The 113091-nt window shown below is 40.1% G+C and overlaps 1 protein-coding gene and 2 long non-coding RNA genes across 12 annotated transcripts; 1 reads left to right on the forward strand and 2 right to left on the reverse strand.

The window, feature by feature from the left end:
* Nucleotides 1–2260: 2260 nt before the first annotated feature.
* Nucleotides 2261–4503, reverse strand: LOC142383019 (uncharacterized). Its single transcript, XR_012769988.1, has 3 exons — nt 4238–4503; nt 3737–3863; nt 2261–2673 (listed from the first exon to the last, which is right to left on the reverse strand). It is a non-coding gene; the product is annotated as an uncharacterized LOC142383019 (long non-coding RNA).
* Nucleotides 4504–36668: 32165 nt separating this feature from the next.
* Nucleotides 36669–107590, forward strand: mef2cb (myocyte enhancer factor 2cb). Of its 10 annotated transcripts, none has more exons than XM_075468765.1 (12): nt 36669–36946; nt 44781–44928; nt 68045–68267; nt 77828–78031; nt 91793–91936; nt 92121–92258; nt 95239–95428; nt 96234–96281; nt 100605–100777; nt 102691–102820; nt 103193–103328; nt 103735–107590. In XM_075468765.1, exons 3-12 carry the CDS (start codon nt 68214–68216, stop codon nt 104081–104083), a joined length of 1566 nt encoding a protein of 521 aa, XP_075324880.1. In that variant the 5' UTR covers nt 36669–36946; nt 44781–44928; nt 68045–68213; the 3' UTR covers nt 104084–107590. The 10 variants fall into 10 exon arrangements, with proteins under 10 accessions (XP_075324880.1, XP_075324879.1, XP_075324883.1 ...); XM_075468764.1 differs by having other exon boundaries at nt 44781–44901; XM_075468768.1 differs by having other exon boundaries at nt 44781–44901; nt 95239–95419.
* On the reverse strand, nt 85676–89963 carry LOC142382665 (uncharacterized). Its single transcript, XR_012769946.1, has 3 exons — nt 89814–89963; nt 89659–89727; nt 85676–86792 (listed from the first exon to the last, which is right to left on the reverse strand). It is a non-coding gene; the product is annotated as an uncharacterized LOC142382665 (long non-coding RNA).
* Nucleotides 107591–113091: the final 5501 nt, after the last annotated feature.

The following is a 113091-nucleotide window of genomic DNA, read 5'->3' on the forward strand; positions in this document are numbered from 1 at the left end:
CAACTTTACCCACACAGTAAAGCAAATGCACCAAAACAACAGAGCTAATCAGTTATTAGTTACCAATAGCAACATTGACACTAACTCTGCATATGTCTCTGTTGTTGTTTTTTTTCACTGAGCTCTGCAGCAGTGAAATCCAATCTGATTTATTCTTGTCTCGGGTCTTACTCATACAGTTTTTCTTCTCTTCTTCCTCTCCTCCTTTCATGGTGCTGTCTTGGGTTCGGTTGCTGCATCTGCCACAAGTGTCTTATTTATTCTTTCTAAACTTTATTTGTAATGTCAACAGTGTTATTTTTTTCTCCAACTTTATGTCTAATAGCAACAGCGTTTTTTTTTTCTTCTTACTGTATTTATTATACCGTGTATACCCTATGTGTTTTTATCTGTATGCTGGTGCATGATGTGGTACCGTAAAGCAAAACGGTGTCGCACCTGGCAGGTAAATCAAATCAAATCAAATTTATTTGTATAGCACATTTCATGTACAAACAGTTCAAAGTGCTTTACATAAAATAAAAGCATTGCAGCAGGGAGTGTAAGAAGCATTAAAAATACATAAAATAATATGAAGAGAAACAAATAAAATCATTTAAATGAATTTAAAATCAGGCAACAGTCTAGATAAGTTAAAAGATATTTCATGCATAGACACATGAGAAAAGAAATGTTTTTAACCTGGATTTAAAAATGTCTACATTTGGTGAAAGTTTAATCTCCAGTGGCAGTTTGTTCCACTTGTTTGCAGCATAACAGCTAAATGCTGCTTCTTCAGGTAACCAAATTTCTGAATGTAGTATCTCCGGGCTCTTCAGGGCACTTTCAGGGCACTTTCAGGCACAGGAATGTGCACAAGAAAGGATGGTGTTCTTCAAAAGTAGTCAGAAGCACTTAGTTTTAAACTTAAAAACTTTTCTACTGTTGCTTTAATGCTATAGAGCTCAGTGAGAAAAAGAAAAAACAGGATGCAAGACAGATGAAGTCTTAGCTTTGCTGTTAGTGTTGGTAATTAATGACCGGTTTGCTCTCTTTTTTAGTGCTGTGTGCTTTTGGCTTTTTTGGTAAAAATGAACAACGTGCAGGTTTATAAGCATTAAAAGATTACAATTTTTCTTCTTTTGCTCTGCATAGGTTGTCAGTCAGTTGAAACAGTGGTTGATTATTACAATAAAACTATTCGTATATGTACTACGTTTATTTAGTCTGTTTACTTTAGTGCTCTCTCTCTGGGCTAACAGGGAATTTACAGGAAAAACATGATGACTGCAGCATATCCTTTCGTATTGTCAATTAGAAATTGAAACATAAGATATATCTTTATTATTCCTACCTCACAGGTGAAGCTTCAGCCAGAGCCGAAATGGCCATCTGGATGTTCTGGTATGACCATACGTCCAATGATCATTGGCTTTCCCGACTCCATGGTTCATCACATCAATCCCTGATACTGACAGTCAGCAACAGAGGGCGTTAATGTGGCTATTTATTTGCTAAGCGTAAACAAACCCACTCAAATGAAAGGGTGCTTTGTTTGGGCTTTTTTTGTTTTGTTTTCCTCTTTTTTGCTTCAGTTGTCATGGCCAGCATAGAAAAAAAAGACAAAATGTGAGCCGGAGCTGTCGCTGTTTGCTGATCATTTTGGGGAAATTTTGGGCTAATAAAACTCAAAGTGGGCATTGCTTTGTTCTCACCTTATGTCTTGAATACAAATTAAAATTACATAAAAATACAGGCACTTCCATAGATATACAAACAAGGACTCTTAGCTGTGTGTATGTGTGTATGTGTGTGTGTGTGTGTGTGTGTGTGTGTGCGTGTGTGTGTGCGTGTGTGTGTGTGTGTGTGTGTGTGACAGAGAATGTGATAGTCGGCAACATGAATATTTAAGCCTTGACCCAGTTCCTCAATGCAAGGGATGTCCTGTCTTCACCAGAGGAGACGTGGTGTCATATATTCCAGGTGGTTAACTGAGTCACTGTGTGCACTGTGACATTTCAAGCCTCTTTCACTTAATTCATATGCAATCAGGATTATTCTGTGTGTAAACTAATACATGTGCAGGTCTGCAGAAGGACGGGTATTCATTGGAGACAAAAGCTGCTTACGAGTCACATCTATTACATTCGTATGTCATTAAGTTATGCAACACTTATCTGAAAGTTAAAAGACTTACTGACTTACTGTTAGGAGAGCACACACTGAGGACAATAAATACAAGATTGGTATATCCACCATTATTTTTATGTGATACGATATGTTTTCACACATTTTCATCTGTACCCCCACACACACAAACAGGGTACAATAAAATGACTTAAGGTCAATCCAGTACATGCACAGTCTTCCTGGAAAGAAGATGGTAGCAGTAGCTGGCAGGCTCGCAGCCCCGGATCGATATAGGACTGCTTTTACTGCTGTTTGTGGACGCCTCCTCTCCACTGTGTTATTTTATCCTTCACTGAGCTCTGTTCATTTGTTGTTCATTTGCTCTGCTGTGTTGGTTCAATAAATCTTACATCATCTTTGTTTTACCCTATTACAAATAGCCAGCATTCCTTTGCCAGGTCCTCCACAGTATGTCTGCTCATCCCAAGCAGTTATTTTCTTTCCAGCATTATCCAGTAGGTCCATCTGGGAGCGAGGTGAAGATATTTGATGGACGCCTGTGATCTACAAAGTGAAATAAAATTTACATACTTATATTACACATGCAAACACGAGCAATGCTTTGACGAACCATAAATACGTTAATACATCACTATTCTTCCTAAACCAACACACACATAAAGTCATCTCTTAATCACCTCAAAGCACATAACATCAACTTCCTTAAATTTCCGTGAGACTTTCCCTATTCAAATCCCTGTAGATATCTGCATGTAAATTATCAGAAGCACGCCAAATTCTGATTGTATTCTGAGAAGAATTGGTCATGATGTTTAAGCAAGCTTTGTTGCAGCAAAATAGTCTATGTAAATAGTTAAAGAAGTGGAACTCACTGAATGGAATACAGTTCTGAATCCTTTGATTATCCTCTGATGATGAAGTGACTTTTTTAAATTTTATTTTAGCATAATCTGAATTTAAATCCAACCTCAACCTAACATTTAAGCAAGACTTGAAAATTAAATTTACAGATTAATGCAGACCTGCTTTTTGTGTCTGCAAGTGAGATAAGCATCAATAATGTCACTGTGTAAACATAATTTTGTGCCCACAAAATAAATAAATACATATATACACAAATGGACTTGTGATATCTATTTAGATCTTCATGGCCACAGGTGTTCGTTTTGTGTCATAAATGGTGAACCACGACTATGGAGGATTAGTTTCGGAAGATAGTCAACGAAAAAGCGAACCTTACGATAAAAACAAGTGATGTAAATCAAAAGAGAAGAGAAAAAAGAAAAGTGACTAAGAACGAGGTTTATGTCCATCGGACTTCCACAGCAAAGCATGCCAGGGATGGAAGAAGCTGTCGCTGCTCTCATAGTTCACACCCCTGGTGCCACCAGACTATGTTTGTGTTTCGTTCCTCTGTTTTCCCTGTCATGGCAACCTGCTGTTTCCTCTACTGCTCACCATTCCTCTTGTCCTTGGCCTCCCTTTTCTCAACCTCATCACCTCTTTTTCACCACGTAAAGTGATCCTCCAGGTGGAGGATGGCCATTTAGAGGCTTGTGGATTGGCAGTTGACTGGTGCTCGGTTTCTCCCTGAACCCACACTCACCCTAGAGACAGATGCCCCAGGGGGCTCTTGAAGCTCAGCATGGCTGGGGTCCAGGATCTCCTCATCGAGAGGGACCGCTGCCTGGCTGTGCTTAGGACTCTCAGCTCCAGACAAAGACTGGCGTGTCCTGAAAGTACAGTCAGAAGCAGTTAGGATTTACATTGATGGGTAATTAATTTGTGCAAGTTATTGCCCTCAAAAATTGGCAGTGAACCAGATCTGTCTTTTTGAAAGATATTAGATGACCTTTTCTTTTTTTCTCTTTTTTTTGACCACCTTTCAGAAATTTTGTGTTGTCAATATTTGGGTGTGAGTAGCAAAGTGTGGGTGCAAAGAAGACATGCGCGACAATTTCCTTTCAGACATCAATGTAACAGTGACAATTCAATCTGCCTCTATGATGTTGTAACATTTTTGTGCAGCTACAGTGCCTGTGTGTGTGTGTGTGTGTGTGTGTGTGTCTGTTCTTGTGAATGTGTGAATTGTGGGACAGAAGATCACCTTGACAGTGGCCAGTCAGAGAGAGCCGTCGGCGCTGAAATTGAGAAGGTTGGCTCAACTGGCTCCCAGAAGGCTGTTCTGTTCGACACAGACGTCCGCAGACCCCTTTATGCTTTCTCTTCCTTGGTCTTCCTTTCTTCCCTTTGCTTTCCCTCTCTCTGATTCTGTCTCACATAGAAACACACACACACACACACACAATATCACAGCCCTCCAGCTGGGAGGTCCCAGGAGGCAGTGAAGCTCACTGACTGATTAGGTTCCAGGTAAAGCACTGCCCGGGAGCCTGCAATAGAGCCAAAGTCAATGTCGATGTGCACAAGCACACACACAACTACTATACACCTCTTTCATGCTTTTTTTTTTATGGCTCATGCACACACACTCACACACAGATGCAGGCGTGTTCACGCTGACAGCCCTTATCAGACAGCTGCTCATGCAGTCTGCTCACCACTGGGATTTCCCCTTATTGTATATGATATAATGATATTATTCCCTCTATTTGCTGGGTAGTTAGGCACCGAGCCAAGCAGCTCACTTATGAAATTGGGGTACTATTATGATATTATTTCACCATATTAAATTGCTTAGGAGTGAGATTGTGGACGTAGAGAGTCTTACTTGGACTACATTTTGTTTCTGCTCTTTTTTTTTTGCTCTTCTCCGCAGCTCTTTTATCTTGTTTACTTTTCTCTCTTTCTCTTCTTGCCTCTAATCATTCTTTACAATAGTCATGTCTTTAACAATAGCTTTCATGGCACTGCACCCAGATTTATAAACCATGCACCACATTGCAAATCAGGAAGTTACTGGACAATGGCAGTGGCCCCCTCCAATCCACAGGCAGTAAAACGATAGCAGCGTTTGATTCTATTCTCTGCTCTCTGCCATTTTACAGTCTGTCAGGCTCTTAGAAGCTCTGTAGTTTGAAGCTCAGACCGGAACCCTTCAATGCTATTTCCAGTCCTTTTCTGAAAACCCACTATTGTGGAGGTATAATTACAGGCCTATACGCTGTGCTTAATTCTCAAACAATAGGGTATACTTTTACACAAGGACACGAAATTACTCTCAATTGAGGATGTTCTTGACTAGACAACATTGTTCTTTATGTTAAGGCAATATGTATGTTTTTATATAATGTTAAAAATCTATCTATCTATCTATCTATCTATCTATCTATCTATCTATCTATCTATCTATCTATCTATCTATCTATCTATCTATCTATCTATCTATCTATCATATTTACAGATTGGTACAGCAACATAAAAACACTCCTTTATTAGTATTTTAAGTCTTAAAGAACATTGTAGATAATATGTCTTCTAACAACTGAATATCTAAGATAAAGTTGTTACAAAACAGAAAGTCTTGATACAGCTTTATTTTTTCATATTATATTATCTTTTATCATCAAGTTTTTTAGATTTTTGACGAGATATAAATTTTTTTGAACATTCACTGACATGAAATGAGTAATCCATCCATCCATTTTCTATACCCGCTGAATCTGTCGGCCGGGTCTCGGGGGGGCTGGAGCCTATCCCAGCGGTCAATGGGCGAGAGGCGGGGTACACCCTGGACAGGCCACCAGTCATTCACAAAGTCTAAAGGGAAAAAGTCACTGTTCAATAGAGCTGATAGGCTCAAGGGGAATTCAGTTCAATAATTTCTTTAGTATTCCGTAAAGGGAAATTATGCTGTTGCAGTATGTATTTTTTTAAAGAAATCCAGTTGTAATAGACAGATGACAAAATAGAAATCGGCTGACATACCTTTAGAAATTTGAAGTGTAGCAGAGACAGAGGCATTGTAGAAATCTTCAGAGATCACCATCGATGGATTATGGTGATGTTTTTGTAGCTTGGCAACAACTTAGCTGATGATGTCACACACAATGTAAGCAGCAAATGCAGTTGAACTCTCTTAATAGACAATATTGACAGGAACTCACTAGCTCAACTAGATATAGATTGGCCTAGGTGCTCCACAAATCTGCAGGTTTTTTTTTTTTTTGTATCTTTGCTTAATAACAGTAAAGCACGTGTGGAGAGCTATAAAGCCGATTCCAAACAAAGCTGTTCTCACTCACATATTTTTCTGTTTCCTCTCTCAGACAGCTACACGAGTCAGAAATTGTGACTGAAAATAAGCCCACCGAGAGTCAGCGAGTCAACTAAAGGTGACTTAAAGGACTTACAAGCTGCCGCTCTGTGGCGTCATCTGACAAAATCATCATTATAATGATGATTATCATTGATTATCACTAAACCTTTTTTATTTATTTGTTTATTTTGCCATTTAGTCATTTATTATTATTTAGTTAGTAGTAGTATCATTATTGTTATTTTATTGTTGTTAATTCAATCATTGTAAATATTTAAAAAAAATGTTGAGCTACTTGAAGAATTTGAATTTCCCCCATTGGGGGATAAATAAAATATTTTTCTATTTTTCTATTCTATTCTATTGCTATTAAAGTAGCTTATAAACAATCTCTGTGTTGTACGTGTGTACATACATGTGACATATACCATGATTAACCACTGAAAAAGCAGCAGAATGTCTTGAATGTTTTCTCAAACATTCCTGTCCAGCAGTTTGACAGCGAGTTGCTGTAATATCATTACTATGGTGACGAACTGGGCCCTGGTGCTGTTCTGGAGTTTCTGGCACTCAACATTACCAACCATCCCTACAGAAGAGGAATCAAATTCTATGCATCCAATAAATTAAGCAGTTTCATAGTGAAACTGAAGAAAGGCTTATTTCAGCCCACACCAGAGAGTCCTTAGGAAAGTAGGAAAGGGACCAATGTTGTTGTGGATGAATTATACGCCATTAACTTTAAATTATTATGTCAGCAGTGCATGGTGTCAGTGTACCATCTTATGTAATACTGTTTCACTTCATCTTGACATGTTTATCTTTTAAACCCTTACACTCTGGTCATCTCATCAATAGCTGCATCTCTAGCGATCCAGGCTGTATCTATGGGAATCCAGGAATAGCCTGAGTCAATGCAATATTAGCCTTTAATGGAAGGTAAGGATTCAAATACTGCAACTGATTATTTGATGTTATTACAAGGTGAAGCGATAAACTGACAATTAGTTAGAATTCCAATATATATTTCTATAAGGAATACAGGACTTGTCTCATGGTTAGTGGTTGTGAAAATATTTGGGAAACTGCATGCCAGATAAATATTGTTTATTTGCATTCATTTGGTTTCACTGGCATCTGCTTTTGAATCTCTTTTGAATCGAAGAAGTGAGAAAAACTGGATGAAAAATGTCTGTGACACCATCTGGCTCATGGTGAAAATTCAGACACTTCACGTACTTCAGGAGGATACGATTTATAAACCCATCCAAAAAAATGATTTGGCTACATTAAAAATGAATCATTTGTAATGAATAGATATGTCTTTTGAATTGGGTTTGTCAGGAGTTTTTAAAAACATATACACGTAAGAAAAGAACTTCATCAAATAAAGTAAACGTGCATCTTGGCCCATGCAAGATGGCACTTAGTCCACATTTCACATCATATTTAGTTCTATTTCGTATCCACACAGGAGAAAACACAGTGGTGGCCATACAGGAGAGGAGGCGGCACAGGAGCAAACAGCATGAGGGCACCGTTTTCAAACTGTGGTGACTAGTGGCTCCTGACTGTCCGTGGCCTCACAGCCTTGCCTCTGCCCCTGTGATTCAATGCATGTATTCACAAACTGGATTCCAGTGGCCACCAAAGCATCTAAGCCAAATGGACACAGTGACTCTTCTAGGTAAATAGTAAATTTGTTCCAACATATAAACCGTTCAACTTCTTTTTTTTCTGAGTATCTTTGTCTCAGTGTTAGGTGCTGTCTGGCCTTGTGTCCCAAAGCAGGCTTCACTCGTATAAAAATACAAATGAACATACTGCTTAACAAACCTCACAGCTCATCTGCTGGAATTAGATACTCCCAGTCAGTAATAAATATAAATGCTGCCTTGGCACTATTTTCTTTCAAGAAAAGGAACTAATGGGGATTTGGGGGAAGGTTTACTTCTAATATACATTAATAAAAAATGTAATCGAATGACATTAAGTTGCAAATAGAACAGACATATTAAACAGCAGAGAGTGATTTCCCAACCGTTTTGTAATTATTTTTCAACATTTAATGTCTCACCTAGGTAGCTGTTGAAAATTGAGGAGAGTTGGGATACTCTTGGTGGCAATAAAAAAAACAAACATGGGTCTACAAAAAAAGACAGAGAGCTCTTGGGAGTACAAACCTCACCACAGGTAGAACACCTTGTGAAATCAGACAGACCTTGGCTCATATTTTTCCTTTTAATTGTTCATACGCTGTTTGGTTTGATCTGTATAAAGTCAAATAGTTTTGTTTGTGTCTTATTTCATGTAATTAAGATACTTGTGTTTATGTTTGTAAGCCTGTTGATGTGTCAGAAGCTTTGTCAAAACTCTATTTTTATTTGCTTACTTTGGGCAGAAGTTTTGGAGTTCCACTCAGATCAATATAGCATACATGAAAAGTCACTGTAATTAACCCTCCAGTCTACTATCTAAACATTTGTTTTTCTGTACAACATGCTTAAACACAAATCATCAGTTTAAAATCACGTTCAAGCCCATTTTGATGGAAAAAGAAAACTAATTTTTCAACAATCAAGCTGGTAAAACTTCCAAAAGAAAGTTCAGAGTGGACTTTAGAGGATGACGTTCAGTGTTATTAATTTAATTGGTGCTGTGTTTGTCTCATCAGACAAGATCAGTGAAGAATAAATGAATTAATATCCAGACATTTTATCTAAACTTTAAGACCTGCTACTGACTGAGGGATTTTACTTAAAAAAAAATACAAATTTTCTCATTAACCCCTCTCCATGATGTGGTGGCTATGACATAAGTAGCAATGAGCATATTTTTGCGGGAGCCTTAGCTTTGTCTAGCTATAGTGAGCAGTGGTCTACAGGCTTTCCACATTTATCAAGCATAATTGCTGCTTAAAGTCTTAAATTATTTATTATTGTGAGATCTGACAGTGCTGCTCAGAAGCAAATTGGGATCATCTTCCATGACCACCAAGGATTTGCAGATTGAAGGCAGAACTAAGTTTATTTCCTCAGCTCTGCTTTTATCCCTGCAAACGAAGCGTTTAAAAGGATCACCCGCGACAGATAACCACGTTACTGTACAGACGAATAACACTGCTGCACTTAAGATCCTGATTTTGTCTGTGAATTTTTTTTCTCTCTTCCCTTCACCCCACTCTAATTGTGCTGATGCTCTCCCTGTGGGTTTTAATGTTTGACACGGCGAAACGCTCTTAAATCCTCCACACTAACTGCTCCCTGCCTCATGAGACCCAGTATCTTAAAAGCAAAAAAGGATGTATGTCTAATTCACAAATTTATCATTTTGCAAAATGATGCATTAAATGAGAGGGGACACGCTCTGATTTGAAATGCTGACTTTAGAAAAGAAGTTCTGATTTTCAAAATTAGTTTAGATGGGCTCCTTTTAACCCCTCACCCACCCGTTTGCCTCCCACGTCCTCTTGCTTTCGCGGTTATATCGCTCTCCCTCCTTGAGATGTGAGGCCAAGCAAGTCTTTCTTTGTCTGCCTCATTTTTTTTTTTCTGTTAACAAAACACATTCATTGTTTGGCTATGTGTTATCTGTTTACACATGTCATTTTGAACGTTAGCACACAAATTCATTTCCTGTAAAGACTGCACCAATGTGATCGCTGTCATATTTTTTAAGAGGGAGGTAACAGGGATGCTCCTTTTTTTTGCAAACCACGCTTGGTTTTTATAGCCATGACAAAATGTTTCCCCCAAAATTCAGTTTTATGTAGCCAAAGTTCACCGGGATGGAAGAGAATGGTTATATGATAAACCAGTTGATCTTTCTAAAACGTCATACTCACTAGTCTTTACTGATAAGGACCCATAATATAATTTCTATCTTTTTTACTCATGCATATAACACTCAACATTCTCAAGGGCATACTGTGCTTTTTAAAAAATTAAAATAATAATAATTAAATAAATAAAAGTGGAAAGAAGTATTTTCATTTATGTATTTTTTATACTTATATTTGGCATAGATTGAAAAGCTGCTCTCTAGAGTATTCTGAGGATCCCCAGAGGTTGAAACTGGAGGAGGCATTTTTGAACACAGTTCTAACAGCTAACACAGCTCAACTGGCTGTGAGGCACCTTGGGCTTCCTCTCGACAGGTCAACCTGCCAAGAAGCAAGTTTAAAGGGGGGGGGGGGGGGGGGGGGGGGATCAGTGTAAAAGAGTAAATGTAAATGTGTGCTCCAGTAGCAGTGATCCCTGGAGATGTGTTTAACAAGGGCGAGGACTAAACTGATGACAACTCCATCCGCAAAGCTTGGTGGGAAAAAGCAAAAGCTGCTTAGTTTTAGGAGCTGCTCTCTTAACAGTTTTTTTTTTTTTTTTTAGTTATGGTCTCACAGAAAAAAACTCAACATCATCATTTTTACCTTTTGCATTTATTTGTTGTTTCATTATTAACTAATGTGTTATATTCATAATAATACACTGAAAAACGTATCTGTTGCTATCATCAAATCATTTTTTTTTTGTTTTACAAAAGAGAGTCATAACTATGAGAGTGAATTCTACATTTGTTTTAAATGAGATCAATTCATTCATTTCTTTTTTACAGTCAGAGATTCTCAAAGCAGTTTTAAGGATTTTTGCTTTACATCTGAGTCTAGTCAGGGACTAATATGTTTTTCTCCTCTCACCTCTATACTGTACAGAGCGAAAAATCTTGTTCACAATTTGGCAATTTTCCACTGCTTTTTCCATCCAATCCAGCTTTTTTAATTCTCATCTGGCCACACCAAAAATGATTTTGGTCCTAATTTCAAACTCTAAGGGATTGTAAAGCATGCCAAGATACTGTGGGTTAAAAGCGACATTGTGTATGAGGGTACTAAGAGAAACAAACCACCAATTGTGGGTAACAAGTTCAGTAAAATATGAACATAGACAAAACCCACATGGTAATAAAATTGTGATATGGTCAAAGATCAGGAAAAGGCTATAAAACTGATTCTAAAGCTTTGAGTGTTCCCTAGAGCACATTGGCCTCAAAAGTTGTGTAATGGAAATGGTTTTAAACTGGCTGTTTGGAAAAACTGAGGGATCAAGAAAATGGTCCCTGGTCAGGGAGGTCACCTGAGACCTAAAAATCTGAAGAACTGGGTGAACCGGCCAAAAGAACAACCATCTCACCAGCACCCCATCAACCAGCCCTTTTATGGTAAAGTATCCTGGCAAAAGCCCTCTGAATAAATGGCACATGACATCCCCTTGGAATTCATTTAAAAGACAGTGAACAGATGAGAAAAAATTGTCCATGATTTTAAATAGCAAAGTGTTTGTCTTTCAACTTGATTTCTGTGAACACCAGGCACTCTGCATCCCCGAGCTTTTTTAGTCCTTTTGGTGAAGCGTAGTTGTGGAAGCATCATGCCTATCAGTGATACGGGAACGGGAACACTGGGCCTCATGCAAACACCGTTCGTACACACAGATTTGTTCTTAAAGGGATACGCCACCGCCAGGCCAAATTAAGTGTATCCCCGCATTCCCGAGACATAAATAAGTGTTTGTAGAATATGGCGTGCTCTTATCCCAATTGTTTGTAGGCTTCTTGGGTTTGGGTGCTCTTTAGTCCAAGGTATTGTACATCCAAGTTCAAAAAAATTTTTTTTTAAAAATTCTCTTGGCACTCCCAATTAAAATGTCTTTATTAATTGACAAGTCCTATTTCGACATCTTGTCAAACATCTTGTCATCAGCGATGCAAGCATGGAGGTATTACACGAATCCAAGCAGTGGTCAGTGCTGTGAGATTTGGACAATGCCTGGGTCACCAGGAAAACGCTCCCACACACTTATTTATGTCTCGGGAATGCGGGGATACACTTAATTTGGCCTGGGGGTGGCGTATCCCTTTAAGTCGTTCGTACGAGTGATTTAAGAGAATTTGCACATTCACCAATCTTTTCGTATTTTACGTTTTCTTTCAGGTACAAACAGAATATACGAGGGATCCAGACCTGTCGTAGGAGTTTCGTAAAATATTCCGCTGTTATTCCAATCAAGTTTGCTTGACTAATGGATTGTATATTTAATTACTTTGAAGCAAACATAAATAAATATATACATTATACCCCATAATGATGCTGACATCATTATGTTTGACTTAAATTATGCACTAATTGAAGGCTAATTTGTCTATGTATATAACAAGGTCAATGGGAAGTGTAACCAGCGGCTGACTTGCTACTTTTGGATGCTCCGAGACCGTGTAGACAGACAAATGGCTGACATCGCCATTTAGATTGCCAAGGACTGTGCTGCTGCAAATATAACCTAATTTCACCACACGTCCAGGTTCTCACCACCCTTGGATTTTTGGCCACTGGAACCTTTCAGAGCGAGATTGGAGACAGATCGGGGGTGTCCTAGTCCTCTGTGAGTCGTGCGCTTCCCTTGGTCATCAAAACTCTCATCAGTTCATCACCCATGGCTGGACTGCCAATCATAATTGGAGCAATAGACTGCACACATATACGCATCAAAGCACCCGTGCTGTTGTGGAGCGCACTGAGCTGAAGGCCAGGTGGGTGTGTCTCGATACAGCGGGGGTCAAACTGCTCCATAGCCCAGAGAAGGCATGGCAGATTTGCACAATATTGCCATGAACGAGGGTCTCCACCTGAACCAGCCCAGGCAGACCAGAAGGTGTGGTGCCAGAAGACCCCCCTCATGGACCGCCCCATCAAAGAGCCATCATGATGAGGCAACAACTGATTGCACGGCTTTAGTTGCAGTCATCGAGCGCCTGCCCAGGGCGGGACGTTTTTTTTTTTTAAGCCATTTTCATATCAAACCATTTATTTTTTATTTCGGTGACATTACGAACTACAGGTGACACGGAATTAACAGCACTCCTAATTGCTTCCCATTTCTTCGCTTTAGCAGGCCCCGTAATTCCACTGCTGATATTGTTAAAAATGCCAGATTTTACTTTTTGGATCTCTGAAAGCAGAACTTCAATCTCAGAGCCCGTAAAGTTGTTCTTTTTGCGCCTTGATACCATTCTCATGACTCAACACTCAACACGTCCTGGCACAGGAGACAGGAAGCTTAGCCTTATTTGGTATTATTTTGGGCGTGGTGTATGCAATTTTATTATCCTCGTGCACGTGCAGGGATGGGAATCGAAAACCGGTTCTTGTTGAGAACCGGTTCCCAGTGTTTCAATTCCTTGGAATTGTTTGGCGATTTTGCAAACGATTCCCTTATCGATTCCAGTGATCGCGAATGACGTCACCACGCAACATTGCGTGGCGAGTCCGGTGCAGCCAGCAGTCAACAGTAAACATGGCGCCCAAGCGGTACACACACTCGAAAGTTTGATTACACATCCCTAAAAAAGACGACAACAGGGCAACTTGCAAAGTGAATATTTCACCAAAGGGAGGAAATACTACCAACATGCAATAACAATGAATGAATGTCGCGTTTTCGATCCGCTCCGGACTAACGTTGGTGAATCTGAACCCAGCAGCAACGTTAGCAACGTTAGCAACGTTAGCAACATTAGCAACGTTAGCATGTCCTCGGCTAACACTGCAGGTAACTAACTAACTAACTAACAAACACTGCTTATCATGTTACCACCATTTGCCTCATTGTAAAACCTGCTGTTAGTAACGGTTAAGGTTAAATGAATGCCTTCTCATGCATTACATTTAGATGAAATCATGAGAGACAGAGCCTGACTGGCTCAGAGCCAGAGGCTGGTGGTACTACCCCCAGTTCACCTCTACCTCCAGCTTCTCCTTTCACCAGAGCAGGGAAGAGTTAAATTACCCAGGCCAGGATAGACCAATGTGGACCTCACTGTTGTTGGGTTTGTGAGGTCATGACTCGTGTGACTTCTAAACTAAACAAAGTTGATGATAATCGACCGGTTTGTTGTCCTTTTTCTCCAAATGAGAATCGATAAGGGAACCGATAAAGAACCGAATCGTAAAGCAGAATCAAAAATGGAATTGGAATCGTAAAAATCTTATCAATTCCCATCCCTAGTGCACTTAAATACGCACGGGTGGCATTCATCATTTACGCAGTTTGTTTACACACTTTTTCCGAAGTTAAGAGCGTTTGTTGAATCTGACGTTGCGTGAAAAGTAAAAGAAATTTAGAATAAAAATACGAAAATGTTCTTGCATGAGGCCCACTGTTCTTAGATAAATTTTCCTTCAACTCAACCTCTAAACCAAAGCAAAAGTCCACAACAATGTAGGGTTAGCCTGTCAAAACCAAAATTTTACCAACTGACAAATAATGAGTGAGCACATATGCCCATCTATTTCATATATTATTACAACCTCCAAGTTGGATGTTGGCAAGAGGTGTCAGTTAGCTTAACAATCATCATGTTAATGCATGTCACACACATAAATACACACTTTACCAGTGCATGTGTGGGTTTTTTCAGGATATTACAAGTTTCTTTCACAGTCCAAAAGCATGCATGTTAGGTTATGTGATGATACTAAGTTTACTATCAGCATGCATGGTTGTAAGTCCCTTTTTTTCTCTGTTTTAGCCCTGTGGTATACCACCGACCAGCAAAGTAAAGTGGCGTGCTAATGGTTGCAGAACTGGTCATTGTTTTAAAGGTTTACATTTTGAACTGCCATATCCACAAAAAGTTGTACAGTGTATTTCTCATTCAACCAATCACCCAAGCAGTGCTTCTTATTACATATTTGTTACTGGTGCTCTGCACAAAATCCCCACAATGGCTCCTCACAAAATTAGACAACACTGTGTACTAACTCTTGTACATGCACATACGGTCCCTTAACAGCATGGTTCAAGAATGTTAATTTGGCCTTTCAGTCCCCCAAGCACAGATCTGCTTTTCTGAGCTGGTATGTTGCCAGGTCTACTGTGGTGCCACATTTCAGCTTCATTTTCACTAAATGAATCCAGTTTTTCTATCTCTCTTTATTCTACGGGAATTTAAGTTGATGGCTCAAGTTTGGCAAATTCTGGCATACAGAGAAAGTGCATTTTGCTTTTCCACGGCATCATGGAATTGGAATTTTCAAAATCTGACCAAAAAATTGCTTCGAAAAAAATGTTTACCAGTCCAACTCCACAATTCATTAAAACGCAGTTCACGACCTTTAAACATTATTTAAGCAACTATCATCTAGTTCATATATCATGTTTTCATATAAATCTCTGAATTTTCTTACTCAAACTTTAAGGAATAGCGAGAGTCTTTTTTAAAAAATATGCTTTTATTTGTACTGCATGTTTATGGTTTCTATGCCATATGTATGAAAGTGTGTCATTTTGCATGTTCCTGTCCTTAAATCACACATTCACTAAAACAGCATTTCAGTTAGAAGACCCAGTCCTGACACAAGCTGTTTGCTGGCCTCCTTTGGGAATTGCTGTACAGTGTAGGCGAGTGGGTCTGATAAATGCTGCAGTGTTCAGTGTAAAGTTACTACGCAGTAAGAGTTCTTTGGCTACTCACCAGACGTAAAGCTGTAAATCAGAGGGAGTCAGCAGATTACTGAAGCGTGGCATGTGGTTAGAGGATGACTGCAGGTGTGTGTTCTCAACACGAGCAACAGAGGGAGAGAGGAATTGAGGGAAAACCAGAGCAGAACTGAGAGCGTATTTGGTAGATATGGTCACTTCCTTCAACTCTCCAGGTGCAGGATCATACTGTGAAGAGAAAAAAAAAACGGTCCCTTACCTCTCTCTTTCTTTTTTTTTCCACAGAAATGTACCTGCACATAGAGAAATGCTTATGTTGTATATGCTTATATATCAATTGATTGAACTAACTTCCAGCTTGTTGTTGGTTTGTATTCTTTTTTCAAACTGATTATCATGCTGGAATGAGAAGAGAATACATGTTTGTTTGTTTTTTTGTGTGTGTATATTTGTTTTTGTTTATGAATATTTCCAGTCTTCTATGTTCTATGGTGCTTCATCCCTCATTGTTTGTCACTCAAAGACTACTGTTTCCTTTATTTAAGTAAATATGGCTTCATTAGATAGAAACTCTCTCTCTCTTACACACACACACACACACAAACACACATGAACAATTTAATACATTGAGCTGCAAGCTGCATACAAAATGAACACAACAGAATGATGACATTCTCCCTTCCATGGGCATTTAAGGTGATATTTGACAAAGGTTGTTACAAACTTTAATCTACAGCCAGTATCAGTTTTGACATATGATTGTACACTTTAAGGGTAAATTATATGATCGAAGAGGGCCTTATGCGCTCTACAACTGAGAGACTTTATGGACACGCTAAATTGCAATTTAATGTGCACCTGTACACAGAAGCATATGTACATTCACCCGTGTGAATACAACCTGCACAAAATATAAGCAAGCATCTGTTTGCGTCTTGTAGATTTGCGAGTAAGTTGGAGTTTTCTCAACTTTATCTGAAAGAAGATGCCGTGAAAAAAAAAATCACCACCAGTCTCTATGAACCCACTGGATCTAAAGTAAGGGTGGGGGAGAGTTTGAAGAGACTGAGGAGGTGAACAGGTGAAAGAGAAAAGCAGGAAAGTGCAGCTTTGCCTGCCACCTTTCCGCCCTCCGTTGCCCCCCCTCCCCATCCCTGCATCACCTTGCCTCGGGGGTTCTAACAATTGCTCTTGATGGGGGGGGGGGCAAGTGTTCTCTCTGTTCTTTCTCAGTGCCTCTGGGTGTACTACCAACTCTCACTACCCTGGCGATCTCCTGCCGCCTCACACTCTCAAAGTTTCACAAACACACGTACAAACACACAAGCCCTATGCAACATCTGAACTCTCTTCACTCTCTGCTCTCTCTCATCCTCCTATGTGGGGCTCTTTGTAGCTGTAGCCGTGCAAGAGCTTGGTGAGGAGAATAGGGAGAACAAAGCAAGGGAAAAAAGCATGATGAAGAAAAGAGAACCGAGGTAGTGTTGGAGAGAAGAAAATGGGAGGGTATGGAGACGAAAAAAAAGGGAAGGAGCTAATGTTCAAATCGTTCTAAGAATGCTGCCTGTTGTTGCTCACAAAACATCGGTCGGTGAGCGTTTGTGCGCTACAGCTTGATTTGGGGGTTGTCCCCAGCTGTGTAAGGAGACAGCAGTAAGAAGATGTGGCAGAGACTCTAATTAGACGGGCTTAAGTGTGCTGAACTGGGGGAGAACCCTGGAGTGCAGGCAAACGCTGCTCAGCATCCCTGCAAACAGAGCAGGAGGAGAACCCGGCAGTAATTATAACGTTTCACAAACCAAGCAAGACATCACCAGGAAGTTTTCAATAAGAAAAATCCTCTTCTGCTCAATGGGGAGCTGGAACGAAGTTGTACTTCATTAGCCTTCTCCATTGGCTCCTTTTTTAAGGAGGGGGTGGGTGTTAAGCTTTGACTGGCAAGGTCATCCTGTTAGGTCTGCCGTAAAGGGATTTTTTATTAAGAATTGGAGGTAGAAACACATTAGACACATCTTCAGGGAAAATTGAAATGTTGCCTTTTCCCGAAGCAACCCCGAGGCAAAGATGGATTTGTCAAAAAGTGCTTTATTCCACATATTCACTCTTGAGTCTTAAAAGTCATGTTCGAGTGAACACAGACAAGATGCATGAAAAGTGTCCCTTTCTATACATGTTGAGAAAAGTGTGTTTTGATGTAATTTTGTTTGCATTGAAGAAATAAATACCAAATAATTTTGTATCATATACTCTGTTTGGTCTAAACTGTACATTTAACAAATATACTGTAATAACCATTTGATAGCAGGCTATTAATGTCTCCAAGTTAAGGTTTTACAGTACTATTCCTATGATGTAACACTAGGAGCTTGGTCTCACAAAAATATAAAGATAGTCTTGACCTTTTAACACAACTTCAAGTGAAAAAGGTTCTCCTCTCCTGTCTTTTTTTCCCAAATGAAGAATGTTGACCACATGACTGCTTTTCTGAAAAAAATCAAAGATTTTATTTGCAAAAATCAACAAATGTAAGTTCTTCAACTATTATCGTTGTTTAAGTGCTTAAGTTGTGCCTCCCAAACCCTGACACCTACAAAAAATTATAAGTAGCTTAAATTCAACAAAACACCAGCTGAAAATAAAGGCACAAACTGCTGACCTAAACCTCAAACTAAAATGGCCGAAAACAAAACTAACAACAATTTAGAAAACATTGAGGGAAGAGGCAAAAAGGTTTACATGTTGTGGTCACATATGGAACAGGAATCCAATCCTCCCACCTTCGAATGAGGACTTTATCGCTCTGTACACTACCTAATCTGTATCATGAGATTCACATATCTACATTTCTTCATTGAAATTATATGTTTAGATTACTTTTTTTCAACAATATGAATAATCAAGTCATGAATTTTGAATTTGCAGATTAGCCCTGTCTCAATTTACAGTCCCTTATTTGCAGCTCAGCCTCCACATTACTCGTCCTGGTTCAAGGATTCACACAGATCATTTACAACATCGGCAAAGTATGTTATCTTATTAACACATAGATTCAAATTCTAAATCAAGAGGTCCTGCAACAACTGACTGGAAGATTTTATTCCACTTACAATACAGTGATGAGCTGTTTACAGCTCTAGTAACTAAACTTTACTTTACCTTTCCCTCCGCTTCTCATCTCTCCTCTGCTCAACTCTGATCATGTGTCTTTTTAATGTCACACACAGCTTCAGGTCTTTTATATAGAGCAGAAGAATGCAGTTTGTGTAATGAGGAAATGACACACATATACAAGTGAAACAGAGCAGAAAGAGCAGCAATACAACAGCATATGTCTTTACAGCAGTGGAGACAGACAGTTAATAAGCTTTCCCCTCCTTGCAACGTGGTATCATAGGTTCCATAGGTTTGTCCTTGTTTTGTGAAGTTGCTTAATCAGTGATTGTTACATGAAAAATGATCCACCACGGTGCAGTTTTGCTCATGATAACTTCTGTAGCATTTAAAGCAAACTATAAAACTTGACTCTTCCCAGACCCAGCCTTTGATAAGTTGCGGTCACCCCACATATTTGTGTGATACAGGTTGGATTGATACTATGTAGATCAGGAAAATAATTTTGTAATTTATCTACTTGTGAAGGTTCTCAACACTTGAAAAACCGTTTTAATGTTTTGCAGCCAATTAAACAGAAAATAACAATCATTCACATGTCCTTACTCACCTTATGTGAGAGCATAGTTGCAGCACTGTATGCTAAACTATATATAAAATGACTGCTAATTGTCTTTTTTTTCCCTTACAAATTGCAACAAAGATCACAAAAAGCAGTTGTTTTCACGTCAAAGTCCAGTTTTTATCTGCAGTTATAGTGTAGTGTAAGACCCCCTATATATGGAAAACTGTTTTTACATACACAATCGGGGGATGCTGGAGTATGCCAACGCTCAGCATGTGTAGTGAGTATGTGAGGATGTTTCTGAATGTGACAAAAACAACCACAGTAAACGTGTGAAGGCACTCTCACCTGTCTCAAGTTTGGAAGCATGCCGATCTTGTACACAGTCATGCACATACACAGATGATTATACACACTGTGTCATGTATCACGGGACACAGATGTGTGAGGAACAATGCTTTGTCAATTATACCACCAACCTCACTCAGTAAATTGGAGAGGGATAATTACGTCATACTTTTTTTCTACCGTGTCTCTCGTTTTCACTTATTGGGATTTGGAATGGAAAGTGTGGCAGTTATCATGGAGTGCATATAAAATCATCTTTGCAGATACAAAATGTGTAATCTGTTGTGGTTTGGCTGTCACAAAATATTACACAGTAAAAAGAAGAACATGAGCAATAGGAAATTCATTCATCTTTTTCCGTCAGCCTTAATGGGATATGTATTTGTGTCTACATCTATATCGATCAATCTATCTATCTATCTATCTATATATATATATATATATATGTATATATATATATATATATATGTATATATATGTATATATACATATGTATGAATGTATGTATTTTTATATACACATTATGTGCTACTGAGATAAATGCAAGCAGACCTCTTTTCACATATTTTTCTTCTATATTGTTTGCTAACATCTGAAACATAAATATGTATTAGCTTCATCATTTCTTCCTCACTAAAATCTACATGATGTTACTATACCGAAGACATGGTAATTACAATAACACTAAATATGTTTGAACCGTATCAAAAATTAATTAATATCAAATTTATTTGGGTTATCCATTGCTAAAACACATGGTTTTTGCATGCTAATGTAACATATTTTGAAACATCCCTGCAATTCAATTACTTGGGAATGTCATTAAAAGGCAACAAATTTACAGTTTAATTTGTGTGGACTATTTAAGTCGTGCCAGAGCTACAGAATCCTCTCCCTCTGTAAGTGGATTAATTAATTTGAATCAATAAAGTCTCTTAGTTGGGTTGTACCCCTCAGAAAATAACTAACTCTAGACAAAGTCTTATCAGAAGCAGTGGAGGTCCAAACCTTTGCTTTTCAGCTCAAGTAGGAAGTTTCACCGAGACAATTACGAGCAGATGGTTTTTGCCTATAGTCTTTCAGGTTTTTCATTTAGTTTGCTTGTGAGCAAGTCTAAGTGTTTACATATACGCAGCCATTTATATTCAAACTTCTTCTTATCTTGTTTTTATACGTTTCAACAGATAACTTTAGAATCAGAGTTTTAAACGTCTTGATGAGGAAAAAAAAACAAACCTTAATCCATAACTTGTCAGAATGACAAGATATAAACTGAAATATAAATTTAATTCAATTAAATTCACTGTTAACGGCATGTGATTTAAATACATTCTTGAAATGAAAGAGAATGGCAAGGCAAGGCAAGGCATCTTTATTTATATAGCGCATTTCATACCACAGGCCACTCAATGTGCTTTCAATGTGCAATGTGCAATGTGAATGTATTGAATGTAGATATTGATTCAATAGTATGCATCATATTTAAATGGCTCAAGGCAATTAGGTGACTAATAACATAACCCTTTTGTATTGGCCACATACCTTTCAGTCAACACCTACAATTAGAAATACTGTGTGTCTCAAACATCCATCCTTATAGAAGAATTCTTATACTTCCACATTTTCTCTGGCTGTGTTCATTTACAGATCTTGTAAAATTGGAGCAAAAGCAAGGAATGCAGAAAACGAGCATCAGATTGCGGTTTTCTCTCAGTATAATTACCTATGATGTGCATATGGCAATGTAAATATGCAAAGAATGTTGTTAAAAAATAATCACATGTAAGACGTAACATTTTTACAATTATTTGGAATAATTTCTTAAGATTAAATAATATTTATTTAAAAAAAGGTATAATTTAAAAACTAAGAGAAAATGTTGATGTATTTATTTTACTAAGAACGGAAGAACAGAAGCTGAAACGATCCCACAAAAATAGTTAACAAATGAATAATTAATTAAATCGATAGATAAAACTATGTTGGAGATGACAACATTGTGAACTCTTGACATTCTCTCAACTGTTGAGGCACTAAAGTATATACTGTATACTTGACTGTATACTGTTTAGGCATCAAAGAGAGTAAATAGTAAAAATCCATAATCCATGCTCAGTTACAATAAGACAACTACAAGACTATGTTAAAAATGTCCAATAGACTGTCTCTGAATAAGAGAATGAATTGAAGTGCAAATAAAGCTTAAGAATTTATGGATTAGAAAAAAAAACTCCCTATTTGACAGGTTTTGTGCTTACCAGCAGGAGACTGAGTTACTTGATGAGTCAGTATGACTGCCCTGCAGTGTAAAATTCATGTAAGAAACAATATTCAGCCTCCACACGTCAGTGTTAAACATTAGTTTGGCTGTTTTAGTGTCAGTTTACATCACCGGAAAAGTGCCTCGCTGTCCTTGACAACATAAAAACCTCCAGTGGATTATTTCATATTTCTGTTTGCCTTTAAACTTGTAAAGAAGCTCATTCATGGTAAATTTGATTCCGACTTTCAATTAAGGATTTAGTATAGCTGTCTTCAAACATAAAGATTATATTGTGTGATTTGTGACGACTTTCTGTCCTTGTTTTTAAGAGGTAAACTCAGTTTAGTTGTGATACTCAGGCGAGGCAGTCAGAAAATAGTGTCGACAGATGAGTCTTATTACCAGTTAATGTATATAAACTCCAGTCAGTGATTCTCACTCACTGTCGCTCTCACTTCTTCCTTCAGCCGTGGTGAGGAATCTGATGCTGAGGTGCTGCATTTCTGTTTGTGTAAATGTCTGTCAGAAGTCCTGTTGGAAAAGCTGCACTTGTCCTCAGACAGAAAGCTGTTTAACATGCTGAGCTTTTGATTCATAGAATTATTCATCAGGTAACCCATGTTCACATGTAAATGGGATTTTGTGACAGAAGTAAAAGAAGAAAATATTGTTCATGAGTATTTGATCACTAATTTTTACAAAAAAAAGCCATAGATGATGTGTGTGTCTTTGCAGATATATTTTACACAGCTGCAACAACTTTATTGCTAATATATTACTATTTCTATATTTCTATGATATGTAACCCGATGACAAAAACGTAAAAAAAAAAGGGGAAGAAAATAAACCCAAATAAATACTGAAGTGTATCATACGCTTTCCCCATTTAACCCAGACTTTAGAGAAATTCAGCAACATCACCACACGTCTGAGAAATAAGGAAAAATTAGGACAATAAGAATCACATGAAGTACTTGTTTAAAAGACTCTCAAGAGGTGGATACAAAAGCAGGGCTGTTCTCTTTTTCTTGCCTTATTAAATTGTCACATCTGTGTTGTGAAGCTGCAGCCAACCGTACTCCTTGGAATTTAATTAAACTCACAAGGAAATGGAGTCCAGAGGGGGAAAAAAGAGAGATGTAAGAATCTCCTTACATCTTTCATCCACTTTCAAAAATACACAGACCCTACTAAATAAGATGAAAAAATAAAAAAGTATCAATGATCAAAGATACAATGCATCTTTTTTGTTTCCGTTTTTCTTGATCATCATCATTATAATTTTTGTTTGACAGGCTCGATTTAATCACAGTAAAATTTGCTATATATGGTGCTATATCATCCTAGTCTGGGAGCATGATAATTGTGATGTTTTGTATGTTACTTTGATACAAGAGTCAATGATCAAAAGTTTGAGACCCTATTGGCTATTTGGATTGGAAGGGTGACAGCTTTGGGAACACAGGATCAGATTTACAGTATGTATTATGTAGATCTTAGTTCTTACTAACAACGTCAAAACAAGCAGGACTGGTAGCATTTCACATCAGACTGAAAGTGACAGTTTGGTTTTTTTTGACTGGTATTGTGTGAAGTTATAATGTGTAGTATGTGTCTTGTCTACAACAGACAGCAGTCAGAGAGCTCTCAGTATGGAGGATCAAGGATATATTCTGACAAGGGAGTTAAAACCTAGTTCACAGAAGGTTTTAGTTTTTAAAGGGGATATATGATGGAATACGATTTTAACCCCTTAACGCCTGAATTTATGTGGCTGTATAAAAAAAAAATGTTTTGTGTGTGTTTTAGCCTTTATGCAGATGGTAAATAATGCTGAGATTATTAATTTCACTTTTGCACAAAAAATAAATAGAAATTTTGGTATGTTGCTTATTTGCAACACCAGGCATAATGGTCAATAATAAGATAACAACAACACAGTAATATAACAGTGAAAAAACAATGTTTTTTTATTCACCCTTTTTTTTTTACATATTTATTTATATAAATCTGCAACACGAAATAAGTCCGTCACTTTGCGGTCGTAGTGAATATGGACTAACCGGCATTGGGGGAATAAAGATGCTATCTCAGCTGGTTGATTGAGTCAAACGGTTTGTAGCATATATGCCACAATAGGCGTTAAGGCAGGGGTGGCCAACCTGCGGCTCTTTGTCTGGTTTCATGCGGCTCTTACATTCATATCAAAATTATTATATATTTTTTTCGCTTCGTTTGAGTTCAATACGGCAACGGTCTCCAACCTTTTTTGCTCGATGGACCGGTTTAATGTCAGATAATGTTTTCACAGACCGGCCTTTCAGGTGTGGTGGATAAATACTACAAAATAAAATAATACAACTAAACACAGACTCTGTGGTATTTAGTAAATATAATAATAAACTTGAATCCACTGTATACTTGTATGTAACTTTATTAGCAGCGTCCTCCTGACGTAACATCCTCTCTGCCTCCTAACGCTCTCTGGTTGCTATGGTAACGCTTAAACATGCCTTCAAAATGAATCTTTCTTTTTCTTAGTGGTCACAGCCTCTTCTTCTGTCTCTTCACTGGGAAGAAGCTTTCCAAACACGTCTGTTTTTGACTCATTTTGCTCGGTTCTTGGGTTTAATATCAGCGTTGATGCGTCATGTGACCGAGCCGAGAGCGAGTCAAGAACAGACCTGATGTAACGGAGAGAATTCGGTCATTTTTCAAAAATAATGTGGCTCTTTGTGGTAACACAGTAAAAAATGCGGCTCTTAGTCTCTGACCGGTTGGCCACCCCTGCGTTGAGGGGTATCGATTTAAATGGTTTTAAGTCACAAGTAACAAAATAGTAATTTAAAGAATAAGTAACTAAAATAAAAATAACTTAAAGGAAAAAAAAACACAAACCTGGCATTTTGCTTTTGGCCCTGTGTATCTGAAATTGTGTCATTCAGTGAGCTGTTCAGATTTTTTTTTTTTCCCATTTACACAGCAAAGATAACAGCTGTTACAAAAACATTTAAAAAAAAAAGCAATAGTGCTCAATGTTAGCTGCTAAAAACTTAAAGAACACTGATGAATGAAGCGACAGGGAAGTCCAGAGCTTATTGAGCCGATAAATGAAAGAGGAATTACAACAAGAGTTCTCATTGGTGTTATCAACCGTCCAGCAGCCGTTATGTTCTGGGGTGTATGTTGGGCCATGCAACACATGACTTGCAATGGGATCGTGCCTAAAGGAGGGATCCCTAGCCAACCAGCTGTCCTTGGTCTAACTTCAGACAAGGTTAATGTAAGAATTTGAGAATACATTTCTCAGTCAAGTATCTTTAAATCATTTAGGTTCGTGCTCTCAAGCTATTTACTACAGGCTCTTTAATACTTTAATTGTATAAGCAAGTCCTGAGGCAAAGAGGGGCAGAGTGCAGTGTTGTGGCTCACAGGTGAAAATTAATGGAAGAAAAAGGAGATGCTTTTCTCAAACATTTCATAAGACTTCAGTAAATTGTGTCTGCTTCCCTGTTACAGATAAATGTTGGAAGTTGCAGACAAATGGCCTATATCTGATATAATCAGTGCTTCTATGGCTTTGTGTGAAGATTATTTGCAAGGCTCGCAGAGACTTGCCAGCCTCCATTCTAGCATGTGATAGACAGTGGTATAGGAGTTGTGAGGGAGCTGTCGTCTAGGAGGCACAGCCAATGAGGGAGCAGGAGATGGAGTCAGGTGACGTAAGGTTAGGGAGAATCCTAAAAAGGAAACAAAACAAGCACACAACAAAGTGATGGAGAGCATGGTGAAGTGATGCTTCCAGCATGCAATATTGCAATGGACTCAAGACAGAGAAGCTGTGAACAACCAAGTGAGCAAAAACAAACTGATTCTTGCATCCGCTTATATTGTGTCTGTTGTGGCATTAATGACAAGAGACAGACATAAATGTTCGATAGGGATCACTCAGACAAGTTGGAGATTAAGTCTCTTGTATTTTGCAAGTTTCTGCCACAGATCAGCCATGAAGTGTAAACACCTTCAGACTTTAAAAGTTCTGGACACAAGAGAAACTTGTCATGTGGTATGAACAATACAACAAAATGGCAACGCTGAAAATCTTGTAGTCTGAACTCAATCTAACAGCTACTAAGACCTCAAACCTCAACAATTTCATAGCTTTTCAGCAAAGGTATATACGGTATACTGTTTTTCATACCGTCTCACTTTTTATAAACAGTTATTTACTTGCTACTTATAATTGTTGTTGTTTTATATTCTGCAGCTGATCAGCTAAATCTGTTGGGAGTTGTGTCAGACTTGTTGAATAGCTTATTTCTCTGAATTATTTTTGCAGAGATTTAGAAGATAGTAAATGTTTGAGCTATTCTGGGCTTTTATCTTTTTTTTTTCTTTTTGTTCACCATGTCATAGTTGTTATCAGGGCCGCTGACAGGTTTGGCTGGGCCCGGGACAAAATTCTCTGAATGGGCCCCCCCCGTAGCAACCCACCCACACCCACTTCTACTTTCCCAGTCTCTCATTTATTGCGAATAAACCAAAAGGATTGGGGGGGGCCCAAAAAAAAAAAAAAGGAATATGCGCATTAGTCCGCAAATATGTCCAAATGTTTCAGGCACGCACGCCAATCAGGCTGAATTGATTTGAGAATCATCCCCGGTCAGCTGAATGACAGCCAGTGTAACGCGGCTCTGGTTTAACCTTATTTTGTTTAAAATAAGCCAGTATACACATGGCAACATGAGAAATTGCCATTTAGATAGAGTTGAATGTAACGAATGGGTTATAAACGTGACGTTTTGGGGTAGCCTGTAACTTTCGTTTAGACTGATTTAACTTGACACTCGCCAGATGAATGGGCTCCGCCTTGTTCCCCGAACATTCTCAGAAAGTTCAGCGAACATACACGCGGGTCTGGCGATAAATAAAAGTACCCATAACATGACTCCCTTGGTCAAGTGAAAAATGGTTGATGAAATGTGCAGTTTATGAGCTCTAAATGAATAAAATAGTGTGAGTTTTATTGTGGTAGGATTTTGAAAGCCATAACTCCACTCAGTCCATATCCATATCCAGGCAAAGTGGTAAGTAACCCATGTATGCAATGATGCAGAGTAACAAGGGAGTTCTTTGGTCGTGAAAATACTGAAAACGTAAAAAATTATTAAATACAAAAGTGATATGATGTCAAATTCGCGACATGTAGTATTTTGAATTTATTAATTCATTCATGTTTAAATAAAGAAGCAAATAATTCAATAAATAGATAAATAGAAAAGAGGCACTGACTTGCATTTAGCGTCCATTCTGTTGCTTTTTTTCACTTAGCAGAGTGGTGGACAGTTTGGTTCTATGTCCTAAAAGACTGCAGTGGGTGGCGACTCAGGTTATACTTGCACTCCACATCCATCTGCCCAGAGCAGCACTATCACAAGCAGAGCTCAACCAAAAGCTGCCCTTTCAGATGCTTTTACCTCCTTAGTTGCTTTTCACAAAGGCAGTGAATTCTGGACTTGTGAAATGACAGAAAATCAATACAGAGTAGAGAAACAACTGATGCAGGCTCAAAAAATACATTAGACCAGAATAGCCTACTTGTGTAATCTAAACCTAGTAACAAATTACTACAAACAAGCATTTACAGTACACATTGATGATATGCTTTTTTTCCATCTTGAGAGTTGCTCCTCCTGACACTTTGTGTTTCAACCACTTCCACGTGCCATAATAAGAGCCAGATGCAACTATATTCAACCAGCGGTGCCAGGGCATATGGATGAGGCATGTCTCTATCTCTGTGGATCTGCCTTTCAGTCTTTGCTGGTACTTTGCTCCTTTCTCTGGCACATTTGACAGCCCTACGCCTCAGCTAGATTAGAAAATTACACAAATGTAAGGTTGGAAAGGTGTAATTGAAGATAGACAAAGGGCTGATTGGGAGACATTTAAATGATTATTCTTCAGTGCTCAATATGGAGGCTGTGTGGTTGAGGCACTGCTGAGAGAACACTTTGAAATTATTAGTGCCCCTGACAGATGGATGACATGTCTTGTTTTATCCATCTCCCCTGTAATCCTATGCAAAGAATGTACATGTATGTCCTGATCGAATGTTGGGCAGTGGGCTCTGCATAAGCTCATAAGTGCGTTGCATAAAGGTTCATGCATGTCTTTGCAAGCATGCACTCATCAGTATGTGTGAACTTACATGTGAGATGGCTGGCAGGCATGCCCTGAGCAGTTTCTTACTCAGAGCCACCACAGAGCAGAGAGGATTTACATTAGACTTGTCACCGCATTGCTACAATGACAGAATCTAATGGAAGAAATTAGACACATTTTAATGAAGATGCTAATTTAGGAACCAGCACACTCTTCTGTGAAATATAAATCCGAAACACCAATATTACTGAGACAAGGATGCAACAGTTGATGAGTTGTGTTTTGCAAGATAATTTAACAAATAATGTCTCACATTTGACATTGTTTTTGTTAAATTATTACTTTAAAACAAAGTTAGTCTAGTAAATATATAACTAAACATGCAATCATCATGGATTTTACTATGTTTCATGTATAACAAAAATGTGTAGTCAATCAAGAAAATTAATTACAACAAAAAGGACCATTTTTCTTTCTGCTGCATTTTGCAAATGAAGAAAACACACAGAAAGCGATGGCTTTCTTAAAATTCTGCATTCTTGGCCCAGGTTATGACTTCCACTTAACTGCATGCGTGGCAGTCATATAGTGTATGCCACATTGAAACAACTAGCATATCACTTTTTCCCCTGACATAGTGAGACGTTTTCTATCTATGTGGTCTAAGTAAGAGTTGTGTTCTGTCATGTTAAATGCAGTTGACAGAAAAGGCAGGCAACACCCTAAATCTCTGGCCTGAGACTGTTTTCCCTGGGCACCAAAGCTCTGTACTCCCTCAGGCTTTGGTCTGTGAGCTTCAAACTGTGGCTGTTTAACCGTACTCTCTCATGTCATACATTTGACATAAAGGGTGTCGTAAAAAAAAATTGATCTACCTCAGATAGATCAGAGCAAATACTGACAATAGCTTCCTGAAATTTACACAGTCAGTGCTATAAAAAGTAGGTGAGGCGAAAAGAAAAATGAATAAACCTCATTTTGATTTGTTAATATTAAAATGTCAATGTTTAGTTGGAAATTCTGATAAAGATTTTCAATTTGTCACTTTGTTTAGCTTCGACACTATAAAAAAAAAATGCATGGCTTTATATCCTGGCTTTAAAACCTAGCCAGGAACTTAACTTAGAAGTCAAACCTACTCACGTCAAGAAGTATCTATATATTTGTTCATTCGTTCATTTTCTAACCCCGTTTTTTTACAGTTCAGGGTTGCAGAGCGACTGTAGATTTATTTATTTTTCTTAGGCTTGTGTATCATTTTATACCACATTTGGATCTTGGGTCTGCAGAACATTTCTCATTCATACACATGACTGAAGTTGCTGTTAAATCACTGAAAAAGTTGAGATGTAAGGTGTGCTCAAGACAGCAGCAGCACTAGAGGAAGTCAAAGCGTGAAATAAGAGAATGTGTATGTGTGTGTGTGTGTGTGTGTGTTTGTGTGTGTGTGTGTGTGTGTGTTGGTCCTGCGACCCCACCCACAGCAAGAGAGTTCCAGGTTCTAATCCGGGCCTTTCTGTGTGGAGTTTCTCCAGCATCCTCCCACTCTCCAAAAACTTGCATGTTAGGTTAATTGGTTATTCTAAATTGACCCTGGATGAGAGTGCATGATTGTTTGCCTCTGTGTGGCTCTGTGATATACTGGCAACCCGTTAATGGTTATTGTGGCTTGTTGTGTGAAAGCGATATGGATGGTCAACTTCAGTAGGAAAAGTGCTACAAATGCAGTCCGTTTGCGGTCAGTGTGTAATCTATTTAGTATGGAATAAGATTGCCCTTGTTTGTTAGGGTTTTTCCTGTGATTCAGACCTTCCAGCATTAATAATTAGAAAGTACCTTTCAAATAATATTGGTATGAAATATGAACATGCTATGAACATGCTACTGTCTGTACTGTTAAATCAAAAACTGCATTCTGCATTATCTTACTTAGGTTTTATTAACCCATACTGAGGGTTTGTAGAAGAAAGAAATATACAAAAATGCTTTAGGTAGTTAAATGTATTAATTCAATATACTGCATCCGGCATTAGTGGAGCACTTAATGCTCTGATTCAACAAGCTGAGAATCAACTCCTGCAATATTGCTTAATATAGCCTTGCTTAGAAAAATACACTAATAGGCAATTTCTTGCTTGGCATATTTTCAAAGCAAGTCTTGATCATATACTGTGTTAATATGGTATTATTGGATATGGTGCAGTTTTGTAGTTAAGATGCATTCAAATGCCATCACAAGTTCATCCCACTCTGTTCTTTTTGGCTTCTTAAGTCAAAACATCTGCCACAGAGATTTAAGCAGGAGCGAAAACGCTTAAACAGTTATATATATATGTAAAAAAAGATTTGAGATTAAACTGAATGGTGTAGCTCCATGTAAATGATTAACACTCAAAAATGTAAATATTAATCAAGTGTTCATTTATATCACTATGAGTTTGGTACGATTTGCTTACAAAAGCCTTTAAAATGTAATACTCCTTTTTCTTGCTTTTCTGCCAGTAATTTTGACATTTCTCCTTAAAATGCAAATGTAAGCCTGATGTTTCAACTGAACTACAAGTTATGTTAAAGAGGATGTCATTGAGTCATTTAGATCACATTATAGAAGGGAAGGAAGTGAGGAGTACTTTTACTGTCATTTATTATCATATCATGAGTTGAGGATGTATAGAAATTATTGTTTGCAAATTTTTAGAAATTACTCGAAATTTGTGTTGGCAAATTTCTGTGCACGAGATACACGGATACAAGAGATACACTGACTACAGTGACTGGAGAAAAAAAAAAAAAACTGAGTTCCAGTTTACATTCAGCCCCTTGGAAACTGAGTGGAAGTGGAAATTATGTGAACTTATGTGGAAGTTAAAGCAAAGACAGAGCATTCAGTGCAAGGAAAATTGCTTAATTTCGTTACCATGACCACCTGAAAATGCTTTCTGGTTTTCCACACACAACAGATGATGAGCATTCAAGGAAGCTGGCACAAAGGATGACAGATATGAATTGATTCAATTCAAAATGACATAGAATATGATTAGATTATATACAATTTATCTTAATTCATATGTCATTCATTTTAGCATTTAATACTTCTACTTATTTCTGTAATTAAACTAAAGATTATGCATGGTGTGTGTGGCATACATTCTCTTGATTTTTTTATTTGTAACAGGACCCATAGTTACAACATTTTAGACTACTCTTTTTGAAAAATGTCATTCTGGACACACAGAAGGAACAGTGTGGGCTAAAGAGTTAGCCGTGGCACTAGTCATAATCCATCCTTCAAAAGAGCCAGATGGAAAGGGTAAGGTTTCAGTCAAAATATTGGTTTTGGATGGAGGTGTGTACTTGCTCTCTCCCTCTTGCACTCTCTCAGTCTCTGCGCCCTTGTCTATACCAATCTTTTTCCTTTTCAGTCTCTTTCAGACCTTCTTGTTGCTGTGTTTTGTCAGATTCTGTCATAAAGGGGGCTCTTGAAAACCTACAAAGCTCATGGCACCAGAGGACCACTTAGGTCAAAACATGTTAATCCATTGAGGTCTTGATTGGGTGAGGGCCAAATTTGTAAAAACAATGTCAGATCTGGAGAGCTGATTTCAAAGTCTGCACTTCAAATCTTTTTTCAACAAGAGTGATTTGGGATGAAAATAAGGGGAAGGGGCACCCAAGCAGTGCTTCTAAATCAGCAGTCTCACTTCGAGACGCTTGAAAAACATACAGCCCATAGGTTCATGTCTGGACTGGAGGGGCTGTGGGATAAAAAGGTATGTGCTTAGTAGTGATTGTGTGCTGCGGCCTCCCGTCATTCTCTGAATCTGAACACACACAGAGCAGCCTTGTGTGGAGCAGAGGGTTTGGTAGACACATTAAAGTTAGTTCATGACATGCCAAGCACTGTACTGTTTGGCAATAAGATAAAATGCACACACACACACATGTATTCCCAAAGCTATTCATAAAATGATTCAACAAGCATTTACATATTTGATTCAACTACTCCAGTTAATTCTCTTAAAGTTACAATTGCTATTACAGGGCTACATGGAGGTGTGGTGGTTATCATGCTCTCCCGGTTTGTGTGTGGGTTTTTCCTGGGGTTCTCTGGCTTCCTTTCATCATCCAAAAATATGTGTAGAAGGTTAAATGGTGATTCCAAATTGACCATAGGAGTGAGTGTGAGCGTGCATGATTTTTTGTTTCGTTTGTCTCTGTATTGGCCTTGTGGTGGACTGGTGGCTTGTCCACGGTGTATCATACCACTCACTCAGACGGATGGGCCCCTCACCCCTGACACCGAATTGGATAAAGCAGGTAAAAAAACATGGATGAATGAATAGTTTTTGTGATGACAAACAGGATTTTAAAAGGCAGCCTGTTGAATTTGTGATTTTCCTTCTTATATTCTCACATTGTTTTATTTTCATTAACAACTTGAGCAATAGTAACTTGTAGGTTATAAACTCGTGTGACATAGGAAAATATAAGATACCATTCTAGAATATTAGTATAATTTACATATTGCTATACATAATATATCTATATTAGATATGACATATATAACATAAGATGTTTTAGTGACGTCAAGATTTGAAGTGACCATCAGCTTCCTTAGCTGGGCAGCTTTTTATGAATTGGTTATTTGTATTGGAACACTTTGGATTTTAATTGAATTGATTTAATTAGATTATTGTTGGATTGTAATTCTTTGGAACTGACTTGCATTAAAATAGCCTTGAATTGGACCATGTCTTGAAAGAACATTGAGATTTCTTTTGCTATCAATTGGCACTATTTAAATTGAACTGAACTGAATTAAATTATTCTTCATAATGACTTATCATGAAACGTGGATCAGCACAGGAGTGAATTCATCACTAACTTTTCAAACTCACATTTCAATGGAAAATCACGTTTCCATTTTTTTCTCCATATTTTCATTTGCCTCCACTGGATCAGGCGTTAATCCTCAAGAGGACTATCAGTCCCAACAATGTTAGTATTTGTAACTGAAAAGGTCCCATCGAGGTAACTTGTGTTCCCACCCTCAAACACACACTAATGTCTACCAAAAAGATTCAGTTACTCTACAGTCTCCTGCATCTTTACTTAAAAAGACATTTAGAAAACAAACATTCCTGTACACATACATATATTCATACAAGATTCCCATAATTAGCTGCTTTGAACCAGACTGCAGGCTACTCTCCAACTTCTGTAGAATTATACAAGCGATCATAAATCCACCCATAGTTATAAACCTGTCAGTGTGTTCATTACGATAATTATTTTAATTTTCTGTTGATGATTTAATAATAAAGCAACAGAAAAAAGAAAACAAAGCATAAGCAGTTTTCAGAGGACACGTCATGCCATGTTTAAGGTTGAGTGCTTGTCACCTTTCAGCTGACAGGACACTTTGTGTATTACGACTGGCTTTGCTCTAAGTTTTTTAGCCAGAATCGCAGTCTCACCATCAGCAATATTTACTTATGTGCACAAAAGTCCATATTGCAAAATGAATGTACTTCATAAAACAAAAGATTCTGACCAACACCAATTCTTGATAGGAACATAATGTCACTGCCCAAATGTGTTTGCTGGAAATGTCCTCAGATAAAAGTTTAAATTAATTCAGCTAAAATGTACTTCGTATGAACAAGATCCATGGAGGGACGTCATATGAAAACCAACAACAAATTCCATCTCCTCTCACAGACACTTTCAGCCTGTGTTGACAGCTAGCAATTGAAAGCATTCTATGTCCACCTTCGTAAAGTCTTCCTGGAATAAAACAGAAAAAGGACAAATACAAAATTGAGGACAAATGCACTATGCAAAAATGATCAACAGCAAACTACTGTTAGTTTCCACTAAGTTTGTGTAGCAATATTCAGATTCAGATTCTCAAAAGCAGCAATGTTTACACAGACCTAACCAAACCTAGAATTTACAATGCAAATGGATGATACATTGTGGGAATATTAGCATTTAGCCTGATTTAGAGTTTGATTTTCCCAGAACAGGAATCGACAGATCACGATTTCACTCAATTTTGTGAAAATGTTTTAGATCAGTGTGCTGGTGGTTTTTTTCAAACAAAATTACGAGGTTACCTAGATATTAACCCTGGAAGAGCTGTACGTTTGGGGACTGATTTGGCTAGACTGATATGTCTGAGTCTTTGAGAGTGATTGATTGACAAATCATTTGAGGGACACAGGACACCAGAACATTAAATCATAAGTAAATTTAAGCTGCGTGCAGATTGTTTTACATAAATCACTTAGGCCATATATTTTTACACAGACAGTTTGCTGTGTTTGTTGTCCAGGAGCATCCATGTTTTGGTCAATCACTATTATGACTATTGTTCTTCAGTAACAGATAGTCAGGGGATTGTGAAAACCAGTATATATATATATATATATATATATGAATAGATAGTTTTATTTATTTATCTCTATATTTATTCATAGATTGTATGCACTTTGCGCTGATGCATGGCAATAATGTACATCAGCAGCCCCTAACTACCTTTTGTATATCTATGCAATTTAAGGGAAAGAGAGAGAGTTAGTTCACTATGGCCCGTGCAGAAGTCTTATTTGAGCATATGAGTCTCAGTTCATAAATGGTCACTCTCCAATAAAAAACAAACAAACAAGCAAATGAATTAATAAATACAATTCTACTGTATTCAACCATATTACTGATACTTATTTTGACTTTTTGATTTTTTTTTTATCCAACAGTATTATGGTTGAGTGGCTTCTTCCACATTAGGTCCACAATTTCTACCAGTTTGGATCCATTCTTCCCATTTGATTACCAATCTAAATAGACAGAGCTCAACTATGTTCTAACCAGGCCTTTAGCAAGTCAGTACATTGAGATATCTTTAACCAAAATTTGCTAGCAAGTACATGGATGCAGCATTGCAATATCACTGTGCCCAATCGAGACACTGAATCCCTCCCTCATCTAGGTTTGAGATAATTTAATAAACCTCTTACCAACATCCATTGATCCAGTCCCTTCCCACCCAAAAAGATTACTGAATTCCTGTCCATGAGGTCATTGTAAATACCAGACATGACAAACAATAATCGTTCAGTGTATAGGGCTACAGGTAGTCATGGTGACAGAAATTACCCTAAAAAAAACAGATTAGTTGATTATCTTTGCCCAGAAACATGTAAACAATACAATTGGATCAATACAAAACATATTTCACTGTCAGCAGTGTGAATACCTATCATCCAGGGCCACTGACACCACTGTTTTATCCCGCTTTGCAGTGGATCAGCTCTTTCAGATGTATTCTCGGAAAATACTAATCCATATTCTTCTTGTCTTTTCTTAATATCATCAATATCCACTGAGGTAAATCAGTTGATTTAAAAGGGATAATATAAAACACAACTTTGGGTGAATCATACAGTGTCATATTATGAGATTTTGGTATCAGATAAACGAGCATGACTGGTAAATACTTGATAAAATTACAATTACCCCTGTGCAACCCCCACAAAACTCTTTATTACACTGAACTAAATGTATCATTAAGAAGGAAAACCGCTTACAGTCAGGATGCCAACAGCTTAGGGAAACTGAAGTTTTCCATTGGATGGAAATGTATGATTTTAATCAGGCATTAATGACAAAACAACATTTCCCGTTATGGCTCTTTAAAAAAATACAAGACTGTAGGTGGATTTTAGTCATGGATATACTCAGAAAAATTAGCTTATAATTACCAAATTATAGGTGTATCCCACTGCACCTGGTATTTTGACATGTGACAAGATGCTATCAATGCTAGCTAATTGCTTCCTGTGGCTTATTTATTTATGATTCACATAGACTCCACTGATTCCAGTTATGAAAGAGGTGAGATTATTTATTGCAGCAAACTTTAGTTCTTTTTAACATGCTTTGCAGCTGTGATATTATATCTGACATATTTTGTTTAAAAAGCTCTAACTTGGGAATTGTTGAATTCTCTTATTCATTAAACCACGGCATCCCTTTTGTAAAAGTTCATTCACAAATTAAATAAATATACTGTATTGCTCCAAACACAAGAGCTTTGTTTAACAAAGAAAGGACTGCTAACGAGAAGAATGTTGTCCATGAAGACCTGAGTTGAAGATGTGAGAGGACAAGGGTAGTCTTTTTTTGCCAGTGTGAAAGTGGCAGGCAGCGTTCTTGAGTTGGAGGGTGGCACATATCCCAGTGCAAAGTGTCCAGAATGTGTGTGTGTGCACATGCACACCAGGGATGGTGTGACACTGATCCCTCAGAAGGCTAAATTTACTCTCGAGTGATGGGGGCAGGTGGCTTCAGCTGGGACATTGGGGTAGGGGTTACGGTGGTAGTCGGGAAAGACCAGACTGGTTTCAGTTCAGGCAGAGATCGGGGGCAAATACACAGCCCAAACTTGGGTTTCAATCCAAAGCCAGCTGGTCTGGCTTTATTTCATGCAGGTCATTTACTTTGAACTGTTTGTTAGTCTTTTTTGTTTGATTTTTTCTACTATCTCTTTTGTTTTCCACTTTTTTAGAACTTTTTTTAAACCATTTTGTTGAGTTGGGCCTCAGCTGGTGCTGCAGGGTGTAACTTCCTGGGGAAGCAGAGAAAAGGCACGGGTGAGTTTTTACAGTACATGTATTATTCTTCCCTTCTTGTCTGAATAGCATTCACTCAGTGGAAACCTGTCGCTATCAGGATATCAGAGCATACTTGGCACCGGGGTCATGGCATTTTTACCAGATTAAGCCATGATTTTTGAGTTTTGAGCTCGATATGAACTGTTCTGAAATTCATTTTGAAACATTGCTGCGTAACTGTGATTTTGTGAAAGATTTCTTTGTAATGTAGCCCAACACAGAAATTACTTTACCAGTAAAAGCAAAGCCAAAAGATATAATTAAAGTATTTACTTAGAGTTTTTTTTCCCCTGTCTTTACCGAGTAGAGCGCAACCAGAGAATTTCTAACAGCCGAGGAAAGAGTCAAGTCTCAGATGTTGCCAACTGCCTCTTTCAAGCAATATGGAATTATACAGTTTGGTCTCATGGCAAAATGTGAAATGCTAAGAAAACAAAGAAAACAGAAAAAGAAAGAAAGAAAGAAAAAAGTATGACTTTCACATTAATATACTTCATTTGAAGGTTTGGCTTATGTCTCCAGTTCATTTTGTGAGTTTAGTTTACTGATAATCCAACAAAAGGATACTTTTGGATTTTTTTATATTGTCTGCTTATTTCAAGTCATGATGTTTTTTTTTCAAACGTTAACCATGTTGTTTTTCATTTGTAACCTTTTTAACACACAACAAGCCACTTTCTGAACCCAAAAGTGAAGTTTAAAATTAGAGACAAAACAACACTGGTTGGGAAGGAAGTTGATCTCATGTCTTTTTTTTTTTTTTTAACCTGGGGGCAGTTGGCTCTCCTTTACCATTAACCCCCCCCCACCACCACCACCACCACCACCAAAAAAAACAGGACTCTAGAAACTTTGACCCAGTTTACAGGAACTGCTTAGTCCTCACTTATTAGCTTTTCTGTCTCTGAATTCCATTGCTTTGATGGTCAGCGGACTTGAGGAAACGCATTGTTTTCTTTCTCTGTAGGGTGGTGAGCGCCCTTACACAGTTGCCTCTCTGCTTTGAAACTCAGCTCATCCTGTCAGTTCACCTTACAACTCTTTCATTAGTTTAATTTTCTTTTTCAGTTTCTTTGTGTAGTATGAATCGTGGTTAATGCGTTTATCTTCAGTGGGAAGGTCTTGAAAATGAGTATGTATAAATATATTTATACATACACATTCACATATATATATTTATATGCATGTACATTAAAGTTCTTAATTAGAAAAATAAAAAAAACAGGTGTATTTGTATATATATATATATATATATAAAATTAAGGTTAGAATTATTGTAATTTGTGGTACAAACTTATTTAGTATTTGGTGGATTGAAATTTAATCCAGATATACCTTATTAAGATTTCCTCTAACGCTTTTGTGCGAGTTAACTGGAAGGTTAAGATTCAGCACTGAAGTAATTTACTGATGTTGTGTTTCTCTGCAGCAGCTGCTGACAGAATCATGGCATTTGTTAGTTTCCATGGTTATTTGATGGGCACCAATGATCAAATTTGCTCTTTAGTTACACAATTTTTGTCACTTTAGAAAGTGCATTTAATTATTTAAACAAATTATAACTGAACCTAGACCAGTTACACATATGGGAACAGTTGTCTCCTGTGTGATAACGCTCTTTCCCTTTACCCCCCTGAGCACCGTTAGGCCAGAAAACAGTATGACGCTCTGCTGCCATGATACAATGCTTGTGCGCCGGGGCTGTCTAAGTCTACAAAACACAAGCGCTGGCACTAGGAAGCTCTTTTGATCTACAGCTAATCTCAGTTGCCTGCCTCCCCTCTGATCATGTATGAATAAGAATGAGTCGGGGGTGATCCTGAAGGCACAAAGAGCTTTAGACTCCGCCGCTCGTCTGCCGAGCTCTTCCTTGTAGTACGGGCTTGAGCCCATGTTCGCTGGGCCTCGCAATTACACATCTGAGCTGGGGAATCCTCATTTAGATACGCATTATATTCCACTGTGCTTGCTTTTCTTCACAGTGAGATGTTATCAGCCGCTTGTTAAGAGTGTGGGAGAAGCTGCATGGCATTGCTGAGTGGTCTTTAGTTGGCAGAGGTCAACAGCTGCAAAAGGAACTTTTGCAGTGTCATGGCTAGTATGGTAATTCAGGACAATGGAGACTGCAGATCATTGTGCTACAACAGAGACCTGTGGGTCAAAGCCCAAAATATCAAAAGCCTTATCAGTTAAATACTGATCAAAAGAGTGACAATAAATAAATGAATAATATCTTTAACAGTACATATGTTTAAGTAAAGTCTGATCTGAATACTTTTTGAGATCATGGTAGCTGCATTTAGAAAGACTATAGCTCATATTTTGAAGGCAAACTTGTTAAACTATAATACAGCACCAAACATCTACATCTAACGAGGGCAAATTTCTAGCTTTTCCTCCACTCAATAACACACTTTAGATAAAAGGATTCCAACACGGAAAAGGATTCAAGTCAATAACGGTCATTTTTTGAGTAAGGATGATAAGCCATCACAGCTTTGTAACCACTGCCAATGTTCACCTGTGAAACCTTGGGTCTTGGCATTCATGTGAATGTTACTTTGCAAACCAGCCTAAACACTGATGAAGACCAAGCACCTACAAACTCCACAGATCCCAATTGCATCCAGCACCTGCAGGAACAAGTCCTATTCACAAAGGCCCAAACCTATGTTTCCCATATTACGGTGCCAGACACCAAAGGACTCCTGTTTTCTGTTCATCTAACTATGCCTTAATGAGTAAGAGCTGTTTTGGTGGACCTACCACAAAACTGGTCTGTGTATATGAAAATTTAACTCTTAACCACACATCAACTGTAATTTGATGCAATCGAAAAATCATCTTTTTTTCTGGGCTTGAGGCAACATATGTAGGTGTCTAAAATTAAAAACTGACCGCCTACAGTAAATCTAAAAATGTGACATTCAGTGAGCTGCTGAAATTTGTAGGGGAAGCATACGTCACTAGATATCTCCGCCTAGCTTCAACTTCAGATGATGCTGCACTTGCTGTAACTTGGAAGTGGGAAATTGAATCTCTTTTGGTCTTGCTTTTTGGTTTGCTCATCGTTACCTATAATGTTCACTTCAAACATCAAAAATGAATGCTTTATCAGTACTTGGTTGTTATTAACCAACCAGCCTCTATTATGTTATGTGGTGCACGTTTATAGTTCAACACATGACTCGCATTAGGTTTAAACTAAAACAGGGATTGATAGCATACCAGCTGTCCAAGATGCAACTGCAGACGAGATAAATGTAAGCAAGTGCTAACTGAGTTCTCGAGCTCTTTACTATATACTCTCTCATATTGAGATAATATGTTCCAACGATTAAACACTGAAGTCTTAAGAGAACGAGACCCTGAGGAAGACTGGGGCAGAGTTGATGGAGTGGGTCACTCCACAACCCCAAAAATGATCCTCTTGTGTAGAAGTGTAAAATACTGGATGAAATGGGTGTTGCTGTTTCTGTGTTATTTTGACCAAAGTATGTCAGAAACATCTCATTAATACCTCAGGAAATTGTGTCAGCTCGTGAAAAAACGGTCAAATATATATCTCCTTTAAGTCAGCATTTACTTTTTCATATATAAGTGGTTTGTTTTACTTATACACAATTAACACTAATAATGCATTTTCAGACATAGCTTTTTTACTGCTTCCGGAAACACTGGTGGGCAACTCTTGCACTCAGACAAAAAAACACTGGAATCTCCCCTTTATGGGCGTAATTAGAGAGAGGGCAGCAAGAACAATGAAATAACTGTGCCTGTGTTGGAGCAGTTCATAAGGAATTACTTTCCAACCATTCAAAAAGGAGGAAAAATCATTAGCAGAGAGCGAGTTTCTTTTTTCCCCCTCTAAAAGCAATCTAGTGGAGAAAAAGAGAACATTTAGCCCTTGATATTCAGACAGAAAGCATAGCAGTTACACTGACTATTCATCTAGAAGACACAGGAAGGGAAAGCAAAACAACAGTACAGGGATGATGAGAAAAAAGGAAATTAAATTAAAATGGCAATAATCAAAATGTTGGCATGTTGGATAAGAGTTACTGATATTTGAATTATGTTTAAAAAGACCTTGATTTAATGTTTAAATTATTCCACTAAATGAAAATGCTCTAATAGTATGTATCAAATTACATTATGTGTTGGGTTCAACGGTACTTATCAAACTTTGCACGGGGAATACCACATATTAACACTTGTTTTAGACCTGAGAAGGGTGCAGACCTCCCCTGCAGGCAGTACATTTTACTGCAGTGTCTGTGTACAATGTGTGTATCATCTGTAGCAGATGGCACGCTGATGGAACCTGTCATATCTACATTGGTGATATATGCGGCATTAAAGCATTTTGATTGTAAACAAAATCAAGAAGTAGTCAATCTGCAGGTATTTAGGCATCTTTTCTTCCAAATATGCAGATGCTATTGCGTTCAATAGGATGCACTGTCTAGTATTTCAACTGACGTCTGTTGCTGTATGTCTACAAACATGCATGCATTTGATAGTATAGTAAAATGGAGAAGAAACAGGTCTGACCAACAGGTCACCCAGCAGCGCAGCAGCGGAGCCAGTCAGCAAAGCAGGACCACGGGGCTCTTCTTATGATGTAACAGGAGCTTCAGACAGGACAAAAGAAGAGCTTGTCGTTCAGCGTGTGGCTCATCCATAATGCAGAAAAGGTGTACTGACAGAACACTGTCGGTTAAACACAAGACAGGAAAATCACAAATGCTACGTCCTATGTGACACTGCCTGGAAAGAGTTTTATATGTAGCCATTACATTTTGGAGTCCATCGGATTTTCTTATTTTTGCCATTCAAGTTTGTATTTTAACTGTAAAGACAAGATGGCCCAAAGAGTGGGCCAGGTATCATGACCAAACTATAAATATATGGTTTACTGATTTTAATGACTGCAGTCTCACTGAAATATTGGAACAATGCTTCTAATAATTAGTTGACTAACGTTTTTTAGTTTCTTATTGCTTTACTTCTGAAAAACAGTGGGGAAAGAATGCCACATATAAAACTGCAATGGTCCCTTGTTGGACCATTTAATGCCAAAATCAAAGTTTATTTTAAAGTAATCTAACTCTCTTTTTCTGCTTTTAAACAAAGTGCAAGACTGCGCATGAAAATAAAAGGCCGGTGGTACATGTTTGAAATATGTTAACAGTTGAATATTTAGATACACAACCATGTTCATCCAAACATTTTTTAATTTCCTTTTTGTATTGTTTCTTTCTTTTTCCTTTTTCTTTCTCTTTGTTTCACAAAGAGAATTTCCACAGGTGACTTTGTATGTGGTCCAAAGTAATACACATTGTAGCTTCACTGCTTTCTTGTAGAAGTACAATTATTGAGGAATACAACCTTCCGGCTGAATTTACAGAAGGGAGCCCCACCTTCCCAGTAGAAAAACCCATCTAAGTGTACACATAAATATTTCCTCAAAATCATAAATGTCTTTGCTTTATTATTTCAGTAATATGATTTCAGTTAATTAAGATAGATTTTTTTTCACCTTTTCTCCCATAATTAGAATGTACACTGGTACAATTCCTGCGACATAATTACAGGTGATATTGCCCTCTGAGTTTCATTATAAACCTTATTGATAAGGAGCTCCAAATCATGTATAATATAAGGCTTTGGAAGACTAACAGCATATTGCCGGCAAAATGTCTCTCTTCCATTCCGCAAAGATAACTTCTAAGGCACGCGCGTTTTGTTTGAGAACAGATCCCAGATGTTCAAATGGAATATGTCTTGAATGGTATGAATGTCAGCTGATGATGTGAACAAAGAACGGATGGAAGATGGTGATCTTACAGTATGTTTCCATTTACAAAGCCAAAAATATTAAACATGTATATTATACTTGAATATTATTTAGCTGGTTGAAATAGCTTCTTTTTTTTAAATCCATTAATCAATATACCTGTTTGTTACCCTTGAGAAAGAATTTGTTTACTCAGACCCTTATTGTAGCTAAATAAGTGCTGCTAATTTATTATTTTTTCTACCATTGGCTTTTCCATTCTTTTAGCCATGAAAATGTAGCTAATACATACATATATATATATATCTATATATATATATAGATATATATATATACATATTTTAAAAGCATACTTTCCCAACCACATTCTGAGACTTCACTCTAAAATCTTGACATTTGGTATATCTTTCAGATACCTAGAAATCTAAGACAGAAAGTATAGAACAATTTACATGCACATGTGCAGGAAGGAAATCTACAGCATCCCAGCTGAGCCTGTAAGTTAAAATGGCCTGCAGGTCTTTCTGTCCCCACTGTGATGCCTTTGGTTGTCACGTCATGTAGAATCATTCTACTGTCAATACACCAAACATCTCTCTGATTCCTTTGGGAACAAACACAGAAAGAATGACTGAAAACGGTAAATACAAGAGCTGGAAGCATCCTTGGACATATCTGACATTAAACGAAAACTCCTTGCATCTCATTGTGCTTCTGTAATAGCTGGCTAATTCTCTGGAGCAGTGAGGCAGAGTGCTTGACAACATCATCAACTGTGACAAGCAGATTGTGTTTTCACGTGAGCATGATCGACAACAGATTGCACCGAGCCCGGGCTGTTCCTGTTTGCCCTGGAAATGTGTTGGTGTTTATCTTTTGCTTGAGAGAGACATTCTTTTCTTTCTCCTTCCCCTACAAAAAACACACACATTTTCAGGCGGGCAATTTTGTGTGTGTGTGTGTGTGTGTGCATGTGTGTGTGTGTGCGTGTGTATGAGACACATGTTGTGAAGTAACTGCCGGGCAAGGCTTAAGAAACAATCCAAGCAAGATCAATATCAGCAAACCACATGTATGTGTTTGAATTAACATCCAGTTGCAGTTTCCCCCGTTCTCTTTATATGCCAAACCTCACAATAAATTGCATTTACCCAATAGTCCAAAGTGTGTGTATACACACTGACATATTGTAATTACATAATTGTTTTGGCAAACTGTTAAAGTTTACTCCACCAGGCTTTGATGCGACTGTCAGCCCACACTTGAGGACATTCCTCAGAAACCCACTCCTCAGAACACTAAGTTCTGCATTTCATGTCCTAACAGTAGGGGAGGATAATGACTAATGACTTTCAGGTGGTGAGAAGCTAATAACTTGGTCTATTTTCAATAATGAGAATTTTTTGTCTCGGTATAACACAAATACAAATGTTACAACTGGCAGTTTTAACCCACAACATTCTCTGCTTATTTGCAAAACTTCTTATGCAGGAAACTGTAAATTTATCAGAAATGTATGGCATGATGTGACACACTTTGACCTACACAACATGTTTGAAAAAAACTTCAGCTATCTCTTTGGCCATATTCAGATTTAGTCGTGAAATCCCCACAAAGTAGTCTCATGAGAAAAAAATATGCTGTAGGTCTTGCCTACTTTGCATTAAATGTATGAGAATTGAATGAAATGTTATGCTTTCACTGTAGGTTTATCCCAATAGACAAGTAAGGCAGTCATGTATGAATATGCATGAGCCAGAGCTTGACTCATTTAATGATTTTTCACCATTCAAATGTATTCAATCCTCAGTCTCCGGTTTATTTTTCTGTATTTTATACGGCCATTAAACACACACACACACACACACATGCAGACACATTTATGATGCATTAACCTTAACATTAATTTTGCTCTCTCTTCACACGCAGTATGCACATATTTGCAAACAGTAACCATTTCACTGGTAGGCTCATGCTTTGTCTCCTCACTCCTTCCTTCTTCACTTCTCCCAGGTGCCAACGAAAGACATCCTCTAGCATTGTGAACCCTGAAAGGACCTCTTCAATGAACTGCTGGCAGACTGCATAGAGAGCGAGCGCACGTGAGCCAGAAGACGAAGGAACGCTGAACGTGGTATGATCACAACAGCCATCCATGCATGTCAGTATGTCAGTGACAGAGTTACCAGTTGTGCACACTAAGAGGTCTGAAAGGAAAATTCATGTCTGCTGAGATTGTATTTAGTGTGCCCTAAAGTGTTTCATACATGTTGCTATGTAATGCCATTGATATCTGCCGTGTTGAGTTTATGAACCCACGGTGTCTAACAGACTACACCTTATTGATTATTATAGAGGTCTTGGGACTGGAGGAAATGCTATTAAAGATTAAAGGGTCAGGTGATGTGAAGGTGGTATCCAAAGTCATCAGACACCGGCGGCTTCAGTTACATACCGTAATGTCCGCCTGTCAAGCAGATTAACCAGCTTGATTTATTTATTAAGCACTGTCCACCATTTCCTACCCTGACTCACTGACTGACGGACTGGGTGGCAGACTGCATACATAGTTTATGCTTCACAGGTGAACAGGGAGGGAAAGAGCACGGAGCCACTTTGTGTCCATTTACACCACTGTTTATCGGTATTTGTGTTATGAGCTCACGAGGGAGGTCTTCACTGTTTGTCTGAATTCAGACGGAGTGTTAACCTCAGCTGAGTTGAAGACTTCTGAATACTTATTCATATTAGGCAAAAGCAATGATTTTCTTTTTATGAGGCTTGATTGATAAAACCCAAAAATGAGTGCCGATTCTGTATTAGACTACAACAGGCTTCCTTCATCAGGACAGCCATTTCAAATCTTAAAACTGATACAGCGCCGATGTATTGTGAGTATAATAGAGCTCGGGTATTACAAGGCCTATCTGAGATAAATCTCTCTACAGAAAGCCACTGCACTGGCTGTCTGTGTCTTATCTGAAGCGGCAAACTTGCTGTTCTAATTGTTATCTTCACACTAATAGAGTGGATGTTTTGAAATCATTTGGCTGGATGGATAAAGGCTTGGTAAATTCCCAATGCTTACACTCTGTGTCAAGGCTTATCTGGGAGAGATAGCTCGGTCCTGGAGAGTGATTGGCAGCAGCATGTAGGAGATGGAAAGTAACTAGTGTCTAAGAAAGAAGGCAGTATTTGCAGACATCAAAGCATTCAAAGAAATTTTTAACATTTCTTTCAGTCACATATCAAGATACACCAGTTGGTCTGACTTTACGTTTATTAAAATCACATTAAAAGAGGCCTGTGGAATCAATCTTTACACAAAACAACAAGGGTTGAGAATTGAGAGGAAGGTGGTTCATATTCTTTAATCAATCAATCACTTGAGAAGAACGTTTTTTCTGTCATGTTCCTAACTATTCTGTATTTAGAGAAAGTCCAGAAGCAAGTTGAAATTTCCCAGTATTTGTGGCCAAGACTTCAGTTTTGAAACACTTGTCATTTGCATGTATGAGACAAAACTAAATATGTTACAATAAGAAGTTTCCAAACTCAGCTGCAGATGCGTAACGTGCTCTCCGTTGGTTCATTAGTTAAGTCCTCATTCTCCCATCATCTTCCTCAGTGGTCATCTCTTGAGGAATTAATTGTGTGTCCACTCTATCAGGGCTGGCATGATAATAAAGCATTAAGAGCCATGCCCCGTTCATTAAAGTAGAGTTGGGAAATGTGAGACCGCCCCTTTCAGGAGTCGGAAAAAAAGGAGAGAGGAAAAAAAAATCGATTATTGCTCTTCGCACCCGGAGAGTAGAGAGGGTTTAGGGAAACACTCGGTCAGGATCGTGGGAAGGAACTGAAAAGGCGTCTCAACATTACTATCAAGCTTCAGACGTCCAGCACTTCGCCGGCACCGCCTCCACCTCCACCACAGCCACTCCACCGAGTCCCTCGCCGCTCACCGGCACCTCGCAGAGAGAACTGAAACGTCCTCACCGTCTCCAGAGCAGGCACTGTCCGACTCAGAGAGAGGGGAGAGAAAGCGAGTGAGAGATAGAGAGAGAGAGAGAGAGAGAGAGAGAGAGAGAGAGAGAAAGAGAGAGAGAGGGAGAGAGAGAGAAAGAGAGAGAGAGGGAGAGAGAGAGTAGTTTTCTCTGACATTATAGAGACTCCTTACACGTACTGTACGTTACTTTTTTCCCCTCCCGGCGTCGTCTTCTGCTAAGTTGCGCTCCTGGATTTTAAGTGCGTCTCAGCGAACTCCGTCCCCATCAGGCAGCGGCTTCAACCTTCCTGTCAAACGGCCGGGCCAAACAACCGGCGGACCGTTTGTTGTTTCTTTCACTTCAGCCGAAGAAGATTTCATGCCAAACAAAGTAAGTACCACAAAAACACTTGCCCCTCGGACGCACGAGAAACGTTGCATCATGTGTTCTTCATTTTTCAGAGGGAAACTTGAGGTTCTATCGTGATGCGCTCTGCCTCGTCAACAAAGTACAGTAACTGCGTTTATTGATTTGTTGTGACCTCTGTCTACTCACGCCGGTGACAACTATGTAATATAATTACAGGGTGACTTCAAATCGCTGTTTTATGGTCTATTAAGAAGTGTTAAGATGTGTCTTAGCTTGTGTTACTGCTGTGACGACCTTGTACAGCGTTCTCATGTCCACATGCAGGCGCACAGTCCCAAAGCCACCGAAACTGAATAAGCTGCCCTCCTTAACGTAATACGGTATGTCCTCATTAGCGCCCAGCAATAACATGTGAAAAGTTACACTGACATTGTAAAGTGTTGTGATATGTTGTGAGACACAACTGTAATCAAACAATTGTTGAAGAAACCGAGGAGAAACTTTGCAACCCAGTGAAAGACTGGATTTTTTTTTCACAATGTAAAGTGAATATCATGTAAATAATCAATCTAATCTTAAATTTCAGATAAATAGAAAACATATAAGAGAGCCATCTGCACAGAAACATGTCTTACTTTGGGGATAAATATATATATATATATTTTTAACATAGCCTACGCACACCACAGATCATGATTACCCCATGTTAGGATCCATTAAACCGGGACAAGGTGCGTGTTGACAGCTTTTATATAATTGTATTGGAAACGATGAGCGTATATTTGATCATTTCTGTGCAATACAAAAAATGCAAATTGTTAGACAGAATTGTGCAAACACAGTGACTGTAAATCAGTCTTTTAGAGAAGATTTTTTGTGATTAGGCTGATCTACAATTTATTCTCCCTGACTATGTGATTGCAACTGACCTACAGTGAATCTACAGTGAGTGTGATATATTCACAAGGTGATTTTAGTTCAGTCTCATGTGGCTCAACTGAACCTGTTGCAGTGAGAGGATTAATAATGACAACATAATTAACTTTGTGGCAACTTTCACAGGTTGCAGCTTCAAAGCTAAAGTATTACTTGGATTTTTTTTGTTTCATATTTTAAGTGCACAAAGGCACAAAGATGATATGTGCAGATACACTGAAGGTTTTTATAAAAATGTAAAATTGCCACATCAAACATACTGTAATTTGATCCAGATGTGGAGCACACAAGGCTGAGCATTTAACATATGCTCTTTAATATAAACATGAAAGTCTATCTCTACACTCGTGTTCTTGTGAATTTTAGGTTTTACCAGTATCCTTAATTTAATTTCAAGAGTAATGTAAAAAATAGAGAAAACCGATGTAAAGATAAGGGAAGTTTCTCAACTGATAGAAATAAATCACTATTCACAAAATATTTTGAGATTTCCAAGAACTTTTAAAGTTTAAAAACAGATATGTGAAGGAAATATATTCTAAACCCTCTGGAAAGTATTAGTCTAAATGGTAAAGTGTTGCTGACTATGCCAACACAGCAGCCTAATTTGTATGTCTGTTTAAGGTACGCTTCATATATTCATTCAGTCAATTACAGCTCAGTTGCTTTTCACAGTTTGTTTAATATGAAGAACAAAATATTCCCCTTTTGAAGTATTTGTTACACTTTGAGAATTTTTTTTCCATGTTTTAACAGGATGCCGTTTCCTGCACATTGTCCTGTTACCTTTTATAACCATTTTCAGTTAACTGTTTATTCATAGAAATATCACTATGTCAGTCATAGAAAAAAAAAAAAAGATTGGACCCTCTTCTGACGATCGTCAATGAAGTTGTTCTGTGTGGCCTGTCTGGCCTGTTGCTCTCTTGGGATTTAGCGTTAGGTTAATCCGCTCACAGAAAGGTGAGCACTCGCATGTGGACCTACGATTACACACAGAGGACTCTGTCAGCCAAGCTCTGTAATCTCAGAGACCCTTCAGAAGCACACACACATCCACGCTTGCAGTGAGCAAACACACACCAAAGCGTATACGGAAGCATATTCTCTCTCTCTCTGTCTTTCTGTCACACACACTCTTTTAACCGCATGCATGCAGCAACACCCACTCTGTCTGGCCTGCGCTGCTTTTGTTTCTCTTATTCTCTTAAGTCCTCTTCTTCTTCTTGACAAATCATTTGGGATTTTGGGCACTAATTCACAAAAGCAACAGTGACAACACGCTCTTACCCCTCTCACAGAGAGGGATTAGAAGGTCACGTGTCCCTGTGATTGGCCAGGGCATTGAGCCGATTGTCAGGGCACTTTGCTGTACACCAGGGGCTCAGTAAAGCTTTAGTTAAGTGAGAGGAAGGGACACATTGTATGCTATGGTCAGGGTTTTGCAGGGTTTTGCCATGTGTTTTAACGGTAGTCAGGCAAAATGAGCAATGGAGAGACTGTTACAAATATCTTTGATCTTTTATGTCTAATACATCGCCCATGAATGTGCGTTATAAAGCCAAAGCATGGCTTCGATAGTAAACAGACATACAAATGATCAGAAAGAGAAACCTCTGGGAGCAGCGAAACATTTGCCATCGAGCTAGCATCTCTGACAAAAAAAAAAAAGAGGTAAACTTTTTTGCATTTGATACTGCTCAAAAGGTACATTTCAAGATTTCCTCCTCGTGGAAAAACAAGTTCTATGAAAACATTATTCTTATTGGAAACATCAAATGTGTTTATGTCTGCGCAAATAATCTAATAGCCCCTTTTTCTTTGCTTTGAAGTTTTTTTTTACGTGTTTTCAAATGGTTTCAAATATTTTGGAAGGAGTTTACAGAGTTTGCACAGTAAAACCTTCATTTGCAGATTGCTGGTTGGTAAGATCTGGAGGTAGATATTGAATAACTGTAATTGTACTTTCTGCCCTTTGGCTCAAATGAGAAGGTAATATGAGAGTCAATAGAAAAAAATTACTTCATGTACTGGGATCTATCTATATATGTGTGTGTGTATAAGAACCTTGAATTTCAATAAAATCCAATTTATTTTTGGTTTAGCTGTATTTGTGATAAGTATATTTAAATTACCAAAAACAATCTTCTTATCAGGGCGAAATAATTATATTTTATGATAACTCAAAGGCACATTGCATCTTTTTTACAGTACAAGACATGTTTTCTCTCTACGTTGTCCCTTTGTTTTCATACATGTTATAGTTCCAATAAAAGGTGAGGAGCTCAACCTCACCATGTGTCGATTAATTCATTTTGAACACATCTTTCTTTAATTTTCCTAATTGTTGAGCATGTTAGAGATGTTCATCCAAATATGTCTTTGCCTTATAGCAGCACTGTCTTTACATCTTCATAAGAGCTGCAATTAATTACAAGACTTAAAAAATAATGATATTAATAACAACAATCCAAAGTAAATAACACAGTCCTTGAATGGTTTATGGTGAGTAGAATGCATATATTTGAATATGTCCTGATTTTTGCACAATGATGCAAAGTATTCTTCTGTCTCTATCTAGTAATTAGCAGTGACGTTCAGCAACTTTCTCGGTATGCTGTAAGTGGATGGGGGTGTATGGGGTATGTTCACCAGGGTGTTAAAGATCACAGAGGAATATTTCAGCCTTTGATGTTTAATTGTATTGTAAAACACACTTTAGAATATTTCTGCATAAAGTAGACTTCTGGCTGTGCTGTGCTTTGTGTTTGCTGTTTCTTTGTGTGTTTGTCTGTCTGTATGTGCTGTGTTTCTGGGAGGTGTGTGCGAACGCGTGTGCATGTTCGAGTTTGTGTCTTGTCTCTGTGTTTGTGGGTTGGAATGTTTGTGCTTTTTCTCTCGTCTTAGTTTTGTGAGGTTGTCACTGGTGTATATTCAAATGAAAATGCATGTTTTTCTTTTTCTCCCTTATTCTCATGTTGAAGAAGGTCGGATTTGATGTCTAGGATGATGGAGCAGTCTGGAAAACAGTGTCAGTGTGAGGGGCTGAAAAGGCAAACTGAGAAGACAGATGCACATGAAAACAGAGGAAGGCACACACAGAGAAAGCGTAGACAGAAATTCATTTGAGCTGAGGTCGGTTAGGAGCAGAGTGACAAAGTGTTTGGCTTCTGATCAGGTATTCTTCATTAAAGAGTGATGCTTCGTGATGTCATGCTTAACAGACTGATCTAGATGAACAGGATGTCCTGCCTTCTTCATCCTGTTTCCTGTTTCCTGCCTAGCTTGTTGGTCATTATTACAGCAGCTGCCTGCTGGGTGGTCTGTGCTCAGCAGTGCTGACCACACAATCATATCGTCAGCTGCAGCCCACCTAAAGAGACACCCAAAACACCTCACCATACTTGAGGCTTGCTCACTGAAATATTTGGACAGGGAGAAAGTCCTGGGAGGCAAAAAACTGGAGGAGTGCGGTGAGCAGAGGACTTTTAATGATAAGACAAAGAAAAACATTTAGAGTAGAGCAGCGGTAGGACTTCTTTGTCTAAACATTGGATGGTTGAGATTAGGCTTTATGCCTCAATATCAAAACTTAAACGATAAAATGAGAATTAAATGAGAGGTAACATGTTTATAAATTGGCTCATGCAGTATCCTTCACAACCAGACTCTTCGTTTGGATGCCCACAGAAATTTCAGAGTTGAGTAAAACAGACAGAATGCAGCAGTATTACCCAGTAAATCTGTAATACCTGCTTCATATGTTTGACAAATCCAGACAAATCCATTTGAAGTAGAACTGCTTGCTTTCCGTCTGTTTAAATGTAGCAACAGAAAGTACGCTGTGTGTTAAAGGGCTTAACCTGACCGGTAAATGTTCTGGGCAACTTTATACATGGTAAGATATTTTCAGAAATATATACCCCACTCCCATATCCCCCTTTGCCATCTAATTTGGAATGCACCCAATGCTAACAAAAAAGCAAAAGAAGTGTGGAGAAGGCGAGAGAGTGAGGAAAAAAATGCAGAAATGTTATCCAGCGGCTGTAATTTATCTTTGTCACAACTGCAACATAGCCGAGTCATTCTGCAACAGAGTCCAGTGAGACGCACAGAGGTAGCTCTGTGCCGTGGCCTCACACACGCTCACATCCATCTGAAAGCCGGCTCGCTCGGCTGCCACAATCCGCAGCGCTGCTGTTGCCACTGCTTCGCGTCCACGTTGCTGCTGAGCTTCACATTGCTACTGGATATTTTTAAGTATTTACGGTGCATTCCACCTGAATTCACACGATTTTACCAAGTCATGCTTTTGTACGATGCTGGTTTGTCTTGTAACAATGTAATACAAAATATTCAATGACTACCAATACGACTGATATGTTCATTCCATTTTTTTCTGCCCTGAGCAAGAGTAGTACAGTCTTAAAAGTAATGCTTCTTTTTCACCAAAATCTCAGAAAGCTGACCGTTAATTTTAGGAAACTGATCAACTCCAAGGGAACCCTTCTATTGAGAATGCTGTTAAAAAAAGTATTCAATAATCCATGCTCAGACTTACAGAGCACACAGCTTAGCTAGACACTGTCCTGCCAAAGTCCACACAACTGTTCCTTTCCACTGTCATCTGTGCCATTCACACACCAAAGGCCGGCCTATGATGTGCCGTTGTAATCCCGCTGTTGACCAAAAAAAGTCAATAGAAATCTGAACGAAGAAATGCAGAAACAGAAATAAGCTGCAGCCACGAGATGAAATTTGAAAAATGATGAAAAAAGAGAGAAATCTGTTCAAACTTTTCAGCCAAAGCGCATTTGAAATTAACTTAATAACCACAATAACATATAGCAATATGAAAGCGCTCTGATGGTGGAAAACAGTGAAGCAACACCTACCCCACACTCCCTTTTTCTCTTTCTTTAAATTTTTTTTCTTCTTCTTTTTTTAAACTCTTTTCTTTTTCAGCCCGGCTCCCTCTGCCCTGTGATGTATGGCTTTTTCCTACTGTGGCTCTTCCAAAGTGCAGCTCGTGATGTCATTAATTTTATTCATACTTTATGGATGCTCTGTCTGGGGGAAAAAAAAAAGAACGAAAGAAAAACGGAGAGGGACAAGGCGAGAAGAGAGGGAGGAAAGATGGAGAGAAAGAGAGAGGCTGAGTGAGGGAGAGGAGAAGGGATGGCGTTGCGGAAGGAGGTTTTCAGTGCTGTTGCATGTATAATGAATGAGGGGGCACTTTGTTTGAAACTCCAGCCCAACGCTTCAGTTCAAGGTTTGCTGGGCAGAGTGGGGCCTTGTGATCTCACACCAGCCACTCTCTTTATCCTGCCAATAGATGCTTTCACCTGCCACTGTGGTTCGACCCAGTGGAAAAACAAATAACCTTGTGTGTAGAAGAAAAACACATCCGCACAGACATACACAGAGTAGTGACAATGGAGCAGTGGACTGAGTGGAAGGGGTGAGGAGCGGGTGAGAGAGGAAAGAGGTGAGTTTGTATAACAGCACCATTGCAATGACGGCCAGACGATACTGAGGAGAATACTGGCACCTTGCCCACACTTCCTAAATAGTGCTCTCTACAGAAATAGCTCAGCCTTCATATTGAGTTTTGTCTTCTATCTATGTGCGTGTGTGTGTGTGCACGTTTGCTTAAAAGGACGACATAGATAGTTTCATTGTTTTGTGAACTCTTTTTCGCTTTCTGTTGTGGACATTTTTGTGCTTTATTTGTGTTTGTGTGTGTGTGTGTGTGTGTATTGAAAGTGTGAGGAAAGGAGTCTTCATTTGCCCTTATCATTACGGATAAAAATGGCCTCTGTCTTATTTTTGGCCCAGCGCTGGACTCATGGTTTTATAAATAGCTGAGGAAGTGCGGGGGATACCTGTCGTGGCTCCAGCCTCCCAGATCCTCCATGTCACATCCAGCCACCGCCGGCCCACTCTGGGGCGACGGCAGAGCAGCCCCCTCAGGGGCCGAGCAAACAGGATGGGATGCAGATTGAGGGTGTGAGAAAACCAGTCTTGGGAGTAAAACACTAAAGGACTTGCATTAAGCATGAGAAGCCTCAGCTGACTGTCACATTTTGTACAGATTGCTATCTGCTGGCTAATTTCTCTTCATGAGTACTGCGGCTAAAAGATCAGTGTCGAACACAATAAAATTCCTTCAATTTGAGAATGCAGTCACCTAATCTATGTGAGTTAAATCATTGGGTGGTTTCTTCTCTTCTCCTCCATCGATGAGCTGATGTCTCTTGTTAATTTAATTTCTGTATCTCAAGAAAATGCCGTGTTAACAACACGGCCAGTGTGAACTTTTCTGTCTTCGCTCCACTTCTAGTCAATGTTTCCCTCCCATTCTGCTCTCACTTTCTGTAGGAATGATTTCAGACCCAAATTTGTGACGTTAATGGGAATTTTGAAATGACAGAGCATTTAACAAAAGTCTGTTAGCTGAGGGAGTAGACCTGACTTACAACAGCATGTCCTCTTTACACTTTTCCGTCTCAGTTTTTTTAGACCGATTGCCCATGGTCAAATCCTTTTCAAGTCTTAATAGAAAGGGCAAACTACAGTCGTGTTGGTTAATCCTGTGATCCTTTGCAGAGTCTCAGTCTCTTTGACCATACTATCTAATTGTTGAAGCCACATTATCACCCTCTGATGCTCTTTCATTTGTAATTCTAAAAATGAATGTCATCCCTGCTGCATCTTAGCTCAAGATATTGTTCACCATCTGAATGAGTGACACTCTGCATCTTGGCCCTTCATAATAGGAGCCCCATAATCATATTATGAGTGGGCCAGAGAGTGAGCGAGTCTTGAAAAGCATTACTGCCATTCGTGGACCGTCTCTTTACACAGCATATGTCTTTTCTTTTTTTTTTAATGTGCTTGTCCCCCCACTTTCTCTGTGCTGGGAATTGTGCCGCCTTTTTATTAATGTGCTTTTGACAGCTTAATTTGATAAGCGGGCTACTTTTTAAAGAAACCTTGGATTGTTCTCATAGCAAGAACATGTTTTTTTTCTTCCCTCCCATGTTCTTCAAAATGCTGCTGCACAATCTGTTGATGACCCAGTTCTGAGAGATGGTTGAAAACAAGGAAGAGCAATGCAAAATCCACAGGGAGAAAAAAAAAAGAGAAGGCATAGGGTATTGGAAGAGGGGGAGAGAAGGATAGAGCGGGAAAGGATACTATAAGTAAGAACGGCACTTGTGGGAAGTTTGCTCAAATGCTTTTCTTTCTTCTTTTCCTGCTTGCTTACCTCTCTTCCTCCTCTTGCACTGGGCGGCCTACCTTTTTGGGCTCCTCTTCCCTGTAGCCTAATCGGAAGAGAAATGCTGGGAACGATAGCGGGGATTAGCTTCCACTGCTCACCAGTTCCCCATGGTTAAGTACACGTGTAATGAGTTGTTTATTTGGGATAATGCACAGTAGGCGCAGCCGAAGCCCAGAGCTGCTCACCTCCCTACTCCATTGCTTACACAGATACAGATAAACACACACGCATTCACACACAGAAGTCCAGATATATGTGCGTGTGTAAAGTAGATGTATAATACAGCCAGAAATATACATGCAGCATACATGGTGTGAACACTTTGCAGGTATGTGCACATATACATGTTCACACACTGAACCCTCCTACAGATACACCCTTCTGTAGAAATTCCCACACACAGCTGTGATGCAGGTCACTTGCTAAGGAGAAAAATGGGCAGTTTGTAGTTAAAGGGCTCAGTTTAGTGTGTGTATGGTTGCGTCTGTGTGTGTTTGTGAGTGTGTGTATGTTCTCAGGCCTTCCATGGGTCATAAGGCCGGGGAATTTTTCTCAGGGTGAAGAGAAGGGGAAGGAATTGAATGATATGAGAAAAAATGAGAAGAAGAACCAAAAGTGGGAAAAGGGATATGTTGTGCCCACTAGCCTGTGCATGTGTCCAGTGCTCTTGTGTGCATGCGCATCAAGTTCGTGTCTATGTACATGAAGTGGAAAAAGCTGTTGCCTTGTGGAGGGGACGTGCTCTGCTATCATTAGCAGGGGGGTTGGGGTAGGAGGGGGGCAGGCGAGGTTATGTGAACGGTGCAGCTGTGCTTGCAGCAGAGGGATTTGAGTAGGGGGGGGGGATCTCCAGGCAGCCAGGTCCTTCAGTGAACCACCAGCTTACAAAGCAGATGAGAGGAGCAAAATTCAACCATGCAGCGAGGCTTGCGAACCAAATGCAACTCGCCGCTGCCCCCTCTGTCCATCGTTCTTTCTTCCGTCCTCCACTCCTTTGCTCCTCCACCTAAGCCCTTTAATTCCCACATACGAAAACTAAATAAATAACGACTGATGGTTGATGGCAAAGATAAGAGGGCAAGAGAGAGGAAGAGGAGGAAAAAGAAACAGTTATGATTTATACACAGTGCAGAGTCTGGGTTACAACCAAAGACGGTGGTTTTACTTTCCATTTCAGTCTCTGTGTTCTGTCAAAACAACTTTTCCAACAACAACAAAAACAAAAATGCTAATTAATTCATAAAGATAGTAATCATAAGGATTATCGTTTATAAGTATTTTCGAAATACAGAACTGTTTACGGTTGCTGGTTTTTTTTTGTTCAGGGGATTTTCCCACAAATTGACTTACAATTCTGAAAAAAAATCACTGAAATTTGTTTAAAGCTTCCTCGCCGATAAAGCTGGAGCCCACGTCAAGAAGGACAGTGATGCATACGAAAATCCGAACTTGCTTGTCAACCCCTGTGATCAGTCGCTATAGAGAGACATGGCAGAGGTGGCTGAGAGACGACAGAACACAGAATGGCATCAGCGTGCGATGCTAATGCATTCAGCCTGCCACCGTATCCAACAACAAGGCAAAATATCACACGACTCGCTTCACAAGATGTTCCTACAACAACAACATCAGCAACTACAGACATACAAACACACACACTCGCACAGACATGCAGTCATACAGTCGCACACGCAGGCATACACACATGCATAAATAACCACACACAACGTGTTGAAAACTAACCATGAGGAAAAAGAATTTGAAAGCAAACAAACAAGTCAGAATGTAAGCAACTTGTCTGAGATGTTGTGACAGAAAAAATAAATGAAAAATAAAAAAATGAAGAAAAAAAAAACACCTTTTGTTTCGTGAGAAAGGGAGTTGAAATGCAGTGGTGCACCAGAAGTTCACATTTTTAGATGAAAAACAGTTGAGGGAAAAAAAAAAAGAAACCTTGAAGTTCCTGGCTGATTATAATATAAGTGTGAGCTGCGTCAAATACAATGGGGTGAGTGTTAATCTAAAAATAGAGTGTGTACTTTGGCAGGAGGGGTCATCTGTATGTGATACACTGGCCTTCACTGTAACCACATCTTGAGAGTAAAGGCATGCTGCCAAAGCTTGTAGATTCACAGCAGTAATTTAATATTTGTTTGTCTCTATTATTTCATTCTCCCCCTTTTTCTCCTTCCTTAACTCTCTCTTGCTTATGGGGCTTAAGTAACTGTATGCCTTATCAGATTACTGGGTCTGAGGTCTCTTTTAAACGTCTCTTTGCCATCTTGATGTTGTGCAGCTGTGCAGACTCTTTAATCACACGCTATCTTTTTTCACTCACCCTCTCCTCCTCTCCTCCCGTCTTCTCGTCCTCCCTCCTCCCCTAACATATGTTAATTGGCTGCTTTCTGTGACAAATTACGAGCGCTCACTTTGATGAGGTTGGGTTGTGATGGTGCTGGGAGTGGAGTACAGTGGAACTGCCAGACCCTCACCAGTTCCCCCTTAACCACTCCAAAAAAGAGCGCGGCACCCAGCCGATGACTAATGAGAGGCTTGGACTCGGTCTGGCCTGGCTCGAGCCTTTGTGGGGCCACTCCCCTAAACAGAGGCTGATCTGTAGGTACCTTATGCTGCCACACGCCCTCCACACTGCATACAACCTTTCGCCTCATGCAATCCACCACCAGCTTTCCTCTGGGAACTGTAACACACTGTGAGAGTGGAAGAGCTCAGTCTATGTGTTCAAAAAGATTCATATTTTTAGCACCCTTGCATGCTATGTCGATTTTCCAATATCTAGACTGAAAGTTTTCAAGGCATAAAGCTTTTTGATTTAATCACTTTCTTTATGTTTGAAGGCACCTAAATTGGACTCGAAAAAAGCGCAGGAGCAACATAAATTATTGATGCATTGCATGCAACTTGTGTCTCAAGTTTACATTGGATATGTGTGGGCATGTGTGTGTCTGTGGCGAGGAGACAGTGCCTGGAAACATTAAACCACCCTTTCTTAAACAAACACTAACAGTGGAACAATCTCAGTTTAATAGTCCTCAGCGTCAACAGGGAAACAATGCTCACCAATAATCAGCACAATCATCTTGTGGTAACAGAAAAGGGAGCAAAGCTGACATCATTTAACTTTTTTTTTTCTTTTTTTTTTTTATCTTGGGTGTCAAAATACGACTCTGCAATTCAGTCTGCCTTGCTGTTTCTTTTTGCTCACTCCTCTACCACTGCTTCTCATTCTTTCTGTCTCTTTCTGTTACAATCCCCTCTCTCCTTACTCTGTGATCTAGGTTACTTGGTTTCCTAGCGGAGCACAGGGACCAGAGGAGGAAAAAAAAAGAAAGAAAGAAAAATCCGAAGGTCGAATCTATGAAGGACATCCTTGTTGAAGTGTGCAACCTTCTACTTCTCTGTAAATTACCCACACACTGTGCATAGACTCAAAGCAGAGCTATGGCTCTAATTTCAGCTCAGCAAGGCTGCGACAATGGCATGTAATGTTGTATGGGTGTCACAACAGAAGAGAGCGGTACTGATGCTCCATCGTCTTTGGTGCTTGCTGAAGATGCTCATATTTAAGGAACAAAAACAATTTAAAAATCACTTCACTGCTTAGCATGATTATGGAATTCAAACTTTCTGATGAAGTGAGGCACGGAAAAAAAAAGCATAGTCCACAGCTCCCTCATAGATGTGCCACCCTGCACATGCTGAATTTGTCACAACAAATAAACTAAAAAAGGGAAATCGTTCTATCTGCCTCTTCCCATCAGCAAGCATGCAAAGCAGATAACAGCACATAAGCAAGCTCATATTTCCATAACCATGAAGCTGTCAGGCACTCACAGAGATATCTAAAGACGTACTGTACATACGCATTGAAAAGGGTGACAAAATGAAGCTGGTGAAGATAAGTGCACCAGGCACCTTGTGGCTGCATGAGGGTTAGCCATGTTAGCATTAGCCCGCGGGCCTTAATTGAGGCCAGGAGGGAGCATTTAATAATTGCTGTCACAAGATCAAATTTAATTCTCCTCTCTTCCTCGCCACCACCGCTGTAGGGTAGAGTGAAACAAATTGTCATCAGAGATTTCTAAATGAACAAAGCTTTTAATTAGGGTGATTAGAATACTGTGGCAAAGAAAAAGAGTGAGGGGTGGGGGAGTGATGAAATCATCAGTGGATTGTCTTAACCATGATGTCTGGTGGTGATACAGTGTGGGGTGAAGAGTTGGGGCATACAACTGCTGGGAAGCAGTGCCTCTTCATAAGTAAGCAAAGCTGTTCTATAGAAATTGCATCATATAATGAATTAATTATTTTTCCAGTTACATTATGGTGGAAAACGACTAATTAAAAAGCTTTTTGGGCTTGCCAGGAGGTGGCTGGTAGATGACAGAATGACAGACTCTCGTCTGTCATCAGGTTTAGCCAACAAGCATGATTCAGTAAACATTTGGAGAATATATTGCTTTGAGTTCAACCAGGTCAAAATTTTTCCTTTACCAAGTGCTTTTGGGGGTTTTCTCTTGCCTTCAGCTTTCTTGTGGCTCATCTCATTTGTTTAATTTGGGCCTCCTTGTCTCCTCTCTCCTCTGGCCTCCTGTCTTTGACCCACAACTCGTTCACTAACAAATACTTTGAAGAATGTTCATCATCAGTCCCTCAACTCCTAAAATGCATGTGGGGGAGCGTGGATAGAGGAGCCCAAAGGAGTTATAATCACTGTGTTGCTTTGCCTTTATGTTGCCTTTAACACTTCTAAATCTCATCTAATAGAAATAACTAAATACAGATGAATACTGCAACAAAACAGTGGTTAGATAATGCATTTTTAGACATGTCATACTGAACTGACATCAGTTTAAAATGATGGTCTAAAGCAAGATTGTCTCAATTTATAAGTGCATAATAGCTCCTCTCTGTTAATGTCTGTCCCTACTTCCTCTGCTCAAATCTCTGGTGGGAGGGACTCAAAGAAGAGGAGAAGAGTTGAGGGGAGGAATCAAGTGGGAACAAATTAAGAGGCTGGATAAAGGCTTGCCATTTTTTGCCAATCAGCTGACCAATTAATTTGAACTTGGCCCTTCTTGAGGGGAGTCTTAAAGGGACAATAGCTAGAATATAGCATTTCAGCCAGAAAGTGCTGCGGAAGGAAAAGAAAAAAGAAATTATTTAAAAAACTGTGTTAGAACATTAGAACAAACAGGCTTCTTATAGTATTATTTTGCATAATTGTAATTTATTCCATTAAGTCCTTGTTTCTACTTGTTTGTAATGTGCTACAATATTAGATAGTTTGCCAGAATATATACATCAGCAGAATGCTTGATATAATTTCTTTTTCTTTTTCGGCATTCTAAATTGACAGCATGTCCTCATTTTGGTCAGTATAACGTTTCTTCGGATTTTTTTCTGGTGTTACAAATTAATTGTATAAAAGCGTAATTTCTGGGAGACAGGGTTGAATTCTAAGCATAGATCCTGCAGCAACAAGATCTTGGCTTCATTTTTTAAACCTCTGACACAAACACACACATACACACACTTTCAGACCTTCTTCCCCACTGGAGAACATTACTAACATCCTGAGACATTGTCATACTCGGCAGAGTACATAATTGGGTGAATATGTCAGTGCTTTGTGTTCTTGGTGACATGACTCCTGGCTTTTCCTGTGGGGGCTGGGCACACTTATTGAAGGGTTCATGCAGCAATTGCAGTGTATTGGCTTACTGTTCATTTGGGTGTTGCTTGTATTACGATCATAGATAAGCAGAGAACTTCACATCTGTGCACCTAGGCCTCGTCTTCTGTGAGAATGACTCGCGTACATTTGTGTGTTAATTTTCTGTTCCTGTTCCTTCAGTGTCAGCAGTTGGGTTACACCTGGGTCCTATGGTGCACAGGGCAACATGTGCATTTAGGCAGCGGTTTACTGTGACTGCAGAGCGAGAGACAGTGAGGGAGCGATAGAGAGGAAGAAGTGAAAGAAACTGCGGGAGTGTTGATAAAGTGAAACTTAGTGTAGTTATTTGTGTTTAAACATCACTTATGTGTATCACCACAATCAGCACCACTTCCATATTCAAAATACTTATTTCAATCGTTTCTGCCCCACTCTGTGTCAACCTTGCTCTTTACCGCGTCTATTAAACTAATTTGTTTTTGATAATCTTTTCTATCGCTACTTTTTTTAAATTTCCCTCTGGGATAAATAAAGTATTTTTGAATTTGAATTGAATTTGAATTTATACGTTGATACATCTAATGTTTCTCCTTAATGACATTACCATGGAAAGACTGAATGTGCTAAATGGTGATTCACTGCAGCCTTTCCGGGGCCTCTCCAAATTGTGACTCGTGTTTGCTTCTCCTTTTTTCTCCTCTTCTCCTTTTTTCTGCTACATCTTTTTTCCAGTTTGGTACGAGAATACATGTGTATTTATTGTTAATCACTCATGGCTATAAGCCACTGTAACAACAAAAAGCTGCTGACAGCTGTGAAAAGATGCCTTTTTAACAACTACACCTACTTTTTCTCCAAAGCCCTGCTTGACTAGCTACTTCTTGCTTCCATATGTGGCCTCTTGCCTGTCTGCCTTTGGCCTAGCAGCTGCAGCTTTACAGTTCTGGGCCTTCTTTCAAAGAGTGGGTTTGACATATTGTGTCAAGTCATTTTGTCCTTGGGGGAGTCAGCACTGGGTTATGGAAAGATGGCTCTCACCTGTCTCCATTCTGGCTCTGACGGATGGCTACCTGTCTGTTGCTGCTCTGATGGCCCAAGGTCTGTGTTTCCTGGTGCTGAGTGAAATGCACAGCTGCCCAAACGAAGAGCAGACCTCTTTGCTCTTCTACCCCCTCACTGCATTTACCCGATACTACAAAGGTATGGGGAAAAGTCTGCGTAATACAGTAGCTGAAACTATAAACACTTTTTTTCATTATAGAATTATAGAAAAAGTGTTTATCTAAAAACCAAAATCTGTTCTGACATGAATTGAAATTGTGAATGCTAATATGTCTGTCACATTATGGCAGGATTTTTTTTCCTTCAAACAATGACTCATAAAGAATATGATCTCATCGCGATTTCAAAATAGAGACATGCTTTAAAGAACTAGATGTTCGACCTTAAGTAGTTCCTATTCTGTTTAGTTTTCCTTGTCATGTGCCAGTGGAGATGAAAGAAGAGAGTGGCAGTTGGGTTTCGATTCCCAGTTCATGCTTTTTGAAGAGACTGATTGAGGGAAGGAAAAACTGTTAGCACCTTTGATTGTGTCTGTCTGCTGTTGTCACATCCTTCCCATGAGTTGTCTGTGTGTGTGTGTGTGTGTGTGTGTGTGTGTGTGTGTGTGTGTGTGTGTGTGTGTGTGTGTGTGTGTGTGTGTGAGAGTGTGTTTCCTGTCCTGTCCACCAAATCCATGGGGCAGAGCTGTTGGACTGCAGGATGAGAAGGGAAACAGCACTGACAGAGCTGCGCCACTCTAAAAATCAATCAAATTTAAAAATTGAGATATGAAGTGAGGAAACTCTTTAAACAGTGGTTTATGATGAATTCAGAGCTCACCAAGTGATGCTGGAGCAGCTACTTATAACAGTGTACTTTGTTCTGCAATGTCAATCACATTTATGAGTGCCTGGCAGAATGTATAAACTGTGTGCCAACTACAGGCTACTGGCTCACTTTTCTCCTCATCAATAGACAGGTGCCTCAGTTCTAGGGCACATAAAGATTGAAAATAGAATATATGTGAAACTGTCTCTGTCTCACTAATGATCCAACTAAACCGTGATCTAATAGAGAGAGACAGGTGAAGACATATCCTCCAACGCATTCATAGAAACACATATATACACACACTGTAGCTTCTGAAATCCAAGTTGAGGTAAAATGCACACTGGGAAAAAAAAAAAAGGAATGAACACATTATGAGATGATCCACCGCTATCACTCTAATCCCCAGCGGTACATGTTGTTAATCTCTTTAGCTGCTAACATGTTAAATTAGCCCTAATATCTGCTGAGATTCAGATCCATAGAGGCCCACCTACGTGTGGGCTACCGCCCAGGTTTAGGTCACTCTTCTCCCCAGCACTCAAAAAAGATACAGACATTGGAGTGGGATGGGGGCGGTGGGGGTTGAGAGAAGTAGCAGTGATAGCCATTCGTCACCCTGCCTATCTCGCTCTGACAGATGGGGAGTGTGGCGTGCCACATAGAGGAGTCACTGCCTGTAATGACATTAGAGGCACAATGAAACCTGGTACATATTTCTTTTCCATCCTGCTCGGCCATTGACTTAGTCCTATGCTTCATCCTTCCTTTCCTCTCTCTTGTATTGGTATATCTCCATCCACCCTTACTGGAGATATAGTGCTGCTGTGCTACGCTATTTCTAAATCAAATGCATAGACGTTCAATTGCGTTCACAAACACATCCACATTTAAACAAGCAATCATGCACATAGCTTCAGTCGAGGCACAAAGAAGAAAAGTCCAAAAATCTAAAAGATTATATAAACAATTTATATATACTGTATATATGTTCAATCTTTTAGGAGGTGTATATATCTATATGTATGGATATATATGTACATATATTGTGTGTGGAGAAGATGTATTGTGTACTGAAGTGGGGTTTCTTGGGTTTCTTAGAAAACTGCTTGTCATGATAAATCACCTTCCCCAATTTGTTGTAACAAGTAGAATTAGGTTTCGGTAACAACAGCATCAGCAGAATTCTCCATGCACTACTTTTACAGGAGGTCTGGTTTCGTTCTCAACATTTTCCTTCACAATTCTGCAAAAGCAGAAATTGTCTCAGTGTAATTCGCTTTTGTTCCTGGTACTAGGACTTCTTGTCATCCACCGTCTCCTCTCACAAACTTTCCAGCTGTCTTTCAAAATGATGAATTAGTCCTGAGCAAGACTCAAAGTTAAAGTTCCTCTTTTTTGTTGTCCCCTTGATTTGAAGGGGTCATCTTCAGTGTATGTCCTTAATAGCAAAACCACATTAACAAGCACCCTACAGACGTCTATTAGAATGTGAAAAAGCACCATGTGGTGTATATTAGTTTTTAGTGACTAAACACTTGGGAGAGAGGCGACCTAGAATCAAGCCTTGTGGTGCTCTGAGTGTATATGTTCTCATTGTCCTCTCCGCTACACTTCTGAGACACTGAGAGGAAATGCTCATTAGATCTATGTGCTGAATCTATGCTCCCTCTCCATCTCTCCCATCCTCCCCCACTCTTCATCTCTCTCCCCCCCCGCTCTCTCTCTCTTTCCATCCGTCTGCTTAACAGATGGGAGGGTCGTGGGTACAGCTCTTCCCCTCCCCCTGGAGAGGCATGGTGCCTGTTCAAAAGATCCCTCTTTATGCTTCACTCCATTTCTCTGTTTTCCTCTCACCACTGTCATTCTCTTTCATTGTCACCTCTCCAACTGAAAGCTCAAAGATGTAAAACAAGCAGAGGAGCAACTGTTGTCCTTCGGTCTGCTTGGTGCCCCTCTGCTCTTTGACCTTAGAAATTGCCCAAGCCGGCCTCACTCCAGTTACCAGAGCAGTGTTAATGCAGGCATACCATTAGTCACAGTCCACAGAGTAGATAGAGTCCCTTTTGTGTATTCTTCAAATTCCATTCCTTTCCCCCCCTTTCCCTGCTTTTGGGATTAGTAAATTGGCTTAATATGTAATAGCTTGTTAGTTTTTTTTCTGTCTCTTACTGGGTGTTTTTACTTTTTCTTCTGATATTTTGTCAAAGTATTTGTTCCCCTTAGGTCAGGCATCAGTGGCCTGCCAAACATTCCAGCTGTGTCATGCCACCTAACCATGTTCAATAAGCACTGCTTGTTTCTTCACTTCCCTCCAGTTTTATTTCTTGGCGTTAAGAAGCTAAATTGGATTTAGTAAGTCAGTGGTAATCTGTTAAGTTAAACGATACTCTATAAACCACAAGGGAGGGAAAGGGAAAAGAGCCCGATGAGGAGGTGGGCACTCACTTCTTAACCAGGAACTGCCTGACTCTCATATGGGACGGGGGCGGGTGTGAGGAAAAATGGGGGGGTTGATGGCGAGTGAGGAGGCAGAAGAGAGGGGATGGAGGGAACTTGCCTTGTTGTGTAGGAGGAGGTAGACAAGGCAGGGATGAAAAAGGATGGGGGATCTGTCTAAGCTGGGGAGGCATCAACATGGTACTAAGTGGCAGCAGAACTTCACCTCGGGGAGTGTTGGCTGGTGCCAAGAGCCAGAATCAGGGATTAAATGTTCAGGACACGGGCTTAGTCTTAGCGTTAACGTTACGCAAGGCCTAAGGTGTTGCCCCAGCAGGTGTTGACATTGAGAGGTTCAGTTCTCAGTAGTGAGCTGCAGGAGGAAAAAGGGAGGAGGTGGAGGCCAGGAGGAAAGGATCATGGAGGTAACACCTCCTTGTTTGGAGCAGTGCCCGGGCTGGGTAATGTTGAGTACAAAGACTGGGGGGGTATGATGCTGTCAGCCTGTGATTGAGGTATGCCGACTTGATTGATATCCTTGTCTGGCTGTCTTGTGCCAAGCGCCTTAGTGTTGGCTTGTAATCCGAGTTTGTCTGACAACATCCTTTTTTGTTTTGTTCCGGAGGGTAGCTCTTTGTTTTTCTGTCTAAGGATGGGTGTGTTTGCACAGAGCAATGCTAAAATGTTTTGGATAGCCTCTTCAGAGCTGCCACAGAGTTATTTTAGATCTTGTTATTATTATTATGGTGCAGTCTGGTTGTTGTCTTAACTGCCAAATGATGCATTTATGTTCGCATCTCAATTCTCCCATAAGTGGGTGTATTCCAAACCATCATCTCAGGAAGTTTTTTGTCTTGCATTTCATTATTGTTGAGTCTTTATTGTTTTACATTGTGTTCAGTTTTCATGTGATGGAAGCTTTTGGGAGATAGTCTTGTTGTATACATAAAAACTGATGTGCTGCTGTTTCCTAAAGACATTTATTTATTTACTTATTTTGCATATGGACTCCAATCATTATATTGTAAGTTTGTTGCAATTTAAAATGCAATAATGCTTAGAATGTAGTACACAGCCTGCATTTTCTCTTGCACGCAAAGAAACAATCTAATGTCATATGCTATTGCCACAGGCCCTTGGCCTGTCACTAAGAGCCACTGGATCCGAGGATGTCTCTATTACAAACTTTTGTGATCAATGTCCTGCTCTTGAGCACTAAAAGGTCAAGTGTATTGCAATGTGCGGTACTCACCTCAGGGGTTTAGATTCTCCTTGTGCATCCTCATGCATGTTACTCAATAAGTACATGGATTCAGGTTATGGGAAGATAGAAAAAAATGGTAAAGGAAGGTGCATTACAATGTGCAGGTATGTGTACTGGTTAGTACAAATGAGAGAATATGAACAAGTGAGGAAAAGAGCAAGGGTGTTTGAGAAAAGAGAGGTAGAGAGTGATAGAGAGAGAGACTGCGACTGACATGTCTTTTGGTGAAGCAGTGTCGTCTTCCACATCAATATCTGATGCTTGTGCTGCCAGGTGCCGGAAATCTGGTTCAGAAAGAAGAGAAGAGAGAAGAAGGAGAAAGTGGAGAAAAAAAGGCAGAGTAGATGGAGTTTTTTTTTTTTTTTTTTTTTATGTGACGGTGCTGACAGCTCCCCTGCATTGCACTGAGCTTAAATAATGGGATGCTCATTTGCATAACGAGGGACGTTATCACCTCTACTGTCAAAAGAAAACACAACAACAGTTCTTCTGCTCCTCCCTGAGATAGATTGGGTTGGCCTACTTTAGCACTCTGGAGAGATGCACGGGAGCTCTGGCTTAGCCAAGCTCACACAAGAGTACACACACACACACACACACACACACGCATGCATATGCACATGGACACTCAGTCACTCAAACTTTTTTGAGCACAGTTTTCTTCCTTGCACATGCAGTCCAGCACATGAGCTGCTGGCCTCCACTCCTTAAACACAGGTTCCTACTCTAAGCAGCACAAAAAGAAGAGGAGTTCTAAGTCATTCTTAGTCAGATGCTGTCACTGACATACAGCGTCTCCAGCTGGATTCAGATCATGTTGGAACTCTGTTTAATTTCTGTCTCTAAGAAACAAACTTTTACTATGTTTTGTAAGATAAGCCTTGCCACTTTTTTCTTGTATTCTTCTTCCGGCTTTGTGTTGTGAGAATATGGCAAGACTGAGCACAGTTTTTTACATCTGTATTCTCTCCTCCAGCTCTCATCTGCCTTTTTGGAGATGGGCTGCAGATAGATTAGAAAAAGTTGCTGCAGTCAGTTTCACTGTCAATACGGTGCAGTTTCATGGGAGGAAACAAAATGTATTTCTCAGCACCGAGGTAATGTTACAGTGTTGGTGATTAGAGCGTTTAAGTTAGCGGCACATCCAAAACGCTGTCAAACTCTGTGAACGAGGCAAGATCCTGACAGCGCTGTCTCCTCTCATAGTCAGTTCTTGGGAAAAATAAAAAATAAAAAATGCAAAAAGTGATTTGCATGATATCGACAGTGAAAAACACAGCGGCTCTCACAACATTGTTGACAGATTCTTTGTCTTTCTTCACCCTCCCTTGTGGCTGCCATGATGCCACTTTTATTTTTTTTTTCCTCTCAGTGTTTTGCCATATTTCATTTAGTGCTTATTCTCTTCTACCCCTCCCTTCTCTCTTGCAGGTACAGATGCTGGAATCTTTGAGCTGATTGGAACAAATAGAAAGCAGAAAAAAGGCAGATAAAGGAAGAGCACCGGAGTGAAGAGAAAGAGGAGACAGAAGAAGAAAGAGGAGAGAGAAGAAAGCTTCAAGTTCTTCAGGAAGCGGAGAGAAAGAAAGAGACGGGGACGATGGGGAGGAAAAAGATTCAGATCACGCGGATTATGGATGAACGCAACAGACAGGTAAGTCTCTGGGGGATGGGAGGATGGATGAGTATGAGAATGGGGGAGAGAAAGGGTGGAGAAGGGAGGAAGGAGAGACACCCTACACCCCACATAGCCTTCAACAATTAAGGTCTTCTGGGAGTCTGGGCAATATGTGAACTGGGGGACAGAAAAGTGCACGCAGGGAAAGCACAGTTATTGCTTTTGGTGAAAACATTCCATTGGCTTAGCATGGCATGTTTGTTTTTGTTCTGTCCAACAAACCAGTGTGAGGGCACCAGGAGCAATGTTTCCTAAAAAAGTCCTAAAAACGTGTTATTTTTTAAAATCAATTCTGCAGCATAGTGCAGTGAGAAGGGTGAAGCCTGCACACATGTGAAGCACCTTCACACACTTAGGCCCACACCATGCCACCCAGTTTAACTCTCTGCTCGTGGAATATTACCAGGAAAAGGGTGGTGGTTGCACTTAAGAGGTCGGGTGGAGGAAAATGCAAACAAACAACCAAACAGTGATGGGAAGGTCTTAAGTGACACATAAGGAAACAAATACTGAATAATATTGAATCAGTATTTTGCTTGAGCCAAATCAGCAACTACAGCTGCTGTAACTTTCCTCTGTGTGGGCCATAAGTCGAATTTTCAAATTACAACTGAACCAGTGCATAGTAATTTGAAAAAAAATAATAATAATAATAAAAATAAAATAAATACATTTAAAATAACCTACTTGTTAAACAAAAAATCTAACTAATCTTACAAGACTTTTTCACAACAGCTGGCATTACTTGAGAGAGACATAATGAATAGTGGACAGCAAGATTCAGGCAGACACTAGCGTCTGTGGCAGGAAATAGATAGAGACAGAGCTCTCTAACTGCCCTTGAGGCCCACAATCGATCACTTCCTGTGGCATGGCTGACCACTGACACTTTGTCAGCTTCCTGGCAGCCCAATTGGATCCATACGCTGCCAACGTGGCCCCTGGATCACAGGTCAAACACATACACAGACCCATTTCATTGCTTTAGAGACATCTTTGTTGTCTGACATCTATAATTATGCTCCTGAATCATTTCACTGTGCGTTATCAAACGCTGTAATTTGTGGCCAGAGTTAAAGAACATGAACAAGATGAATTATTTTATGAGACAATAGCAGAGGAATAATTGAAGCAGAGGGCTGCACGGTGGTGTGGTGGTTAGCACTGTCACCTCACAGCAAGAGGGTTCCAGGTTCAATTCCCAGCTGGGAATGGGAATTTCTGTGTGGAGTTTGCATGTTCTCTCCAGGTACTCTGGCTTCCTCCCAGCATCCAAAAGCATGCATGTTAGGTTAATTGGTGTCTCTAAATTGTCCCTAGGAGTGAGTGTGTATGGTTGTTTGTCTCATTTGTCTCTGTGTGGCCCTGTGATGAACAGGGTACCTGCCTCTCCCCCAATGAATAGGCTGCACCCCCCCCCCCCCCCCCCCCCCCCCCACCCCCCCCATGACCCTACAGTTGGATTAAGCAGGTATTGAAAATGGATGGATGGAATTTCAGCAGACTTTGGATGTGGGAGACTGAGTGCACCTGCATTAATAAAAGTCACTCGTGTAAATGTAAGGTTACTGCAGGTTCACTTCAGAAAAAGGGTGCTTTCAGGGTCAGATGTGATTTTTATAAAAAAATATTTTAAAAAACAAACAAGGATTTATGACAGTATGTGCTCATATTCTAAATTGTTTTGGTTTTGAAAGAGACAGATAGAGAGACACAGAGAAAGAACTGAGAAAGGAGGAGGTCACAGAGTTTAACATGAGGACTAAAACTATCGTGTTGCAGCAGCACCCACTCTTCCTCCTTAGTGTTATCTCAGCCCCTCTCCTCATTCCACCTTATACTGGGACTGCAAGCTGCACCAGGCTCTCTGACTCCTGAGGATAAGGAGTGAATGAGGGAGACAGGAAGGACACCTGAGGGGAATCGATGCCTGAGATATCTGGGCTTTACTTACAGGGAGAAGAGGATGGAGAGGAAACCGGGCAGAGAGAAAGAGTTCACGGAAAGGAAAATCAATATGTCACTGTAGTTTGTTGTTTTGATCTTAAAATCATAGATTTCTCATTCAGTTGTTGTTGTAGTGAAATAACAGTTCTTCCTAACATGATATCATCAAGTCATGTGGAAACACCACATGCTTGCGCTCACTGTCATTCAGCATACCGCCTAAATAAATGACATCACTTCATTTTGCGGAGGTGGATATCACAAGACTGGAACAGAGACAGACACAGAAACTTAAATTTTCTTCTTTGAAAAAAAAAGAAAACAAAAAACGGAAGCTTTGGCTTTGCATATTTTCACTTCCTTTTTGAGGAAATGTCCCAGAGCCCTAGCCAAATAAACACCAGAGGACGTTGTATAGTGTTGCTTTCAACCACACATTCTTAACATACTTTAAGTCTTTTATGTCTAAAAAAATCTTGCCACCTACTTAAAACATAAAGCTAATGGTCTTCGGACATAAAATGAATATCTAACTACAGTTATGTAAAGAAAATTAAAAAAAAATAAAATACGACACGATACAATCGTTCTTCATTCCAAAGTATAGTATAATATTTTCCTGATTCCTATGCACTCCATAATGCGACCCTCTTTAGAGTGGCACCACTCTGTGTAGCTGTCAACGCTATCATGCCACCTACAGGGCAGTACTGCGCCCCCCTTCTCCCGCCCTCTTTGCTCCAGCAGCATCATCCTGGGAACAGGGCCTGGCTCTCTCTGGGCGGCCACTTCAGCCTGCCACCCCCAGGCCCCGAAACACTTCCCCAGAGCAGTGGCAGAAGGACTAGGCCTCCCTGGCGTTGACTGGCTGCCCGGAGCTCTGGACACTGGGCAGCAGTGTGTGGACCCTGGCTCCAAGCCGCCCGACCACTCATACCCTCTCCCAGCCTCGGGCACATGAAAGAACCTCCTGTGCCATAAACTCATGGGCTGTACACAGAGAGCAGACTCTCCCGATCCAACTTACACACAGACACACACAAGCACACAGAAATAGGCAGGCACACACACTTACAGTACCAAGATATAAGTGTGCGTGTGTACAAGTGGTGGCGTGGACTTGAGACATACCATCATTTTTTTTTTTGTCTATGCAGAATTCCCAAGTTTTAAAAATGCAAATGTACTCACATGTAGACATCTCAAACACTATCTCTATAGAGCCCATCTTGGGGTTCGACAAATTTACTGCAATCACTTCTAATTAGTGTTACCTCTCCAGCCAGAACGCTCAGTAGGCACAAGTTAAGATGGTTTGTTTGTGGTGAATTTTGTATCTGTGTCCTTGTGTGGGACATACGAGCTTCAAGGGGAAGGAACCCCCGAGGCCAAAGATCAAAATGGATCAAATGGTCATCAGTGACAGGAAGTAAAACAACTGGATCTCCCAGGTCCCACAAACAACAGATACTCCGACACACACTCGGCAGCAGGAAGATTAAGAAATGATTTTTTATGTCTCTCTGCATATGCCTTCTCTCTTCACTCACCATGCTAACTGCAGCATTGAAGCTGAAATAAGGGGTCTTCTTGTTTCTACAACAAAGCATTCTTCCCTCCAATCAACAGCACTGGGGTGAGAAAATGTGTGAGAAAAATTAACAGCAGGAAAATAATGAGGCCCACAGGGTAGCTCCTCACCCCTGAACCCCCTCCTCTAATTCCCTGTTTCCCACCTTCCACCATCTCCTTCAGTAACCACAGCAAGTGGCACTCCTCTCTGTCATATGTTCAGCACCGCACGACCTTACCTAAGAGGAGCTCACTAAGCTCTCACCTTCTCTCAGCTAGATTAGTTTTTGTTTTTTTTCATTCTTTCTGCATCCCTGAGCTTTCTTTTTATTTCATTCCTGGTTTGCATTTTCTTCACTTGGTCCATTGTGCTCACCCAATTCCCTCTATTTTCGCCTAACTTTAAAGCCTTATTGGTTGGTCTAGTTTTCTGCCTTTTCTTATTTGCTGTAGAAATAATTTTGTTGGTCATTTCGTATTCAAAACACAGGCTTTTTTCCTTGCTGTTTCATTCAGAGCATATTTTGAACACTTTCTAAAACAGTGTAAAAAGAAAAGAATATACCCATATGAAAAAAATGGGACTTTTTTTTTTTTTTAAAGCTTTTTGCTTATTATTTTTGAATACCTGACTTAAACAGTTTGACACTTTTTTAATTTTTAAAGATTTACTTTGACCCACAATCTGCAGGTCATTTACATCAAATTTTAATTTATTTTTCTCATGTAATGAAAACTCAGGTTAATAGGATTTTATTGCAGCTGAAATCACATAAACAAACAAACGCCCAGGCATGCGAGAGCCTGTGTGAAAAAAGGGAATTTATGTTTTGACTAAAATTAATTAAAAAGTGAAAATAATTTGACTTGTGTATACAGTGTTAGCTTTAGTGCCACACCAAGAGTTTATCCACCTCAAATGAATGACAGCAAAGTTATTTTTGTCTTTCCAACCACTAACTTGGGTCCTGCAATGTAACATAAACTTTTTTTAGTCATCCTTTTCCAGTTGCGGTTTTTTTGCATAAACAGGAACATACAGAGGAGCATAGCTATTGCAGAGCTGCACTGAAATGTAATTACTTGCTCTGGTAAGAACAATCTAAACTGATGTGTATTTTCGGGTCTAAAACTAAAATTTGCAGTACTAAAACATGACTATCAGTTTCATGAGTTAGCATTTAACTAAAGCGGGCTTCAACTGACGTGCCGAAAAAAGAAAAGTTTGGAGTCTGGTGCTTCCTGTTTCTACTGTACAATGAAGGCGCTCTGGAAGAGGATGATGAATGGGGTTTTGAAGAGAAAGAGGAGCATAGCATATATTTGAGATACGACAAAGCTTCTTTTGTCATAATGCCTCTCTTAACAGCTTCTTTGGCTGTGAGGCAGAGTTCAGACCAAGGTCTTGGACTCCAATTATTCCTTTTGCGTAAGCTCACGTCTTCCTGCTTTGCTTTGACAATGGGATAAGTGTTTGTCTCAAGACAAATCGTGCTGCTCCATAGGTGACTGACATCTGTGTGTGTGTGTGTGTGTGTGTGTGTGTCCTCACACGGCCATGTTTGGTTTACTAACCAGCAGCTTTTGGTGCCTGTCTCTCTCCACTCCTCCTCTTCCTTCACCTCCTCCTCCCCCAGGGAAGCAGGCAGGAGGTGGGAAGCAGAAGCGAAGCCATTGTGAAGGGGAAGCCACTGGCCTCTTCCTGTTATGAGAGGAAATGCATACAAATGTGCTTCCTGTGCGTCCGCCCCCTCTTTTCTCCCTCCTCTTCCCTCCCGTCTTTCTCTCACCCTTGTGGCAGAAAATTAGCCTCTATCCCTCCTTTTTCTCTGTCCCTCTATTTGTCCTGAGTGGTTCTCTCCTTGCCTGCCAAAGAAAAAAATGTGACAGCTCTATTATGCAAAGCAGGGCTGATTTCATTTTTTTTATATTATTATGTTCACTGGTAATTTTTTAGGTTGAGCACACATATAGGTACATATAGAGTTACAAACATACAGAGAAAGAAGATAGAAAAGTAAAAAAGAAGGTAATGTTTAGCATTTAGAGGTGAGTGTGTCTGTCTGTGTCTTGTGCATGAATCTCTATGGGGAAGGAGTTGCAGAGGAACATGGAGTGAACAAAAAGTGTGCTGCTTTGTGTCTATAGTGTGTTCACTATGCGCATTCTTATCGGTTAGATAAGTCAGAGTTTTCATGTCAATATGGGGTTATGAGGGTGTGAAGATGTTTTGGCCTCCTTCACAGCTTTAAAAAGAGGGTAACAAATTTAGAAAGAACATTTCTGTAATTATTGTAAAGAGTTTCTTTTTCCATAAGTCATCAATGTTTTAACAAGTTAAACTGTAGTTGTGAAATTTTGTCTGTTTTACTACTTCAAATATTCAAGAAGACTTTGAGGTCTGCAGGATAAGACTTTTTATTATAAAGTATTCTAGACAGAAAACCAAAATGCCACCCATTGACAGATTAGATTTGAGTCATGCTGATAAACATGTTTGACTTATTTTAATGGGAAGAATTTTTTTTAGACTTTAGTCTAAGAGCTCTTCTCCTTAGCTATCGTGCAAATGAACATTAACAGTTTGACAATGTTTAGTCATACTCCATTAGCTCCTGTATGTTGCTTATCTGAGTTGAGAAATGCTCTAAAAACTTTTCCTGGGTGTTTCTGCGTAATCTTTGTATGTGTGTGCGTGTGTGTGTGTGATGCTAGGTTTCACACCCTGGTTAGCAATACCCTGTGAAAAAACACAGTTGGGTTCACACTCACACTTACACAGGTCCTTCTTACCAGCACACAGGGCTGTAATGTCAGGCTCGTTGTTATTAACATAGTGGTGTGTCTAACAACACTCACTGACCAACAAAACAAAGATTGCTGTGACAATGACATATGGGTGGTTTCCACCAGGTTTTTTTTTTTTTCCCTGGCCTAACAACAAACAAAAACTTGAACTGAAACATGTACAATTATGGGTGCTTGAACAAAATTCAAATTATAAACTGAAAACAGAATATAGTAGATAAAGCACAGATCAGGCGCACCAGTAATAGCATCAGTTTTTACCCAAAGAATAGAGACTCCCCTGAAAGACGTCCAGAGCACAGGTTCTAGTTGCAGGTTGGTGGTGACATCACTAACTCGGATGTGATGACCTGAAACGGTCACATGACGGTATCGTATGAGGCCATGAAGTCGGCACAGTTTCTTTGAGGAGTGACATTGATCACTGAAGATAAAAAAAAATGTATGGGTGAGATGTAGACATGACTCATTCCACATGAAGTGATTAAACCTGTATTTTCATCTATGTAACATTTGTGTTATAAACCAGCTGTCTTTTAAAATGCATGTGCTCCCGATCAAGCTAACGTGCACAGTATAAATGCTTGTATCTTTATGGATGTACATCCGTAGGGTTTGTAATACATGTGTGTTGGAGGTAGCAGGTTGTAAGTGTCAGGTTGAGATATGGGGGTGTGGTGTGATATTTATGTAGGTGTTATTGTTTGGCCAGTTAAGGGTTTTCATAATCACACTCAGCCTCTTCCCATGGTGCTGTTAAAGTCGGTCGATGTGTGAATTATGATATGTGGGAAAAGCATGCACACAGTTCCACATTTGAAGTGTTGGGCTCAAGACAAGTTTGATTGTTTTTTGGCTCTTTTGTAAAAAAAAATGTACTACCAAAAGGAGCAGCATGAAATAAATGTCATCCAGATAGTTTGTTTCAATGATGTATGTTTTTGTATGTTTGCATGTGTACAGTTTTGTTTATGTGTGAGTGGTCCACTGAGAAGTGAGGGATCTTAGCTAGCATGTGGAGCTTCAATGTTAGACAAGAGGCTGTGGACCTCTGAGATTGTGCCACGTGTGCCACCTTTTGAAACATTAATGGCCCCAGCTGAGTGAGGGACTGAGTGATTGCATGATAACAGAGCAGAGGAGGCAGCTAACTGTGTCCTGCGTCTGCCCCTTGTGCCTCTTGCATTAAAACATCAGGGGAAGACAACACTCCACATGTCCTGTTCCTGAATAGTCTGCTTTGACCTTGTGTTCTACAATCCTGTTATCTTATTGACTGGCTCATGCACAATATGTACTGTTGCCCCACAACTGCCAGACCCTCATGGTGCTCATGTAAGTCGTGGATGATACAGGTCAGAGTAGATTAAATATGACTGTTGAATATGACTATTAATCCTTTTTGTCACAAGATGCATTTAGATTTTTCACTGTGGCGAGCTTTTTCTCCTTATTTCGCCTGTGAATCAGATGCGTGCTCTGAGGTACAGAACCTTACGTTACATACACAGGTTTGTCAGGAGTTAGAATGCCGTCTATATCTCTGGTCTCAGCCTCTGTTGTCTGACAGGGAGCTTGGCAAGACGCTGTGACATCACTGGAAAACATTTAGAGGGTCAGGGGGTTCAGGATATGTCAGTTCAATGCATGGTTTTCACCCACTCTCAGTCGAGAGAGAGACGGGGAAAAAAAGACAGGATGGAAGTGAGGAAGAGTTTGATATTCAGTTTCCCTGGTGCATCCTGGGAGATATCACTACAGGAAATCCAAAACTCTCAATATCAGTTTAAGCCATACTCTTTTCACAATTGTAAAGAGAAAATGCGAAGGACAGTGCATAGTAGATGGATGCTAAATATCTATTCATTCCTCAGATCTGTCATGAAAAAGGTGCTTTACGCTCTCAGTATTGTATTGTACTCTGAGCATGTATTCATTCTGCAGTTATTTTTTTCTATTTTTTGGACCGCTTCAGTGTTAGAGGGGAATATTCAAACATGCAGTTAATTAACAAACTAAGATGGTTAGCTACCAGCTGGGCACAGTTCTGGCAGTATTTTCCTCTCCATAAAAAGCTTTGTCAAGACAGATCTCCAATGTAATTAATACACACAGTCGCAGGATGAAATAAAAAGAAATTCGAAGAACAACATGCTCACAGAGGGAAGCTGGCTGTGGCAATTTTTTTTTCTTTTTTCCCATACGACTAAAGAGCTTGCACACACAGCTTGGAAAGGAAACCAGGTGCAGCTCTCTGGAATTAAATCACTTTCACTGCTCTAGTTTTGATCCAAACAATAGAGGAATAGAGTCTGTTCTGTTTTGACAATGTGGGCACTTGTATGTCTGTAGTTAAGGACACTGATCTTTGGGCTCACACACACACACACACACACACACACACACACACACACACACACACAGATGTTCTTGCATATACACACAACAGAGAGAGTAAAAAAGGTCATATTACAAGAGATATTTTTCTTGTTTTTCAAGTTTTTCATCATTTGAATACTCAAAAACAGCTTCAAATACAATTAAGTTACCTATCTGTTATTCATATCAATGGGTAGTTGTTCACAATGAAAGACGGTTCATTTGACAACTGAACAACTGAAAAATGTGGTTGAAATACTTTATTAAAATAGTTGTAGGTGTATGTTTTGTAATAGTTATAGGAGTTGTTGGGACAGTGAGCAACCTCAGGCTATATGAAGCCAATGCTTTAACTTGACTATGTGTTCCACAAAGAGCCTCTGTGTACTTTGATGGACAAGCAATAACTGATCTTCCCTACCGTTATCTGACAGAGTCAGAGCATTTTCAGTTCCCCAAATGGAAACCCAGCTTTTATTTTTTTTGGTCTTTTTTTTCCTGGTAGAGTGGAGGAGTTACAGTCAGTGGTGTTGAATCCTCAGCAGACATCACTTTCCATCTAGATGGTTCTCTGAAAGCTAATTATATTACAGCAAAAAAGTTAAGATGTTAGATTCCTTTTTATTACCTCATTACAGCTAAATGGGTTGAGAGATAGGGATTTTTTTTCTGTTGTGATCATTTTCACCACAAGTCAGATTAAATAAATGGATTTTATTGCAATAGTGTCTTTTTTTCTTCCTGTAAATTAAAGCAATTATTTATATGTTGATCTTGCCTGAGCCTCTCGTCATCTGCTACTTTTGTTCTTCATCTCTTCTCTCACCCAGGTGACATTTACAAAGCGAAAGTTTGGCCTGATGAAGAAGGCGTATGAGCTGAGCGTGCTGTGTGACTGTGAGATTGCCCTGATCATCTTCAACAGCACCAACAAGCTGTTTCAGTATGCCAGCACAGACATGGACAAGGTCCTCCTTAAATACACTGAGTACAATGAGCCCCACGAGAGCAGGACCAATTCTGATATTGTGGAGGTAAGTTACAAGAAAACACAGACGGCAAACGTTCACACGCACACTAATGCACAGGAGCACACACGCATGCCTGCACATGTACACTCATGCAAAAGCACAAGCAGACAGATGGTTACTGCTTTTGTGACTCATTCAGCAACCCTTACTTCTCTCTTTTAGTCTTCACACCTAACACAGTGTAAGAAATAATTGCTCCCATAGCTTGTCAGTCCTTCCCAGGGGTGCAGTAGCAGTATCAATCACTTTTAGAAAAGGTATTTTAAGAAACAATATGTTGATAATATATAAAAAAAAAAAAAATACATTTGTTTAAACTGTCTTCTTGTCTTGTTTATACTTTGCAACATAAAAGATGTATCTGCACATTGATCTGGGCCTTTCAGACTGTCCCCTGTGGTCTGTAATCACCACCCCCTGCCCTTGGTGTCTCGTCACCATCGATATAACTCTAAGAGGAGGATGTTGATCTGACTTGCTTTGGACACATGTCGCTAGAGTGGTTGAAGGCAATGTTAAAGAGCGTTGCCGCTGGGCAGGTAGATAAAGCAGGAAATGACGCTTACACCCTCCTGGAGCCTTAAGCTCTCAACGTGAACCACTTATGCAGTGTCCACTCTAGAGCTCTGACAGACCTTGTGGACCTCATTTACCTGCACAAGGCCCAAACAGTAATGTTGAATGAATCATATTTTTTCATTGTTATTTTGTAAAGCAATATATGAAACAATGTAATGCCCATATAATGGTACATACGTAAATCTAAATCAAGATTACATTAATTAGAAAATGTGTGTATTTCATATACGTTTGCCATTCACTTACAACTGAAATGTTTATGTTTCCCGCTGTGGAATCCTGCCAATACACCACTTCTCACAGCTTAAACACAAATTGAACAGATATTGAAGATACAACCTGCTTTTAGGCTTTATCTTTTACAACATATATGACATGATTGTAGATACTACGTGAAAGAGATGAATCCTCAACCAAGTTTGGTGAAATTCAGTTCGGTATTTTTTTTAAATAAAAAGACATATAGACTAAGTCCTGGCTCACATAATGTCACGGGCCCAGAGGTCCCTGAAATGATCAACTGAGTCCATACTCCCTTTTTAATGTATTAACGTATGCTCAAATTGTAATTCAGCTAACATCTGACTGCAGCAGAATATCAATTGTTTCCTGTCATAACAATGTATAAGACTATAAATCTATTATTGTGGGAAAACATATCAAGTGTACCAAAGCAAAAGTAGATATCAATGAGATATAATGAAAAAAAAATAATGCAATACATGGTCTGATGATATGACCACAGGATCTGACACAGGATCAAACAGCATGGGACAGGTTTTTATCTTTTCATATGGTTGTTGCTGGGCTTGTTGCCCAGTTAGGGTGGACAGATCCACGGGGTACCCAGCTGCTGTTCCAAATAGCACTCTGCACCGGACTACAAACCAATAAATATGGGATTTTGGATTTAAAAGATTTAATTTAATAATTACCATGATTTATGATTCTACCACATGCAGAAGATTAAAAACAATTTAAGTAAATTAACCCATCACACTGAAATCTTGGCTTTCTGATTTCTGTGTCAAGCGTTGATGTAGTTTAAACGTTAAGTGATGCAGCACTCAACATATGACTCTTACCTCAATGATAAAAACAAAGAAAATGGACTTAGTGTTCTATCATTAACTGTATTGAGAGGCATAATAGTATATTTATCTTCGCAGCACGCGCAGAGTTATAACTAAAGTTATTCTTTTTGTTTACTTAGAATGTGTTGTGCAAGTTTAAATCAATAAAATAATCAGTCAAAGCAGTCACAAAGATTAGTCATATCCATGTATATAAGAAATTGTATATAAACATTATGCATTCTATAAATCTATTAATTAGTTTAACATATACTTTTATGGCTAGCATGCTATTTGAGTGCTGCGTCTTTTATGGAGTAAACTCTTCAGTCCCTTTATTGTCAGTGAATCACCCTGCCCCATTTGAACCCGTGAAGAGAGTTTTCACATGTTTTGGCAAGTGTCTGTGATGAGAGCTCTCTGCTTTGTAGCTCTTTCTTTAACAGTGTCTCCATTAGAGAGCAGAGGATGGGTAACTTGTAAACAGCCATGTCTGAGGAAGATGCTGAAGAGCCTAGTGGGAGAAGAGTACTGTGTAGCTCTACCTACAATTTGATCCCCATGGGACTTTGCGCTTTCTTAGCAACTCACTGTGTGAGAAATCGATCTGAAGAGGCCTTGAGCCTGAGCTGCAGTGCTCTAAAGGGATTGGCCACACGGCTGACACTAGCACGTTTCACATGGGTGGGAGGGGTTAGGGTGTGGGGGAACAGAAGGGTTGGATCTTTCCCTACAAGCCTCGTGTGTTGCTGTTAAGCGACAACACAAGTGCAGGAACGTGGGTGGGTTGTTGAGGGAGGAGCAAAGCGGACTTCCCGTTGAGATGACAGGTTAATAGGAAGGAGGTCAAGCACAAAATCAAGCACTGGATTTAGGGGTATACGTAGATAAAACTGAGGCTCCTCCACAGAGGAGAAAAATGATCCAAAATATTACTTCCGATCTGTGTCATTTCTAATGTTAAATTCATAGAAGCCCTTGCATTTACCAGGATACTGAAATGCATGCATCATTCTCCCTCTATTATTGCTGTGCCTGAAGGTGTAGTGGGAGGAGAGGCAGAGGTAGGGGAGCAGAGCTCAGAGTGTGGGCGGCTGGCATAGAGTCCTGCTACATTAGCAATAAAGCTCTATGTAATTAGCATGTCTTTGGTTGATAATTAGCGTTGTTGAGAGAGTGGCACTGAGAGTGTTGCACTGCCTCTCTAGCAACAGCATGTTTACAAGAGGCTGGAGGGCTTTTCTCTCTACGTCTCTCATTCTTTCCCCGTCTTCAGGATTCATTTTTTTCATTGAACAAGCAGTACATCTAAGTTTGTTTTATTTCATTTTTTTTTTTTCTGTGTTTGAGTCAATGGATAAATGTATATGAAAGACACAAATGAAGGCGACAAAGGGAGAAATAAAGATTTGTGGTGACTCACTTGAAGTCCATCTCATCTGGGATGACAAGTAGGCAAATATATGTGAAAGCAAAAGACTAACAAACTGAAGATAATGAGCACGAGGGGTAAAATGAAAGGCATTGCACATGAAACGAAATATATCAATAATAATTCTTATAATCACACAATAAACAAACAGCATGTTTAAATCCATTTGTAGGACAGTGATAGCTCAAATCAATGAAACTCCAGTTACTATAATAAAAAATGTAATACACAGTGTCATCGGCTTTTGCATAAACAAGAGGGGAGGTCCTCTTAATTAATGATAAGTGCAAAGAGACATCTAAGCCCATCTAGGCTCTCATAGCTTGATAAAAGCAAACACCGAGGCAGATCCTTCATCTCTGTATGTCCATGCAGGGTCCAAGTGTCCTGGCAGATCTACAGCACACTCTGAGTCTGGCTCCAGATAAAACAGTCAAACATGCAGATAGATTTCCTATACACACAGTCTGCCAGGCCAGTTTCCTGGACACGTGAACAGCATTAGAGTAGAAATAGTGAGTTGTGTTGGGAAATGACAAGAGAATAGATCCATCTCTCCCTTTTTCTCTCCTTTTCTTTCTGCTTAAGAACAATCACTCTGAGCCGTTATTGGTGATTTATTATTCCAGTATGGGGGATGTTAATTGCAGTGGCACATGAAAGAGTCCTTTCTTTCCCCTCCTGATGATTGCAGCTCTAGCCCAAACCTAAGCAGCATTGGCTGGCTCGTGCTGTGATTGAAAGGCCCCAAATCCAACAACACACTTGGGCTTTGCCAAATCCCTGCTCCACAATGTGCTTGTTCTTCCCACTGCTGAAACAAAGAACACAGGTTTGTGAAACAGCTAAAGGTTTAGTGAGTGTGGTGTTGGAGATATTTCCTCTCACTGCCTGGAAATTAATATGAGTGGAGGTAATGTTGATTTATTTACTTTTAATTTATTTGACAGGGAAAATGGAGAAAAGCAATACTACGCGTAAAAAATAAAGCAGTCATTTGTGTACGTCAAATGAAATTTAGAGTTTGAGATATTGTGCTTACACAGTGTTTTTGGCTCATCTAAACATGCATGGTTTCTTGCATGTGAACATACATTGTGTCAATTGGCTTGATGCCCACAGAGGTAATGGTATTACGATGACCTCTGGCAGGACCAGACAAACTCTCATGTCGATGGCTCAACTATCACATGGAAAGGCACATGGCTCTTGGTATTGAACTGACTTGCCTGCTTACCTACCTGCCAGAGGAGGGCCGTTGGTCAATCCCATTTCCAACAGATTAACCTAATCTTAAAGTTCAGCTCACCCTGTAATCTTAAACAGCACCAGCAGGGACTTGATTCCCCACATCACCTCAGCTTTTTTTTTCCCTTCCTCTCCCACCATCCTCACTAAGATGGAACTATTGAATGAGGGAGGGGGGGGGGGGGGGCAGAGGGATGGATGAGTGTGAGAAGAGAAGGAGGAAAGGAGAGAGAGATGGAGGGAGAAAGGCTGGTAATTATTTCCAAAGGTCATTCTGTTAATGACTACCTGCTTCACTAATGAGATTCAGCAAAGCTCCCTCACCATGTTTCACCCCGCGTATGTTTCACCCGTGTGCCGAAATGTGTGAGAAGCACAGGTGTGATTTCAGCCCAGTGACAGTCCACTGGAAGGGTGGGAGGTAGTGTGAGGGAGAGGGTGGTGCTGCTAGTGGTGGAGTGTAAATGAAGAAACATAAAGGGAAAGTACATTAAACTGGTATATCTGTGCAATAGCATACCCTCACCAGTTCACAAGCACATTAACAGCCCAGCAATTATATCATCATATCAGGATTTTCCACACATTCTAAATACTGCCGACTAATTTAGTTCATTTTCGCCTACTTTAAAAAAAAAATTTTAAATCTCTTTTTCCTCAAGATATTCTTGCAAGTCAACATGACATGTGATCTCCATGTCTTAAGTGCCAGTGTGCTCGTGCTCTGCTGCGCTCTTGTGAAAATATTTTCCAGAATGTGTGCTATTCTTTGTGCTTATTTGGTTTCTAAACAGCGTGAAGAACATTAGCCTTGAGGAGTTTTTTGTGTTGATCAGCTCACTGAATGACTTCTTCTCATGGCTCTGAGAGACTGCATAATTACTTGGACTTGAATGTAATTTGTCCTCTATTACTTTAACGTGTCAGCATCCAAGAGAAATAAGGGAGTCATATCATATCTTCTGTACTTCAGTGATCCACGATAATTTTGTGTGGAGTTGTTTTGTGGTTTTAAAAGTGGCCACATGTGGTGTAACATGGGGTGGAGATATGGGGTGGGGTAGTCACAGCATTCACAATGCCGTAGTGTCTACTGGTGATCGTCAACATAGCTTGTTTTTCCTTGGGAGCTGAAGATTAAGATCTGAAGCTTCTTTGACTAATAAATAAATTAACTTTGTGACACTGGCAAGCTAATAGTATTTCAGTTTGTTAAAACAAAGACTCAAATGAGAGTTTCTGTACCTGCTATCATACTTTACCAAGAAAAAAATGCAAATGGGGTTGAGTGCATGTTAAAGTAGGCTTTTGTAGAAATTGTAGCACTTGATAGTAACTTTTGAAGTATCTTCTTGAGTTGTATAGTTTTTACTTTTCTTTTTTTGTATTTCTTTTAATCGAGCCTTCATTGATTATGAGAACAGTCTGCCCTCTTGAAAAAGCCCAAACTCACTCCCCACTATGCTGTGGCATGTTTAGTTCGCCTCCAACAAAGATGATGGGAGGAAAGCATTTAGTATTCTCCAAAAGTTGGAGAAAAACCAGGTGTTTTTTAAGTGCATATTTTGTATTAGTTTGTAATTGAATTACAATAATATTTGACTTAAATAATTAGAAACATCTCTATAAATGTACTGTAGTTAGCAAAATGTTACTCTGTTCTTTGTCAGATGTAAAGAGGCCTTCCTTAAACAGGAACATGATATAGACAGTATATTCTTTATTTGTATCCAACCATCTGTGTCCCACAACATTTGAACTTGTGAACAGGAATCTTAGGGCACCGAATTCTTTGTTTCACTACCGTAAAAATCTGCTTCCCTTACATGTAACTGGCAACACGAATTAGACTTACCACAAAACTCCCCATCCCCAAAACAACCACCATTTTATTTGATGTAGTCTTTTTCTAATAAATTGAGAAAAAGAAGTACCACTTTTTCTGAAAACGTGGTAGCGCTCTAAAAATAGATTATGATTAAGCTAAATATAGCTGGCTATTCTTGCCAGGGAGCAGATTGAAGAATAGGACTGGGATCGCTTTCTCTCTTTAATCCCCCCCCTCCTTGTCTTTTACACTGAGTGGGTGTGGGGTTGTTTTAGGAACAGAAGGAGTGAGTAAGCAAAGTGTAAGGGTATTCATTCAGCCTCCGTCTTTTAGTCTCTCTCGCTATCTGAGGATAGACCAAAAAGAGTTGCCCCCAGCGATCACACACAGAAGACCATCAGTGTAAGAGCTTGCGGTGCCGTGAAACATTCGATCCCTTGAATACAGACGTCTATTATTTATTTCTCATGTTGATCTATACCCACACTTCATCAAACAGAGCCTTCCTGTCTTGTTATTTTCAAAAGTTTTTTCATTACAGAAAAACACATTTAAGGAATGTTGTATCATCTTTCTCTATGGATTTAGGCACATTTTAAGATAAAAGTTAGAAACCCAGAGAACACATATGGCTGTGGCGCCAGCCTCAACATTAAGCGAGCAAGTTTACCGAGTTGCTATTTTATAGACTGCACGCCCTTTTCCAACTTTTTAAAAGGGGTTAAAAACAAGATGGCTGAAAACATATGGGATCTACAGGCTCAGCACTTTTATTCCACATCAGATGCCTGCTGACCAGAAAAGCAGAACCTCAGACAAGAAATTATACCACTTGAATGTCTGTCAGAGGTGTTTTTTAAGGTCAATACTAAAGCGGAAGTCTGAGGTACACACACAACAACAAAAGGGGGTTTTAAAAATAGACTGTTTGAAATGTGCCAATATGTGGTCCCTGTGGTAAGAAGCAGTGAAAAAGGCAGGCCACTTCTGAGGTCCTGCTGCCAAAAGGCAAGGCTTTCCACTACACAGCCCAAAACAATTCACGCCAGCCATTAAGATGAAATGATGCCTTGTTCTTTGAAACTATTTGTGGAAAATTCTGAATAATGAAGATCTATTTTTATAGATGGCATTCCCTGCCCTGCCTAGAGCTTCCCCTCCTGGCTCCCCCCCCCCAGCTATGATTGCTACTTTGGGTAGAGTGTGGAAACTCAAGGTCACAGTATAGAGGTCAGCCGACTGGTCATTGTTACTCATGGCCTCCCCCCGGCTCCCTTTTCCTGCTGTGGTACCACGCGATAAGAGACAGAGAGACAAAAGACGCTAAGTGACGATTAGTGGTAGCAGAGGTGGTGGAGGGCATGAAGAAGGAACAGAAGATGGCTGGTAGGGGACTTCAGGTTTTCACTCATAGAGAACAATGGTTTGGAAGCAATATTACTTTAAAGTTAATAAATTAAACGTTTATTGATATGATTGTATCTCAGTGCAGTCACATGCACGCTGATATCTATGATATCTATGACATAAACAGGTCGTATTCCATTACAGTGTAAAAAGCATGTAAAGCTAGACGAGGGTGGAAAACACACACATTTCAGCCTTGACAAATTGATTTGTATGCTGCTTCAGAAGCACATATAGACTCTCATTTCTCTCATTTGAATTGAGAAGTATTTTACAACTGGAGTGTAGATGGGATGAAAGATGGCAAGGCTAAGGGTGAACACATAAGTGTCCTCTTTATGCAGTTTCACTGAGCTGGCATTGTGTGTCATAATGTCTATCTGGTAATTATACAGTGTAGTGACAAGTCTGAATGACCACTTTGTTCCCAAGGCCGGGATGCTGCTGGAGCAAACAGTGTTGGATTCTGACATGTGCTTAGTGTGTGTCTCTTCCATATGGGAAACACTGCACCATCTGGTATTCTGCTGTGTACTGGCTAGCTACGATTGTGTGTCTGTGAGTGGGCTCTCGTCTGCAGTGGGCTCTTCTTAAGAGTGATTTTAGCACATGCACCTTCACAATGACACAATCTGAAGAAATGTGGAGGAGCCTTGGTGTGCACATTACCCTTTATTCTGTCTCTCTTATGCAATCTAACAATTTAAAAAAAAGGAGATTTTTCTATTCACCCTATTCCCTTTTTAAATGATATTTTAGTCAATCTAAGAGTCCCCTTGACATCTACATACCATGCGGTTGTCAGCTTTTATGCTAAACAGAAGTCCATTTTGTTCAGTGATGACGGATCCAAGGCGCCAACCTCTAATTCCTGATGCAGCAGGGCACCAAAAATAAGGGCCTTCAAAGCCACTAAGTCACAGAAAAATCATTTATGCAATAGCATAACCAGTGAATAAGGGATGCGCAGATGATAGATCCTGTTCCTCAGATTGCTAACCTACAAAATCAACCATCTCCCCCTTAATCATTCACACACATACACAGACTATATAGCCATCATCCATGGGCATGCCCCTCGACGTGGTCCTGGCATGTTCAAACTACGCTTCATGAAACTGTGGCCCTCTTGCCTTTGGTCTGCCATCTGCTTCCAATAAACTAAGCCAGCCTGATCCCTCTGATGTTCCCTTCACTCTGAAAAGCAGAGAAACGAAACAGTGAGCCAGATAGACAGACAGACAGAGTTAGGGAGAGAGGCAAAAATGAGAACAAGTAAGAATGAGCTAGACACGCCAAAAAAAAAAACAGGAATAAAGAGAATTATAGCACATCTCAACCACATTAGCACCAATTCCCCGCTACCAGCGAGGACACACTGAGTGGGCTTAGAGGCCACTGGTGCATATCCATGTCATGACCACCTCTGTCTTTTTTGTGATGACCATGTTTATTTTCCTTGCCTCTCCCCTACAAACATTAAACCACATTGCACCTTACCAATATGTTTTGACAGGATTCAGTTTGTCAGTTTGTTAGAAAATATTGATAAAAAAGAAACCATGCCGCTTGTAGCTTTCCAAACTTTTAAACCTGTTATGAACTTGATCTAAGTCTTTTGTTTGTATGTTGTAATATCATTCAACACAAAATTCATTTTTATTTCCATCATGTTTTTATAGCACTCTCTTCAAATTGTGTACACCGTGTAAATCAAAGAATTAGTTTTATATTCTCCTTAATTATCTTATAGATTACAGCCCACTTGAATTTTATCGTGTTTCATTTTCATTCACTTAACTATTAACAAGACGCCTGTTGCGCACACAGTTGATTCACCCTATAAAGGTTAGTTCAAATACTCTCATGTCTTCGAGGAGTATTTCTGATAGAGTAAATAAGTCTGTTTCTCCTCCAATTGTAACAATGCAACAAAAGGAGTCCGCAGCCTTGCCAGACAAGGCTTGATTCCAGTGCCATTTCATTATAGCCTAGATTAACAGCCCAGCAATCATGATCAACCATAAGTGGCACAGTTATTGATGCTTTCATATTGTGCCTTTGTGTCAGCGACTTTTTTTCCACCCACTGCTGAAATATGCTGTAAATCCATACACTAAGCCACTTATCAGGGAAAACTCCGGCTATTATCTTCTGTCTTCGTTTTGCTTAAAATAGTGGGTAAACGAAAGATCGTGCTATGTAGCCAGAGAATATAAAAGGCCTATTATAAATGGGCTGTTTTTGTAGAGTGTTTTTGCACTGATGCCGTCAGTCAATGGGTTGAAGACACTGAGAAACATTCACTGGCCTGACTGTCACCAATAGCCATAAACACAATATTGAATGTGTCATACCCTTCAGCCACTGCCAAGATAACTGCAGAGGGTAATGGTCAGCACTGAAGCTCTTTCCAAACACAACCCATCAACTAGCCAGAGTCTATCAGAAATAAAGATGTACCCATCAAGCCAACAGTGTTTTGACTCAGATGCTGTTGAGACATAATGGTACTGAAGAAAATGTGGAGAATATGACATCAACAGTGAGACCGAGACAGACTGAGGAGCAGACTGAGACAGAGAGATGGGGGCAGAAAGACGGATTCAGGGATAGAGGGGGTGAGCAGGGTGGCAGAATGCCGAGCAGAAGGATTCTGGTATGGCAGGAGCTCTGGGCAGGCGTCAGCTGTCCCAAGCAGACCCCCTGGAGCCACCCAGAATTCACACCCAAATACCCTCCACTGTTTTTCTCAAGAGCTACATGAAATTGTCACCCGTAGCCCAAACTACGAAATGAAAAGAAGACTGAATGTTTTTTTCCAGGCTATTATAAAGTCACAACTCTAAGCATATGATAATATAAAACAGTGTCTTTGTCTCGAAAAGCCTGCCTCTGATTTCGTCAGTCTAACTCTGGTCACCTCAGTCAGTTTTCTCAAAGCTGTCCAGTAGTTGCTATTAGACCAGCAGAGTCTAGGCCAGCTTAGCTGAGGGTGCAAAGCTGAAGGGCACCAATGAGACTAGTGTCTCATGTATGTAGGACACCTTGTCTATGCTGTGCCTGCTTCACACAAGCCCAGTGAGTGGAGTCATAAGGGAGCATCATGAAGAAGGAGTTTAATTAGGAGCAAGCCTCTAAAGGGGGCTCAGAGAAAGACACAGAGTAAAGCAAGAAGACAGCTTTTTTGCTGTCTTCCCTCATCATACTTATTCCTTATTCCTACATATTCTTTCGGAGTAATTCTTCTTTCTTTCTATAGCATGCCATATGACATTTCTTCGAGTCATAGTTTGTTGCTTGTTAATTTTTGTTCTTTCTCATCTATTGTGTTAACAGTGTGGAGAGTAAAGTGCAGATACTGAATTAAAGTAGTTAGTTTTATAAATGAAAACACAAGAAATTCTTTATGAAAATTTGAATAATTTTATTCTATAATGCAGAAGAGTTTAGGTAAACATTTTAGCAAGAATTTCTTGGCACAAATGAACCTCACAGAAGTGTTATTGATTATTCATCCTCTGATTGCCATATTCTCCTTTTTTAAATTGAACATTATATTTGCTGTTATTTTGCAATTTAAGTTCTATAAATAACTATGGTGTCACTGAATAACAGAGTCAATGTTTCAAGCAGCATCTGATGGCTCCATGAAGTACAGCCATTGGGTACATAACAAATCCAAGGATCAAATAGTGTAATGGATTCTTAGAGAAGGGTAAAATACAGATGATGACAGAAGTACTGCAATAGGGTGATGAGGTGGAAAGCACAAGAGTGAGAGGTCCATCTATGGCTACATAAGAACTCCAACAGATCTTATTGGATATTGGGTTGTGTCACTGTTTGGCAACAGGTGTGATGTTTTTGAACAGGTGGACATTACTGGGATAAGTGGCATAGCATCCTTGTACCGCACCCTATATGTGTTGAGCCTTGTTGGAGGGCTAAGCCTGGGCCACATGCTTCACAGTCATATAACACCCCTGCCCTGGCTGCCTGCATCCCTTCAACACCCAGTTTAACTTTTGCCCTACCCCCTGCCAGACACCAGCTCAGTTACCTCATATGGGTGTCACCTTTAGCCCAGCCCTCGGTCTCATCTCCCAGCAATGCTCCGCCGCTGTTCTTCCTAGAATGGAAGTGAATCTCTCACGCACTGTGTGCTGGTGGCAGTAGGTGGGAATTTGTACAAGTAGAAAGAAAAGTTGTTTTTACTTCTGTGCATTCTCTTGTGAACTGAGAAAGGCCACTGGTTCAGCTCTTGTCAGCTCGATATGATGCATCAAGGCCAAGGCCAGAAGGAAACTACGCAAAAGAAAAGAAAACTTTTACATCTTTGCCAAAAAAGACAGCATGCAAAACCTCTGCAACCCTTTTGTTCTTTTGACTCATCCCCCACTATCAGAGCAAGAGTGCCTGATTCACTGAAGATCTGCTGGAAGTCAGATCTCCTGCATTGCCTCGGTTGATTTGTTTGGTGTGATTTCCTAAAGACTGTCAAAGATATGAGAGGTGCTTTTAAATTCAGAATTCCAGATTTCCACTCTTGGGGCCGAGTAAAGATTCAAAGACAAAAACGGAGAGCCAACAAATGTTGACACACTTACAGTAGCTGCTTCGCCACAAGACGCCTGAGGAATCAAACAGTTACACTCACACACAAAAGAGGTCCTCTAAGTTCACTAAAACCATACTCCAAACAGGCCTTTGTTGTGCTGACATGAGAGATGACTGGATTTTTATTTGTTTTCCGAGCAAGCAGACCGCTCCCTGTCACTTCTGCTGCTGGTTGTGATGGAGTACCTTGCACTTGTATCTCTTCTGTGAGTGAGAACTGACGGAGACAAACAAATGAGAGGGAGAAGTTCACTGAGATTAACTTATCTTAGCATCTATCTTCCTCCTTCCTCCTGCTCAGTCGCTCTTTCTTTTTTCTTGACTCGGTAACACCCACTCTCACACACCCACACATGCACACGCAAACACAAACTCATTCCCCTCTTTCCCCTCCCACACACAGACAAACACACACACATTCACACTCTCTCTCCCTCTCTCTCACACACACACACTTGATCAGCATCAAATACAGGGTGTGCTAAAGTAAATTTAATTACGTCTGTCTGATATGGCGCTTCAGATGAAAGTAGGAGAGCGCAGTGTGAAGCGATGACTCCACAGACAGGAGCAGGCCCGTGATATTCCTCCTGTAGACTAATCTCCCTTTATTAAAGCCAGGAGGAGAGAGGGAAGGGAGGTGGGTGAGGGGGGGTGGAGAGAGAGTAGGAGGAGGGGGCGTCTTTGATGAGATCTCTAACTGTCAGCTACTGTACTTTTCTTCTCTCCCAATCTGTCTTTGTCTCTCACTTTACGAGGCAAATGAACAGCACGTACCGTTACATGCGCGTTTGCTCAAGCAAACATACCCTCGTGCTATCACACACTGTAATGTACTCTGAAACATATCCCTGTTGTTAAGGTTGTCAACAATATCTTTAAAAGGACAGATGTAGCTTCCCCTCTCCCCCTTTAAAGCTCTCTTTGTCTGTGTCTCTCCTCTGGTTTGAGGGAGTTGTGAGTGAGTGAGTGAGTGAGTGAGTGAGTGAGTGAGTGAGTGAGTGAGTGAGTGAGTGAGTGAGTGAGTGAGTGAGTGAGTGAGTGAGTGAGTGGAGAGTGTAGTTTTCTGCTACTTTCTGCCCACTCTAATGGGGGCAGGTGGCCATCAGGTGGCCAAAACAGAAACTGCCTTGTTTGATAGCACTCATACCACAGCCATACGCCTCCTCGGTATTTTAAATGTATTTCAAGGTCCCGTGCTTTTTCATTTGTTCAAGACTGTGATCATTTCTTGGATGTGATAAATCATTCGTGCCATCTTGACTGTTTAGTTGCACGTTTGTTTGTTCATAAAACACCCAGCATAAAGAGAGGTTAGCATTAATGAATATTTTAAAAACTTTCATAGAGCAATTTCTAACAAATGGATCTAATTTTCTCATAGAGAAAAGGTGCTTTTGAACTGTACTTATTTGATACAAATCTCGTCACAGCTCTTTTAATTGGACTTGTCTTTTCCCAGTTTTATTAAAAAGCTCATACTTCACTGTCATTTGTCCCATCCAAACTTTTCACCTGGGTTTCTGTTCCCTACCCCAAACCCCTTCAACGATATTTTGCAACTGCTCTGTTTGCAGACATTGAGAAAGAAGGGCCTAAACGGCTGTGACAGCCCAGACCCCGACGCAGACGACTCGGTTGGCCACAGCCCCGAGTCTGAGGACAAGTACAGGAAAATAAATGAAGACATTGATCTGATGATCAGCAGACAGAGACTGTGTGTAAGTACTTCTTGTTGAACCCGGAGCCTTCCTCTCACCTTTCTTTCCTCTCTTTTCCTTTTTCTCCCCCCATGCTTCCTGTCACTTCATCCTCATGTCCTCGTCATCTGTTTCTACCACCCGTCTTTCCACCCCTTCATGTGTGTATTCTGCACCCTTTTTCTGTGGTTGTGGGACCTGGCAGGCATTGAGCAAGAAGGAGAACAAGGGTGGTGAGAGTCCCGAGCTCGAGTCTGCTCTCATCCTCACCCCACGCACAGAGGAGAAATACAAACAGATTAACGAGGAATTTGATCACATGATAAAAACTCATAAGATACCTGTAAGTACTGAGTGAACATTGTGCCGCCTCCTCAGCAGGTTATCAAAGTCCTGACTGGCAGCTGTTGAGCTAACTCAGCTAACCGCAATTGTTTGCCACTAAACTAATTTTGCAAAGAGAGAATGAGAGTAAGCCCAGAGTGAGATTATAGCGTGTACTTACAGTGAATAAATTATAGGTCTTTGACTTTTCTTGCTTACATTTGAGAAACAGTCCTCTAATCTGACTTAACTGTGACCATAACTAGCTGGCATTTTTCTTATTCTGAATGCAGACTTTCTCTTATGACAAATTTTAACCATACTTGTTTCCCACCTTGAGCCCATGCTACCCATAATGCCTTGCCTGGCCCTCAGGGGAGGTGTGGTCTGCATATTCTTCTCTTTCCTGCCCCAGAACACAATGCTCAGTCTACTGCAACTTTGGGGACAGGAGGCACTGAAACAGCAGCATTCACAAAATTCAATTCATGACTTGATACCTCACAAACCTAACTCTGTATCTCATATGTGTCCTAGTGGGCATATATATCAAGCTGTCAGAAACCACAAATAGAGAATTCATTCTATGTAAACTGAGACCTGCTCCTCATTCAGAAGGCCCCATATTGGAATGGTTACTGCTCTAACTTTAGAGAGAAAGACATAATTCCACTGTAGATAACTAAGAGAAGAGTAGTGATTAAGCCACGTGGAGCAGAAGCAGTGTGGTTAGAAATAAGGCAGGGGTTGGTGAGCTGAGGTGCGGTGGCTTTGGGATCGTAGCTGGGTGGGGATGGGGGGGGGGGGGGGGGGGGGGGGGGGGGGGACCCTGCACACAACAAGTGGCAGTTCAGTGTGTGGTCAGGGTGGCTGCCAAGCACTGGGCCTCTGGATTGCAGGGGACTGTTGGGGGGACTGTGGGGAAAGGCAGAGGAGGAAGATGAATAAAAACAGGAAGGATGGCACCAGTTTAAAGACAGCTCACAAACGGGGCCCTTTCACCCAGCAATTGGTCGAGTGCACAAATGCAAACAGCTTCCACTATATTGAGAGCATTTCATAGACAATAATACGATTTAAAAACTCCAACAAGGAAACTGAGAGGCAAGAAATTACAGGGCGGGTGGAGGTAAATAAAACAGAACTAGAGACAGCCCCTCACGGGTTATAAAAGAAAGCACTCGTAGTTTTTTGGCTAGCCTACTTCTTTTTGAAGTTGCAGTTAAAGCAAAACGTACAGTGGCCCACAGTGAAATATGGTTAAAGTAACCATCTTTGTATGTTGAAATAATATTTTGTCTGCTAAAAGAGCATTAGTGAATGGAGGAAAATCGTAGAAGTGAAAGCTGCACTAAGGCACCTAGCCCATTTCCACGTAAGCCAGGCTGATGATCTCCCAGATGCACTCCCTCCACAGCTCTTAGACACATGGCAGTAATTTAAGGCCCTATTTTCTACTTCCTAAAACTAACATGCAAGGATCAACCACTTCCAGGGCACTCCCAAGGTTAAGCCCCTCTGCCAAGTGACACAATGAATATGACAAAGTAGATGCCTGAGGCTGTCAGATTAGCTTTACTCATGTTCCTGATGAGACTGCATACTGATCTGTGTCTACCATTTAAAACACTCTGCATTCGCTCCAGACAGAAAAAGAAACTTATAGTTTCTGATTCATTCAGTCTTGACTCACTCTTCGTCAGTCTTGAAGCTTCTTTTACATTAAATACTACAACCTCTTTTTAGCGAGGTGAAGAGAGATTGAATCTTAAGCCTTTTTGAGAAGTGGAATGACTTGATGGTGATTGGTTTGTTCCCAGTGAACCACAGCTTTCTTTTTATCTTCGATGTGTTAAACCAGGAATGTTTTGAGGCATATAAATGCAATACCCTGAGCACAACACACTTTTTACCTCACAATGCTGAACATCACAACATGTTAAGCCCAAGAATTGTGTTTAGAAAAATCTATGATAGTTGCAGCCCCCAAAGTGACTTAAGCCTGGTTTATAGTCGGTAACGCAAGACGCAACGCAAGACGCAAGCCGCAACGCAAGCCCTTGCGCGGTTGCAAGCCCCCCCTTGCGTGCTTGCGTGTGTCACCTCAATTTTCTAAACTTCACGCAAGATGCAAGCGCAAGCCACTGGCTGTGGTCGAAACCGCCTACTACTTGATCGATCTGACAGTATGCAGAGCGTTTACACACAGTGCACTTCACTCCTGCCCGAGCCGAAATCAGCCGGCCTGAAAAGCTGATTTCCCTTAAGCTATAGGCTAAACTCTGTAAATATATAACTTTAGCAACATTTGAAACATTTTCAGGCGAGAAAGTAGTCGTTTAGACCCCCAAGGTGTTGAAAATCTGACAAAATACCGGCTATTTACAAGAAGAAGAAGAAGCATGAATCTATGGAAGAGAGACTTGCCAAATAGCTCCTGGCGGTGAATTTCCTTTCATCGTAGTAGGCTTGTCATTGAAAAAACCCGCTAATCCACCTACTGTCCTGGCAGTGAATCGCCACGCAGCACACGCAACCGCCGACAAAGCAAAATGAAGTATAAACGTCTCGAGCCATTAACATACGCGCAAGACGCAAGCGCAAGGGCAGCTAAAAGAAGTATAACTCAGCCTTTACCTATGCTAGATAAAGTTTGAATTAGAACATTTTTCCTGCTTATATATCACCATAGGGACAATTTGAGTAATTTAGAGGAGATTTGTTTTCTGTTTTTGTTTGTTTTGTTTTTGTGCATATCTTCTTCTACTTCCTCTCACCTTATATACTGTTTGTATTTTTTATGTTCCCTCTACGAAGATCTGTGCACTTGCCATCTATACAATGGCTCTCTGTTGTTTCATGACTATTTTTCCTTTTGAACTAGGCTGTCTCTGCCTTCTTTTCTGTTTTATTTCAACCCTTTTTTCATTCATCCACTCATTTGAGTTGTTATTATCTGTAATCCCACTGGTGTCCTTCTTGTATCATCTCTTTCTCAGCAGGCTGTGCCACCATCAAACTACGACATGCCCGTGTCCATTCCCGTTAGCAACCAGAACAATCTAATCTACAGCCATCCTGGCGGGTCCCTAGGCAACCACAATCTGTTGCCACTGGCACACCATGGCCTACAGAGAAACAGCATGTCTCCTGGAGTGACACACAGACCCCCCAGTGCAGGTAACACAGGTAGGGCCTCACAGGCACTCATGCACCCATGTGCATGCTGTTATCCCATCTGCCTATCTTCCCAAGTAAGTGGGTGTACCTGTCTGTCATGCTAATAGACCCAGACACATCAAATGTGTGATTTAATTCATGACAGCTACCCACAATATTCCACCTAAAGGCAGAATGAATCTAAAATCTTCACCACCCACATATATTCACATATTCCCCGCTTAGCATTGTGTCAAAAGTAACGGTGAAATGATATAAAACAACATAAAAAAATCCCAGCCGCAGTTCTATTTATTTAGTGTTAGCCTCTACACTTGGGATGTCTGGCCCTACATATAAGGATTGAGTTGCTGGTGACATAAGCAAATTGGGCCTGTTGGTTTGTTATTGTTGTCCAAGGTCCTTTTTCTGTCCCTATGTTCTGAAGGCTGTTGCCCACACCCTCACCCTGTCATTACAACTGGATGCTAGAGACGCCAGCGCAAACTAAATATGAGTTTTGGCGCTTGCAGCATCCACACCTAACCGCACATGATCTGGACCCTCCCACTCTTCCACCTCACATGTTTTAAAAATAATAATGTGTCATTTTTCTTGGACAGCAATTTAATGTATCCTCTCGTTGTCCATTTGCTCAGCATGTTAAGATTTGAGTGGGAAGCAGCATTACTTCTGCTATCAATGCATCAGTGCAGTACACAAAGCACATTGTGATCAAAGTGAGTGAAAGACAGGAGGCAGAATGAGTGTTATGTCGGTGTCTATCCACTAATGGTTTTCTCTCTTTTTCTTTGCTTGTTATTCCATCTTACAGGTGGCCTCATGGGTGCTGACCTCACCACTGGCGCAGGCACCAGTGCTGGTAAGAATGGTCTCCTCTTCTAAGACACAGATGTCTGCTAACACATACACTCATATACACGGCACCCACTCACCCAATTGGGGCCATAAAATGCATGACTAACACTAACCCAAACCCAAGTGGAGATTTTACCCATGATGTGTTGAAGTTAGTGGTCGTGGAGTTCATCTGGGAATGTTTGCTCAGAGCCTCGGCTGTGACACATCCTGCCTGTTTTCAGCTATGAAATGGAAGAACAAGTGGGGGGAAACAGAAGTGAAATTGTGTTGTATACAGAACCAGCCTATTGTCTGATGGGTTATTTGAACAATTGCAAAACTTTTGAAAGTACACTTTAATTATATCTGATCCATAGAGCCCATTTATTTATCTATGCGTGCACCAAATTTACTCAGTGATTGGAGTTGCTCAGCATTTTAGTGTTCCTGTATAGAGCGGAGCAACCCATGTTTAAGAAACACGTGTAAAAAATCTTATGTGGTAACTTTTTTTTGTCCACGAGTCTGCCCCGGAGGACGTGTAAAGCTCCAGTTTATAGCAAAATGACTCCCTTTTAAAGGGTTAAATTTTACAGCCAGTGCATACAGTGCAGAGTGTAAAAATGAAGAACAGGGGGCGTCAGTCGGGCACAGCTGGGCAGCCTTGTCTGGCCCCCGAGGCTTCATCACAAGGGGTCAGTGCCTGGTTTCTCTGTCTGGTCACTCATCACACACACACACACACACACACACACACACATACACGTACACACACAACAGGAACGTTTGTTGTGGCGTGTGTTCCATTGACGGCGTTTTGCAGCGCATGTTTCAAATGTGCCTTTGTGTCACCACGCTGAGAGAACAGAGGCACTCTGTGAGAGCTGTATGTCGCTCAGCAGCCGTGAAAAACACAACGTTGAGCGAGTCATGTGGGAGCTGAAAGATTCCATTCAATGCTCTCTTAAATCTCTTTTTTGGGGGTAGAAAGAGTGTGTTGTGGGGGGGGGCAGTGATAAATATCCACTGATGGTGGAAGCATGTGTGCGTGGAAGTGTTCTATGAACTTGGTCAGTCATTTTAATGATGTTCCTCCAACTTCATCAGTGTGAGGTGGCCCAGTCTCCATGGCACCATAAGGAGCATTTTAACGTTCCTTTTCTTGCCACTGTGAGCTTTGATAAGCTGGCCTGTGTATGTCTTAATTGTTGTAGCATAAGTAACACAGCAGGGGCTTTGTGTGTGTGTGTGTGTGTGTGTGTGTGTGTGTGTGTGTGTGTGTGTGTGTGTGTGTGTGTGTTTGGATGCATGTCATTCAGATATGCATATAAACATAGCTCCTCTTTTGTGCTGCTTTCTGCACTCCCTCTTCTTTGCAACTTCAGCTTTAAAGTATGACACATTTCAATCACATCTGCGGTGAATCATTGAAACTTGGCCTTTACACTTAATCAAAACAGATTTTTTTTTTTTTTTATCTTTTGCAACATGAAACTCAGATGTGGGGGTAATATTAAAAAATCTCAAAAGGTCCCCAGGTAATTCTAATCCAGCGTAAATGTAGCATGTGACTGTAAGGCTGAGTCATCATGTCTTCTCTACGCAAATATTGCAGGTAAATTGTATTCGCATGCATATGTTTTCTTGTTTATCCAGTACGTGATCTGTCAATCCCTTTGCTAGCTAAGATAGAGTGTGAAGAGGTGAAAAAGACAGAATGTGAGAGAAAGAGAGCTGGTGAAAGGAGGTCCAAATCATAGCCCAAGCCTCTGAAAACCTCTCCACTGCCATTTGTGCAGATAAGTAGCTGTCGTCTGTTCTTCGAGGAGTTAACGAGAATCTTCTGTCACCCCTCACCTTAATGACACACCAATTATTCCATTAAACGAGTTACACATACACTGGTCAGACAGAAACGAGAGTTAAAAAGATTGCACATATTGTAACTGAAAAAAAGTCATTTTCAGCAGATTAAACAAAGTGTCTTTCAGCTTTGGCATCGCCTCACACCAACTGTACAAGTTGGAAGTGTGAATGTGACACCTTAGTTCAGTTGGAAAATTCAGAGTTGAATGCACATTTGGCCAAACCGCAACGGAAGAGTGTGTGTGTATGGGGAATAGAATGGAGCTTGCCTGTTAGACCACAACAGGACATCAAAAATTTGTTCAGTAACAGTAAAATGTACAAGTTTAACCACACCTCTCTTTGTGTGTATGTGTGTGTGATGTGTGTAAGAGGGAAAGAAAGAGAGAATGAAGACTCAAGGGGGGCCTTGTCAAACACGTGCATCTCGAAATGCCCGAGCTAACTACCCAGCATTGACCTTGGCTGCCTCCCCTCCAACTCGACACTTCAGAAATAGCATAAGGCTGTTTATCTGAATCTCAGATCAAATGTTGTTCTCAATGTGTGAGTTTTAAACAGCAGAAAAAACAGTCCTTGCTGAGCTGCGTTTAATTTTGGTACTTCCTCTAAACAGTTGATGCCAGCCTGGGCTGGACTGTTCATAGTAGCACAAGATGAGTACAAGATGAGTACAATAGAGATGAACTTTGGGTAACATGTCTTCAGCTGATATAGTAGTTGAGTATCTATTGAATGCAACCGTTCTGAAAATCAGGGTGATCTCACTGCAGAATCTAAAGATTTGAGTCACAGTTCTTGCTTCATTTGTGTAATTGGCCTGTGATTTAGGTTTTGAAGTGCTTAAGGACTGGCCTATGTCACTCATGATTATAGTCATCTGGTATATAATTGAGTGGACTGTAGCCATCTCTACTGGGTAGCAACACACAGATGTCTGATTAGCTGCCACCAAGACGAAGTCTGTGTCATCTTGACCAAAGTGTGTATTAATGCCTCATTATGGCTCAGTGTCTATTTTATTCATCTGTACAGAAACACTGATGTGCTTCCTGCTGGGTTATTTACTTAAGTACGTGTATGTGCGGTGTGTGTGTGTTTGTGTGTGAGGTCTCATTCATCTATCTCCACATGCACCCACTCAGTCTCACAAAGGCCCAGCCATGAGAATGAGAAAGTGGCAAAACTGAAGAGGCAGCTGCCTCTTTGCTTATGTGAGAATGACACTGGAACCAACAGGGTCCAATACAAAAACACATGTGCATCCATATGCATGGCTTGTGCATCAGCACTTTCAAACAGTGCCGCATGTCTCAGAGTTATACAGAACTGTATAGACTGTACTATATAGAACATCACATAGAATGACACACAAAGTTTATGTTCACGTCAGGTTATACTTACGCATCGCACTTGCCAATAATGACACAAGCGCACACACCAACAGTAACACACTGTTTTTCTCGTTTGCTGTTGGCCTCATTTTCTCTTACCGCCAGCGGTCGTTTACTCTTCAGATTGTTAAAATTGAGCTTTTGAGACTTTTCATTTCTAAACAACAAAAACCTCGCTCTCAAATTAAACAAAGATCTGCAAGGGAAATTGCCCAGGAAGACATCTGTGACTCATTTTCCCCTGGAGTATATGATTAGGAAATTCATTTATGTCTAACATATAATTCCTGCCCGTCTTTCAAGTGGGAACGTCCACACAGTGCCCTGTGTTCTGCCCCTTGAAAGAAGGAAAAAGTAAGGGGAAAAACAGCCCAGGGGACTAGGTTAGAAACAAAGACTATGTTGCTTGCAATTATGATCCACTTTCAGTTTCCTTAATGATGTCACTAGGATTTTAGCCCAGTGTTTTTTGAGTGAGAAATGGGTGCTACATTTGGGCCTGCATGTGCAGGGAATGGAGGTTTAGTGGCAACATCATGGCTGAGTTTTTTCGTCAGGAAGAACCACATAATCATTCTGAGCTCTGATGACCAAATGATTGGTCCTATCCCACTGTGGTCTTGCTATCCGTAATTAGATGTTTTTACAAGATTCGCTGGCTGTTTTAGACCACATGTAGACTTCATTTAGAGTAGCGGAGATAGAGGGTGTGGATGTATTCGTTGTATAACTTCCTAACAAACAGTTGTGATCAGGAAAGCAGGAACGGTACATCCGTTTGACAGTATGCCGTTCCACTTGCAAGCACTGCATCCATAAGTCTCAATTTACTAGGCATTCAAGTGTACTAATAAAATTTCTCCAACACTAAACTGGAAATTGAGCAGAAATACAGAAAGAGGAGCACAAGGTGAAAATTCATGCTTTTAGTTCTAGATCAGGCAACACTAGCATTGACAGCAGGAGTTTCAAGATTCATTTCACTTTTAGAATAGCTTTGATAATAACACGTAGCTTAGCCTTTTGTCTGAAGGCCATTCAAGAACTTTGGTTAATGTTTCTCTGCAATTTTTTTGTCCTGCCAGGAAATGGCTATGGGAACCACCGCAACTCACCTGGGCTGCTGGTGTCTCCGGGTGGAATGAACAAGAACATGCAGACTAAGTCTCCACCACCCATGAACTTAGGCATGAACAACCGCAAACCTGACCTACGTGTGCTCATCCCCCCAGGCGCCAAGAACAACATGCCCTCCATTGTGAGTTATCTTTCCATCCTTTATTCAATTTCATTATGAATTTTATTTTCTTCATCAACCTTCCCCACTGTATATCCTTTGACCTCCCATTTCCTCCCTGCTGCTTTTATCCCTTCATATCAGACTTGGGGTGGTAAAGATTTCTTTGTGATAAGCTTCGGACACGTTTCTTTAAGATTCCCTCATTTACTCTTGGCCCAAGGCTGATGTGTCTCTCTGTGTGTATGTTGCTCCGTATACTACAGGCACTGGTATTTCTTCCTCATCTCCTAACAATATAGTGTATTAAGTTAGTATAGTTACAATAGTTTTTAGTTTTTCATCCTCTTTTAGCATTAAAGGTAGGGTAGGAGATCCTGGATTTTGAGTCCAGCGAAGCTGCATTTTGAAAATACACCGGTGAAAAGTCCCAACCCTTTTCTTCACTTTCCCCCCGAAGGCACGCCTCTAGAGTACATGAACGCGCACGAGCACGAAGGTGCACGAGCGCTGTTCTGACAGCAAGCATCGATCGTTGCCGTATTTAGTATTTAGTTTATGCTAACTATACGTTTAATAATGCTAGGTGCTAGCCAAGCTGGCTCTAGTTTAGCTTCCTGCCAAGCTTCTGGACGTGTAATTCGTTCACGGAGCAGGGTACGCGCACAGGGGGAAGGAGGGGGAGGGGGAGGGGGAGGGAGGAGCAGATTGCAGTTTGATAGACGGCATCAGAATCCAATCATTGTGAACGGACCGTTCACAATGATTGGATACTGTTTTTCCTAGATTGTACGTTCTAGAGGCCACTAAAACTTTTCATATTTGTGTCAAAACTTTTAATTAATTGGTTGCAATGGGGGTGTGAAGAGTATTTCAAGCAATATGTAAAAAAATGTTCCAGAAAAAGATCCCCTACCCCGCCTTTAATTTTGGTTCTACTGGCTCAGTTCTACAGTAGTTCCATCTTTAGATCCACACCTAAGCACTCCCTTAATATGCTCACTCATACTCACTAATTTGAATTTATTACCCTCCCCTTTTAATGCCATCAGTCTGAGGATGTTGATCTGCTATTGGTAAGTCAGATTGCCACTAAGATTTAGAAACCAATACAACCTTGAAAGAAGCTAAAAAGTCAGAAACTTTCAGTTTTTTCTAATTATAAACTTGATTAGAAGATGGTTCTCCAGAGCGCAATGCGCCCTATATAACTGGAAGTGTTGCAGCTACCTGAGTCTAATCCCTAAACTTGAATCAATTGTCTTTCCTTTCGACTTAGATAATTACACCGAGTAACTTTCACCTTTTATTGGCGCTGACTCTGCTGATTGCGCTTGTTGCCATATGTAACATTTTTTGAGGGTAAATAGTGCCATCCAGTGGTGTGTTAGAGTTAAAGCAACCTGGCCTCTTTATTGCCACAGCCCTTTTTTTCTATCTCTTCCCGAATTTCTCCCTTATATCTTTAAACCAGCATGTAGAATGCTATATCGAAAACATACAGGACATAGTTTTTATTGATTTAATGTTCAAATAAACAACAAACAAAGTGTACTCTTTCATTTTACATCAGACCTTCATTGTTTTCTGACAGACCCTGCCCTCTGCCTCGATAAAGTCCTTTCCTCTTGCCTTTGCTACCATGCGTTGTCGTGGAAACCAATGGTGTTACTATAGCGACAGTGGGTCCTCAGAAAAAGGGTGGTAAATGATAGGGTTGGCAGGGTTCAGCCGTGCCTCATGTCAAGTGATTAATTTCCCCAGAAGTTGGCATCACATTCATTCTCTCAGCATCTGTTGATTGAGAGAAAAAAATTGACAGAAAACAAAATTATATTAGAAAAAAATAACTTTCTTGATCTTTCTTTGTTTGTTTAGACTGGGAGTTGATATCATTTTCTCAGGCCTCTCTGTGTCTTCTTCTCTTATCACAGAACCAGAGAATAAACAACTCTCAGTCTGCTCAGTCATTGGCCACCCCTGTGGTATCAGTAGCAACTCCCACTCTACCAGGACAAGGCATGGGCGGTTACCCGTCTGCCATCTCTACTTCATATGGTACCGGTATGTACCACAGTCTTTGTACTTTGTGCTCATTCTCTATTATTATTAATATTTTTAACAGACACATTTTTAGTAATTACTTTGTATATTTTCAAGCTAATGTAACATCACTTTAGTAACCGTATATTATCATCAAATTACTCTTTTTTTTCCCCAGATTTTGTTCAGCTGTCAAAATGTTCTGTTATCTAATTGCAGGTGCTTGCATTTGCATTGTAAAATCCTTCCAAATGTTCAGTATTTACAACCACTGAACAGCAGGGGGTGCTATTATCCCAGCAAATGACAGAACATTTTGGATGTCGTTCTTTTTTCAACTTTGAACTTTTATGATCTACATCTTCTTAATTTTCCCTGTATCTTTGTACACAGAGTATTCCCTGAACAGCGCAGACCTGTCTTCACTGTCTGGCTTCAACAGTGGCAGCTCCCTACATCTCGGTTCAATGAGTGGGTGGCAACAGCAACACCTTCAGAACATGCAGCACTCAGCCCTCGGACAGCTAGGGTGAGTGAACTTACTTTGACATGTTGTTGGGAAATGCATGATAACACATGGATTATTAACATAAATCATTGTTTGGAATGTCACACTAAGAGATCTAAGATTCCTTCACTGTTTTCAATCTTCACTCGCAAGGTCCAACAGAAATGACACTTTGCTGTTTCACGTGTGTGTGTGTGTGTGTTAGCCTAGCAAGCCAGACCCGTACAGCAAAAAGCTGTACAGGGAGCAAATTCCATTTGCGACCACTAGGGGCGTCTAGATTTCTAGGCTATGTGTGTGTGTGTGTGTGTGTGTGTGTGTGTGTGTGTGTGCGTGCTTGCATGAGTGCGATAGACCGACTTTAAAATTCACTTTGTCTCTTGCTCTGTAACTCTGTAACCCCTTGCGTTTCCTTTCCTTCCAACAGAAATTGCTCTAGCTCTCACTTATGTCAGGGTTCAAATCTCTCCCTGCCCTCTGCTCAAAGCCTCCACATCAAGTCCGAACCTGTTTCTCCTCCTAGAGATCGCACCAGCAGCACACCGGGGGGCTACGGTGGTGGGGTGCCACCTCCCCAGAACCCCACGTCCCGCCAGGACTCGGGACGCTCCCCTGTTGATAGCCTGAGCAGTTGTAGCAGCTCCCACGAGGGCAGCGACCGTGATGAGCACAGGAACGAGTTCCACTCACCCCTGGGACTGGCCCGGCCCACCCTGGACGAGCGTGAGAGCCCCTCCATCAAACGGGTGCGCCTTTCAGAAGGATGGGCAACATGATAGCTCTGCCTTCTCCCCCGGCAGTGCCCCATGTTGCCCGGAGCCCCCGTTAATGCAGCATTACAATGCCCCCAAGTCAGCTCTCTCCTCCTCTTCCTCTCACTTGATATCACGAGTCACTCACCGACCGCCCAGCCCCATGGCCTCTCTCCTTTTATCTCTTTAATGCTGAAGGAAAAAAAAGGACAACCCCTTTCAAAAATCTGTTTGTTGTAATTCGTTTTATTTTCATTTTTCTTTTTTTGCTGAGTGTGTGTGTGTGCTATACATATTGACATTATATAAACCAGTGGGGTGTTGTAATGGGCTTTGGGGAGGGTGGGTGTCTGTTGGGATGGTTTTGGGGGTATTTTTGTTGGGGAACTATGCATAAATTGTATTGTGTGTTGACAAAAAGAATCACGTATGCATATATCTTTACACGTGTGTATGTGTACATATATGCATATCAGCCAATCAAAAAGAAAAAAAAAAAAACAAAGTCAGGTACTCCGTCTCATAAAACGTACTTACACCTTGCCTCAGCGATATAACAGTGACTAGACAAAAAAATAGATAAAAAAAAAAAAAAAATGGAAAGAAAAGAAAAAAAAAAACAACATTTACATGAGAGTGAGTGTGTCCAGTGGAAAACACCTTAGCACTTGAGTTGGACAAACAGTATGTGTGTACAGTATCAGTTTCAATGCTATATACCTTCTTTGCAGTTCTCCCTTGCAAGAATATGTGTTAACATTAGATGATGTCATGTTGCAGGTTCAACGTATTTATGTAAATAGTGGGTCTGAGGGGGAAGGGTCGAAAGTTGCCAGACATTTCAAGATTTATTCACTCACTAAATGAAAAGCTATTATGCAACATTTGAAGGATTGTACAGGTAAACAGGTGAACCCAATGCTACGTGTGTGTGGCACCTTTGATGAGTTTAGTGCTCCCATGAAGGAACGGAGTGAGGACCGCCCTCTGATTTAGGAGCTGCGTTGGCGTAATCAAGAAAACTCTGGATCTAGTATTAACTACTCAGTATTGATAAACAAAAAAAAAAGGAAAAAATAAAAAACAATTGTACGATACACTTGCTTATATTTTCATATGAAAGGAATACAATGCAAAGCATTTTTGTGGCTTTTTGTAGTTTCTATAAGCCGGAATGTGTTTTTTGATAGCTTTGCTAATAAGAGATGGATAGTTCACCCAGAATGGGAAATGACAGGGCTTCAAAGCCCCAAGCCATGAAAAACAGACTGAAATCCAATGCTTTGCTGAACTGTTTTAACTTTGTAGAGGTTTGTTTTTAAACGTGTATTTCTAATTATATATAATAATGGTAATATTAAGAATCTTTAAAAAAAAAAATCTGTGAAATTAACATGCTTGTGTATAGCTTTCTAATATATAAATATATATAATAATGATTTTTGTTGGTTTCTTAGTGGAGTTTCTATGTGCAGTTGCACATATTGTCTGGTTTGTTTCATTTGAACTCTGAACAGTGCTGTTCGAGGGTGTATTTAGACTAACCTTGAAAAACCAGCTTGGAAGCATTGCCAGGATTTGTGTGACATAGAAGAGATGGGCGCCAATGCTGAAAAATGAACCTGCTGGTGGAAAGTGTCACGAGACTGGAACTGGGGATGACACTCGAATACATAGTGATGTACACGGTTGTCTCACTGATGGGGAAATATGACTGACCCTTAGAGCTTAGATGCATTTTAATGCATGAGATCTTTCATTTTAAATTTTAATGGTCAAATTGAATCCATTTAATCCCACAAGGCATATTTTTTGACATTATCAGCTTTCTTGTTCCACCTCGAGTCTCGTCCAATCTTAGGTTGCGTCTGTGATACTGCACAAGCTCACGCAAAACCGTACCGTTTTCTTTTGAATCAAATTTCTGTAATGCAATTTGGCAAGTGCATCGTGATAAATTACCACTGATTATTTGCAGGCCTAATTCAATTCCCTGTCAGGCAGTCCCTCCTCATGTTCCAGTCTTCAAAACAGGGTTCCACAGCACATCGCCTACAGTTCAGCTGAAAGATACAAAAGGACGAACTGATCATGCGGTGTGGGAGAAGCACAACTGTTTGTTTTAGATTAATAGTTCTTTTGATTTTCTCTTTTTTTAAACAATGAAACTAGCCACAAACTGGTATCTCTCTGCCTCCCACTCCCGTATCTGCTGTCACTTAAGTGTTATGATATTTCTGTGTGCATATTTCATGCAGGTTCACGATGTTGTTACTGTATACAGTCTGTGTAGTCAAACGGGGCAGAGCCTCTGTAATGGTGTTCTCTCTTTATTTTTTAAACTTCAGTGCAAAAAGGTTGAGAAAAAAAAATGAACATGGTGTTTCAGGCAGCAAGTGTGGAGAAACCAAAGCCAGTGGCATTTCTGTGTTGTAAATTCGACATTTATTTTCACATTCATTTATGGTTTTTGCAAGCATTGAAACAAGATAATAAAAGAATTTGCTCAAATGTACAATCGTTTTCACATTTCAATTGCAGTCAGTCAAATGAGGTTAAAGCTCAGTTAAACACCAAGCGCAATGCTTCGCCCGTGTTGGCGCTCATTTGTCTCCCTTGCATTGCATTCAAAAGGTTACATCCCAAAAATGATTTTATTCGCACGCTGTTTGGGGTTTTTTTTGTTTGTTTTTTTTCTTTTGCTCTCTCTGAATGAGGAGAGTCTCTCAGGCCTCTCATGTGAAACGAATGCTCAGTATCCACTGCTTCAAACCGCATTTACACTTTTCTTTTTCTGGTTTCTGATTGAAGCCCATTAATGCCAACATTTCCTAACAGTTAGAGTGCTATGATTTCAACAATGATTTTAACCAAAGACGTGGAGAAAGCTTCTATGATTTTGTGTTTTGGGGGATTTTTTTTTTTGTGTTTGTTAAATTTGAAGCCATTACTTTTCATCACCTGATGATCAGTTGTTCTTATTCATTACTATAATAGACTAAGTGTTGGTACCTCAAAATGAGCCCAAACAGTACCTCAGCTGATGTTTTGATAAGCCACCTGCAGTGCAAAGGGGAGACCACACCTGTACAGCCATGTGTAATTACATACAATTGCTTATGGTCCTGATATTCACGCAGGATTCTCTGTTGCTCCACTGTGTTTGTGGTTTATTTAAGTTGTGTTCAAAATCTGAAAAGGTATTAAAAAGGAAAAAAAAAGTAATATGTTAAAATACTTCAAAAGTCAGTCTGTAGTATCAATGTAGCTTGTATAAACCTGAGAACGGGCAAAGTTTGAAGCTAATGTTTTCTGGAATGCAAGACCGGCTTTCAGCGGCATAAGCTGGCCTTTGTCGCCACTTGAGACTAAGATGGAATTGATTGAAATCACATCTCTGTAACTCAAGGGACTTGATTCAGCTGTATGCAGTGAAAACATATGGAGATGGAATAAAAGTCTCCTCTGCTGGAGGGAAAGGCTATTTGTATTTTGCAGAGATTTCAGTAAAGTTACTGGCTTTCTTAGTTATCCCGATGTGACTCAGTGTGATTTCATTGTGTTTGACTTGTTTCTACATGCACCCCAAAACAGAGATCACTTTATAGAACATGAAGGGGGGAAACAAATGGAAATCTTGTGTGAATGGATGTCAGTGCACGTTGCTACAGCAACTTCTCCTAAAGACAGTGAATACTACACAACACTGAAATATGACTCACATTTGTTCCTTTACATTTATATATTATCAAAGAAATCAGACATTTCAACAAAGATTCTAAAGGCATTTATTTAAAGGAATTTAAACCGGTTTTTATCTCACTTTGATATACAGTGGCATGTTTTTTTTCTCTCAGTTATACATGCGTGCTTATAGAGCTAAAATCCACAGTGTAGACATATAGGCTCAAAACCAAAATACAGTGATCTGCTCCAAGAAATCGTGCAAACATGAATAATAGATTGATCAGTTCATTTATTGATCACCTGACACGCACACAAACACTCATGGATGAGCTGGGCTTTGATCCTGGAGCAACTCGTTCGTTCCTGAACAGGTGAACAAAAGTGAGAAAGAAAAGAAACGAAGAAAGAAGATTCCATTTGGTATAATCCATGACTTTTCATTTTAACTGGGTTTTTTTTAACGTTCGTGTCAACGTGTCTGGCGCCAAACACGTGGCGGCCTGTTGCCTTCATGGAAAAACAACACGCGCAGGTTCAAATGATTGCATGCGGTGGTGCCATTAGTCAAACATTTAGAAGACGATGTCGTTACGAAAGCATTGGGGAAAAAAAGAAAAAAGTGTAATGGCGCTTATATAGGCCGAGCTTTCTGTCTTTCTTTTTTTTCCATCGAAAATATCGCAAGGAAATAAATAAATATCTCCATAAAACCACCGCGTGGTTCTTTTGTGTGATGTTTGATGTTTCATCTCACACAGACGATGCGTCCCTATCGAAACTTCTCTTGTATTTGACATTTGATCATTTTCGAATTGGTATTTGTTTGTCTGTTTGTTTGTTTGTTTTACCCTGAGCCTCCATTCAGACTTGTTTTACTCGTTTTTAGGCTACAGACGATTATATCTGTAATCCTCCAAAGACCAGTTTTCTGCATATGTATATACATACATATATAAGATTTCCCACTACACTCAAATCGGCATATGGTGTTTGTTTTATCTTAAGTTATGCTAAATCTTCAAAATCATTTCCGTTTTCTTCAAGAAAGTCGTTAAACCACGTGTTCTTTTGAATTTCATAATTCCCCTCAAGCTCTCATTCTGATTCCGCGATTACAAAGAAAGAAGCAGAATGGGAGGTGGCTGTTTCTGTGAATTAATCAGCAAGTTTAGAAGTTTGCTTGTGGTACATTTTTCGGGCTCAGTTTGATTACGTTGTTGCAATATCATTCCTTTAAAAAAAAAACATACAAACAAACAAGCGATTCCAGTTTTCATTTGGTTTTTCCACAGTCAATTCAACAGAGACATTTAAACGAAAGCAAATGAGCGAGCGTCCCGTGTGATGTGTCAAAGAAGCAGATTGAACACGTGTTGGACAATGCTTTATTCAAAGGAAACCATTCAGTAAGCAGCAAAGATAACACTGCTGTCTCTGCGATGGATGTGCACACTGTCGAAAATAGAAATACAGTGGGAGGATTTTATCATTGGCCTAATTATCTTTATAAAATCAACAGAATTCAATTTTCTTCGTCACTGTTCCTGCGGCAGATTAAATCGAACTGTTGATACATTATCTCAACTTCTAGTCTCTTACAGTTCATTTTCAGGTTGAAAGGCAGATTGGGGGGTAGGAGGGGGGCAAATAAATAATCTCACAAATGATGTATCTTGACATTTTGTATTCCAGTTACTGAGAAAGGTCAAACAGAGATTAAACACGCGTCATTATTTGAATATGCCCGGAGGAAATCTCATCAAGCTGTTCTTAAAAGCTACAAATACGCAAAAAGAAAAAAAAAAATACGGGTGTGCGTGTGTTAGACTTTGCGAAGGAACGAACGATCACATTAAATTACACTTTAGTTCAAAGAAAAACTAATGACCCCCCCCCCCCCCTCAAAAAAAATGTACTGCAAAAAAAAAACAAAGATGACAAATAGACTAAACCTTTCAAAGATTTTTTTATTTTTCGTTTTATTATTATCATTTTTATTTTATCATTGTGATCATTTATCCAACAGCGACATTCTGTCACTATGCTCAGCTTTCCATCAGCATCTCCATGCTTCACATTGCCACATGTGTAAAATGGGCTCATCACTTTGGGCTTTCCACAGAAATGCGTCACCTAACTGCATTGTAAAAATGCGCATGTACATGAACTCTTTCTCATAAAATTTGAATCCTTGAAGCCGCGTGCTGTGATGTGGTGAGCAGATTCTCATTTCACTGACACGTACAAACTGGCCTTTTTTCTTTTCTTTTTTTTTTCTACCCCGTGACTATTCTCCAAACACACCGCTAGATGTCGCCGTTTAGTCGTCTTGCCGACACCCACCCAACCTTCATCGTCATCATCCTCGTCCTACGGAGTCGCTGTGTATTAACCAGACCTTTAAAAATCTCACGGATGTGAATACACCAGCTTCTTCACCAGTTCCTCCCAGAGGTGAGTGTCAATGCAAAATAGTCCATTCATCATCGGTTCAGGCTGAACGGTGCTGTTTGAGATACGTTTGGAAAAGCAATAATGTTCTGCACTGTAGCCTACTGTAAAAATAAGAACAGTGATGCATTAATAATAATGATGATGATAATAATAATAATAGCAATGACATTTGTTTGATGACTTTCTAATCTACATATTCTATTGAAAAATACGTTGGCATAGCTCTGTAACTTCGAGGGGTTTCACTGAGATAATTTCACCTCAGCACAACTTTAAAAAAATCGCTTCAGACGAGCCTTCCCACTTCCCATGGAAAAAAAAACTGCACCACAGACTGCTTTCTCCTAAGATTAGATGATAAATAAATTGAATAGAATAGAAATAAAAATACGTAATCTGTTACATGACGTTGGGTGTCGAATGGATCGATCATTGGCCGAATTGTTACAGCACTTGTCTCGTCTTTAATAAAGCATCCATAAAACCAAGTCATTTTCTTTCCACCTGTTTTCAGTCTCATTAAATTATATGTCGGTTTGATTTGCTCGAGCACGTGGCCTGATGGCTTCGTTGCCCGTGCGATCGTTCTCTCGGCGGACACAGAGGTAACCCGGATCCTCTGAATTAGTCTTTCACACAACTTGGCGTCGGAGTGCACTCCTCTCCAGCTCTCATCACTGAATGTGGGCACACCGACTAGACATATAGCCTACCACCAAAAACAGGCCTATCGTGGTATCAGAGCAGATGTGATTGCTGAGCTCGTGTGATTAAACCCTGAAAAAAACTGCCTTTAACGAATTACAGATCGCTGACTCTTTTCTTTCGTGAAAATATGTCACTCAACAACTGGAAGAAAAAGCCCAATTTACCCAGATCCCTTAATCTGCCAGTAACTGGCATCGATTTATCATATTCTGATGCATGCGTTACATCTTTTGGGAACAATTGTTGTGTGCGTGTGTATAGTAACTTAAGCTTAACGGTTTGCTTATTATTAGTAAGGTAAAACTGGGTGGTGCAACAAAGCATGTTTTCTTATTAAAAACTCACTGAGCGGCTTATGAATAACCTGGCATTATAATATTTAAGAACAAGACAGAAGCAAATGTCACAGTGCTTTTTAGGGTTGAGAAGTCCAGCATAGGTGGGGTATGGGACTCCCATGGCTTTGAATATGTTTACGTGAGTCAGTCTGACCACTGGTGTGGAGCCACGAGCAGTTTAAGAGCAAGGTTCAATGACGAGGGGAGTAGCCTATAGGGACTGCATCTGCTTTGGCTGCACGAGGAAAGTTTGCACTCCAGGAAAACGTCCTACCATGTTGATAAGTCGCGCGTCACCAAACAGCAACAGCGGCAGCGTTTGGTTAACTGGAGGTAAGTTGCTTTTTGACTATAGACATGTTTACCTCCATTAAGCAAAATGCGGGGAAAAACAAATCAATTCTGTTCCAGGATGGGAAATAAAAAAGGAAACGGGAGATACTTCACAAAGATTCCTGTCATTGCGTGACCATCATTTTAGATAGTTTCATCAAGAGTCCCGCACTTTCATTCACGCGCTCGTCCTTGGCATCTCTGTGCGCGTGCATGCACACCGAGGAAACAGCCTGAGCGACTGCAGCTGAAATGTCAACGCTGCGTCACTGGCTTTTTTTTTTTTTTTTTTTTTTTACAAACTGGCAGTACTTTTGGGTTATTAGTTTTCGAACAGACCTCACAGTCGTGTTATGACTGCAGTGTCTGTCTTAAAGTATCACCACCTCGGTGTTGCCTCTGCTTCTCCTCTATTGTTTACCCACTGAGCGCTCTTTGTCCATGCATGCTGCATATGAGTACTCCAGAAATATCGACAATTCACGTCACCTACATTGGAGAAAATGTTGATTGTGAGACCAACGTAGGCTATAGTTAATATCGTGTTACTGTACTCGTGATTTTATCTGCCAATCTCTACAAGAATTTTAAGGTGTAAATGTCGCTACAGCAGAAGCGCTTTGAATACATCTAGACGCTACATCATGTAGAATAGATCGGAATATACAACAAGCCATAAGTATGTAATGCAAATCTACCCACTGAATATGCATCAATATTAAAAGTAATACGCACACCAGAGCCAACGGCGTCGGGGAATTGAGAATGGCGGAGCGGGTCGTCTCATTACGCATGGGCGGTTTTTCCACGCAGGAGCCACGGTTCTCCTTCTCTTCACGTCTCCCTTCTGTCCCGCGCGGAAGGTAGAACAAACAGTGCAATGTAGGCTTTCAAAGCGGCAATCAAGCACCAAAGAACAGGCAGGGGGAAATTACTCCGACTGCAGCCGGGTGCACTATGTAGGCTAGTAAGAGGGATTTGCATATTTTGATGCGCTAATTGCCTTGATGTATTTAAATATGGCTGCACGTAGCAGATATGCTTGTCTACGTCATTGAACGTGCCCTCGCAGTTAAACCAAAAACGTGAATCCGGTAGACGCTGATGGATACGCCTGCAATTAGGCAAGGGTGGTGTGTGTGTGTGTGTGTGTGTGTGTGTGTGGGTGTGGGTGTGTGTGTGTGTGTGTGTGTGTGTGTTGGGGGGTGGGGGGTGGGGGGTGGGGGGGTGCTGGAGCTCAGCTTGCACTTGATGCGGTTTTAGTCACAAGAGTATTTTCTAAATGAAAAAAGGCTGCTTTAAAATGGTGTTCTGTGCAAATAATAGAGTTGAAGCTTTTGGACTAAAGTCAAGGGAAAGTGATATTCTGATGCAGTGGAGCCCTTAAACATACTTTTACTGTAAAAGAAAATTAACATTTTATCTTTGACAAATAACTATGTTCACCAAGAAAAATGTCTGAGGAGACGTAGCCTACAAGCTACTGGCAACTAGGTCACCTCATTGGAACTT

The sequence above is a fragment of the Odontesthes bonariensis genome, chromosome 6 (assembly GCF_027942865.1).
Source record: "Odontesthes bonariensis isolate fOdoBon6 chromosome 6, fOdoBon6.hap1, whole genome shotgun sequence".
NCBI classification, from domain to species: Eukaryota; Metazoa; Chordata; class Actinopteri; order Atheriniformes; family Atherinopsidae; genus Odontesthes; species Odontesthes bonariensis.

Coding starts and splice junctions, on each gene's coding strand:
- mef2cb (XM_075468765.1), top strand. CDS start 68,214: ATGGGGAGGAAAAAGATTCAGATCACGCGGATTATGGATGAACGCAAC. Junction 95,429..96,233: donor CCCCAGTGCAGGTAACACAG/GTAGGGCCTCAC, acceptor TCCATCTTACAG/GTGGCCTCATGGGTGCTGAC. Junction 102,821..103,192: donor CTCTACTTCATATGGTACCG/GTATGTACCACA, acceptor CTTTGTACACAG/AGTATTCCCTGAACAGCGCA.